This window comes from Ischnura elegans, chromosome 1, assembly GCF_921293095.1.
Source record: "Ischnura elegans chromosome 1, ioIscEleg1.1, whole genome shotgun sequence".
Taxonomy (NCBI): domain Eukaryota; kingdom Metazoa; phylum Arthropoda; class Insecta; order Odonata; family Coenagrionidae; genus Ischnura; species Ischnura elegans.
The window spans coordinates 22,872,773-22,986,351 of record NC_060246.1 but is presented as its reverse complement, the minus strand read 5'-3'; the positions used below and the strand labels follow the sequence as shown (position 1 = coordinate 22,986,351).

Genomic DNA, 113,579 nt, shown 5'->3' with positions numbered 1-113,579 from the left:
GACTCGAAATACGTTGGATGCAGCGATTAAAAAGGACACGCATATGCATCTCCAGTTATGATGGAACTTAATGACTTAATTAACTAACCATTTCCGTCAACGAAATATAGCCGTCTAATGGCAATCAGTTTCTGCGATATCAGCCTCGGTAGTGTTTCGCCAAGGATGCCATCAGTCATACTTGAGCAGTGATAAAGAAAAACGTAGGATCGGGAACAGGACGATTTCATCCCAACTATCCCAGCGGTCTGAAATTCCATCATCCAAATGATCATCGATGATGAACTCGATGAAAAGGACTCCGAAATATGCTTTATTCTTCGAATAATATCGGCAGATCTATTTTACCCAATGGTTTGGTTTAAGGGTGTAATAAAATTTCATCGAATTTTTGCTTTACCACTCAATCCTATAAAAACTATATTTTCTATCGCACAGTTCCAATTTTGATTACTATGGATCGATTAGCTATGCCTTTCAAATAAGTGATTTCGAGATAACCATTCACTACAAAGAAGATTATCATTCAGTTATACACGAAATAGATTGACAATTTTATTTTTTATTATTAGTTACTTATAGTGCCGCTGTCTAGGTAAACAAAATTGACATCCAAAAGTTTACAGGACACCATCCCAAACGCTGGCTGACGAAGTGATAAGGGAAGCATCAGCCAACGGCATTTCTTGGAAACAGAAGATAGTGCGCGTCTCTGTAGTTATCTAGTGATTAGGGAATTTCTTAATGCCGCTAGATGCATATTTTTGTGAGAAAACGAAAATATTGTTATGGTATTTATGACTAAACACGTCGAAGTTACTATAGTGGGAGTAGTCTTCACATAAGTGTTGAGGGACGCCAACATGAATAAGTAGCCATCGTTGGATTTCAGCTTGTACACGAAAGCTGATTTTTGTCTACAAATATTGGAGCAATAGGATCCTCAAGATATACATTTTTAATCTTGATATTAAAAAACTCGATGTGCTAACGATAATGAAATCGCATTCAAGGTGGAAGTAATTTATTTTATGTGTTCATAGTGTTATAACTTTCTTACCAATGGACTTGCCCGGACGAGTGTCGCAAACTGTCCACGGAACATAGACTTTCGAAACAAGTGCCTTTGTGATGGTAAAAGACCTTAAATTTAGTAGTTATCATCTCAGGTTTGACTCGGTTAAGTGATATTAGCTAGTCAATATGTCTGTTGGAGAAGATGATGCGGAGCAATTTTCGCTACGGTGGAACAACTTCCATAATAACCTTACCCTGGGTTTCCATGAGTTGCTGGAAGAAGAAGACTTAGTGGATGTGACTTTAGCGTGTGATGGAAAATACGTTCAAGCTCACAAAATTGTGTTATCAGTTTGTAGCCCGTACTTCAAGTCACTTTTCAAAGTAAGTAACCCGTATCTCAATTTTCTATAGATGTGTAGTTCTCAAGTAGTCTACTCACATATTAATATTTCCGTGCATGATAATATTATATCCTGGGTAGTTTTCATTGTTATTTACAAAATATATGGACGATATTGTCATTACATCAGCTATTTCTTTGGGAAAGAACGTCTATTCGTCGAGATGGGTGTGTTTCAGTTGATCACTCAAGACAAAGCTAATGAAATTGTAAATTATCTCTCTCAAGAGGTATGGGCTAAGATGTATTATGTGATGCTTGTACAAGTTTTATTGTCCTTAAATTACGGTTTCTGTCGATAACGCATGGATTTATGAATTTGCCATTGAAAATCCAGCCCTCGGCAAATTGAACACGAGCGTATCTTGGTTCTCCAGAAATCGATGATTGGATTTAAAGGGAAAACAAATGCATTGTATTATCGATTTTACAATATTCGTGTATATCTTACTACTTATTTACACGTAAAATTTGTGTGGCCATATCGCACTATTTTGGAAAGTTCATTGATAACTAAGTGTGTAATATATCATTAAGTATTTTTTTTGTTCAATGTTTCCAAAAATTTGCATTTCGAATGAAATACGTTTATCTTTCAGGAAAATCCTTGTCGTCACCCTATTGTTATTCTCAAGGATGTGGGCCACAAGGAACTTCAGGCTATTCTTCAGTTTATGTACAGGGGCGAAGTCAATGTTAGGCAAGACGATCTCACAGGGTTTCTGAAGACTGCAGAAATGTTGAAAATCAAAGGCTTGACTGGTGAAAACAGTGACAAGGTATTCCTTTTGGTCTCCTATCTTTCATTTTTAATGTCTTCTTAGCGCTTTCATATATTTATGATGCTCATATTATTTTTTTGCTTTGGTTTCCCTTTGATATTAATATTTTGTTTGGAATATTTTAGGATTCCCATAAGAGAGCATTGTCTGAAGAGAAGAGGAGGCCTAGGGGTGTGCCCTCTCACTGTGATGATGATTCTGGTTCTGTTCCGTACAAAAGGATGAAATCTGAGCAGAGACGGTCCAGGGTGGTTCCTCGGCCCTCTAGTAGGCCGCACTCGCCTATTGAATGCATTCCTCCGAGTTCTGCCGGTAGGGAAGACCTATTGCACTCTGGATTTGATGTGACAAAACCAAAGGAAGAACCTGTAGATTATAGTCAAATCGAGGATGAGTACTCTAGTGAGATTGCTCCAAGTTTACCTCATGACATTGAAGAGGGAATGGAAGAAATGGAGGGGGAGTGTACGCCAGTGGAAGGGGTGGGAGGTGGGGGGGTTGGGACTGGGCGGAATCATTTGCCTGCTGAAGGTGGAGGTCAGGGTGATCCACCTCCAGGATCTGCATTGGCAGCAATGGCTCATTTGGTGCACGTTGGTGGTCCCTCTGGTTCAGAAGGGGGACAGCAACGACAAGAGTCTCATGGTATGGAGTCGAAGCAAATTTCATCAGCCATGGGGCTCCCTCCTATTGGGTCTGGAGCTGTGTTGGAACCAAATGTTGCATTGCAGGTTGATGCCAAGGAGAGGCTTCAAGGTAATGTTTCTACTTTCTTTCTTTCCATTTTTTTCAGAACTTTATTATCATGAAGTTAGGATTATAATTTGGTTTTGGTTGTGCGTTCATCATATTCTTATGTTTTAATTTGGGTATTTCAATATCTGACACTTCTACATTCCTCCACACTATGGTCGATCACAATTGCTGTCAACAATTGTTTTATGAATTATGAAGATGCTTGATTGGCAGAAGTTATTACAATCACTTAGTCACGATGAGCATTTTGCATTCATAAGGATGGTGGGAGACAGTTATTGTGATCATTATAGCCAATATCAATTATTATTAATGGCAAAGTTGGGAAGGCGTAAGGCAGAATACATTTTATTTCATTTTTGGCTCTGTGTAGCTGTTTGTGAATAGGTACTTGTGTAATAGTAGATAGTTAATAGTATTTTAGTGGTTGTAGCTGTTTCTAGATATGAAGTTGGTGATTTGCAAAGGTGATCATCATGACTGATGAGAACTATTAAAAAAAAATAGTATTTGGGTATGTATATTAAATTAAATAGGATGGATTTGGGTTGAAATTACAGAATATCTTTTGCCTTTTATGGAAGCTCCCTAGAAATTTATTTTATAAACAAGCCTAATTAATAGTTGTAATACTATGCACCATTGAGGGAAGGAGGAGAAAATGAGGGAGTAAAAACTTGCTTAAGATTAATATGACTTTATGTATGAGATTATATTAAGATTGATAAGACTTTTCTTCCCAAGTTGGGAGATTCGTAAGCAAACTTTGTAGCTCTCTGAAAGGATGTGTCCCTACCTGTAAAAGATACCTTCAAAGTGTAGGTGCAAATATTTTTAGCCATTTTTTTTTGGTCAGTTGACAGTGTAATAAGGCCAATACAGAATGGTCATTGTAGAAAATCTACCTATGTTGCAAATCCCTCCCTCAGCTTTTCTTTGATAATTCTCAGTTGCTTTATCTGATTTTCCTTCACACGTCAGTATTTTTAAGATGGAATATTTCATATTTTATTAATTAACGGGCCAAGGCCCAATTACAGAGCAAATAATTCTTCATAAATATGCCATAAAATATCATAACAGAGACAATAGTATACATATTGTAATAGTTAATTAAGTATTAGGTAACATCTTATCTTGTATTCCTTTCAAGTATATCATTATAGACGTTAAAGAATCAAAAAATAGGTCCACTTTGAGACATAAATTGCCGTCAAGCATTATTTGCTGTAATGGGAGAAAGTAGTCGTAGTTGCGTGAGTGGTGGCTATTGTCAAAAAGAGTGTCACATCTAGTGGAGTAAGAAGGAACTTACGTGAAAATTTCTCTTAGTAAGACAGGGGAATCTACTAGGTTGTTTAACAGCTTATATTGGAAGATTACATTAAAGCACTGTCTCTGCTTAAACATGAATCGAAGATTAAACAGCAGGTCTCCATTATCCCAAGTGAAAAATAAATATTTATAAATATAATATGAATAACAATTAAACCACTGAATTTTGCCGCAGGAGATGTAGGGTGCTAAGGGCAAATGGAGACATCCAGTTAAAAACTCCTTGTGCACATGCCAACAGCAATTTCGGAATCCAGGAATAAATCTTACTTGTGTAGGCCTAGAGTCTGAGGAATGAAAATTTTTCCCATGAACAGTGCAAAATGGTTACTATTATGTCTCCTGGTGGCTACAAACAATGGACTCATATATTTTATGGTTTTAAATGAAATGATTTTTTGTGCCATGATTTAGTGGAGCTGAGTAGGCAAACTGAATCTTGCAATAAGAAGCCTTAATACCTCTCATAATTGTGAAGGAACAGTGATATATGTGGAATATCGCATGATTTTGTTGGAATACTACTGTTTTCCTGACTGTTCAATATGATTCCCAAAATGAGGAAGTCATTGAGTAGTTAATGGAATGGTTTTCAGGCGACACCCATATCTTAAAAGATTGGACCCCATGGATTTGAAAAGTGGCTAAGCAAATCATGGCCTTAGGGCTTGGAATTGGTCATCGACGAAGTTCCAAAAGGATATTTTTTGCTTCATTTGAGAAATGTTCATTTTTCCTATTTTTGAAAGTTGGAATGTTACTTAAAGTAAGTATTTCTTCAAAAAAGGTTTAGGATCTCTGGTTACAAAGTTTACTATGTAGCTCCAATTTTGTGAGGGTGCCTTTTTTGAGTTCTTGGCAAAATTATCGGAAGACTTTCCTCTGATAAGTGTAGGTCGGCTGCATGTTTTTGAGTGGAATGCCCTGCATATTATTCAGTCGAGGCCTCATTTTAGAGCCAAGTACCCTTCCAAGGAGACATAATTGAGCACCTGTTTGTTTTACCACCTAATTATGAGTGTTTTTATTGTGAAATAGACTATAAATATAATTGCTAGCTGTAATGGCTTAACAAACTCTGCCATTTTTTTCTGTGCCCAGGGATTTACTTTTCTTCTCGTAATCGAAAAAAAGGTTTTTTCAATCAAGTCATGGAGATAATGAGGAAAGGTTTTGATTTTAGCAGTACATATAATAGGCTTTAAACCAAAATTATTTCTCTCTCTGAAGTGGGAATTCCTTGAGATCAAAAAAAAATTAAGAATTCTAATGGGGCTGAAAATTTTACTTATGACTGACAGGAGTTTATTGTTGTCAATCCCAATTTTTGGTTTAAGACACTTTCAACATTCTTAGAATTTCTATGGCTAAATAAACAAGCACTATTCGTATGTTTACTCATAAATGTTCTCATTTACGTGTGTAAACCAAGGGGAGACCAGAAAAAACAAGTCTGGGAATAGGCTGGGATGGAACAAAAGAATTGTCCTGTCCTGGTATCAGTTTGTTGTATCAGGGATAACTAGTAATACAGGTAACCTCCCAAAGTGTATGCTTATCTAGCTTGTTGAGTCATCATTTCATATTTTGTGTATTACAAATACATCTATTTGCCATACTATCGCTATTTTAATGAAGGAAATTTATTGTCAAATATCTCTACCATCTCCTTGCTTAAAGTAGACAATAGATTACCCATGAAAATTTTTGTTTAAAATTTTAGCAAAGAAAAGCTTAATTAGTAAGTACTAAGTTTTCATCAAAAAATCATTTTAGGGATTACTTCATCTAAAGTTCAGCATTCTTTCGGGCTGCATCCGCGTCCGTTGTCGAAGAACCACAACAGTTTCGCCAGCTCTCCTGCCAGCGTCCTCAGGTGAAGAAACTGTTGTGGTTCTTCGACAACGGACGCGGATGCAGCCCGAAAGAATGCTGAACTCAAGTAATCACCGCGGAAACCTACGTACGAACATAACTTCATCTAATTCATGAATCTTGCTGTCTTGAAATTCTTTTAATTTGCAATGTGAGAGGAAAGAGCTTGCAATAGCATGACGGTTGTAGGTTCTATTACATATTAACTGAACTATGGCATGCAACCACCAGTTTGGATTTTAATGAAATTTGGTACACATAGTTGGTTTTCATATAAAATTTAAGCCTTTTATCTTAAGCCATTCTGGAACCAGAGCTACCTAATTTTCAGCCTACACTATAAAAATTGCATGAAGAAAATATGTGTATGTTGACTGTTAATAATAATTCGTAATATTATCATCGAATATGGATATTGCATGGATTGGCAGACGGCCTAGTTAAATGACTTTTTTGATTTGTTGGCCATGTAGCATGTGCTATATGATTGTTAAGCATTAACACAGCTATCAATTTCACATAAATGGAATATTTGCCAGTGTCAAATAGGGAAATAAGCAAAGATTACAGTAGCATGCAGGAAGTGCCGGAAACTTTTACTTATGTCACATAATGAGGAAGATGGTGACCCCTCATTTCAGACTAAAATGTGCAATATGACGTATGTTATTGTGAATTGAGTGTGAAATATATATAGGGTAATAAATTTTAATATTGAGTATATATGCCTCAAATGTTGTTTTGCTATAGTAGCAAAAATTGTGCATATATGTACTTTGTTTTATATCTCAACGGTTTTTTCTTGTCTGAGGACTGCAGTCATTCATGCAATCTTGAGGACATTGTATTTTCCTGGCCAGCAGTTCATTCTTTCACCCTTTCGGGAAAAAGAACTTTTTTCGGTCACCTACCAATGATTTCGTTTTCCCGGTTGCTTCTACATTTGTGCATCAAAAGGCTATGCAACCTATCATTTAATTCACCACATCCTTGTAGCTGTTGCATCTTTATCGAACTGTAATACAGGCCTGTTAGATGAGCATTTTGCAATATATACCATTTGCATGAATGTTTTGGATTAAGCTTTGTTTTCTATCAGCATTCGATTCAATTTAACCATGTTGGCAGTCAGCTAGGTTTTGGGGATTAAAACCTCCCCTCCAGAACTCACAGAAATTTTTAATTTAAACCGATTTAACTTAATTGGATTAATATTACTTGTAGAATAGTGTGAGGATTAATAAAATATCCCTTAGAAGGCCGTAAAACTCACCCTTTTGAACCATTTATTTTAATTTTTTTCTGGGGAGGGTCTCTGCACCTTCCACTTACCCTGATGGGTATGCAATACCACTAGGCCCCCCAGTATTAGTTGCACCTGAAACCCCCCTAGCTTTAATTCCTATCTTCGCCCCTGAAACCTAGTGCTCATTCATGAGATGTAATATAACATTCAGATGGCTTAAAAAAAGAAAATGTTCCAAGTGTGGAATGTAAAAGCTGTGAAGGGGACTAAGAGGAAAGGGAATATCAGGAACTAATGATTAAAAGCATACATCAGATATGGGACGTGAAAGCTATACAGGAAAGCTGGAAGAGAGTGGTAGCAGGAATATTCAAAATCGCCAAAGAAGTTGCTTTGATACAAAGAGAAGAAAAATATTAAGGAGCTGTGGATCATGGAGGAAATGGTTTGGAAAATGAAGGAGAGGAGGAAGTGGAAGAACTTGGATTCAGAGTTGGCCAAGAGGGAAATAAAAGATTATGGAAAGTGAAGAGGGTAAGGGGCATTGGGTAGAAAAGTGAAGTGAAGAAATGGAAAATTTCCATGGGGATGGAGAAGTTGGGCTGATACCAAGGTAAAGTCTATATAAGGAGAAAAAAGGAGACTAGTCATAACAAATACTTGACTTAGAATGGGAGGATGTGAACAGAACGTGATTGGTGGAAGGAAAACACACATGGAGAATATAGCTTGGAAAAGTATGGTGGGTCTGGATAATCATGTACCATGGATTTTCGACTTGGAAATTAAAAGAACTACAGCAGACTCCCGATTATCCGGGTGCGGCATATTCGTGTTGTGGATTATCCGTGCTTGATTTTCACTCTTGTTCAAAGTTTTCTGCGATCTTTATAAAAAAAAACATTGGATGCAAATCACCGGAATTACTGCATTTTAATGCTAGGATACACCAGGCTTATTATTTCCATTAGAATCCCCTTCGTAAAATGGAAGCGATAGCGCACGAGCTGTATTCACGGGAGCTCCGTGTTCCTGTTTTCCAAGCCTCACAGTGCGTGACCACGCTCCGTGATCACGGTGTAACGTTTCAATTAATTTCACTTAGTTTCACACGACACTTACAAATATTTTATTTCACTTTAAATAATACAAACTCTGGAGCAAGGGAACACCCGTCCGCCATAACTATCACAATCCCACTCCCCCCTATTCATCTCCTCCCGCGCCGTCAACAATCACAACAATTACCTCACTCCACCTCTGCTGCTTATTATTGCTTGAATTACGTCACACCAAAACCAAAACAAACCACTCAAAATTAGGTGTTACAACGGATACACGTCCCGCAGCAGTTGCAACCCTAACAGTGTAGTTTTGGATGTCGCACAGTGATTTTAAAGCATTTGTGAAAACCAATTTTCTTTATCCGTGATCACGCAGCCGTGGTTTGTGAAACCAGGTCTTATATGGAGCAGTAGAAATACGAGTGTAATCATATTATCACCGCTAAAAAGATCGTGGTCTGGTGAACAAAGCTCTCAATGAGTCCAAGAAGCACTAAAAATATCTGAATAAGTGCACAAATTATAATATATTGTTTGTTTTAATTAATGCAAAAAATTATAATGCAATTACAGTGGAAGCACTAGGATCCCAAAACCGTGCATCTATGGCTGCATGGTGTGTGATGGTACGATCGTGACTCACTTGATTTTGTGAGAGATTAATGATTATTATTTTCGAGTGTCTCTGATTGTGCAATTGGGCCGCATGCTCATTGAACTGAATCCCTCTACTACCACTGTCTCTCATGCAACTTAGTGCAATGTAACTGTTTAGCACAGTGTCTGGAAAATAGTGTGTAGCATAGCAATTTGATGTATCATACCAATGGCAAACGGTACCAGATCTGCGATCACTTTGATACACATTATGCGACATGCATTGTTTCACCTTTAGATGTAATGAGTGCCTGTTATAGTAAGTGATTTTGTGGGAATGATTGAGCACTCGCTAATCCAAGCTTCCACTTCTATTGACATGGCAGTTATTTCTGTTAGGTCTAAAATATTTTATGACTATGAACAGATCACTCCCTTGAAGACATGAAAACTGGTTACTGCTGTGCATTTCTGTTAACAATATCAACCAACTGCTTTGATGCCTTGTTTTACTACACCACAATTACTTGATTCTTTTCTCCAAGTTACATGTACTAACAGTTGGATGTAGTTAACTCAGTATTATGATATTTTATCTCACTTTCCCTTGCTTAATCATCAACGCAATAGATATCCTCATATTTCATGATTCCAGTGGAATACTTCTCTTAACTATTTTACCTGGCAGAGATCTCAGTCTCTTTTAATGTCCCAAATACATTGGTGCATTTTCCTTCTGAATATTTGGTTATATCCTTAGTCATTTTTCCGTCTTTGTACAGAAGAGGCTGCTGTAAATGTTTCAATTCATTGTCAGAAATTTCTTGATTATTCAGAGCACATATTGTCATCTTGTTTGAAGCAAGGGAAAACTTTGAGCTCCTGCATTGCATCAAATAGGGTAGTTTCCTTCATCAAAGAAAAGGAAAGGCATTGATTGCGATTTGTTTCCCACCATTAGTGTATTCATGATATACAAATTATTTGGTTTTAGAAATACTGGTGTAGACGAATGTTAATAGTCAATTTTAACCTCATTTGAAAAAGGCCAGATTGGCGCCCATGCGATGCCACTCCACGTGAGTCACAGGTACCTAGATTCTATACGATTAGATAGGAGTTTTACATCGTCTGAGATTACCAATGCATGCATGAGGCACAGGGCTCAGGGAAACATGTCTTAATAATCACCTGTTAAAATTGCCCAAGGTCGGAAAGTTTCCTTTGGTTGATAGGGTTTTAATAATTCTTATTTAAGCCAAGCGCTACCTGCTAGCTGGGTACTTATGCTACCTGCTAGCAGCCTGCATCGTATCAGCGGTCAAAGCCTTGCCCCAAGGTCACCTCACATGGTGGCAGTGGGAACCAGAAATATGTCACACAGACTTTTTCCAGCATTCATACTTAGACGTTGCATTTTCGTGAGCTTGAAAATTTTCACTTTTCATTTAAATGCAAAAAAATAGATATCGTCATTTAAAAATCTAAGAGTGTGAAACGCGTACTTCAGGAGTAATAATCTTTCGATTTATGCAATAAAAAATAATAGGAAACCACCCTATTCTACAAAAGGCCAGTATTTCTATTTATATGTTGCTATAAGGTATAAAGTCACAAGCTGATCAGCAAGAGGGGACCCAATGTTTGGTGGAGAAAAGAAATGCAAAATTATCTGTTTAAAATACAAGTACTTCTAGTTGTTTTTTCATCAGACCTAAAAAATATCTCGAGCGCAAGTGTGTTACCGTAATTGGTGAAGCTCCTTGTTTGTACTTCTACTTGTGCGAGGATCATACAGCATTGCAATGAATGCTTATTTTCTTCAGTGTCATTGCACTCATTGTTTTCCATGATTCTGTTGGACTTATTGTTAGTCTCAATATAACTTTTTTTTAAATGATTTTCTGCAGTATGATACTCCTTGTAAAAATAACTGATAAAATAATACTCTGTTTAACAAATGAGCTGAAAATATAACTTTTAAAAGCATGTTTTAGTGAGATTATTCCTGCCAGGCATTCTATTGTTACACATTGTACTCTGGAAAGGTTACTAAAGAAATGACTTAAAGAATTATGTAATGCCTTCCATTAAAATTGATGAATAGTCACACAGAAAATACGGTTACCATTTACTCATCCATTCTTTTATGTTAATGCACATGAATAAAGTTAGTCTCACGTAAAAGTAACTGTTCACTCAATTGTATGTCCAGGATGTTTTAGTTTATAATCTATGGACCAAGTACACATATCAGTGGATTTGAGTAGTGGTTTGGAGTAAATTAAACTTAAGAGAATCTCTTATTGAAGAATTCCCATTGTCTGGGATATATTGATGATGCTTATCAGATGAGAATAAATAAAAACAATCATTTTAACCAGCCTATCTCTGGATATTATGTGAATCAGATTTGATAGCATGCATGGATAGAAAAATTTCGCCTGACTTATACTTCATTTGGTCACTGAATCACAAGATCAACACGAAGGAAGATTTTTAGCATACCCGACATAGTTGGTAATCATAGCTTTCATAATTATCCTTTTCTAATGGTGATTACTCTCATCTTTTATTTGCGTTTTATAATAATTTTACAAATTTAACATATTTGTATCACAAAACCACATCAACTCAAGCACACAAGGAAGACAAGAAGGTCCTCTCGCTAGGAGCTTATCCATCCTGTGCCATTATCTGCTTTAAGAAAGATTGTTTATTGCTCTAGTGGAATGTACATAATGCTAGTGGGGTGGGCATAGAGTGGTCACTTCCTTTGAGGCTCACTTTTTGGAATAATAATTTTTGGCCTTTTTCCACTCGAAGGTGGTTCACTTTTTGTCTGGGACTGCACATGCATACACAAACTCGTGTAACAAACAAATTTATAAATTTCATTTAAAATTTTACCAGTTCTGATGAATAAAACTTGCTTGCTGCTTTACTTGGTAGAACTATAATAAGTGAAAAGAATATTCACTTTACATTCATTTCTTACACTTAATTACCAACCATGGTTTTGAAATTATGTAGTGTCATTATCAAGGTCAAAATTTTTACCTAGTTATGACATAGCCAATTGTTTTTGCAATTGAAAGGAGGTTCAACAATTGATCCAGTTAACTCAGGTGTATTTCAATCCACCACCAAATATTTACTACCAAAGTTGTTATTAATGATATTTGCGGATATTTCTTACTATTTATTCGATGAAATTACTTTTTTGTTTCCCTGGAATGAAAAAGCAGGAATAATCATGGGAGGTATTCTTTACATGAGTTTTACATACTTTGGATCTGTATCAGTTTTATATCTCTTCAGATGGAATAATCATTGCAATATAAGCTATTAGTGTTTACTGCAGTGACAGTTAGTGTCTGAAAAACGAAAGCATGAGCATAGTCAACAACTTTGTTGACTTCATTACCTAAATGCTAAATTTATTGGACTAATACAATATAGAAAATCTATTTGTTTATACATAGTATGAATGGAAAAATTGACATAGTAAGGCTTTTCATTTACTGTAAATTGTTAGGTGCTACTTAGTACTGTTGCTACTGCAAACAGAAAAGGTTCTTTCCGTCAGGTTTCGCTCAATCAACATGATTGTATTTATTTAACACGTTGCATACGGGTGGCGAGAATTCTCGTCATTTTTTTCCCGAACGCTCCGGACGGACGATGAAGATTCTTGTCATTTAGGCACGTCATCCTAAACAATTTTAAAGCGTACAATACGTATTCGTTAGTATGTTTTCAGTTGTTGTTCGTTATTCATAATGAATTGATGCATCATAACGTTTGATTGGGTGAAGTTATATTCTATCAAATAGCATTGTTGCTTTTTAACCATGTTTAAACCAAAGGCATATTTCCAATCTCAACACCTGCACCCAGAATCGGCGTTCCTAGGAATTTAAATATGTACCCCGGTACGCAACGTGTTAAGGTTCATATTTAGAGTAAAAATATGTTAGTCAATTGTTGTGATTGTTTCTGCATTGTGATGATGATGAATTCTGCTCCATTCTTCTGGGTATTTACCAAGTTGATGTTGCTGGCGACAATAATTTCTGAAGATGCCTGTTAGAACGTAGGTAAAACTGTTGTTACTAGCAACATTGTCAAGGTGAAGACTTGGAAGAAAGGAGAAGAATTCATATTTTTATCAAACTTCTGAAAAGCATTTTCAGTTGTGATAAAAGACTTATGTATTTATTTTTATGCATCTATCTCTGCAATTCTCAATCATTAATTTTTCTTTATTTCATCTGGCTTCAATCGTTTTGTCTTTGTCTTAGTTTGCCAGAGTCATGTGATATTCTTAATTACTACTATCCATATTGCCCTGTACAAGTGCCATATTGCCCTGTGCAAGTCTACTGAGACATAGTGCTTAATTTTCTGATAAATTCGGTTCTCATGTATTGATTATCATGAAAATATTTTAAAATTATAGTAATAAAGTGTTCTCACCATCACAGTGCCAGTAGTAAATGTCTTCAAATGATGTTCTTTCATTTCATTGCAACGAAACCTAGTAGTACTCAATGCTATGTATTGACAAATTGTAGTTTGAAGACTGGAAGTTTATGAAACGTTATCATTGTTGATTTTTTTGAGTACAGAGTAAAACTAGGTTATCATTGACTGTCAACAGGGAAATTTATGCTATGGGATAATAGATGGTGTGTTTTGTTTCCTTCTCACAAATCCTTTCAAGCTGGGGAAGGCATACGTGGAAGCTGAATTTACAAGTTTCTGGTAGTATTTTTCATTTCAATCAAACTTGAGTTATAGGTGTGAGTATTACAATGACTGGTTTTGGACCCCCTTGTATGTAGTGTGAGCTGGAGATGATTAATGTTGAAAGTTGTTTCTGAAGGAAATTATTTGGGTTTGTAAATTATTTTTATCTTTTCTTTTTGTATGCATTGTCCTCTGATGAAATTGTTGGAAACTGGTCATACAAGTAAATGTTAAATGGTTGAAGATTCATGGATATTTTTTGCATTAATATATGTTATTTGATAAGTGCTATGATTATTTGATGCAGCCTAGCAGGTGTATCTTCTTTTTCATTTTGATGTTGAAATTATGGCAATGCTGGCTCAGGCAATGAATAGGATAGGCTATCAACATCTAGTTCTATCAATTTATTTTTCAATGTTGGTAAACTATTTTCTATTGGAAGTCGTCAAGTAGTATAAATAGTTATTTGCAATTTTTATCAAATTTGACTTAAAAGGATAATCTGGCTTCTTCATAGTTATCTTGGTCTGTGGCTAGTGTAAGAAGGAACTTGTGCATTATGCAGTTGTTATTGGCAGAAGAAAAATTTACAAAAATTTCATCTTATGAAGGACACGAAGAAGAGCTTAGGATTATAAGATTTAATTGGTGGACACTTATGGAAATATTCATTCTAATGAATCAGAATTTATTAAGGGTGAAGAGGATACGTAGTCATTGTGTGGCAAATGGATGTTCTCAGCTAATGGCAATGGGATGAATTGCCTAAAATATGGCTTTAAAAATGTGATAAATTTATGATTCTGATTGTTGTAGCATATTCAAGATTAAAATTTTTATTATGATTTGAAAAATTGGTTTATTATATCTGAAGAAATTATACCGCAGAACTTAAGGGTAGAGCTCACAGTGAGCGAACATGAACCATAAATGTAAAACCTCAATTAAATAATCCTTGTAAATATTGATGTGACTTGTGCTCCTTATATTTTGTGTACATTAAGCAAAGCCATGATATTCTGTTTTAAAGGCTACTTATTTGATTTTGTATCATAGATATTTTGGTGCGTTTAACCCTTAACTGCTGGCGTGGTTTTTTGAGACGTTAGTGCTGGTGTGGGGACATACCAGATTCCCAAATTATTTATTTAATTTATTAATAACTATTGATATTTTGTCAAAACCATCATAAATTTTTCAAAGTTTAAATTGTTTTCAACAGTTGTAGATTATTAGATTTTGATATTTTCAACATTTAAATTTTTTTTTCATATTTTTAGAAAAGAACCTTGCATTTTTTTGTGAAAACGTAAAATCATATTTAATTTTCTCTTCATTCATGTCTTGGGAACTCGTAATTCAATTATTATAACAAAATACAAAATAAAGTAATGTACACCGCTTCACTTCACGATGGTAATTGCTTCAATGCAAAAAAATGAGGTATCTATAACGCAACTAGTGGCACGGGGACATACGGAGTCCCCAGATCACTTTGCACAATGTTTACGCTTCACAAGGGTGAGATAGACTGACAAAAACCAGTTTGGTGGGAGGGGGGGGAGTAGACTTGAAGCTACTAAGTAGCTAAGCGATGTTGCCCATTCACCCTGGAAGTAAACAACAAATTTACCAGCTTGGGGATCACCCCGCGCCTGTAGTTAAGGGTTAAATTATTTTCAAGAGTGTTAAATTTTATGAAGGTATGCATTTCTACCCCTTTAGAATTGTGGCTTGTGAATATAAAGAATAATAGCTAAAATTGAATTGAAGGGTGTCAGTATTTAGCCAAAATTCCAAACTAACCTGTGAACTGATTACATTTTATTCCCTGTGCTACATCAGCTGTCTCTACTGATTGGTATTAGTTCTCAATTAATCTTGTTTGGTCATCGGCACTGTCAGGAATTCATTTAGGTGGTTGAAAGGAGAGCCATATCTTATGCAGTTGAGACAGTTAGTCCTCCTTTGGAGTGCTGTCCACAATTATCCAATTCCATTAACACACAGGCCTTTTTATTGTTGGTGCCATAATCATTTATAATAATGGATATTTCAATACCTAACTTAAATTTTTTGTGGAAACCAGGATTGTATTCGCTCAGTTTCACGTTTAACAATTTATTTGAGGAACCTGGCAAGTTTTTTGGCGTTCTCAATCACAGCCTCTTCTCTGGCAACATGCCTGATGTGGGTACAATATCTGATTCTTATTGCAAGTCATGATTAATGTAATCTAGGAAAAATGTTTCAGCCATTTTTATTACTTGATATGGGAAGATTTTGGTACATGAAGTTGTTTTTGTGCAGTTTATTTATAATAAAGTGAGATTTATTAAAATTACTCAATTGAAATAGTATTTGTAAGTGTTGCTGTTTGCACTTTGATCTGCAAGTCTTTAAGATGCAATTTTACTTGGCCCTCCATGCATAGTAGCTTTGATGGCATCCTGCAGAATTCTCAATGAATAATCGTGTTATAAATCTCCTGGCCTTTTTGTGTTATTTGCTGCTAATCATTTCAATGCCATTAATCAGTGCTGGATAATTATTTTTCTTTTTTTTTTGAAAGTGTGGCATTTGTGATAATAATTAGTTGTTTGTATAGTGAAGCTCCAGTGGAATGGCATCAAACCCAATAACATTAAATAAAAAAATCATCCCATATGTTAAGTTATCATCTTTTTACAACTCATGTAATACATTATTTTTATCGTGGGTAAAAGTCTCCTGTTGAAATGTTGTAGAAAAATTTCGAGACTGATAGGCGATTTGAAGTATGTCGATCTCTGTTTAAAAAAATGCATTTATTTCATAATTTTGAATTATTATGGAAAGCATAACATAATTATGCTACTGCAATATGGGATCTGAAATGGATGAAATAATATGGAAAGAAATCAGTTGAAGAAACCCGACCTGATGATTGAACCCATCTCAAATTGTTGGTTAGGCAGGTGTGGGAAAATGATCCAGGATTAGGAAAGATGAGGAACAGCAAAAAGCTACAAAGAATTTTTCTATTTATCAGATGTGCTGCACGACACCTTCGTCATGCACATGAGGATGGTCGACCCATTAAGGACAATTGGCGTGGAGTGTGAGCAAGAGTCGAGGGACATCCCCTTAGGGAGGAAAGTACAGAACAGACATATGAAAGCTGCTGAAGTGGGCATAGAAACTGCTTCGTTTACTGTATCAGAGAGCCTTCATGTGCCTGGGAAAATTCCGCCCACTAAGTCACAGCTGAATCCTCGTAAAAGATGTGTAGTGTGTTGGAAAAATAAACTGCGACGTGAAACATCTTGGCAATGTTCAGAATGCAAGATTGGACTTCATTTGAACCCTTGTTTTGCTGAGTATCATCAGAAGTTCTCAAAGAGATAAGGTATGTTTGTGTGAGAAGACAATCATTGGAGTTCCAGTGAAGCATGCAGAGTTATTTGTCTCTTATTATCATTACGTAACGACTCAGCCTAATTCATTTCCCCATGTCTTGATTGGACCTGAATTGTCATTGTGTGCTGCTTTCTGCTTTATCCTTGAAAACATGTCATTTACAATGGATGTGTAAAATGTTCCAGTCCCACCATTTTCATTGTGCATGTTTGAGTTTGGCATTCGAAAAATGAAGTGAGAAGACAGAACTTTGCTTTTGTGATTTTTATGCTATGCCATGAAGTAAACCCAAAGGCCTTACTTCGGAGAAACTGATGAGCTAATATGTTTCTATTCATCCATTGCCAAAATTTCACTAGTGATTGGTCATCAGAAAGAAATTTTCATTGAGGTAGTTCTTTTACTTGACCATGCTAATGAGAGTACCCAATTGCTGAATTATTTATGGTTAATTAGGATTAGGTATGGCTAAAGGTTCCTTTGAGTTATTTATGCTTTTCAAGCTTTCATTTTTTTTATTTATTCATGGGCTATATGAATTGCACTAGGTGTACCAGGTGTGATGTGGTGGAATAGTTTCAATTATAATAAATTCAGATTACTATCAGGGAAATCAGGAAATGATGGAGAATCGTGACTGGAAGTTCTAGAAATGTGTGGGAAATTAGATGATGGTCAGGGAAAAACTACAGCGGATCTGCGTAAAGACCTATATTGTGATTGAATGCTCATGAACAGCGTTAACATGTTGAACTCACTGGGTGTTGTTGCAAATGGTTGGTATGTTTGAGCAGTGATGTGGGCATGTTGTTACCATACTTCTTGGGTGACACAGGCTCTACCACCTACTTGGCTCTTCTACTTTTATTCCACTACCACTACTTGGCTTTCTACTGCTACCTGCCATTTCATGGTGTACCTTGCTGCTCTTTTCCATAAAATCTTAATTCACGACTTCTTAACTATGGACATGAAGTCAGGGAAATGTAGAAGATCCTGACAAGAAGTTTGTAAAATTTGAAATGGAAAGTTGGTATGAACCTGTTTATTCCCATCTGGGAAATTTTTGGCTATTATGCAGGCAAAATTTTAGTAACTTAAGTTCGCTGTCAGGAACTCCTAAGGTTACTAAATCAAGAGCTAACTAGAAAGTCATTACTAATGGCTTCATATGTTGACGATTTATTTAATGCTATTATGTTGATGATAGGTTTTGTTTGCCATTGGTATAAATTGTGGTATATTTTGTGCATGAGAATAATGCATGCATGCAATTATAATAGATGGTTGCATAGTAGGTTCTTGTCGTGGCCGCAAAGAAAAAACTGGATATGTAGTTGTAAAAAAATCCTTCTCATTAATGTGATGATGATTATGTTCATTAATTGAGAATGGGGTAATTCAGCCAGACAGGAAATTGCAATTTATTAGAAGAATTCAGTAGGTGGAAGGGAAAGATGAGTTTTGATGAATAAAATATCTGCCTCATGCAGTTATTCTTTTAGAGTTAAAAATTAAAAACATGTTTAAGTTACCATCTACTGTTCATGAGTTGGTGACATTTTTATAGTTGTGGTATAGTAACTTTTCAGGGAGCAACACTCTTTGAGGGGAGGAATCACCCAAAAGAGGAACATGTGAGTTGGTTTGAAGAGGTTACCTTCTTGGAAGGAGTGATAAATGTTATCAACCCATATTGGTTAGGGTTAAGGCCGTGGATTTTTTGCACCAAGTAGCTTGAGAATCAGGTTTTGGATTGAAAAATTGAAGAAATGAGTCTCTTCACTTTCTATCTAAATCGGAAATAAAAGAACAATTGAAGAACAAATCCTCTGTTGTGTTAATGAAGTCAGTCAAATAAATGATAATAAAATCTGAATGATTGTTTCTGTAAAAAATTACTAGACTTGAATTAAACTATGAACTCAGTTTTTTTTGGCATCTCAATGCCTCAGTTTCCTCAGTATATATATGTCTACTTTGGGGACTTGGTGGGAACTTGTGTTGAGTATACCCTTACTAAAGCTTATGTGGAAGTAAAGGTAATTTGAAGTAATAAACATCATAGTAAATAAGTTACATATGAATTTTCACTGGAAAATATCACATGAGAGTAAGAACTGTATCGTGAAGAGGTGGCAATTTTGTGTGTAGTCTTTTTCTGACTGGTGAGAATCATGTTTTTCTCTTCAGGCCTTCTGTAAACTTTGCAATAATGTATTATCTTATTTTTTGTAATTTTACCCCAAATAAACTCCTTAAAAAGAGGAAGCTTTGCGGCTGAATGACTCACTAGTGAATTTTCTCTTTCAATGGCTTCAATTTGGGAATAATTGAAAGATACAGATGGCACTGGGAGAAAACTTGCTGAGAAGTAGCTCATTCCTCAGACTGTTGTTTTGAGGAAAATATGGAGAGGATAGGTGTCAAGTTTGATGTGCCATTTGTTCAATTACTCAAGATAGCAACACATCCAAAATCTCTGGAGCTTCAAGTTTTCCCAGGAAAGTGTAGTGGTTTAGTTCAGTTTAGACCTTGAAATTGACGGGAAAGAAGATCCGTTAATTAGATAATGGAGAGAAAATTACTCTTTGGGAAACAAATTTTCAGTTATAATACTGAAATCAACAGTTGGATACCAGGACTATAATTATAATGTCAAGTGGCATACATGACTTAAAAAGTGCTCCTCCCGAAGCCAATTGTGCTATTTCAAGAAATCTTCCTTAGTATTTTATGCATATTTTGTCTAAGTTATTGAGTTAAAATTTTTAGCCCCATCTTTGGATATCATTACGTGATGGTGTAGTTCCTTGTTATCCTTAGGGAAAGGAGATACGTACCAAGAGTCTACAGGAAAACAACTCTGAAATTTTTCTTTCCTTGAGTAAAACTTATGTAGTGAGTAGCTGTGTATGTATTTTGAAAGTTATGCTCTTATCAAGGCAGTAGAATTTGTGTTCAGACATAGACCTGTGTCTCCTTTTTATGTATGTATTATAGTGTACACATGATATCAATGGGCAGGAGGAAGGCTATACCTTTTACAAGCCGTTGGATATCCATTGTTGAAATGGAGTTAAAAATTTACTCCGAAGACTTCTGTTGTGCCTTCAGCATCTGCAACAAGAGCTATTATATGTATTTCCCTTTCTTTGTTAGTATTAAAAAAAAATATTTTAAATAAATGCAGATTTTTGTTCAGCATTTATAAATTGGAAAAAAAATTGTTTTATTATGATCTGGAATACATTGTGCTCCTTTTAGGAATTACTTTGTACGAGAAACCAACTTTTAATGTTGCTTTATGTGGTGAAGTTGAAAACCGGTGTAAAACTTGTGAATGTTTGTTCAATCTTTCATTGCCATCACTAGCATTGTTGAAGTCAAGTTAATGATGATAAATATCTTTGAATATTAGTTAATATTAGGTATTTGAATATTGAATAAGTATCTGGTAAAAAATGAATGTGTAAAGTAGTTAGATTATAGGAAGAGACTGAGCTGTGTGCAATGCAGTGTCACCTATTAAGTGTGATGAATCAAAAAATTTTTGTCTCAATGAAATCATTTCTCATGAATGCGATTTGACTGTTATATTTACCTGGAACAGAAGCTGATGTTTAGACAGAGTATTTTGTACCACTGTGCTGTTGGCAGTGATGCTATAATGATATATTGCAAGAGAAGAATGCGCTGCAGGTAGGAATGACTGCATGTGTCTCTCTTCAGTGCCTTTATATGGTGGTAACCTAAATCAATATTAGCCTATGGTGGTAAACCTGATTAAGTTAAAAGTTGACTGCAATGAGATTTATTCATATTGAGTGTCAGCTTCTCAATTACATACTTGTGAGCTATCCATCTTATCTAGAATAATGACTAGCCAATGTTTTTGTGGCTGGAAAAGGTGCCAAAATCTGGGAAAATATTGATTCGTATCTGGTGCGCTTAAAGTGTCAGGAAGACCACTGGAATTAGGCCACTGATAAATTAATATTTTGGACCATACAGACTGATTGTGGATGCTGCATTACAGTTTTCAAGTTTGATTTTGATTTATTCAGATATTTATGGACGTAAAACCTTGTTGTAATGTGTGCATATTTTTCTGGAAACTTTCCAGGAACTTTTAAGCAGCGCTGTAATCTCATCCAAGATGTCTTACTGCTGTAGCAGAAAATTCATTTTTATAGTCATGTTAAGGGAAAACAACTCTTAAAATATACATACATTATATTAGTATTAAGCTTGCCCAATGTTTGAGGCCATTTTTATATGTATTATCTGTGAAATAGAATTACTTTAGAAATTCACCTTAGATATTTCATATTTTTTCCTAGATGTATGTACTTAATATTTGGGTGTGTTATCTTTCTGGTGCAAGGTGATGATGGGCTCATGCTTTGCTGCATATATGCATCCATGCTAAGAGAAGATTCCTATTAAACATATACAGTACAGTACATTACACAGTGCATGCACATCTGCGAAACGTCTATGTTATTAAGGTAAAAAATTGGTGGTGGCTCTATCGTAAGGCTGGAGTTCACATGAATTCCAAACCTTATCTATTGTCTATAATGCATTAATTTTATGATGAATATTATTCATGTTACATATCTCATTGTTTCAGAACTGTTGGCAATGATGTACATATTTTCATTAGGTATTATGTAGCTGTGAATAGATAGGTTTGCAGCTCCCTGAATACCAGGTCAAAATGTCTGTTTTCTAAGTTTCTTTGGTGAGGAGTGTTAAGGTGTGGGGTTTAGGGGAAGAGTATACCTAACCGAGATTGCCCAAACTGATTATATTATATAGTTGATGGTATTAGACTTGTCTCACTCGATGTTGTGGCTCTCACAATTCATTCGACTATCTTTCCTCGTTGGACATCAGTTTTTTTTTTGCAGGGCATTGTATGGTTTACTGTTTGTCTTGGATAAGTTACCAAACTATTTTCATCTATATGTCATTCAATATCAGTTCTTAGTTGTTAGAGGTTAGATAAATTATTACTCTGCATTTGGTTGGTAGATCACATTTCAGTGCTATATATGTATCATTGTCTTTAAGTGCTGTATTTGTATATTTTCTGGTAAACTGTGTATGTATTAGTTCTGAGGAAACTACGAAGTTCTTCATTCAATGAATGTTAAGCATATCCACCTAGTAAGACCTGATTCCACCAATGACATAGGTTTCTAGTTTAATTGGAGTACTCATGAGGTTTTTAAAAATTAATGTATTAATTTTTGTATTTCTTCACTTTGCAGGAGTATTCCCTGGTTCCTCTGGATTATCTCAAGATTCTTCTAGCTCTCAGGACATCAGCCAAGGTAGGACTGGCTTGTATTTTCATACATATTAAAAAAATATTTCAAATCAAAGTAAGCTTTGATAAAAAATATTTTAAATGAAAAATATTGCTTGACTATGATTTGAAATATTTTTTGATCATGAGTCTTAGGCAACTACTAGATGAAGAATGTGGTTTTTTTACTTAATCAAAAAAATACATGATATTCAATTTACTAAATTTAACACCTTGATGGAATGATCCTAATTTCTTTTGTTTGCAGCTGTATGTAATGTTGCTTATTCTCTACACATGATTGATTAACGGCAGCGATTTTTTGATGGATATTCTGAAAGATATGTTTCTGTTTGAAATAAAACCACAAATAATTCTGGTATTTGCCTTACAGCTAAAATCAGTAAGATATTTTTGAGTCTTGTTTTTGTTATTTTCCCTGTGTAGTTCATATTTCCCTGTAAAATGATGCTCTATTTATTGATGGATATATGAGTAAGCTTAAACTTGCTTTGTGCTTGTGAGTTCCCCATAAGTATTTTGCGACTTTGACATGAATTCTGACGCCAATTGATTGTAGTCTTGTGCCAGTGAATTAATGTGGATAATAACAGCATGCTGAAAGGCCAGAAAATCTGTTCGTTGATAAATTAACTTCATTTTTATAGTCATATTACTTTCTTCCGTCAAAAAGATTGTATGTGTATGTATTATTGGAAAGGCATTCTGTACAGTCATCCGTTACCAAGAATCGTTAACAGTAACAGAATTTTCAGTCTATACCACTCTTGAATTCTGCATTGAATTTGGAGTTATTGCAATAATCCCAGTATTTGGGAATCACCAAGTTTTTCCATTCCGTGTTTCAAAAGAATAGTAGTGTTATTTCGCATGCTTTTTCTGCTTGAGCTTTTGTGTAGAAATATACCCAGTCACAACTGTTAGCCCTGTGGCTGTAGTGCATGATGACATGTAAATGCATCTAATGGCGAGATGCTTATTAGCACTGAAAGGAAAGTATGCGGTTACTTATTGGTGTTGTTCTCCTTAAGGTGTGACATTTTTCCATGCAGATTGTTGCAATTAAAATTCATGAAATGAAACCAAAAGGAAATATAAGGACAAAATGCTACAAATTATGTCAGGCACAAGGATTTCCCTGTTTATCTGAAATATTATCCCATACTGTGACAATTGAAATAGATGAATTTCCTGAAAATTATTGACACTCTTTGGTATTCTTGCGAACATAATGTGGTAGCTGATTTTATTAGCTGAATGAAGCACTATTATTTTTATATTTTGTTTTACCATTATTCACTCTTTTCTTCTTAGAAATCATTGATCACTGCAATGTTATGAGTGAGAAGTTATGTGTGAAATACTTCTTGAGTCATTTTATTTCTTCTATGTAAAATGAAATCCGTTTGTGAAGTACTTTGAAGGTGCTTATAAGATGTGAAATTAATCATGACTTCAAATGTGATCATCTTTACCAATGATGGCGAAGTGTGCTTAATTTAAAAAAAATTGAAATATTTTGAATTATTTTTTTCCTTTCATGAGTGTTGATTTTCCTGTATCAGCTACTGTATACTGAAATCAACCAGCATAGTGGTATACTATTGATTTTAAGCCAACTTTCATAACAATTTTATTTTCTGAGAAGCCAGTTTGTTTAAATCACATTTAAATAATTGGAGTTGATTTTTTTACTTCATTTTAAGTAGTCTCAATGGTAATAAATATTTTTGAGCTTTGAAAATTACATCCTGAGAACTCTTCCTGCCTGTCAGTCAGAATGCTTACAGTATTAGCCTAAAAATCGATTGCATTCAGTGTGTTTTCATTGTGAGATAATATTTACTTATGATACTTAAAATGCTGTAAAGTAATGCTCAAAGTACTTTTATCATTACCTCGAATCAATGTCAATAAACTGTTTCTGTGTGTTGACTACCATATTATTAATTATAAATTCAGAATTTTACAAGTCCACCGTGAGACTTGTGTGAACCTACACTTCTTTGGTTGATGAAAAAAAGTCACAGTGCACTTATAAATATTCTTTCCACTGATCACTGAATCTGTTTGAGCAATTATTTAGGCTTCATTGAAGATTCATAAATCGAATTATTTTTCTATAGACCTCATCCTGGCATTATCATTGTTGGAGATTGTTTGGCTATTAGTAACAATTTATTGATGTTAGCAGCTGGTGCTGCCATTATACTTTGGATTATTTCCACTAAATGCTGAAATAGATTTTTATATTTGATATTTGTTAAGGAAGCTGAGTTTGCTCTTATGATCTGCTCTGATGATAAGTTGATGATAGCATTGTGATTTTGTAAGTAATGTGGAACATAGTGAGATGTTCTCTATTGCAAGAGTTTCATCTTCATCCACGTATTACTCTGCAAGCCATCTCATTAGGCTTGTGATGCCATGTGTTAGGTGACAAGCTATTTATCTGATGAAAAAAGGTGTTTTTTTAGTGATTGTCTGCGTGAGTTCAATTCAACTGAGCATGTAAGAAAGTCATTTATTATTTAGGGGTAAATAAATTCTTACACGTATCCAGCCATTAAAAGCAATATCTCTCTTATGTTATTGTTTCTTTTGGGCCTGGAAATCTGATGTGAGACTGAGATTATGGCCTCCATGTTGTTCTCAAAAGTATCTGTTCTTAATTGATCAGCAATCTAAGCCTTGCACTTAGACTCTGGGCCTGCAGCGGCTCTCGGTGTAACTCATGTAAAAGCTGTGTAATATGCTCTGTTCTCTCTGTTTTTTGATGAATGAAGCAAATTTTCTTAGTAGTCTATTTAATTTACAAATGAAATCTTTCTTCGTCTAATACCATTAGCTAGCTGCCTATTTGAGGTGCAGTCTGATGATTGCCAAGTTGCACCCCTCTGTTTTTCATCTGAGGACCTTCCCACAACACACTTGACAAATCCTAGCTTCCATAGGACACTACCACAAATATTTTTTTAATGTGTTCCCTGCAATATGATTGAAGTTGTTTTAACACGTTGCGTACCGGGGTAAGCTAATGTTTAGAATATAACTTTACCCAATCAAACGTTATGATGCATCAATTCATTATGAATACCGAACAACAACTGAAAACGTACTAACGAATACTTATTGTTCGCTTTAAAATTGTTTAGGTTGACGTGCCTAAATGACGAGAATCTTAGTCATCCGTTTGGAATGTTCGGGAAAAAAAATTAACTCCAAGACATTTCACTTCTTCTGATGCTATTATTCCATCTAAATATTATGCTCCATCTACAGCATTTATATGAGGATAGATAGATGTCCTTTGCAAGAAATATACTGCTGCTGTGCATTTACTGAGATTCAGTTCTAGTACCCTCTCATGGCTTCTTTAATGAACTTTGTTAAGGCTGATTAGAAGATTTTAAATTCAGTGTCTTCTAATTTTGCAATAGATTACAGCATCATCAGCAAACATATTTTTATGTGAATTTAGGAGCAGAGGTTATTTATTTGTTTAAGGAAATGATCTGAAGTTTGCTGAATGAGTGAAGTTTACTGAGGCTCTATTAATTGCTCATATGAATGAAAAATATCTGTTAATGTCAGGTTCTTGCTTCACTAGTAATCATTTGCTGCTAGTGTCTCTATTTCTGTTGACCATGATGAGGGTCTCTGCCGTTAGTTGCAGTCTGAATGTAAAAACTCAAATACATAAGGAATCACGCAATGATAACCTTTCATGGGTTGCCATTTTTCCAAGTAGGAATTGTTCAGCAAAAATGGATTCAAATTGTGTTATGGTTGCTATCTTCATATTTTATCATCCTGTATGAACTAGCATTTGCATATCTGAGCAAGAACTTTTCACCTATGTTAAAATCATGCTATTTTCACATGCTAGCATTCTTTTTTATATTTATATTTTGGTTAGCTGTTATGGCAGGTGATGAAGTGGTATATTGGGGTTATTAGAAGACTTGATTGAAATATAATCTCGAGGAGGTTGACTGGAGTTATCTCTTGCCACATAAGGTAGTGGGTTCCATTTCTAATCTTAGTCTTAGGAAAATTGCTGCCCCAAAGGGTGTGCTCTGTGACAGTGGAGCCAAGTTGTTAGAGAGTATCCCAAATGTTTTGCACGGTCTCTAGAGAAATTGGAACAAATAGAAGAATGTGGTTGTGCATTATGCTGAGAAACAGATATCTTTTGTATCAACCTAAATGTTCTGAGTGAAACACTAGTACTGGCTGCACTAGTGATTCAGAGATCTTTCAAACGGTAGGTATTTTAGTGCATGCTGACTTTCCATGGACAGAAATAATTTATATGATATAGAGAGAAAAAGTAAGCCTCTTTAGGTTCTTCTTCTGAATGATATACGCAACTTGAAATATGAGGTAATCTGGAAGTGACAATGGGCCATTATATATTTGCTGAATAAATTATGCAAAACATTTATTGAAAGTGGTCTATTGAATGGTATTTAGTGTAAGTGGTCAGCTGTTTACGTGCCAAATACTGGTGAGGAACTAGGTGCTTTGCTTCATCGTTAATGTGGCACTCTGCAACAATTTCAAACCGGCTGAAGTGTCCATAATATGAAATCCATTTCTAGATAATTTTTGGGTGACATCAGGGGTGGAGACATCACTTTAAACAAGCAATTACCTCCTTATGAGTATTGTCTTTAAATTTATTCATTTGACGAGAAAAAGAATTTGCCTGGTGTTAGGTTGTAAATTATTACAGATTTAGAAACGAAATCCATGCTGCTTGATTTTACATGTCTCTGAAGAGTATTCAAGGTGTATGGAGAACTTTTGCGAGACACTATGTATCTCGCTTATTCAGCCCTTTTTGTCATATTTGAGGAATATGATGGTTTTTCAACTCCAAAAATTGAGAATTCATTATGAGGTGAATGAGTTTGGTGGACTATAGGGTTACTAAAAATCACTGGGACAATAATAACAATAGGTTACTTTCTACGCTTCCAGAAGTGTCTGTCATCAAACCAAGAATGGAGTTGATATGCTAGGTTATGTCATCAGAATAACTTCTGTAAAATGTAGAGTGATCAAATAACCAGTAAAATCATTGAGCAAAGACTGCTATATTACCACCATGAATGCTTGTAGATAACTATTAGTGCCAATTCAACCAGAAAAATATCATGAACTGTTGGTATCCATTAAATGGAAGAAAACGAAAAAGGAATTTACGTTTGCAATAACAATTAACTAGAGTAAGCTCAGGCATTGCTTAGCACATTTCATGAGCTGGAGTAACTGACGATAGCACCTGAGTGGCTTTCACAAATACGTTCATTATAATGAGCTATTTATAGGGGCACCAAGGGGCATAGTAGCATAGTAGATAGTGTTTTGGGCTACTGTCTGTCCCTGCTCAAATCTTGGATGAAGCCGTTGGACACCCCTTACAGAAAAATTAACTGGCCTCCCTATCTAGAATTTGTGATATTTACATGCTCGTGGCTTAGCCTGAGGTGATGTCTATCCTCATACATTAGACCCCCACTTTAGGATGGCTTTGACTTAAAATAGATTTGGCATGCATTGGAACATTCACTTTTAATTCACAAATCAAATAAACACATAAATCATAAACATAAATGTCCTGGATAAATACAAAGAAAAATCAGGAGCGACGACGTGAATGACTGAACGCCATTGTTCACCATTACATGAATTTTGAATTCTAACACCTTCAAAGAGAATCGTTGCCCACCGTTATGTGACTTTCAATATTTTCTCACGTCGTCAGGGAGAATTGTCACAACGCAGGGAGCTGATTTTCGTGCGCTTTTTAAAATTGTGCCAATTACTACCACTGCGTCATCTATTATATGATTCTTAGCTGAAAGGTCTTCAATCCCCAATAGGCGATTCCTAATGCTCAGTATAGCCAAAACTCAGTCAACCATTGGCTGTGGCTTTCTTAGATGACTCAATGCATAATTTAAATGCAATGAAATCCTTTCCCATAATGAATCCTAATACATATTAAAACCATGCTTCACAAGGAGAGCATTTATACTAAAATGTTGGGATTGAGTGTTATCAGGATAATGTGTTAAGAAATTCAGTAGTCCGAGGTGTGTGTGTGTGTTTACCTAAGTGTGTGTTTCTATGATAAGTAATAGTTATTAACTATGAGCAATGTCGAAATCCAGGTCATTTAATTGAATTTATGTGGAATTACTAAATTATTGCTTTTTAATCACAATGACAAGTGTTGAATGTCAGGAATTCACAGAAAAATAGGTGAAATTTTTATGTAGGAAGTCAAAGGTGTTACACTATGTTGTTTCACTTTACGAGGTGTGTTATGAAATGTTACAATGTTATGAAATCCAAGTCATGCCTTTTAAATATAAATAATGGGCCTTACAAAGGATAATATGTACTTTTATTTCCTGTCGAGAAAAAGCACAGTTTCAAGCCTGAAGTTGTTTCTATTGAATATTTATATTAAGGTTTGTAAGTGATGGTTACTGACATTGTCTCCCAATGAGAACTGAAAGAACAGATATAATATGAAACTGTGTGCACCACACACATCAACTGTCAATGTCTGCTGTGAATGTGAGTGAGTTACTCCTGTTATTTGTTTGAATTTGATATGGGTGCCATCATGCTGTACAGTTTTGAAGGCTGGATCCTAAATATCTATGCTGCTGACCATGAGATAGTTGTCCTCGTGCTGACTCACCAATTCAGTGACAGGAAGAGGATGAGGATGCCTCCTTCCCATTCTCTGCTAACACTCTACCAATGTTCTTAGTATCGCAATCACCATGGTGGGAAAAGCACTACCAATTACTTCTAGATGTGAAGGGCAGTTGATATCGAGTGTTTGACTTAATTCTTCTGCGATTCCACAACATTTGATATTTTTCAAAATATTGTGGTCAGGGTTTTGATTTTGTGCAGCATCATCAGGTGGAGTTGCAATGCTTTATTTCATCTACACATGGAAGGTATTCATAGCATCAGGCTATTTGCCACATTATCATAACATTATCGATTGAAGGCTATACATAATTTCAGCATTCTGTAATTCAGAAGGAAGGGGAGAATGACAGTAACTATGCATCTATAGAATGTAGAAAAATACATATATGTATCTGAAGATTACCTGTTATGTGACATGGGCCACTCCATTGGGTTGACTTAGGGTTGACGTTTTGCACTTATTCAGATATTTTCATCACTGTGAAAGATATATGAGGGTTGCCCAGGAAGTAATGCACCGCGGTATTTTTACAACGGCGGTGCAGATGTGAGACGTTACGTATGCATTATCTGAAGTTTCATGGGTGAGTGTGCAAAATTTCTGGCTCGTCTGACTCATAGCATTGGTGCAGGACCATTTCAAAATGGCATCTGTGAGTGATGTGCATTACAGGCAGGATGCCATCATTGAATTTTGCACTGCAGAGAAAGAAACTGTAAGGAATATTAAAAAATGCTTGTGCAAAGTCTATGGAGCATCTGATGTCTACAGGAGTACAGTTAGTTGCTGGGCTGGGAGGTTGAAGACGTCAGAAGGCCGTGCTCCCATGATTTGCAGTGGTTGGGGACAGGGACTAACGTTGGTGCCAACTGGGCAAACAGGGCCCTTGTTTCACACAGTGGTAGGGCCTAAGAACAGAGGAGATTACATGAAAAAAATAGGGCCTGCTGTTGAAAAATCATTCTTTCGTGTGTGTAATTCTCATAATGTGCAGTAAATAAATTTCGATGAAAAAAAACATGGTGCATAAATTTTTGGGCAGCCCTTGTAAATTCCTTACTTGAACTTGTTGTTTAAAATAATCTTCCTAGTCTATTCATTCAGTGTGGGAATTCTACTGCAATTGCGAATAGTAAATAGGTTGGAATGTTATTAAGAGTTATCTATAAATTTCAAGTATCAGCTATTTACGTAACCTTTTGATTATGATTAATTTCAATCTGAGGAATAATATATGATGATATGCTAACGGTGAGAACTTGACTTTTGTCTACATGCGTTAATGCCCACAAAACTTTAACAAAGGCTACTCTAAATGATTTTAGTTAAATGTGTGTGTATTTTTTTTATGCTGTAAGCATGATCTTATTATTGAAGAATGAGAGTTATGATTACATTGATAGATATGAACTAAGAAAACGTAAGTGGACTTTCTGACTCTTTTTTTATCATTTTCTGTCATGGTGGCCGTTAGTTCCCTCATTGTCAGGCTGCGAGTGCTGTCATCATGGCCTTCACCTGTTTATGTTTACTCTATCTTGTTGCAGCAGGATGTGAATTAAAATGATGTGCAAATGTTAGATAGCTGTAATGCAACTCTCAAATGCATTTGTCTTTATTACTTCCCAGAAAGTTCTAACCCATTTGAGCCAATATCTAATTTATAGTATCCTCATGACTTCTCTATAGTAAACCTGCAAATTTTCATAAGAATTGGATGAAAAGTATGGCTGAGACAAATTATTTCCCTCTGTAGGTACTAGTGCCTCTGGAGACTGCATTCATTGAAAAACTTCAGTTTCACCCAAACTTCAAATGGTTGTGAAAAAAAACTAGTAAAGTAGCCAAGAAATATTTTACACTCTTTCATTCCTATATGGAAGGATGAAATTTGCCAAGTTTAATCAAAATCCGAGTCTTTGGGTGTCATGCCTGGATGAACTGACATGGAATGACACAGCATCATTTGCACAGTCAGCATGCATAAAAGGTGAAATTTTTGCATAAAATGCTGCTCGTGAAAATCATTGCGGCAATGATTCTGTAGGAAATAGACCTACCAGTGGCAAAAATATCCGTATAAAATGTTTTTATGCATGTTGATGAAATATCCATATACTGCAGACTCCCGATTATCCGGCTGCGGTATATCCGGTTCCAGATTATCCGTGCATGATTATCGCTCTCTCTCTCTCTCTCTCTCAGTATTTTCCACGATCTTTATTATAAAATATAAAATCGGACGCAAAATCACCGGAATTACTGTATATTAATTCTAGGATACACCGGGCTCAATATTTCCATTAGAAACCCCTTCGTAAAACGGAAGCGATCGCGCGCTAGCTGCATTCACGGGAGCTTCGTGTACCCGTTTTCCAAGCCTCGCAGAGCGCGATTGCGCTCCGTGATCACGGATACAAGTCCCGCAGCAGTTGCAACCCGGGAAAATTGCGTGAGACGCGACTACGTGGCGTGGTGCCTAAAAGTGGTTTCTGACGTCGCGCAGTGGTTTTGAATCGTCCGTGTAAACCACTTTTCTGTATCCGTGATCATGCAGCAGTGGATGCGTGGTTTTCGGAACCAGTTCTTATACGGAGCCGTAATAAGATTGGTAAAACCTTTTATCGCCGCTATAAAGATCGCGGACTGGCGAAGAAAGCTTTCAATGAGTCCGGGAAGCACTTTAAAATAACAGAATAACTGCTTAAAGAATAATACGTTTGTTTGTTATACATAAATTATGAACATTACGAGACTTTTTTAGTGAAAATTATCCGTTATCCGTGTTTTCGGATTATGCGTGCCGTCTTTCCCCATCATTATCCCGGATAATCGGGAGTGTGCTGTAGTATGTGCACGTAATTGCATAAACTTTACTATGGTATCGGACAAAATTCCACCGATACAGAGTTATGCTCTTAGACCCCTTGACTTCCCTATGGTCAAAATGTTAATCATATTATGGGTATTGATAATACATAGTCTAGGCTATAGCAAATTATTAAGAATTCCCTTAGGTATTTTTTCCTCTTTTATAACACGATTTAGGCCATTTTTGTAACAGTTGTTTTTGCCTATTTTACTATTTGTTTACTATTAATGTTAATCTATTTTAGGAATTTCTTGGACTTGCTAGGAGATGGGCAAAAATGAAATTATGTTTATTGTGCTTGGCTCGACAAGTTTTGTTCAGCTATACAGTGAACATGTCTATGGGCATCTAAGCTTCATTTGTGGCTTAAATTCACATATAAGCTGTTCGTCCCAAATCCTGGCTAGTGGACTTATGCCATTGTGAAATTCATGGCTTCAGCTTATCTCCATTGACAGTGTATGTTTCCAAAAATGTTTCTTCGGAAGAACCCAGTCGATTCTCAGGTCAATCGATAGTTAATCAACAAATAGGGATTCACTTCTTATTTGCTGGCATACTATTATTTCCTCTTCCTAGACTTTTCCAATCATCCATTGACTGTATACTGTTGAATTTGGCTGATGACTAGATATTTTTTCTGCCTCCTCTTTATGGTGAGGCCTGCCAGTATAGATGTTGTAGGCTAATGCTTGATGAGAACATTTTGCAGCTATGGTCATTGATTGCTTTTTCATTGTCCTTTTTAGCCTCTTACTCTTTACTTCCTTAACTGCAGCCTTATCAATTGAAATTCTCTTTAGATGAAATAGCAGTCGACAATGATATATTGTATTCCTTCGCTATTTTTCTCTTGAAATTTTAGGACCATTGCCCAGGTTGTTTAGAATGTTAATTTCCACTTTGGTGTATGTATCTTCTTTATAATTTAAATGCTTACCTTACTTACAGTCAGAAACAAAGACATTTTCCTATCTACCGCAGTGGTCATGACCCATCTGCAACCAGCAACTCCTACATGGAGAAAATTGTGATTACTTGAAACCTTAACATTTCTACATGTGTCCGCCAAACTACTATATGCCATCCTACTCCATAATTATACTTTGTGTCATAGATTGAATATGCATTTCATGGTCATGTTATTTGGCCTAACATCTAGTGTAGTGGCATATGCTTATTCATTTCTCATCATCATCACTGGTCAACAATCCTAGGATTGGTTTGACGCAGCTCTCCACTCAATTCTCCTATCAGCTAATCTTTTCACACCTACGTATTTCTTCTACTAGAGATAAAATGCAGGCTTTAAAAGGTGACATTATTCTTCTCGTATTATTAGATATTAGAATTTTAAAGTTTTTAAAAAAATGAAAGTTTAACTTCGTAACCTCTAAAGCCTTGGAAAAGTCCACCTGCGTGAAATTCTAATGATTACACTAATTTCATATTTTTTGTGAGTCAGCTGAGATTTGTGCATAGATATTTATAACTAGATGGTAGGGGTGAATGTGCTCTTACGCCTAAAGTTATTGGGGATATTTTCAGTTTGAATTTGAAATGGTACATAACTCAGGAGTTAATTAGCATGATGGAAAAGAGAGATGATATCAACAAATGCAATACGTTAGGTGTATGCATCAAGTGTTCAGGCTTCACTTGGTGGACCACATATCTATGGTACAAAATAACTCACTTTGTAATGTTCCACAAAACTTCATTATTCCAGCCCTGGATTTCAACTAGTACTTAGATAGTCATTATCAAGGTGATCAATTGGTTAACAGTGAGCCCCTTATATACACAGTGAGGGTGTTAGAGGAGGGAAGCCAGAGGAAGGAGAAGGAGTCAACAGGCGAGGAGTGTGTGACTCGTCTGAAATGATCTCCCTCACCCCCTGTCGCTTCATGCATAGGCTTAATTTTCGTATAACTGTCAGCATTCTATTTGCATCATCATTCTGTTTTCTTCTATTCCATGGTTTGTTGGTTGTATAGAATTATTAATTTACCTTGTGTGGACTTGTTTTAGAATCAAAGCACAAATAAAAATGAGCTGAATGACTGAGTCTGTTAAGCTTTTTGCTTAACAGACTCAGTCATTCAGCTCATTTTTATTTGCTTAACAGACTAAAACAAGTCATTCAGCTCATTTTTATTTGTGCTTTGATTCTTGAGTCAGGTGCCTTGTTGTTTTATCATAAATGTATGTGAATCATGAAAGGATATTAGGTCGAAAAACAAGTTAGATGTGCCAAATCTCTATTATATTGTTATTATAAATAAATTGAAGAATATTATGAGTTAGATGGCTGCAGGAATATTAGGAGTTACTCTATTGTGAAGAATTTTTTAATAACTCAAATTGTAAGTTAGGGAATGAAATTTTGGTTTAAGCTTCTTCTTATTAATTCTTTTTGTCACTTTAATATTATCTTGGAGTGCTATAAGTTTACATTACACCTGCAAAACATATTACTGTGCATAGGTAAAAACTGGACAGATACTGACGATTTTGTTAAATTAAGGAGATGTACCAGCCACACAATAGAGTACATTTGTAGCTGCAAGTCTGCAATGGAGGACTTGTCTGTTATTATCTGCTTAGTGGTCTTCATCAGGAGAGAGATGAAAGAAAATTGAGGAAATGTCTGGTATAGGTATGGTTAATAAAGTGCCTGGAAGGAGCAGTGGGTTAAAGAGTACTTGATTACAATTACAGGCCTAGAGTTGAAGAATCAATTTCACTCGTCATTGCGTTTAATAATTATTTATGAGTTACTAAGTGCAGTTATTACGCAAGCATTAGTTAGAAAATATTGGTATGTCTTGTAAAGAATATTGCTACCCTTAATTGAAAATGTTTAGTGGATATTACCCATTTGATTGATTCTAATTTTAATAAAACGAAGGTACCTATTTGCTTTCACTTGAAATGATGATTAGTTTTGAACAGGTACTGTGAGGTATCTTTGAATGCTCTCCATGATCATGAGCAATTCGCCAATTTTTCATTGATCATCTTTTTATAATCCATATTTTAAACTCAAAATATTACACTTCCATGACCCATTTGTAGGTGAAATAATATGATTTAATTTTCGACTCTGACACTTTTTATTGGGAAGCAGCTAATTAAGACGCAATCTTTGAGGATTTGGCTGTATTTTGCATATTATTTCACATATTTTGGTCCTATATCAATGATTGAAAAACATGATGCCCTATCTCGCATGTCAAGTACATTTCTGTCAGAATACATGGCTTAATTGTTGTACAATGTCTTTTATATTTTTGAAGTTCCATTTTTTTCTGAGTAAGAAAGTTGTTGGGCAATAAATTTTTAATTATGATTCATGTTAACGCTTGAGTTGGTGTGAATGCTTATAAATGATTCCTGTTTTGCTTTTTGTATAATTAAATATTTCTCGATTTTCTGGTATTCAGTTTGGAATGCATAATATATACTAAATATTTACCCAATCCTTAAACCATTTTAGGCAACTAATCGTTTACATTTTTGGAAAAAAGGAGTATATCCTGGCTAGAGAAATTTTCGGAAAATGAGATCCATCAAACTATTTCCAAAGTTTTATCAGGTATATTTTAGTGGTATATTTTCATGAAGGCACTTCTGTATTTGTACATTTCTTGTGCAACAAGAGACTCGGGTTGCCCCTTAATGAGCGGTATACATGATAGTGATAGCCATCAGCTTAAGTATTAGCGTATTGTTTCCGAGACCACTTCTCAGAAGAAGTCACCTGTGTTGCTGTAGAGGAGGAGCGGTGCTGTGATAATGCTTTAAATAATCATGGAATCTGATGTCACTGACTTATTTGAGTACTAAATCAACTTGAGCAGAAATTCGGAGTCAAGATGGAGGGTGACTATAGGTATTCTGCTCCTTCTTATCTCTTGATTTTTGATTATTTGGTAACCTGATGGGCTGATAAACAGTAGTCTGTCATTGTAATTTGTCTCACTGGTTTCTTTCCAGTGAAACCTCCTCCTCCTCCTCCTGCTGACTTATCAGTGTATTGCGGGTACTGTGGAAAAGTGATGAGAAGATCTAGCCTGAAAAGGCATATCATTGATCGTCATTCACCAAGTCAGTGGACTCCATGCAAGTTTTGTGGCAAAGTTTATAGGACTGGAAACAGTTTGCAAACACATATATCTGTTGTGCATAGACGTCTCAGGAATGAAGCTGCCAAGGAAAGCTCTATTTAAAAACTTATGGAAAAAATCAACTGTAATCTATAAATTTTATTTCATTTGTCATAAGGCATAAGGGATTTAGCATATGTTTAATATTTGAGGTCACTCTTTTCATGAATGAGTTAAATGGGAATTGAGGTGTAATCTTTGACTGCATAAAGAGCTTATAATGAGGAGTTGTCCATTATTGTATAGTCATGGACTATGCTTGGTGAACTGGTTTTTTTCTAATTCTGTTGCAGCGTATTTGAGTGAAAATCTTCATCAAAGGCCATGCTCTTATTGCGGGAAGATGGTGCGGAAGTCGAATATGAGCAGACATGTTATAGATCGTCACTTTGGCAGTGTACCAGAAAAGTGCTTGTTGTGTGGCCGGACATTTCGTAACAAACATAGTCTTGGAAGTCACATGTATCTTTGTCATAGACCCAAATGACTGTTCCGTACAGTTGTTCAAGTGTATACAGTGAGTTTATTTAGCATCTTGTGGCAATTACTTTGAGGTATCTTCTCAAGAAGATCCAAGAATGTTGTTATGCTCACACTCTGCAAGGAAATTGGCACCTTATTATTTGTGTAAAGAATTAGACAAAATGAATGACATTTTTGTGCTCATGTCAGCTTTAAAATGATAGTTTGAAAAGATAATAAAAATTATGTCTACTTATCCCATTTTGTTGACAGAAAAAAGCCAATTGAAGCATAAGTGGAGGTTTAACAGATTGAAAGATGTAAAAATTATTTTAAGAATGCTGTTTCTTCAATTTGATTCAAATAGGTCACAATGAAACTGTTGAGGTTTAGATACTCTCAAATCCAGGTTTTATTTTTCATGTGAATGTCATTTTAAGGCTGATGTTATATTTTAGGCAATGCATGCTTTGAGAAACTTAATTGGCATGCACAGATGTACTAGGATCATATTGAAGCAGTGAAAAAATGAAAGTAAACCTGATGGTAGGTTTTGTTTTTTCAGGATTGTATGGCCTAAGTTCTGGTTTTATCCATTCGAAAATTCACCATTTTCCTGAAAATTTAAAATCCACTTCAACATATGGCAGTGGTGCCACTCCCTGTACATCTTCTGCTGCCGCTGCTTTAGTTTCTCCTGAACGGGATCACTTTAGGATTACTAAGGGACAGTTAGTTGAAAAAATACGGTGCCCTCATTGCCCGTCATGGTTCAGTAATAATGGAAATTTAAGAACTCATTTGGCTGATCAGCATTTCTCAAAGCCAGAGAATTGGCTATGTTTCTTATGTGATGTGAACTATAAGAATAGAAGTAGTTTGCGCACTCACTTGTGGCGTGCTCATCAGCGAAGGCTCTGTGATAATGTGAAAAATGAACAAACTCCTAAAGTTTCATGAACTCTTGGATATCATCATCATCATCAACTCATCGTCATCAGCCATCCTGAGATTGGTTTGATACAATTCTCCACTCAACTTTCATATCTGCCTCTGCTAATCCTTTCTGATTTGAATGTTAATTATTTATAACATCCTTGGCCAATATTAAAAGAAATGTAAATAATTTATCCATATATTTTTTGTTAAAGTTTCATTATTTGTGTGTGAATTGAATGGACCTATTGTAATTTTGGCTGCTAATGCTGCTATTGTAATTTGGTTTTGGTGATTATAGGCAGTGAATTTTTGAAACTGGTGTTTTTATTCAGTTTTCAGTGAAAATTTCAATGAGTTTTTGTAACTTTGAACGCAATCAACTTCATCAGTATTAGTGAGAACAGTAATCTTGTCTCATCAATATCGTTATCAGGCCCGTGTGAAGTATTTTTGACAGAAGTATTTATTTATTAGCCTACGCTTAGTTTTCATGAAATATGGATTTAAGGGCTTAGGCAAGAGATTTTTGATGGTGGAAAATGTTAAGATGTAAGTGAAATTAGGCAGTCAAATGGCAGTCTCTGAATAGGGTAGTTTCCTTCATCAAAGAAAACAAAAGGCATTGATGGCGATTCGTTACCCACCATTAGTGTATTCATAATACACAAATTATTTGGTTTTTGAAATACCGGTTTAGACGAATGGCAAGGGTCAAATTTTAACCTCATTTGAAAAAGGCCAGATTGGCGCCCATGCGATTCCACTCCACGTGACGTCACAGGGACCTAGTTTCTACACGAGAGGATAGGAGTTATGCATCGTCAGAGGCTACCAATGCATGCATGAGGCACAGAGCTCAGGGAAACATGTCTTAATAATCACCTATTAAAACTGGCTAAGGTCGGAAAGTTTTCTTCGCTTGATAAGGTATTAATAAACCTTTTTTAAGCCATGCGCTACCAGACAGGAAGGTACTCAGCTACCTGTTAGCATCCTGCGTCCTATCAGCGCTCAGAGCCTCGATCAAGGTCACCTACCAGGCGGGAGGGGGAACCAGAAATACGTCACACGGAGAGATTTCCTTACCCGTCGCGTTTTCGCGCGCTTGAAATTTTTCACTTTTCATTTGATCGCGAAAAATAGATATCGTCATTTAAAAATCTAAAAGCGTGAAATACGTACTCCAGGAGTAATAATCTTTCGATTTAGGCAATAAAAAAATAATAGGAAACCACCCTATTCAGGAGAAGTGTGGGAAAATTTTAATTGCATTCAATTTGATAAAAAGTTTTTCTGAAATCAGTTCAGCCATTATGAGATATTAGGGTTTATACTGGATAATCTCAGTTCAATAAGTTTCTTCTACGTGATTAAATGAAAATTAGATGAGAAGAATTCCAAAACCAAGTTTAGTGATGGAATTGAGTTACATTAGGTGGTTAGGCCATCAGATTATTGATTTCTAATTTAATTCATACCCTGGACAATTAGCATCCATTCAGTTGAATGAGTTGGCATAACCAAGGAATATTTGAGGGTTAGCCGTCTGGAATCAGTCTCTCATGATCTGTGTTGAATCTGATGTCTCTGTTCCACATTGGTGGTTTTGGACCACTCTTCAAAGTTAAGAAAATATCTTTCAAGGAGTTCTGAAGCAATTATTTTTCAGTTTACTTGAAGCTAGTAGCCTTTAGTCAAACTCAATGCTTTATCAATACACAGCTCTTTTTTAAATTTTATTGTCATATCGTAAGTGCCTTGCTCTTTTGGGGCTGGCACAATCATTTGCCTCAGAAATTGGCTGTTTCATTGATTCCCTCCATGTGAATCACTTGAAAGGCTACTTCCATCAGTGATGAAATTGCATATTTTTGACCAGTTTTTCTCTTTTAGGACTATTTTCAGGTCTAATTTCCTCCTTATTGCCACTGTGATAATATTTCTCTTCTCATGTATCTTTCTTTTCCTTTGTCTTTTTTTTTTGTCTGTGTCCTACTTGTGACACAAGACAAATTCACTTACATGGTTCAGCTTGAAATATAATCAATAATTTTTGTTAAAGCATGTTTTTTTTTCGGCAAAATTGTGAAATCTTGCTCCCTTCGAGGGTTTCATAGCTATTCATCGGATTGACACTTGACTTAACAGCAACCCAAATCTCCGAGGTGTACAGGTCATTCCCCCTCAATTCAACAAATGGTGGAGTTTGGGGTTTCAGAATCTGATCTAAGTTCATGTATTGATTTATAATCACCTCAAGCTAAACACCCTGATCACAATTATCTAATTTCAGTGCTATAGTGAATGACCGTTTATACAATTTTTTATCATAGTTTCTTTATCTCTGTGGTATCTAGTAGCCTTGTTGTGACTTTGTTTGGAATTCTAGATTGGGTCAGGACTGTAACATTTGATTTGGATTATATTTGCTCCACGATACCTGATTTGATCTACCTTTTTTTGCAGAGAAAAACTCAATCAAATAATTAATCAAATCCAAGACCAATCTGAGTTATAATTGTTTTATTATTTGGCACTAATCCATGAATGGGGGAGAATCCATCATAAAAGAGTGTGCTGCTTAATTTTGACGTAGCTATGCATTTTTCTTATGTGGATCCGAAGGCTGACAGGAAAGGTATTTTTGAGTGATGATCTATCTTCTCATAATGGGTTATGTAACCACCCTAATGGACTGTGTAAGCATTTTCTAATAGAATGAGTAAAATGTAAACTTGTAATCACAGAAATACAGTATAGCTTTGTTTTGAAATTTCTCATGATGTTCTCCTTTATAATGAGTAAAGCTATGCTGGCACAGTAGAACTCATTGGCAAAACATCAGTTTTAGCATTGTTGTGTGGCATGTGAACTTATGGTGTGAGTTTAGGGACGAGTGGATGCACTGGTACTCCTTTTTGCCATTAGTGGTGCGAGTGTTTCGAAATAAATAACATTTTTTTCCTAAGACCTTGATGTTACTTCTCTACTATAAAAAGTTCCATTTTGATGCAAAATTTATTTTGTCTGATGGGACTTTGGTCATATTCTCAATGCAGCACAGTTTGACCCTCATGCTGTGAAATTTTAATCAATCACTGAGTTAAAATGTTCAATTATTTTGGTTACATCATGATTAGGATGAAGATAGTTGTTCTTATCATTAAAAAGTGAAGGTCAATGGCAAATATCATTAAAGTGACGTAATGCACTATCATTAAAGAAACAGTGCCCTTAGTTTAAGGATCAAATGGGAAATTCATAGGGTATTCAGAATATGATGACATTAAACCTTGACCTTACCGGAATATGGTCTGTGTAGAGAATACATATATGTTTGGCTAAACTACATAAACCAGTGCATCTGGAGATGCATCTGGAGGGTGAATGAAATTGCACACCAATTTGAATGTTAAAAATTTGTGTTCATAGGTATTTTCTCAGGGAAGTGAATGTTGTTGTGAATTTCAATAATTTTTACACTAAAAGTTCCTATGCGATAGGGGTCTTCAATGAAAGCTAGTTCAGCTTAGGTGATTGAATTATTTATACTTGCATATATTCAATTATACTAAATAATTACTCTGAAATTGAAATGTTGGAGGAAGAGCACTAATACATTTTTATGAATAAGGGAACGTTACGTTTTGATTACCTCTTCCAGTTATTTATTACAGTTTATTTTTTATCATTTGATCTCCTTAAATAAGATATTCAAATCTTTGGGTAAAAGAATGGAATATAAACACGCATTTATTTTTCAAATCCATGGGAAAATGATTTAACTTATTTTTCATCACTCACAAAAACTTTCAATACCATTGTTTGCATACTTTGTGTATTGATTCCACCAACTTTGTTTATCCAAATGAGGCTAGGGATTTTATTTTCCACTCAGCTGATATAAAGAGAAAGATATTAAATCGAATTATCTTTAAGTTATTTCCTGGATTTCTCCATCACTGATGAAAATTTCAATCAATGCTTTGTGAACTTTTTAGCTGTAAAAATAAAAATGTGTACAAAGAACTGCATTATATGCTCAATTTATTAATGATACATATATGAAATAATTTAATTGATAATTTTTACTGAGCACATGAAAGAAATTGCACTCATTTAATATCATTCTTGGTTTCAAGAATTCAACTTTTTTATTTTATTTGTTGGACCATTGTAAAATGTGCATTTTAGGTATTTTAATGATAGATATGGAGGCACTTATCTCCTTTTTTTGTTGTTCTTACTTGGCTCATTGATGAAATTGTTGGAACGTGATTTATTTTGAAAAAGGTTGAAATTATGTTTAGCACATCCTTTCAGCCCTGAGTTCTTGAGTGTTTGAAGGGTGACTTTTGTAAATGAAGCAGGGAGAAAATTGATTGAATCGATAGTTAAGTGAAATATCCTTGCTGAAAAAATGGCAAAAACTCTGCATAACTTAGCCTTATGCTGTTAATTTTGTTGATTGAATATTCATTCTCTTTCATGGCTGTTTTGAATGAGTGAAAAGTGATTAGGCAGTTGGCCCCTGGCATTTCATGATTTAAGCAGCCTTGTAGTATGTCGCATCCTCAAAAAATTTTAGTCACCTATTTTATTCTATTGGCAGTGGTTCTCTATAATTAGTGTTAAAATCTCACTTGGATTAACAGTTGTGCTATTTATCTTCACCTTCTATTCTCCCCATTCTTTTCAGCTTGTTTTTTACCTCCTTCCTCTTCTCGCAGTTGTCCCCAACGTTTTTAGTTGCATTCATTGATGGGCTATAATTAATTTTCTTGGATAAATTCGAGTCATTTTGCTAAAATCAGAGCTTCAACGATGGGGCTCTCATTTCACAAATAGAGAACCACTGCTGATGAGTCTCTCTTCCCTCTTTGGTTTTTGCAGGGATGCAATCTCCGAACGGCAGTCTGCCATTAAGTCTCAGTCCTGCAGAGCTTCGTCAAAGACATCTTGGATATAAATGCTCAATATGTGACAAGTATTTCACTAGAAGAGACCATTTGAAGACTCATACCAAAAACTTGCATGGGGAAGACCTTGGGCCATTTGCGTGTATCATTTGCTCACAGTTGTATAAGAATGCTGACAGCCTTCGAAAGCACATAGGAAAATACCATGTATTGAAAGAGAAAGAAAGAGAGGACGTATGATCATTGGTTGTGCGTGGAGCCTTCTGTTTTTGGCAATACTTGAAGATGCGTTCACGCCGTTCGCAAATGATAGAATGGCTGCGAAATTTTAGCTTTGTGCTCTTTGAATAATGAGCAGTATGTGATCAAAAGATGAGCCAGATCGTGCCTTAATATGTGCTGACGCAGACCCATGTTGTCAAAACTTTCTCACTTACTTTAACCTGGGGAATCATTATCATTATAAGCTTCATTGAAAATGTATCATTTTTTAATTAATGTTATTATATTTAATCAGTTATCAAACAGTTTCCTGTGGCTGGTATTGAGTGGAATATCTGATTTATTACTGGAAGTTTATGGCTGTAATTTTAGCCTTTAAACTGCTCTCCCAAAAGTATTGTTTAGTTTTGATTTTAAGTTATTTGATGTTCAGTTTAAGATAATTATTGCGATTAACTTGTACAAGGCATGTCCAGAAAGTGGGTTTACAGAGCTCATAAAGCTGTATAGTTTTTTAAAAAAGTGAGCAAAATTACATTTATGGTCAGTGTGTTGTGCTTAGAATTTGTTTCAGTTGATCGGACAATTTTATTTCACTCCTTAGTTGATATTATGGCATGGATTCTTTTGTTCATATCCCATTCTAAAGCACTGATTTATTTTTATTTTTTAACGTTTTAAGGGATAATCTAATGAAACAAACCAATGTTTATGCATTATGCTGTGAGTTTAAAATTGACATAATATAAGTCTTAATGATAAAAAATTAAAAAGTGCGGTTCATGGCCATAATAATCATACCTTCCATTTTTGAATGTGGGCTATAAATTGTTGATTCAGTTGTTATTTTGATTTAATGGGGGAAATTAATTATTTTCTATGCTGTAATACACGAATAAATAATATGGAATAGGGCAATACGAAAGAAACTAATTGTAATGATGCTTATGAAAGAAATGTACTTGTTTCATAGCAATGCATGCTCTGAACAAGCAACTTCTTGAAGGAAATCTTGGAGTTGATTTTTTTGGAATATTATACCTCAGTCACGGCCTTAATCTATTATCATTCAGATTTTTATTTTTTACCTCTTTCAAGTCACATATGTGTAGAAATAGGTGTTTAACTGATAAGGAAGTCCAGAATTCAGTTAAAATACAGGCAAAAGGCTGGAAACTTGACAAAGGTTTTTGAGAGCTAATCCTTCAGCTCACAAAGGAAATTCAGAAGGAAGGCAATTATGTTGAAATATATTATTTAATTTATGAAGTGTTTCATGAATGAATCAATGTTTGCATTTCTTTTTCAAGTTAGGTATTTTTCTGATAAAAATTTAATTAGACCCATTCACTTTCTGTATGTGGAACAAGTGTTTATGGGTTTTTCTGTACATATTTTTGTAGCCTATTGAATTTTATTATTTGCTTTTGTGTTTGTAAAATGTAGTTGTAGAAGAAAGTATATTTGGGATTGATACAGTGCCTTCCATTTTATCATCTATACTCAAAGAGAAATATGGATTGTCTTGAATCATGTTAAGTTGTTGGAAGTATGCTCATTTGTAAGTTTCTTCTTTGTGATATATTTTATATTTTTTCATAGTAAATTATGCATTTTGGGGATATTGATCAAGGAGAGATTGCTAATGTTAGTTTGAAATCATATTCTTTTATTCCTTGGAAGTCTTGTTTTTCGTTCATCAATGAGCATGAAATATCAGAAGATGGTACAGTGCAACCTCGATATAACGACACCCCACGGTGCACTAATAAACACTCGCTATAGCGAATTGTTGCTTTACCGGAGGTGGAGCAAATAATAGCCGATATACCTGTTGCGAACAGATATACAGGAACAGGAGTGGTGTGGCGACAGATAAACATCTACCTGATAAACGTAAGCATAAATCCAGATGAAAGGCGATGTTTTTTTGCATCACTAAATTTCCTTACACAAATAACGACTAACTATTCAAACAATTTATAAGCGCCGCACTGAATAAAAATCATGCAAAGCATTGTTTTGTCAATCATTATATTTATAGAACGACAGTTTACCACATAAATTTGAGACTGAGCACTCCATTAACTTCATTTTTAACAGATCGCTAGCAGTTACAGAGGTAAAGGAGTCTTGATGAAAGTTTTCCGGCGGTGAAACCCTCGCTATGGCGAGAGCCAACGCCGAAAGGGTCTCGTAAAAACGAATTTTTTAACACGCTTATTATAGGGTCAAGTGACGGTGCATCGGCTATCTCTCGTTATAGCGGGGGTGTCGCTATAGCCCGTACTCGTTTTAACGAGGTTCCACTGTAGTAATATGAGGAATTTTTTGGTAACCTTGATAAGCTGGCTTTCTGTCTGTATTAATTTTCATTGCTATGTCATGGAATGTTAGTGGAGTATTTTATATCCGGGTTTACATTCATCACAATATTTAAAAAGAACTGATGGAGAAGTGTTAAATTTTATTACTGCTGGGCAAAATTTTAACTAGTTCTAAAATGTTACTAATAACTTGAGGCACTACTACTCGAGTCCAAATTCTTCATATCTGAAATTAAATATAACTCATAGTAATGGTTCACTAAATTGATCGATTGGTTGTGACTTGGCTTTGATGATGTACCATGATCTTGTTCAGGTGGAGATGATGACCGATTGAGATGGTTATATGCCAAAAAAGAAAGAAATGTTTGTCAGTTCCCTTCAAACTTAAGTGCAAAATTTCTGCCGAGGAAACATTACATGCTCAACTGACTCCTGTACATGCTGAACTTGCAAGGATACCCCAGTTTTACATCAGGTGTTTTAACCAAATAGGCTTCCTTAGTATGCATCTCCCTTTATATATTTGATTGTCTGTAGGAATCGAGATTTTATTGATATAGGGCCTTGTCCTTCGTAATTCCTTAGGTTTTCCCTCTTCATATTAACTTGTGGATCTGTCTAATTTCATTTTCTTGTTTATTAAGGTTAAAGCAAATGAATGCTTACAAACGAAGCAAAACTTTTTGTTTGACACTGTCAATGTTCTCTAAAATCCAGGTTTTCAAAATTCATGCATTGCCATAATACCTGCCTCACGCTTTAAGCCTTAAACATGAGTACAATGGATACACTTCTGGTGACCAATATAGCATCAGGGTTCTTCATTTGCTTATTGTGAAATTTGAAGTACGTTTGTGTCATTAAGCTTTGTAATGTTTCTCGAAAGTGAATGTATTAAAATTAAATGCTACGATTTAGTTGAAGATTTGTTAAATTATTTTCAATTGTGAAGTCTATTACAGTAATGCATGGATTTGGAAGTTGATAACAATCATGTTGGAGAAAAGTAAAGAAAAAAAAATTTCCTAATTAAGGACTGCTCCGTGGTGTTTTTGCAACTGCTGTTCTTTTGTTTTTGTTTATTCTTTACTGTTGCAGATGTTGACTGTTACAATGTGATATTTGAGTAAACCCAGTCTTTCAAAATGGTTTAAAAAAATCTAGTTATTGTTCTTTTACTGATTTAACCTACACCTCTTTTTATTTTCGAAAACCACGAATACTTCCAATAATGCAAGATTAAGTGATAGAGTTGCTTATTTTTTTATGGGGAATTTTGAAGTGGGATATTAGGAGATTCCTCCAGCAGTAAGCTTAGAGATAATCAAGTACTTTCAATGTTCGTGGTGCCTTAACATTCATTATAGTCTATTACTTGTGAAGGTAATTGAGATAATGTGTTTGTCATCACAATGAATCAAGGGTGTACGCTTTCTCCATGAGTCTGTCTGTGAGGAATTAGTGCAGCACATTAGTATTTCTGCTGAAGAACTTAATTATTTTACTTTTGGAGTGTTTATTTATGTTTTGAAGAAATAAAGCTAAAATTAGATAATAAGGCTGTTTAATAGTTCTCCTGAGCTTTCATTCAGAGCTACTCTTTATTTTCTGAAGGGAATTAGTAAGCAAAGGCTATGGAACCAGTACCAATCAATTAACTGCAAAATTGAAGAAATTAGTTTTTGTGAAATAGAATGAAATGTTTGAATTTGGCACATAATTTGATAAATGGATTGGAGAGAAAAATTGAATAGTAAACCTAATATTGTCATTTGCTCATGTATAATTGGGAAAATATACAATGGATTCATATGCAAATCAGGAATTTTTTAATTATTGTGTGCAGAGTCTCTTCAGAAAAGTTATAGTATGTGCATCAAAGTATAACTGATGCTAATAAAAGGAAACATATAAGATTCATTTTCCAATGAAATATGAATTTGAAACAGGCTGGATGCCTAACATTGCTTATTAATGAATCATTAAAATACACTTTGTAGCACAATTTGCCATATGAGAAAATGTTTTCACTTTTTTCGAGAATTGATTTATGCAGTTTCCTTCTGGTATAAAATCTTTTGTCCCTTAATTTACCCAATATCTAGGAAGAATTTGTTTTCAAATTTACGGCATTTATTTACCCCTCAGCTTAAAAAACAATGCAGTTGTTTGTTGGGCCTTTTCTTATTCATTCTCATTCTTCATGGCTATTTAGGTTCATGAGTTCTGTTTAAACTATTTTGTGCCAATGGATTGCCTGAGGAAACTGTAAAAATATGCTTCTTATCGCTTCTGATGAGAAAGATTGGTGGTTTCCATGTGATTATTGATAAATATTTTGCTCCTTGGTTGTGCCAAAAGCAGTTTATTCATTGTCATGGGAAGGTAACCCTCGAGTTGGCTCAGCAGCATGTTCCTCTCCAGCATTATTTTGACTCAACTCTTTTCGTCCATGTTTTGTTTTTCTTTCTTGCTTCAACATTGTTTTTGCTACTTAGTTTTTGCTCCAATGGTACTATATGAGACTTATTTGCTGTCTTTCATATGATGTTTTGACTTTGACATCTGTCTTTGAGTGGTCCTTCAATCTAGCTGTTATATTATTTTTATAAGTATTTTTCTCGCTTTTGCCATAATGTAAGAAATGTTAATTGAATCATTAAGCATTTTGATAGAGAAATTTATAGTAATTTCTATGGGAAGAAATTCCCACTGGGAATGAACGACAGACTTTTGAGTTTTCAGGACATGTAAAAAGAAGTTCGTAGGGAGGCAAAATGCTAAGATCAGTATTCTTTAAAAAAATTTTCTCTTAAGGAGTAGGCACGCTACACCTGTTCAACATTTCCTCAAATGTAAAATTTTTAGTCGATTTTTTAACATATAAAACTTAACTTTGTGGAACGATGACACTGGAAAAGAAATTTCTCTTTGTACATTCCACACTGACACTTCTTGACCCTTGATAAAGACGAAAGTGTTGATAATTAAGTGCCAGAATGGAAAGTGCGAAGTGAAATTTCTTGCTTATTGTTGAGACTAGACCTACCCGATTTTTCTGTGATGAGAATCAACTGATACGATTTTTAAGTTTATTTTTGAGTATTTCTCTGTCACGAATAATAATAATAATAATAATAATAATAATAATATATAATTTATTCCATTTACAATCAAATATTACATTTTAGAACATACTTAAATATTTTGGAATATATAGGTACCCCTTTTAGTAGTTTTGGGGCTACCATCATAAACTTTTTACATAGGTCTGGTGCTAGCACACATGAGAAGTAAAATTTCTTTGTATTCAGTTGTTTGTTCTATTGCCGATTGCATTCATTATTACAAAACGTATTTCAAATATTTGGACAAGGATAACTATTTTTCTTATTTTTCTTATATAAACGCATAATTACATACATAGAATATACAATATACCTTTTATTGTAAACTTTTTAACCCACCTTTCTTAGTAGAAACTCTACTTCCTCACACATCATAAGCCATTTTTTAACGGCGGATTTAAATCCCCATCTTTTTTCCGAGTTTGCTACATTACTCGGCAACATGCTAAACAATTTAGGCCCTAAGTAATTGTATGACTGTCGATAAATTTCGGTCGTCGGCCTAGGTATATGGAAGTTTCTCCAAGCTCTAATATCATAGTTTTGTGGTCGGGCCTTTTCACCACTACGGTTATAGAATATTCTAAGGACTTTATAAATGAATAAATGCCTTAGTGGGAGGACATCTAATTTTTTGAATAGAGGAAATGAGTGGCTTTTCCTATACGATCGTGTTATAACCCTGATAACCCTTTTTTGCGCCACTATCAATGGTTTAATGTTGATAAAATATGCTCCACCCCAGCAGGCTATTCCGTATTGCAATCTTGAATTAACGAGAGCATAATATACCATTTTTAACACTGATTCAGGGCATATGTATCTGAGGAAGTAGAATTTTCTTACAATAGTAATCATTTCTGATTTTAATTTATTTATATGAGACTTCCATTTACAATTTTGGTCAAAATATATACCTAAATATTTTATGTGACTAACCTGTTCGATCAAAATACATTTATCACAGGAAGTAACATCATCTTTTATACAATTTGCACATTGATAGTATAGTTTACTTTTGTTTGAGGTAGATTTACTCATGCTAAACATAATATATTTCGTTTTTTCACTTAACAACATATAATTAGCCGAAAACCACATATTGAGTGTTAATAGATCACTTTGTATGTGTTCATATAGATCATCAACACTATTAACAGAGTAACTTAGTGCAGTGTCATCTGCGAATGACGTTAATTGACCTTTAAACCTGCCAGCACATAAATTGTTTACATATATTAAAAACAGTATGGGTCCCAACACAGAACCCTGTGGGACACCACAGGTGAGTCGAATCTTTTCACTGTAGCAATTTTTGAGACGCACACATTGATCTCGATCACAAAGATAACTTTGAAACCAATCATATGCGGTTCCACGTATACCCGCTTCCCATAATCGATTCATTAGTATGTTATGATTAATGGAGTCAAAGGCTTTGGTAATGTCTACAAATAAGCCAGCAACTCTACAGTTCTTATTCAGTCCGTCATTCAGCTCTGAACAGAATTTTAATAATGCATCCTCTGTACTCTTACCACTCATAAATCCAAATTGGTTTTTATTGAAAAAACTATGCTGATTTAGAAATTTAAGAAGTCTGACTTTAACAACTTTTTCTATTATTTTAGCAAATACAGATAATAGGGATATTGGTCTGTAATTATTTACGTTCATTTTATCACCTTTTTTAAAAATTGGTATCACTATTGCAGTTTTTAATTGTTTAGGAAATATTCCAGTATGCATACTTAGATTAGCAATATGGGCAATGGCTTCTTATTGATTGGTGTGGCTTATCTGTGCTGTGTGGGCATGTAAGTGCAATTAATTTGGTGAGCCACACACATTTATGCGTGCGTAGCTGTGAAAAGGTTGGACATACTACTGAAATGTGAGAAATGCTTGCTGACATGTCTGGAGGCTGTTCATTCCTCTATCTGTTCTAATTTTGCTATTTATTTCTGATAATATTGAATACGGAGCTAAAATGAGTGAGATTATGTTGTTGCATAATGTTCTTTAGGTTTCTTCATAAACTCAAAGAATTACCCATAGGAATACCGATTATTTTCCATCCTTGTCTTCCTTCTCCTTTTGTTACTTTTTTTCTTCTTTGTGCAAAGTCAAATATTTTATGCCTCTAAAGATAATGTATAATTGCAGTACCAAGGATTCTTACAAAATGAGGCATAACTTTTGTTTCACTTCCATGAAGCTCAAAGGAGTGTAGAGGATCCTCCTAATTTATGTCAAAATTCTGGCTCACAGTCACTCAAGTACATGAATGCTATAAATGCAATTGAAATCATGTGGAAATATTACATTCAATAATGGGAGAACTACATTATGTGTGAACTTGAGGTGAATTAGTTCAACTGATTCAGGTATGATACAATGGAAGTTTGACATATTGAAATGAAAAGTAGTTGCACTTTTCCACAATAATGCGTGTGATGTGTTTCAGCTTGAAGAGCCATCATCTTCTGTAAGACGTGTATCACTTAATAGGACAATGATTTTAGGATTTTATGTTCCGTATTGGTTGAAGAATCCCATCGAGGAATCTAAATTTTTTTTTATTTTGAACATCCAAGGGCAAAGGTATGGTCCCTTACGTAAATCACATGCTGTTTGGGGTGAGCCACATCCTCATGTGGCCTGATAAACCTTGGGCTTTGAGCATGGTGTGAGTAACTTATGTCTGCTTGCAAGGCTTGGGAGCCACTTGCTGCTCTTATAATTTTGATTGCTGATGTGAGATAGATAATAAAAGTGATAACTACCAGTATTCACAAATATTTACCTATATTTAATAATTTCATCAAGATAACATGCTATTTTTAGGGAAATATAGAGCATCAATATTTTTTTAGCTGAGGGTAAGAACATTCTGAGAGGCCAAAAAGTGTTGGAAGCAGTAATCATCTTAGTGTAACTATGAATTTTTTCAGTATTTTGAATTAATGATTAATGGTAGTCAATTAGGAAACAACACATTGTATTGCATTGCAGGGTTCTGTGGATATTAAAGTAGCTTTGTATGACAATTTTAATAGAGTCAGTACTGGGGAGATTCAGGAAAGCAGAGAAAGGAAGAAAAGGAGCTATCTTGAGAATTAACAATTTGTACGAAAATATCGTCTACCGACTGGTGTTGTACAATGGTTGCAATCACCCATATGCATGTTAAAATACCATATTTATTCTAAGAAACAATAACAGTAAGTAGAAAACTCTGGTGATCTGGATGCTTCACGATCTTATAAAGGAGTACCAACTGCCATAATTGCCATACCAACTAACATGAGCTGACGCATAAGTACCAGTTAGTTATTCTATTAATTTTTCCTCCCCATTGGGACATCTATTAGACTGTTGACTTCTGAATTGTAGTGGAATCATAAACGATGCCCGAAAGTTGTGGGAAGGAAATAAAAAATACTTATTTTCTCATATGAGGACATATTTTGTTTAACAAACATTCTGATGGAATCTTATATTGCTCTGATTTATTAACCCAGGAGTGCAGGAACGTTTTTATACATACGTCTTGCTTGCTGACTGTGGCATTGACCCAAAACTTTTATTGCTACCTGGATAACTTGCACTTGGGTACTTTCCCTCACCATAAGGATCGCTAATGGCCGTAAACTCTACCAGACCAGCCCTCATGCCAGGGGCTGGCTCCTGCACAGAGGGTCTCCCCTGTACTGGCTGGCAGCTAAAATCGTGAACTCCCGCTGCCCAAGGGTTAATAACTGTCATTGAAATGGTATTGTCAACATCATTTGCTCATTTTACTTGTGGTAAATAACCATTGTTGTATATATAATTAAACCAATGTGTGTTTTCCCCATTTCAAGACTTCAACTGCTAAGTTCTTTAATGTGTCCTCTATTTATCTCTACTTTGCGACTTTGAGTGAAGTGTAGTTGAAATTTGGTGAACATTAGGTGAAGTCAGTGTTAACTCTCTTTTGATGTACTTAAAGACTCTTTTGGCTTTTGAACATCATAGGTTAAATGGAGTACAGATATTGGTTGCTACAGTGCTGATGGAATTTTTTATACAAGATCTACTTTTTTATTTGCTTTTCATTTGCTGTTTATGCATTAAATCTTCATTAATTCTTGGCCATCATTGTTAAGGATCATACATTCTCAGAATTCTTCCATTATAGTGTTTTGATCAGTTAAAATCTGAATGATATCTGAAAAATTGTCTGTTGATTGTATTTTATGTTCTGTAGGTTCATAGCTATTTTAAATGCAGTAAGGAATCAATAGTGCCTGGTGGGAGTCTGTTTATTGCAGCTACTTTGAAAGATAAAATGATAGAATCATGAAAAGCAGAATTTTTTACACTGGAGCAAAATCTTCATTATTAGTATTGCACTTGACTAAGAGTTGTAGTAGCGATTATTTTATTTATGTAGGGCAAACACAGTGTCAAATTTCTTCAATCTTGCTTTTATCACATTGAGGAGGTACTTAACCTGAAGTGTTTTTATTGGATTGCATGGAATGAACTTAGGAATATGGCTGTACTAAATTTTAATGAAAACAGAATTATATTAATTTTTTCAGCGGTGTTCAATTAAAAAACTTACTTTTGCTATTCTTAAAAATAACCTAACTTGATGATGATTGATTTAAACTTTAGAGAAATGATGGAAGTGCTATCTTTGTTATTGGAACAGAGATATGTAATTATGAGAAGTGTGGAATTTCCACTCTAGAAGTTTGCACAATATTATTGTTGCTCTTGAATTTTGATCAGTAATAAACAGACTTCTCCATTCTGTTGCTTGGGCAACACGCACACGATGTGGGTGGCCTTCTGCAGATTCTTCCTGTCATCCCTTGGGGGAAAAAAGCTCGGATGAAGCTGTCCAACACTTGAAATACACATGCCATCAGTGTGACCGCAGCTTTGTGAATCGCTATAACCTGCAAGTCCATGTCCAGAATGTGCATGGAGACCACCGGGGTCCATTTAGGTGTACATGGTGTGGTCGAAAGTCCAAAAATTTGAACAGTCTTCGTGTACATATGTATGCATATCACCGTCCCAGTTGCTGAATATAGTGAAAATCAAATAGAAAGTTTCAATTGTGCATTAACTGTCTTATTTCGTACAAATCACTGTGTTTCAAGTGTTATTGGTGTACTTTGTGGATGTGAATCAGCTTGCATGAATGTGGAAGACCTGTTAATGTATTTATTTGAAATGGTGTGCGGTTGGATGTTGTAAGTACAAGTATTTTATATAATGCATGTATTGGAGTGACTCTGAAAGGATTCAATAAAATTTTCATACAGTATGTGATATGAATTTGATTTATTTCCTATTAGTTCATATTGTGTGAGTTGGCACGGAAATCTGTTGGAAACTTGTGGCTTAAGGTATTGTACTTCTTAGTGCAGTTTTTCAGCTCACTGGAGCTGTAACATTTGACTTGTGGGGATAATCACATGAGAGAAAGTTTGTGTAGGTGATAGAAGATTGTTATCCAATTTAAGTTTGATTGTCAGCACTTGTAGACTTGATTATGTTTTAGGAATAAAGTTCAGGTCAGTTAGAGGGCCATTCCTTGATTTCCTTCATTGATGTATTTTACCTTAGAAGGCATTGATTTCTCAGGTTCAGTATTTAAATGTAGCAACTAGAAGGGACCTATTCTCTTTCTGGGCTATATTTATAATTCTTACTATCCATGTAACAGTTATCCTTGCTACTTCAGCTATCTTTAATTACCTTAATTATCTAATGTCATTCAGTCTCATTGGCAAAGCTTATCAGAAAGTATGAGTAAACTCACTTAATTGAAAATAATTAGCATATTTTGGCATGTTGATTAATCCTAAGTTCCACTTATGAAGCTATTTTTTTGCTAAAGCAAATGGAATTTTAACATGCCTTGTTTTCACTCCGCAGCTGACACTAAACATCTGGTGTACTGGGCAGCCGATCGGCAAGTTTCCCTCAAGTGTTCACTCTGCCCCCGAGTCTTTGTAAGCAAGACAAACCTCCAAGTGCACATGAAAAACGAGCATGGTGATGACCGTGGTCCATTCAACTGCTCCATCTGCGGCCGACAGTCTAAGAACAAGAACAGCCTACGTGTGCACGTGTATCTGTATCACAAGAAAAAGAGGGAGGCCAATCAGGGGGATGGAAGCTAGACCAAATAATGTTGAGAGAGTTGATTAGTCTAGGTTTTCACTTCTGCATTTTAAGAAATCTTCTTAACTTTTTCTGTAATGCTTTCCATGTCGTCAGCTTGTCGATGGAAGCCGATTAATATACCTTATTGTAGATACAAGATTTAAATGGTCTCATGTGAAGATTTAATGTTGAATCATTACAAGTAATTTTTTGACTAAGCACATTGCAAGGTAGATAAATGAATAGATCATCTAGATTTAAATTTTCATGTGATCCTTAATGACACCAATAGATGTAATGAAGTAATTATGGTGGGCTAGTTTTGGTCTTCCATTTTGTCAGCGATTGTGAACAGAATTTAAGTCCATTAATGTAGCTATCAATTGCTTAGGTACTGCCTTTTATAAAGTTGTTTCACCTAAAGCTTTGCACTTGAAAATGTGTAGAAGGCTTAACAATTTATTGTTGGAAGGGTACAATTAGGATTAAAGATGTTCAAAGTTTTGAGTAACTATGGATAAATTGTGATAACGAGTCTTAGTAGAGATTCAGCTGTCAATGAAATAAAGGCCTACTGAAGTCCTGCCTGGTACACAGTATTCTGAGAAGTATATAATGTTTACTGTATTTAAATGAACAGGGAGAAGCATGTGTTGTTGTCTATTTGTCAGGGTTCTTGAAGAAGTGGGCCGAGAGGGGGTAGCCTTTCTCGTTTTTCCTTTTGTAACTTATGGTTATATTATTATATCATTCAACTTTAATGCTTAATTAGTATAATTAGATTCTTTTTTGCTGTTTTAAATTTTTAAGACACCTAATAATTATGGAATAATTGGAAACTCATGATGCCCTTGGGCTAGAGTTAAATGGTATCTGATCACTTGAGGGAACGGAAAGTTCCATGTCGTTGTGGCTCAACTATCCTGATCTTGAATTATATATACTTCTCAAGACTTGTAAATTTTTGTGGGTATGAAGAGAAAAAAGTGAATCTATTTGATAAAAGTAATCTAAAGATATAATTTTCAAACATATTTGTAAATATTTTACACTTTTTGATAAGTCCTATGACCGAGAGGCTTGAATGATGTCAACCTAGTGCCTGAAACAAACCCTCATCAATCCTTCATTTTAAGGTTTCTGTATATATTTTGAGAAATTTTGGGGAAGGGAGTGGGGGGCACTCTATAGATAGGCACTCAATTGAAACTGAACAGATGTTGTGAATAATGTGCTTTTTATGCGGGTCACTCAGAATTAGTTCAAATCTTTCAGGAGTATGGGGGATAAAATCTCAGGGGGAGAGGAGATGGGGTTGATGTAAACATCACCATTGTGCTGCTGTTTGCCACCACGTTGCAAGGTACGAGTTCTGTCATTAGCTGGCCACATTAATCAAGAAAATAAATGCCTGATGTTATGAATCTTTATTTGGTTGACTCGTTTGCAATCCAATGATTTCCTGTTGCTCTTTTAGATACGGACTGTTCGCAATTCTCTTTGCTGGTTTTGAATTCTTGAGTGTCTGAATGGAAGAGATTTCATGCTGTCTTTAATCTTTTTCAATAAACATCGCATATTTACATTAGCTATCTGTAACATGCTCATAGATGATTAGTGCTCTTGAATTTTAACTGGTGATGTTGGTGTTGTACACATAGCTGTTATTCTCATTTAAAATGCTTACACATACTTCTGAGGTGGCTTTCAGCGTATAGGCAAAGGAAACTTGCATCTGATCACAACCCTGTGATTTGATTTAAATTATTTTTATAAATCCATTATTGAACGAACCATATTAAAGTGAAAATAGTCCATCCATCCTCCAATGCAACTGAGAGCCATTTTATTGCTCTATCTGCAATGCTGACTGAAATGTATGTACACTCTTGTGCATTTAAATGATGCTAATGTTCTGGAAGTATTTCATGATGGCAAAAACGATGATTCTTATACTGTTATCGAACGTAATATTATTAGGTGTGGTGAGCACTGCATATGCTAGGAGCCCTGATTAACTTATTATATATTGTGATAAAATATACATATATATTTGTGATGATCCTAATTTTCCTGTCAGAGATATTTTGGTCATTATTTCAAAGCTATTCACTGTGATCTGCTGGCACAAGTTGTTTCGCACAATATGTGATGGGCTTTTGTTTTGCTTTGGCATTTTTCCGTATTCATTCTGAGATCTTTTGTTATAGTTAAAATGGACTAAATAAAAAAATGCTGACCTCATAGGATTATTATATCAAAAGAAAGGGATAGTGAAAATCCTTGTTTGCCCAAGCTGATCCATTACCCTCTGCATTTCATGGAAATGTTAAGCTATTGACATTGACCTGCCACAGTGCATATATATGTATCTATAAATATTATTACCACTGGTTTAATATTGTTTCCTGCTGTTGTTATTTTATGATCAAATAGCATTGGTGTGTTTGTGTGTGTGTATGAATGTAAATGTATACATACATACATATATGTACATACAGTAAAACATATTTGTTTGTTGTTTCAACGTGGCACAATTTTAAACTCTGTGTGAGATGCTCTACTGCACATTTGCTTCAATGTGTCGTTCCCCAACACCCCCATCCCTTGCATGAAAACTGACCCAGTTAAATGTGTGGCAATTTACCTGCGAGGTGACCTAACATTGAAACCTTATTCCAACTCAGGTGCATTTTTAAAAATTAATTTTTGTGTCTCAAGGGTGAGGGATCACCTCAGCAGCCAGGGTAGTTACAGGCAGAATTACAGATGATCTTCTAAAAATGCTTGATCCTGTTGACTGGCTGTATATTGTTCCACGTTCTTTGCTGTTGAAGCTTTTATCCATTCATGGGAGCAGTTTTCAAGCAATTCAACTCAAACTTCTAACAATTCAAAATTCATATCGTGTTCTGGTTGCTCATTCTCTCATTTTACATTCATAATATTTTGTCATGGCCTTCAGTAAACCGAATCCAAATGACCAATGTAGTATCTGTCCCGATGGTTAATTTTTTTGCAATCACTTGGTGCAAAGGGTAGTCATGTGTCATTCATCTGCATGAGCAGTGAGACCATTTAAAATAATAAGATTTTTCTTGGCCAATAATTCACTTTATAAGGAGTTGCTTTAAGTTTAGATAAGCATCTCATACCATCAAAATGATTGTTACATTGTTGCATAAATCCTCAATTTTTGTGGTTGTTTGGTTTCTCTGGGATGCCGATGTCTACCACCAAACATACGAAATGGTTGCAGAATGACTTTTTATCAGAAAATAAATTACTCTGTCTACTCCTCATTTGAGGAAGACCTTGTTACACATGTAGTGGCCATGCAGCTATTGAATTTCTCTTCAAATATCTGTCGGTGTATGTAGAACTCCCCTCATTATTGATGGTGTGCTATTCTTCCCCCTCCGTTTGAAATATTTGCATTACATACTGTGACATGGCAAGTTATGTGTAAAATAGGATAAAGAAAGCTTTTTCAAGCTCTTAATATATGTTAAGTGTTGGAAGAAGAAAATACTAACTTGTTGTGAATGTCTTTGTAGAATAGTTAATGTTAGGTGAGAAAAAGGCTTCTTTTTCAGTCATAGATACTGCAGCAGCACTGATGTTCTAGATTTTATTTCCTGTTGTCTGCCACAATGGCTTCCTTCCATGGTGTCTTCCTGATAGATGATTGATTAAGGTTCTTTTTTCAGGTCAAATATGATGAGTCAGTGATCAAAACATTTCTTTGCAAGATATTTTTAATGCTACTCAATTAGAATCGCAAATAATCTTAAATAGCATATGTATGTGATTGGGTTTTCGGGTACCATTATTCTAATCGTAAACGGTTGTTGATACATTGGAGATGATCATTTGTTGACTTGGTCACTTGAACTCCTTGCATTGTAAGCCATACAAAATCATACCAATTACTTTCCTGAAGTGGGTTTAGACTGATGACTCTTAGTGGTGCTAGGTTCCGTTGTTCATTCTTATATCTGTTGAACCAGTTAGTAGATGGATGTAATGGGCAAGAAGTTGGCTGATTCTCTCCATTCTCACCCCAAAAATGTGATTCACACACCAAAAGCTTTAGATCTAGAATGGAAATTTGCTTGGCACAAGTTACTTCTTTATTTTAGCTGCGGCTCAAGCTTGCAGTATTAATGCATATCAGTAATTTTTGGAGCTGAGTTTATAGTTTCCCTGTGCTGCATTAATGAAAGCAGTTCCTTTTTTTCCTTAATCAATGGAGTCAGTCAGTCATGTCTTGTTGCTTAAGTGTCCATTATTGGCTTTGGCTGAAAGAGGGAGATACTTAATGTGACACATCTTATCATGTGAGAGATATGTTGTCTTTTATTGTCTCCCAAACTCATTCTTATCATTATTTTTGGCAGCTGGTCAAAGAAATAATTTTTGACAGTTTTTACTGTGTGTGCATATAGTATGTATATTTTATCAAATATTTTAAGTTGGGAAAATACATTTCAAGACTGAAAAAATAATGTATTGTAAGTTGTGTAAGTGTACATTCTTTATCTGTGTAAATATATTTTTATTTATCCACTAGGAAAACCAATGTTAGGAGTGTAAAATTATGTAGTGCACAAATTAAAGGATAAAGTTAAGCCATTGAAGTTTTCATTGAGACCAATTTTACCTTGAAACCTTTTTGAGTTGAAGTTAAAATTTCATTCAGTATCGTATTTGGATGAAGCAGTGTTTTTGAAGTGTATTTTTAGAAATTGGCAGAAGTAAAATGGTGTATACATACAATGAAAATATTCGAAAATTGAGTGACATTTTATAATGTACTAAGTAAACTTAGTGCTTTGAAGTATTTTTCATATAAAGCATTTCCTTCTCAATTTTCAACTTTCAGTTTTCCTTGGAGCATTTACATGTTGCAATTGTCTTCAATTTTTTATCAAACAAAATGGTTTGTCATCAAACTTGGTTGACCTACATCCTTTAAATTAATTTAAGAGAGGAGATTAATTTAAATGCTATCCCTCTCTGTAAAAGCCTAAATTCTATCCTTATATGTTGAAACACCTATAGTTGTTTTGGGCTCCTTCCGTAGTTACTGGATCCCAGTTATTAAATACCAACTGGACTGTCATATGGTAGAAAATAAATCTCCAATACTTATGGGCTTTCGTTCGGCTCAAAAATGGAAGATGAAAAATGAAGTAAAAAATTAAATTTGTGGCATAATCTATATGCTGTATTGTTTGTGCAGAAAATCATATTGCATAAATGAAATGCTGGTTTAGACATACTATTGATGCCACAATCAGACCATTACGTACTATTTTCTACAAATTTCATCTTCTTGAGCGAATCTACAAGTGATTATGGGAGATAGTGCCGGCCAGATAAGTGTGGCAGATTTCAGCTTGATATTCCTGAAAGAACATGATGGATTTAAATCATTTTGGATGAATACCATCAAGATTAAATACCTTTTATTACAAAGGTTCATTGTAGCAGCACTAAATAATCAGGTAATATCTACTGCTTCATTGAATCAAAACTCCTTAGTTTTTGTTTATTTTTCAAGCTATTAATAATTATCATTTAGTATACTCTGCTCATTTGATTTTGAATGTAGTTATTTGAATTCTCTCTCGTTTTATTTACTCTTCTATCATTAATGGTTAATTTTGAGTCAATTATGTTGCGATAAATTGGTTTTTATGATGCATTAATGAGTAAGTTCATCAAAATCTTGGGCCATATTTGTTAATTTTCTTCTATTCCGCTAATCAGTTGTGGATTTGATGCCCTGGTTTGATTAAATGGGCTTACAATCCTTGTTGATATCTGTGCCGTCCGTTTTTAATTTGGTGAGATTAGTAATAGGATGATGTGAAAATAGTATATTTCAAAGAACATTGAGTAATGAATACTTCTAATTTTTATCTAATGAATTATGATCTTTAACTGTAAACGGCCTACTCTTGCTTTTCAGGTGCAAAGAATTCGTATGTCTTATCAAGTTTGGAGGCAGGCCAATTGTATGTTGAACAGACCTTTGGTGGTAATGAAAATTGGCCATGCTCTCACTGTGGGAAGATGTTCATTTGCCGAGCAAGTCTTAAGAAGCATGTTCACAATATTCATGGAAGCTCTTGTGGGCCATTTCTGTGTGCAATTTGTGGGCGCACATTGAAGAATAAGAATAGTTTGAATGCACATATATACTCGTACCACAAGAGGTAGGGATGCACTTTTAGAAACTCAGTCTATCCATGTCAATGTCTATTTGTTTGTGTCAGAATGTGAAGTCCATTAAAACTGTGTAACTCTGTTTTCCTTGCAAGCAAGGCCGTAGCCAGAAATATTTGGGGGATGTTCACTTGGAAAAGTGGTTCATTTTAGAGGGGTTCCATGTCATGGGGAAGAAGAATGTCCATTTGGAAGGGTTGCACTGAAAACCGTTTGTATTTCATGAATATTTCGGGGAATTGAGCCCTCCTTTTTCCCCTCCACTCCTGCTTGCTACAGCCTTGGGTGCAATCCATGCATTGTATGCAGTTAATTCTGTGTTGATTTTTTAAAACTAAGTGTACAGATTATCTTTAAATTTTTAGCTGCTACTAATGTTATGCTTCATAAAGATCATCATCACCATTCTTTACCAATACCTTCTTCTGTTTGAACTGCTCAACTCATAGTCTGATGAGTAAAAATAAATTTAAATCATTGAAGCATTTCATATAATCATAAAGTGTCACTTGATGAATTCATTATTTGTTATGTGGGATGTAATATTTCATGTTAATAACTGGGGTAAGAAAGTTTTGCCTAATTATTGTCTTTTTGTAATTATATCAATCATTTTTACTGTAAAAGATATTCTAGTAATCGCGACGTAGCATACTTGGAGATCTGGAGGGTAGGGCCCATGAAAGGTGTGGGGTTTATCCAGTAAATATACCATTTATGTAGTAAATGTGGGGAAAGCTAAAATTTTGAGGCCTGAAAGTGAAGCTAAGTGCCCACCCCTGACCCCAGAACTGCACCTCTCACTGCCTTTCTCATAGACATTCCCTATGGACAAGCCAACCAAATTGAACTTAAGATTTTCAACATTGCATGTTACTACTTTAACAAAATATGTTTCGCTTAATTTAGGGTTAAGATTTGCATGCAAAGATGTCAATTCTCTTCTTGAAGGTGTATAAATTAATCATCAATAACCTGAGTAATGTAGGTGATGAACTCATGAGGTGAAAATACCTGTATTAGTAGCATATTCTCCAAGGGCATACCCAGAATCGTAACTAGGGGGTAAGCCATGATCTAGGGGGGGCAAGCCAAGTTTTGACATTTGAAAAAATAGTTTTATTTTAGTTACATATCTTATACTAATGCATATCATTTTTCGTGGGTTTAAAGAAAATTTGTTGAATGCTTTCTATTCAGTACTGATTTTGCTTTAAGACTTTTGCAATTTTTGCTTCTAGGAAGGGGCAGCTGCCCCCCTTTGCCCCTCGCTAAGTATGCCCATGATATGCTCTGTAAGAAACCAATGGTTTAGAGCTATGAATAGGTTCTATGAAGTATTTTTCAACAAGGTGCAGCTCACTCTCTCTATTTAAATTTGAAATTTGGCTTGATTGGAGTGTTTGGGGTCACCATAATCCATCGATAGTGAATTTCAGACTCAAGTAATGGGGCTGTGCATGGGAGACTTGTTTAAGTTGTTGTCAGACCAGTATTATGGGTGCTTGAAAATCGTTAAAGGATAGAATTGTGAAAATGATTGGAAATAGTGTGATTTGGAGGAAAGTATTTCCCTGTTTTTTATTTAAATATGGATATTATATGCCTTTTCGACAAGTTTTGGGCAAAAAAATTTATTTCTTCTTGATTAATAAACAGCACTACAAGTAATGATTATTTAATTTTTGACGCTGAAGTAATGCACTTTAAATTGAGTTGGTAGCTTGGTCATTTGGAAGATTGAAGTTAAAGCATCTATGGGCTGAGCAGCACGTATGTAAAAATCAGCCAGATCAATGAGGATCGGTGGCTTTATCCAATTTGTCATTTTTTCATGAGATAAGTGGACTCATTTTGGTTTCTCCCTATTATATTACGCAATACTTTTTTTCTCTGAAAAAAAAATTCGTGTTTATAATTTTTAATGTGCAAAGATATAATTTTTATCTATGATTACTGAGAATAGCAGGAATATTGTTCATTTAGTACCTCCTCTTTGTTTTGATTTTTGTTGATCACTGGATCCGGTTATTGCATCAGCTTGAAGTATGTACTTCATTATTGTTCTTTTTGACTGCTGTGTTGAAATGGCATCCTTGATTTATATACTTATGTAGTGCCATTTTTCAGTAGGCTTCCTTATTTCTTAACCTAGTATTGTATGCTGGTAATGAAGCATATTTTCTCTATTGGCCATTAGTCGTGTTTAGAGCTAGATTTATTTCCCTCCATGACAGCAACAGGCGACTCTTGGGAGTAAGATTTAAATTAGTATTAAATGAACCCTTACTTGGCAATATTTTTGTTCATGCCCTAAATTTATGGCATAAATGAAAGAGATTTGTTCCTATTCATCCCAAGTAATAATCTCAGTATGACTGTACCTTTGTATTATTTTAATTGACCAAGCAATCATTGTATTGATTTTAGTGTTTTTTCTTTCCAGGGTCAGTAGTGAGGCAGGGCTCATGGCTAAGAGATGAGAAACACACTATTAAATGTCCAGTATGTGAGAAAACTTTTGCCAATAAGTACAACATGAGGATTCATATCAGAGATGTTCATGAAGACTCAGGACCTTTTACCTGCAGGCTGTGTGGAAAAGAAGTGAAGAATAGGAGTTGCCTTAGGTTTCACATGTATTACCACAGAAAGAAGTTTTGATTCCATCACTTTGTGCAAGTGTTTTAGGGATAGGGAATTAAAGTGGTGATTAATTTTATGAAGTTGATATTTTAATGACATTCCTTTTTGGTAATGCATTTAGACTGTTTGAAGTGATCTGCTATAATAATTGCTGAAACTGGTTTAGTTAATCTGTAATATTTGTGTTTCCCAGAGTGTGTTCATTATATAGAAATGAAGTTGTTAGTTATATTAAATCTGTATTTTACACAATTGATGGTGCTCTTGAGAACTTCCCTGAGTATATTTGAAAGAGGACATATTATGGTTTTTCTGCCATTTGTTGATATTTGCTCTCATACTTGCTCTCAGAAATAAAAAAAACATTGTGAAGACTGACTGAGATTTTTTTATTTGATCCATTTTTACACCAGTATATTTTCTTTCAGTTCGTAAGGGGCGCTTACATTGCCCCTGGTATTTTTTCTAAATTTCTGTAGTTGTTTGTAAAATTTAAGTAATCATGATATATGTATATAAATGAAGTAGGAAGTAGATATCAATAGGATTTCATAAAGATGCACCTGATTGACCTCTCTTATGCCCACATGGAATGAGTTTTTTTTTACAATCTTGCGGTAAGCTCTGTGGAGCTGTGAAGAAGTTACCACTTATTAAGATAATGTACCAATATTCACAATGGAGGATTTGTATAACTGTACGGCATAATTTTGTGTGATATCTGTGGTAAATTTTCAAATTTGTTGTATAATTAAACGGTGAAAAGTACTAAGGTTATAAAACGGTGACGTGCTTCTACAATTAAAGTATGTATTTCATGTTGTTGAAGTTAGGTTTCTGTGACAGACATCTGTGCTTCATCTCTCGTAATTTGGGAATCACAAATGCTAAGCGGCGGGGAATTGCAGTGATTGAGTTTGTGAGTAGGTGGAACTACAGCATCCGGGCAAAATAAACAAGTTTAACCTCCTCTTGTGAAGTTAACTGAAAGAGAGCCAAATCATCATTCTAGGGCCTAATCTTATTCTAACAAATGGGCTTACCCAGCGGGGGGCTGGAGTGGGGGGGTTGGGGGGGGGGGGGGGGGGCAGCTGCTCCCCTCAAGAAGCAAAAGTTAATGTTGTTCAAAATGAAAGTTTTGGAAAATTTTTCTTTAAATCCAAGAAAATTGATATTAGTATAAAACATGTAATTAAAATAAAAATATTTCATTTTTGAGCCAACAATTTTAAAAACTAATAAAGAGCTGTAAAAATTTTCTCTAAATTTTAATTTCCTTAGCCTTTTCTGCGTACAACTTGAACGACCACGGCTTGCTCCTCTCTAGTTTTGATCCTGGGTATGCCCTTGTTCTAGCGTCTAAAAATGTAAGGGATTAAAAAAAATAAGGTGTGCAACATATTTCTTGACAAAGTTACGGGATAGAGATTTCTACTTTCATGTCTCAACTTTCCTTGTCCATGGCTGTAGGAATATAGAACAACATTTTCTCACGGTATCAAAAACAACTTGAAATCGTGTATGCTGAAAATATTTTGTGATTCTTGGGTTACCTTCCCTTACTTGGCTGAATGTACTAGGTGTCATTGGATGCCTTTTAAAATTCAAGTTATTGCTAATTGACCCTAATAGTCATTTCCATGGGGACTGCAAAATGTACTTTAGAAAATTTTGTTTTACTCTAGCTTGCTATCTAAGGAGTTTGGAGCTCATATCCAAGGGCCAATATTACTTTAAATTGCCTTTCTTTCGCCTCCTCAAGTATTTAAAGGTTTTTCAGAACAACTCTTAAGTATTTTTAATTTTTTCAGTCATTCAAGTATTTAGCTGTTGGAAAATATAAATATTCATGTTAGTGCAATTGCAGGAAAAGCGTACTTACACATTCGAAACCTTTCTTCTTTACTTGCTCTCCATGCCTCACAGGGCATATTAAAGTTATAGCTTTGAATGGGAGGAGGGGGGTTCATAGCTTTCCTTGGTGCATTGGTGGTATGCAATACCTATCAGCGATAATGTGTCTGAGGTTGAGAGATATGAGTAGACAAGTAGCTTATAGATATTCATCTGTTAATTTACATATTTTTAAACATAGTTTGATAAGCTGGCAGAAAGGAAACTTTCATTGGAGAGCTATGTTAAAGATTACCTTCTTTTCAATTTTTCCCGAAATTAGGGGGAGAGGGCATGGCCTCCATAATCTGCCACTGCTGCCCCATCTCACATTAATGGCCCAAACTATTTATTTTTTGGGCACACAAATTCAACTTGTAAAGTGTACTTAATAAACTAGTCCCTCCCTGACGAAAGTTAGTGGATTTCAAGAGGGTTCTGAAAGTTTCTATTTAAAAATTGAAGAGGTTTTGTGATTCTCAGAGGAAACCTCTGCAGAGAGCACAAAAATTGCGACACAAAAAGGTTTTGTTGAGATTTCTAAGGGACTTGCTGGATATTTTCTGTTGTGCCTCCTATAAAGGTGTTGGTTGGTATTTGTAAATGCTATGGAGAGGTTTTCAATAGTATGTCTTAAGGTTTTGTTTCACAAGAGGGTTTCAGTGTTGGTCCCTAAACCCAGGAAAGGAATTTCTTAAGGATGGAAGCGATTTTTCAATGTAAGCATTGCAACATGGTTTTCAAATGTTGTAGATACCTATATAATCACTTTCATTATGTTTTCAAAGACGATTTTAGGAAAAATCCTCTTCAAAACCAAAGTCTATACATAGTTGGATAATGAGTTTTTTTTAAGGCTTTTTTGTGCTGTAAGGGCTTATTCCATCACTGTGAGCTTTGAATGTCTCTCTTAATCATCCTCTATGTACTGTGTTAGTCTCACAAAAAGTGGGCAAAAATGAATTGATTTCCTTGGCGTTTGGTATCAAATCAGATAGAAAATTAAGAAAAAACTCAGCGCAATATTAGTTGTACAGCTCTATGCCCACTAAAAAAATTACTTTGTTATTTGAAGAACTACTAATTTGTCCCCTTTGACCTCCCTGTGTAATCTAAATAAGGCGCAGTTGGGAGGGGTCTTCTATGCCCTGCATCTTAGAGACAAGGGCCTCCTTTGATTATTTTTACGCAAACTGTGGAAGACTTATGACATAGCTGTGGCAGCTGAAATTTTAAAGTTGATGAAATCAGATGAATGATTTCAGGCTTTCTCTGTGGATAAGTTGACTAACGGTTTCTTGGAAAACTCTATGAATGAGGAACTGAAATTTGTTGAACAAGTATGGAACTACTGCCATGGGAGGTTTCCGGTATTAGTGGTTTTCCTGCGTTAGTGATTCCATGGAAACACTAACTCAGGAGACTTCCTGAGAATACTTCCATTGTTAAAACGGGATTGACAAATTCATTGTGGACCACGTCATTTGACTTAGTCTGCCCTTCAGGTGAGTTTTTGTGCTTACTCCGGTCTGTATATCTGAGAAACTTGCTTTGCTGTAACTTTCGGTTGTCTCCTTTCTTTCATTGCATGCAGTATCTTTCAGACCCAGTTTTAGCTAGATTTTGGGCCCATGTTGGACTAAGAAAATAAATTAAATTTAGTTTTGGTAGAAGTTAATGAAAAGAGAAGGAATCTAAGGACACGCCTTGAATCTATCTATCCCAACTTGAATCTGTTGGTCTCAATCGGTGAATGCTAAAGTTATTTCAAAATCAGATTGTTTTGCCTGCATTTTGTTTCCCATCCAGGAGCCTAATTTGCTTGATCATATTATGGCCAGTTATATGATATCACTAAGAAAAAAATTGCTCTGGGTTCAAGTAATCCACTGGTTAGCTAATTATGAATTAAAAAAGGATATCTCCTCTAGAAATTCATTCTTCTTGGTTGAATAATGTTTCACGAATCTTGGCTCAATTGTAAATTGATATCTCAAAATTGTTTTCTAAGCTGAGATAGAACCTACAGCTTCACTCTCCTTTCACTACTGTGTGTGGCTGTGTCTTACATGGGATATTGCTGGCCCATGAGTTTTTATAAAATATAGTACATTGTTTTAAAGCTGATTTGATATGTACATAGTATGTAATCTCATTTACATAAGGAAGTATGAATGATCCAGAGAGAGGTACCAGCAGGACTCATCACTCATTCAATCACATCATTTGGAATTGACTCATGATTGCTATTAGTGGTGATGAGTCAATTACGAAGTATGTACAACTTGCTATATTGACTCTCTCATGTCACGTCTGATTCCATCTATGTATTCAGATGCCATGGATTCTAAAAAATATATCCATAGCTTTAGTCCATGAAGCAGCTACAACAGATTTTTTTCAGTATGTGCATGTAATCCAAAAATATGTACAGAAAATACCTGAGAACAGCATTAATCGATTCAAGTATTTTTGGAATTGGAATTTATATTTCACCTTTTGAAGTGGTTAATTCAGTCCTATTCTGATTCTAGGCTTAGAATTGACGATTTTGGTACTTGAGGAATAAAGCCAGACTGTCACTGGTTACCACAATTTAATGCATACATATTTGCATAATATTGTGATTGTTTGCTGCCATTCGTATTGGTATGATAGCAGTTACAAGTTTCTGCTCATAGATAATTATTAGGGATGGTCGGATCAGATACCGCGGATCCAAAGTTGCGGAAGACATCGGATCTTGATCCAAAATTTTAAATAATAGCTTCAGTGTATACAACATGTGGGTGCCTCATAAGGGTGGAAAAAGTTCCGATTCTCTCTTCGCATGCGATTCTTGTCCTACTCAAGAACCGTTTTGTTTTAAAGCTCTCGCAGAGGTTATGTAGGAGAATTTCAGCCGTGGAAAATACCACTGGCACATAGTGTGATTTTTCCCAAGAGATTGAACAATCATTGGGAGAATCTCAGCGTCAGGAATTTAAAAATGCATTTCGATCCGAAAATATCTGATCCGAAAGATCCGGCTCCGAAAATCCGAATCCGGATCCGAAAAAAATCCTGGATCTGTCCATCCCTAATAATTTATATTTTTAACTACAGTATTTTGGAGAATATGATAGTTTATTTTGCTGATTTATTATTATCACTAACTACTATTAAGTAGGTTATTAGGTTTTTTTGAGAGAGCAGGAACCAAGGGTAATGTATATCTCACCCATGTAGTACCTATAGTATTTTTATGTCATGGAAATTCTCTACGAGATTGTATTTTCAAAATTTTTGTTGTATCTTTGCAGGAACATTTGAAAGGCAATACTCCTGGTCAAGATTAAAGAAGAACAATGTTCAATGCCCAAAATGTGGCAAATACTTTGTAAATAACTCAAACATGAAAGTTCATTTGAGAGATGCTCATGAGAATGACATTGGGCCTCATATTTGTAGATTATGTGGAAAGGAGGTGAAGAACAGGAGCTGCCTTAGGTTTCACATGTATTATCATAGGAAGAAAAACTGAACTATTTGAACTAGAATGAATATTTAAAGATTATGAACATATTTTTAAAATGTACAAATAAGATGTAAAATTGAGTGTATAAATGTCAGAGCCTTGTTAAGAGAGTCTTTTATTTAGTCACATTACAGTTGTCTTGATATTTCTCATTTGATCTTTGTGTATATATCTTGTAATATATATCTTCTTACCACATTATTCAAATATACCTTTATAGTATAGCTTTATTTCTGTTATGAATATGATCATTAAAACATTTATTTCATAAAAACTGAGATTTTGGAAACTTTTTAAGAGTCCCCCTCACCTTTTACAACCCATTCTATTCTGCGAGTCTCCCATTAGAAGCTCTTGATTAGACATGTTTTTTATTATCAGATTTCTGTTGTATTTTGCTTTTGCAAAGAAAATTCTGTAAGATTTTAGTCAGCTCTGTTAGTCATTCCTGGGTTTCCAGTTCTTCCAATAGATTTTTCATGGACAAAGTGACTGATGGGTAAGTTCTCACAAAGCTTGCATCATAATTTTGGGCATGTTATGAGTTGCGATATTAGGAATGATGTTTCTGGTAACTTTTGAGTTTCCTTATGTTATTTTGTTAATAGCTCTTGTTGATTTTTTGTCTAATTTATTTTGATTTTAAATTATGCATCGAAAATACTTGTAAATTATAATATATGCAATATATTAAAAAATATGCAAAATGAAAGTGTATAGAATTGTGTGCTCAGCCCTTTTATTTATACGAAGCCACAGAAAATGAAAGTATGACAATTAAAATATTCATGAATCGGTTAAATCCGAGTTAATAGCTATTTAAAATTACTACTGGTTCATGTAAAGAATTATTAATATCTGCGGGTTAGAGCACCTTTGTTTCAGTGTGGATTTTCTTCAAATTGCTATCTGCATGCATGATTTTTGAAATTTTATTTTTCCTAATGTTTTGAGAAATCATGTCTCATGGGCGTACCCAGCGACGGGCAGGAAGGGGCAGCTGCCCACCCCTAAAAGCAAAAATTGCAAATGTCTTTAGGGAAAATAATACATTTTCAAGCCAAAAATTTGAAAAACTAAGAAAGAGCTGTTACAGTTTTCCTTAAAATGTTGATTTCATTCAGCCTTTCCATGCTTAAATCTTACCTTCAACTTGAATAACCATGGCTTGCTCCCCTACTTTTGATCCTGAGTATGCTCTTGATATGACTTCCATTTCGGAAGATAGTCACTTCTTTATTGAATGCTTTTAACAAATTCAGGTTAGGTCATATCCATAACCGCACATTCTTGTGTGTTTGATGTGTGGTACTTTGTCAATTGGCATGGTCATTCCTTCCTCTGACTTGGTGCTTTCTTGCTTCCATTGTGTATCTCAGAAACTCTATCAGTTGGATCCTGTCCATGGTTGTACCCTTTAGTTGGCTCCCATATTCCATTGTGTGCGGCCCATTTTGGGCTGGTCTCGTGCTCGGAGAAAATGTTGGATAGATTTTTTTGTTTGAAGGTTAAAAATACCTGCCTGTGTGGAATGCCCTTATTTCACACGTTATCGAAGCTAATTTTGTGGGTCTCTCATTGTGAATCGGAAAGAAGGCAGCATAAATTCAAATGATATTTATGAAAAGTCAGCTTTTAGATATTATGAAAAGTTTTTGCATCTTTTTACTTTTATTGATGCAATTTGCACCTTTTTCCTCTTAGGTAGTCTAATTTTTATCAAATCTTGCTTGCTTGCTTGATTGAATTGGGAAACTTAAGCTTATTATGTAAAATGATATGAAAAAACTATTGTGATGTGCTAAGTACAGGCCAAATGATTAGAATCACTGTATTCCATTTGAAGTCCTCTTAATTCTCCACATTTAACTTCCTGCTGAGTAATGCTCCATTACTTCCTTGTGTGGACTTTGTTCTGGTTCCTAGATTTGACCATTGTAAAAATTAGCCTTTTTTCCATCATTTATTGTGGCTTTCAAATACCACTCTTTTTCTTACACATTCTTCAATTTTGAGTCAGCATTGATTCAGTTTCCATTTGGATTTTTTTGCTTTCATTGAATTTGAAAGTAGAACACATCAGCATCGATTTGAAATTTTAAACAATCTTGCTGTGAAGAAGCAAGACATTTATGACTTTTGAGAATCTCACGAGGAATGCACTCCACTAATACCATCCAACCAATAATAGGATAAATATTTTAGAATGAATATCATGAAATTGTAGAAATAATGAGCTTCTAAATTTGTAGAAAGGAAAATTGTGTTAATGTATCACAGGGGCGCAGCTAGGAATTAAGACCAGGGGGGTTTTAGGTGCAACTAACACTGGATGGACTGAGGGTGTGGAATTCCCGCCAGGATAAGCGGGAGGTGCGGGGGACCTCCCATAGAAAAATTTTCAGATAAATGGCTGAAAATGGCGAGTTTTACGGCTTTCTGAGGAATATTTTATTGATTCTTACACTATTGTATAAGTAATATTAATCCACTGAAGTGAAATGGATTAAACTTAAAAATTTATCTTAGCTCTGGGTTTCATTGAATTTGTCTCCCAAACCAGCCTCTCTCAGTGAAACTCTTTTATTAGAGCTGTTAAATAATATGGTTTTCATTTATTTTTGGCTCCAAATTGATTATCATGTTATAAATGCACAGGAATTATGTATGTATTGCCATCCCTTGCAATTGAATTTATTTGAAAAAACTTCAATTTTGAAAATGCCTCAACAATTGCACATATGTATCTGTAAATAGAACTTTGATGTGAGCACTTTTAAGGGTTGAGAAAGTCACGATTTTTTTACCGTGCAATCCCTAATCTCTCTTCATGCTTTGTTACCTTTTGGAATGAAGGATGAATGCTCTAACAATTATTGGAACCTAGTGGGAGATTAAGGTTGTTGTTTTGGTGGTTGCTTTCTACATTTTGGGGAGTTAAGAACCCCCAATCATCCCCTTGCTGGCTACAGCCTTGCATATACATAGTTAAAATTGGAACAACATGCATAAGGTGTCTGAGCTAAGTTAATGAAAGCACTGTGGCCGATCCATTGGCCGAGCTGTCATCGCTGACTTGCTCCTTGATATATGAAAAGTATGCTGCTTAGCATTCGGCATGCAGTATAGTGGTCCCTGAGTAGGAAAAATGGGGTAAAACATTGAAGACTTGTCCTATTGGCATTGTGGCGTTACGTCGTTAAATCTTGGAGATTGTGCACGTAAGCCCCAGACATAGGGAACTCCAATCATCGGTCTCAAGCTAGTTCAGGGAAAGACTCCACAAACAAGAAATCAGCACTCAAGAAAAAATTTTCAAAAAAATTTATGAGTTATTTTCAATCAATATCTATTAGAAGTAGAAATATTCAAAATCAGAATTATTACAGAAAAAAACGATGATAACTAATGATCCCATAGGAAACATTACCACAACTAAGTACAAGCTGTATAATTTTGCTGAAATCACCCATGTCAGCCACGCCATCCGCCCACCACGAGCACCCTGGCAAAAGAGGGCTTGCGTACTCTGAAACATGTCCGGGTGGAGGGGAGGGAATTTGCAAAGGAGTGGAGGGGTAATAGGGCGATGTTCAAATCAGCTGCAAATTTGCACTGTAGGTGCCCCTGTTGACTGGCACCACTGCAAACGTTTGTCATCCAAGCCGGGGTTGGAGGGGGGAACCGCGTACAGGCCGGAATTTTTCCCCTCAATCTTCTGGGTTGGAGACATAACCAAGTGGGGTGATGGCTGGTAGAAGCAAGTCATTGGAATTCATGGAGGGAAGAGACATAGTGGGGTGAGGTGTTGGAGGGAGAGAGAATTGTGATAGGACAATTGGAGTACTTCTCACTCCAAACTGCATTCTTATGCCTCAGCACCCATTTCCCCTTGATTGCCAAGGAGTAAGTATTCCTCCGCCGTACTACCTATATAAGTCTTGCTTTCCAGGAGGGCTGGCATAGGGGGGCTTGGTGTCGGAGGCTTGCGTCGGAGGGCTAGAGACTTAGAGTCTCCGAGCCTTTGAGTCGAAGGGCCTTTGCGGGAAAAACCTTAGCGTGAAAAGTCCTTAGCGGGAGAAGTTCTGCAGATAAGTTTGGAGGAAGTTCAGAGGAATTTCTGGGGGGTACCAGAAATTTTTTGGGGGGAGTACACTAAAAAATGCCACAGCATAAAAATTCATATTACTCTACTGAATGAAATGGCAGTTAGGACAATGCAATAAAAATTTCATTGAACAATATGGCAGAAAAAATTACGTACAAATTGGAATATTTGCTTTGAATTTAGAATGTGACATTTAGTGAGAAATGCTAATGCATAATGAAATGTATTTGAGCCACATTATCTGGCATGTTTTTACCTATCTGACAGATTTTTATGACTAAAAGTCCGAGTTAATTCATATAATTATACAAGTAATAATGAAACGTAATACACATTGATAGGCTGGAATGTATCCTTCAAATAAAGCTCAGGTGGCATAAAAACACTAGCGTGGGTTTCTTAATAACTTACAAACTAATATATTCACAAATTTTATTAGAATATTAAAATTTTTAATGAAAAAGGAATTAAAATTAGCCATTAAATGTTTATCATTCACGTAGTGTTTTCATCCTTCACCGGTCGTCTCTGATATCGGCGGCGGCCGTCCACGACTTGGTTCGATAGGTGTTGATGGATGACCATTGGCCTGTTTCAAATCACGTAGTATTGTGATGGCTGGATTGGTGTTGTGATGGCTGTAGTGTTTCTGTGACTTCTCACCCTTTTGTTTTTTTGGGCTTCGCACCCCGTGTGCCTGGGTTCAAATCCCGGAGGTAGTAGAGAATTTTGACAGGGCACCCGATCCCTGCTTGACTGTTGTGTGGAGGACACAACACTCCGTCCGTCAGATGGAACAGCAAGTAGTGTTTCCCTTGGCGCCTTTCGATAAGATCAGTCTTTGCCAACTCCGGGTTTCTCTCCACCCTTCCCGTATAGCCTTATATCTGAATACCGTAGGGTGGCGAACGGGCCGGGCCTGAGCCGCGACAGCCAGGGGGAGGAAAGGACCGACTCAGGTAGCTGGCGGGTCCTTGTGCCACCCTACGGTATACAGACTATAGATGATGTCAGTCGCCTCCTCCAAATACCATGCCATACTGTAAATCACGGCTCCACGCTGAGAAAGGCGTGATCCGGGACGAAAGAGATGTGAAAAGTCGAATCGACTGGAGGCTGGTCAACTCCAACGGATCAAGTATCGCTCACTGTCCGCCATCAAGTATGCAGTCTTAATTAGTATCTAGGGAACGCTCTAGCATCACGTAAGACCCCTAAAGTAGTTGGGGAAATAACTTGTTTGCATACTCTGGTAGTTCGGCAAATGCATAATTTTGCTTGTATGAGTGGTCGAAAATGGCAAAAAATGTGCTTACGTAAAATGAATCATTCCTTAAAGGCCGGTTAAAAATAGTTATAAATATAAATTAGGATTAACGAATAAAATAGCTTCATTTATACTTCGGGGGCGTTCAAAGAAAAAAATTGCGTGGACTGGACGCTACCTATCATTCTTCTGCAGAACTATTGCAGCTAACTGCCGCGCATTAGGCATTGAAATTATTTAATTTGCCGCTTCTTAGCCGTATCGATTTATTTCCCGGAGTTTACTTCTCAATTCCATCCTTTTTTTCCACGTTACTTTACATTTCAAGGTGTCTTCCTCTACGATTCATGGTTGTAACTTGTAACTAACAAAAGATGGTTGCAAAGGGCATGAAAATAATGAATACGACCCAGCGCGTTCCATAGTTTCAAGTTAATTTTCCCGTTGATTAAAATCGACCAAAACACTCGCTAATTTTCACGCTAGTTTTACTGTGCCCGAGCTAGTTTTTTATCATGCCGCCATAGAAGTATGGGTAAGTCCTGGAATCTCACGCTATGTGCCCCGCGCGGATAATTTATTCCTATTAAAAAAAACCTACTTTAACTGTGGCGATATCCTGGAGGTTGAGAACTAACTTATTTGGATAACCTTGACCCTGTGATCGCGTTGCCGGGACGCGCCGAAGTTTAAAAAATAGTTATAACTATAGGGTGGAATTCCTCGACGTCCAGGTGGCGAAATGCTCCTTCGATAGAACTGTGAATTCCCGGCGGGAGGAGACCAGCAACCCGGTGATCCAGGTTTGGCCATGGGGTCGACAGCAGGGGCGCAGCTAGGAATTAAGGCTGGGGGGGGGGGGGGTTTAGGTGCAACTAATACCGGGGTGTGTGGGGGTATGGAATACCCACCAGGATAAGCGGTAGGTGCGGGATTAATACAAGGCGGAATTTTAAGATAAACGATTCAAAATGGTGAGTTTTACGGCTTTCTGAGGGATATTTTATTAATCCTTTCACTATTCTATTAGTAATATCACTCCATTAAGGTAAAATGGATTAAACTTAAAAATTTCTCTGAGCTCTGGGGGGGGGGGTTTAACCCCCAAAACCCCCTCTCACTGCGCCACTGGTCGACAGAACTACAGAAGCAACGTGTGGCCTCACTTACGTACGAAGACCTTCTGCCAACAGCTACAAACTTTGATGTAGACACTTGTAGATGGTGTGGGATGGAGACCGAGTAAAATGCTGTACTAAAAAAATACAGAATGACAGCGAATGATGCAGCGACGGTTCTGCGGATATTGATGGCGTGCCCTTTAATTGCTCCAGATTGATTCATGGAATGGATTCCGTTGAATAATCCCCAATTCTAATAGGTTTATTATTTGAAAGCCATAGGAGGAGAATCTTGGCTAATTGTAAGTGATGTACTGGATTCCTACCAGAAGTGGATCAAGACTTGAATTTCGATGGCTACTTCCGGGGAGAGTAGAAAACTAAAATTAACGTGCTAAATAAGAGTAGAAGGTTTTCAAGGCGAGATATTTTATATTAATTTCCTGATTGCTACATAGCTGACGGACTGCAAGTAAATTCGGCACGTCATCTATGGATGACGTTTTGTTTCAAAGTGCTTCACTAATTGCAGTGGCGGATTTATGGGGGGGGGGGGGGGATGGATACCCAAGGGGGGCTAAGAGGGCTATAGCCCTCCCCCCTTGGGTATCCAATATATACTAGATAGAACGGTAATTTTATTTGGACCCCCACTACTACTGGGAGGTTACCCCTCACTTAGCCCCCCCTTGTCCCTATCCTGGATCCGCAGATGACTAAGTGTTAATATTAGCGAGAAGTTTTTCTGTGATTTATAATTTAACTTGACATGATGAGTACTGTGGTGGGAAAATTCACTCTCCCTGTCTCAGTGCCCTCTAAAACAGCCGAATTGCTCATCGAAACGTCAGTAGGAGATACAGAGGACCTTACCCTGTGTGAGACCACAGAAATCTTCACTGCTAACCGCCTTCGTCGTCTGGGGAAGGCCCATCTCTACAAAGAGAAGAATCCAAGCCGGAGTTTTAACATCTTCACGACCGACATCGTGAGGAATTTCGGCTGGAGCACGATACTCACTCTGTTTGCAGACGACTCGGCAGTGGTGGCGAGATCCAGGAGACCAAGTACAGCGGCTACATACGAGGGACGTTTTTATTCAACCTCCGGTAGCTCAGCAGAAACACCATACAAGCGACAGGCGGGTACTGCGCGCATAGGATAACTGCGTGTCCTCCGCACGACAGGTTCAATTCATTTCTGATCTTAAGTTTTTAGTTTAAGGTTAGCAGCAATCTCATAAACCACACTGCCTCAATTGATTCTCCCGCCAATTGTGCACTGCGGAGCGACAGCCAGAAAACTCGCCGAATGGCTTCAGAATTGATAAATCTTGACCTTTATGCCGACAAAAGAGAATTTTTCTTTAATGCGATGTGGATAGAGTGTGAAACATTGTACATTTGCATTCCCATTCAAAACAAAAGAGGAGGTATGCTGGCTTCAGGAAGAGTTCTGATCCATGACAACGACCTTCATCTCAGCGCTGATGCAGCCCAACTGCTCCTTGAGCAATTTTAATGGGATATTTTCGATCACCCGTCGTGCAAGGTCGACATAATGCCGTGTGACTTCTATCTTATCACTGAAGTGAAGAAGTGGTTTGGAGGGAAGGATTTTCAAACAGGCGTTGAGCTTCAGAACTAAGGCAAAAATCATTGAAGGTCACTGGCGGTAACATCTTCTGAATAGGGTATGGTAAAACTTGTCCAAAGGCACGACCAATACCTCAATTTCCGAGGCGATTATGTCGAAAGGATACCAAAAGTATGCTCAACATTTAGCAATGAAATAATTTTTAATCATTCACTTCGTCTTCTGTTCATGACCCATCGGAGGTTGAAAAAAAGTCCCTCGTATGTACGGAGGACTATAGATAAACCACTACCGTGGTACGCAGAATAGCGTATCAGCATTAAAGCTGGGAAAATAAAGGCCGTATTCTTCTCTGCAGTTCCTCAAAAAGCTTCCAGTGAGATGCTCGTGGACATCGAGGAGAAGACCTGGGAGGACACCGCTAGGAACGTCGGTGTGAAGCTGGGCAGTACTCTGGACAAGACAGGACCCTCTGGAAACACGCCATGCATATTTCTCATCGGGCAGTAATGAAAATACTTCAGCTGCCAGCCCTACTGCCGTCGCATTACCTGTCTTGAGAGCAAGAGGAAGATATACACAATGACCATCCGGCGGATTGTGATGGCATAACTCTGCACCTGTGTGGAGCGGTCGCTTGGGACAGACATGGAGTCGGCCGCTCAGAGTCATGGAGAACTCTGCACTGAAAAGCATCCTCAGCTTGGTATGGATCTATACCTGATAGATATTCCGCGCCGTGACGGGCATAGACAATAGATAACGATCTGAAGAGTATTGCCAAGGATTTCTTCTTGAAAAGAGAAGAATTGGTCATTTCAAAGATCAAGAAAATAGCCACGACTAAACTAGTGACTTGGGAACGCTATAAGTGACCATGCTCATAGGCGGATCTAGGGGGGGGGGGGGCGGGGGCACGTGGCCCCCCCAGTACCTTAAAAAAATATGCAATATTGTTAATACGGTCCCATTATCAATGCGTTCGTTTTGTTTTACGAGGTATCCTTGTGCCCCCCCAGAACAAAATACTGGATACGGCCTTGCTTGTGCCCCCCCCAGAAAGAAATCCTGGATCCGCCCATGACCATGCTCCTCAACCGGCAGGAGGAAGGACTTGCCACAGTTGAAGAGACGGAGGTGAAGGATCCTCACAAGCCAAGATGACGGGATAACCTTGCTTACATTGAATACATTAGCTGAAAAGAAAGACGCAGAACAGCTGCATAGAACGGGCCATGAGGATAGCCTGACCCACACACCACCCTGCTGATTCAATCCAAAGGTTGGTTTCGATAGGTGTGGGCAGAGCTCATCGTACACTCAGCGACAGGCGTGTGAATTTCACACGCATGTCGTTGGGTTACAATCCGGCTCCTTTCTCTAGGCCATCTCTCACTTCCGAGGATTTTTTTCTTCGGAGTGTTCGAAGGTTTCATCCGGGATTTGGAACTTGTAGGCCTTGCGATCAATAGTCGAACCCTCTATTTTCTGGGCCACCACGCTCCCCACTAAATATTGTATTATCCACATTTATTTATTTAATAAAAAATGGGAATAAATTATAGAACTAACCAAACCAGGACAACAGAAAACCAATCCATTGCATATTACAACAAAAGTAGTGTAGCATAATTTACAAGTTTCATCATTTGCAATGTGTCCTCACGGAATCAGATCTCGGGCGAAATATGTCCAATCTAATTGGGTGCACATTATATCTATGTTATATCCTGGCACGAGGAGAGTTTTCGCCGTATTTCATGTCGTACCCTTTCTGCAAAGATCTTCTGATGAATAATCTTGTACTTTCAGTTTTGCATGAATTTTTGAGCCATGGAAGATGACATATTTTAAGTACGGCCGGCGTGGTTGCGTTGGTTTGATTTGTGGAGAGTTGGCAATTTTTACGGAGTGAGAAACAAGCGTATCAGAATAGTTGTAGGAAAGATACGTGTTTAAGACTGAGATTGATGGTATCACGACTCTTCGATCCCCGATCCCCCGTGCAGAACTGCAAACTGACCCGCTTTCATCTCACCTAGCCGGTCACGTCTCTTTGCAGTTTTCCTCTCACTAATTCCCCAGGAATCATTCCACCCAGACGCGATGTCTATCCTCAGCTCATGCATCTTCCGTGGAAGTGATTGACGGGTGGTGTAGTAAGGGTGTGAAGCAAAGCATCCTTAACGCTTCCGCATCGTTCGTATACGATGGTCGCGGCCCCGTGATCGGTAAGTTTTGCTTCCTGCGTTGTTCAATAGGTCTCCGACTGCAGAAGCAAACGCTAAAGGACGCGCGCGTCCATATGAAGAGTGATGTGATCATGCGTAAGTACTCTCTGTCACAGTGCGTCGTATTCATTAAGTGTCTTTACCAATGTAGCGTTGACTTTTAACATCTCTTTTATGTCCATGACTGAGATCAACTCATCAAGTAGTCACAAATAATCATCTGTTTCTATAAATTGATACACTGAATAAATTGAAAATAAATACTCATGCGCAAAAAAATCATTGGGAGGTGATACCGTTCGTAATGTCTGTAGATAGCTATGAATTAGTATTGAATCTGATTTAGTCGATTGATGTCTCATTTTCCATTCATACGAGAGAAACTAATGCGGAAAACACCTAAATAACTGAAAATAATATGAAATAATATCATGAAAAAGTATCGGTTAAGAATTCTGTGGCGTATTGACGCTAGGTTTAAAAAAAAAAAACTTGTTTCAATAAGTCTCGATGTAATTAGCAGAATCATCGATTGTTGAAATCGTCCGTAACTAATTGTAAATTCTCTCCTCTGGTCTTTGCAGATTTTGAAATTGTGAGGACGAGCCGGGGTGGAGTGAAGTTGCGCTTTTCTGGCTTTTACTACACGAAGCAGAAACTAGTTTCCGATGGCCTGCGCTGGGTTTGTGAGAATCGACGGATTTGCAACGGAGCTGTTGTTACGGACAGAAATCTCACGGGTGTTAAGATAAAGGTGCTACATACTCATGCTCCGAAGGTCTCTGCCTTGGAAAATCCAACGAATGTGCATTGAGTTTCTCTAGCCGTTCAATGGTCTTTCAGTGCCATCTCCTAGGAGGAGGCGCAAGCTCGAGATTTCCGTGAGCGATTCCGTGCATTGCCTTTAACGCCGAAGCATGCTTCTTGGAGGCAATCGCCATCGGGAAAGAGTGAAGAAATCAGTCAAGTTGGCGCGAAAATAATTATTTTTTTACGAGAGAGAAATACGTTCCATACAGAAGAAACGACGGTCGCAACAGACTTTCAAACTTTCCCACGACTATTCCGTCATCAACGGTGGTGGCTGTTCCTGATTTTCAGTAAAAAAAACTTTTTTGGATACGTTTATTTGCTAAAGTTAAATTTTTACCCACTTGCATTAAACATTTGAAAAACTCTCAAATTTAACGATTGCATTATATTTTGCTAGTGATGTCTGAGTTTATTTATGTCAAAATTAAGTTCATGTTTGTTTACTATCACTTGGGGAACGTGCTGTCAAAATATGGGATGACTTTATCCTTCTGCGTCTTACGTTTTAATCACCATATTTGGCTGCCAACGATCATACTGCTACAACTTCTGTGCATAAATGATTTTTGCCAAATGGTGAACAGCTAAGATGTAAACTGAGCTTTATTTTTTGTGATAATGATGTGGTATGACTGGATGGATGAAGTTTGCTTCGAATAAAATTTAAGAATATTTAAAATGGCTATTATTTTCTCCACACAAAAAATGTTCTCAAGGTAAATAAGTAAAATTAACGAATATTTAATGCTATCAATTGAATAACCCGCAGTGGTCCTAAACCAGATATTCCATAATGAAGTAATCGTTTCATAGTATCAGAAAACTTTGATCAGTTATGAAGTATACTTGGAATTACGAGTTAAACACAAATTTTAAGTGCCAAAATGATGTAAAATGCGTATCCAGGGATGTCATTTTTCAAAAATTTCCCCCGCACTCCCGTTGCCTGGAGTTGCCCTCCCCCAGTCTCCCCTTTCCTCCCCAAAGCATATTCCTAGTTACGCCATTGATTCAAACGGTTGCGTCGGATCAAAGGTTGCGACGGTGCAACTTGATCCGCTTATACATATTAGCTACATGTCATCGACGAGAGAAAAAGTTAGGGCATGAAGTATAGCAGGATCATAGGAGTAGTGTTGACATATATCAGCATCTATCTTCCATTTTTCACGTTTAATCCAGAATCGTTCGATAATTCAAATGTTGAGTTGAAAATATACATTTACATTCAAGTATGGTAAGTGTAGCATAAAGGACTGCACATTAGTTTATCCTAAATAAATGTTGATTAATTATTTAATAGTGTGGTGTATCTCCTGAAATACTTCGCCTATTTTGGCTAAATAATTAATTTGCTTTGGCGAAAAAGAAATTCAAAAGAGACTCCCTAATAAACATTTCACAGAATAGTATGGTCTTCTGCATGCCCTTAAACAATAAATTACATTAGCAGTAGTTACCAATGATTTACGAGGTAGTGATCTGTTCGCTGCCATTTTAAAATTAATGAAGCATAAACGTAGCTCGGGAAAACTCCAAGAGACAGCGCGCCGTGGCGTTAGTTAACTATGCCTTTATGACACCAGTTCCTTCCGAGATGCATCGCCCGAAGTGCAAAGAAATACGTGGAAATCTCTGCTATCCAGGTGAATGTTATATCCTATGATACACATTAACCAATAAAGAGCTAAGAATGCTGTCACACTTTGAAAAGGTCGTTTTACACGGTACACGGAATTGCGCAGTCTGACGTACGTGTGAAGGCGCAATCAAAATTGCGTCGTGTGAAGCGGTGAATTGCTAGAACACATGCGAGAATGCGTGGATGCGAGACGGCAAAATAGCCCCTGTTCTAATTTCAGTCATGCATTCGCGCAATTCCACGCCATTTTAGAAATTAATGCTGCTCTAACCTGCGCAATTCCGTGTACCGTATAAAACGGCCTTAAGGACGACCTATCACCAGTGGCGTAGCGAGGGGAAGGGGGGGAGGGGGGGAGGTCCGGACCCTCCCCAACCCCGCCGGAATAAAAAAAAAACAATTTCTTTCCTTTAAAGAAGAAAACAAAATATTGAAAAATAATGAATTTACAAAAGATATTTATTTGACAAATGAAGTTTTTTCTTTAATTAAAAGTGTTGAAATTAGTTAAAACCCTCTACTTTGTTCCCTATTTTTTGATCCCCCCAACGAAAGTCCTGCCCACGCCACTGCCTATTACGAATCGGATTGGGTCTCCAAGAATTCTCCAATGAGTAAGTAAGATTGATTTGGTGAGCGTCTCTGCGAAGCATGCAAACGATGAACGATGATGTGGTGTGTGTGGCGACTGTTAAAATTAAGAGGCAGGCGTATTTTGGTTTTTCACATGCATCTTGGAGGCGGTCATCAGTTTAACTTCGTCAAATTAAAGGCATAAATGTGTTAACTTTGTTCCAAGAATGGCATTATCAAGGATAGTATTCACAATTTTCCTCTTCTTGTAAAAGTCTTAATTGGAATTGTAATGAAAGTAAGGTGGATTTTTCGTCGAGGTAGAAAAGACTTTCGAATTAAGTTATTTTGGTAAGCACCGAGAAATTCGACTCTCGCGATATCTCGCGTCAGTTCGACTCTAGCACGTGAAATTAGCGAAAGGTGATTTATTTAGCTACCAGTCGTAAATTAACAGAGCATATTTTGTAATATTAATAAATCCAGCGCCGGATATATGGTAAGGAAAATACAAGTAAAACATGAAGAAATAAAAGTGAATGTTTTGAACATTTTGAATTTATGAGCCTGCTTTTTCCGAATTTTTCATTCGCCTATGTTAGTGAACATTTTTCTTGACTCCAACCATCGCCCGTGGAAACGGATGACGTCATCATGTCCTGCTGCATGGCGCTGAAACAGCTCTTTCGATGGACTTCAGAAATGTAAGTTATTCATGCAGCCAACGGTTGACAATTTTCACCCAATTAAAGATTACCCTCATGCTCACTTGGTGGAGAGGTTAGTACCCACTGAGTACCTGAGTTTGCGTGCTTAGAAAAAGTAATCGAGAAAATATGACTTTGAAATTACATGTAGAGTGAATGCGTCTTTTGAAAATTGTAATTAGGACAGTGATTTTTATAGTTTCACATAGGTTTTATCACCTTGAAATACTAGTAGAATATCCCTTGGCACTAAAAACAGGAATAACGTTCGCAATAGAGTTCGGAATAACGTTCCCTACGACCTATTTTCATAAGCATGCACCATCATAGGGAAATATATCCAAACGATTTATAAAAAGGTTTTAGATTGAATTAATTTATAACTTTCCTCTTTATTCCCCCAAACTATTGGAAAATGGCGCGTGATATTCAACATCACAGTGTTCACATTTGCAATATCATCCCAAAATATTCCTTGTTATTTCTCCCTTCAAATTTTAATTTTTTAGCATGAATTTTCTAGTGTGCGTCTTTGGCTAATGCATTGCTTTGTCCATGGTTTTAATCTCCAAACACTTTCAAAATGATCATATTATTCATAAAACTCAAAATAGTATCGTGAAAAAATGGTTTTTCTACTCTAAAGAAAACCGAGTGATTTTTACCTGACCGTAATTTTTACGGTTCTCATCCATTTGATATGATTTGTGTCAAGCAGGGGCGCAGCTAATAATTAAGGCTGGGGGGGTTTAGGCATAACTAATAGTTAGGAGTGTGGGGGTATTGCATACCCGCCAGGGTAAGCGGGATTTGCGGGGGCCCTCCTTCAGAAAAATTTTAAGATTAATGATTCAAAATGGCGATTTTTACGGCTTTCTGAGGAATATTTTATTAATCCTAACATTTCTATTCTTAATCAGATTAATTCTATAAGTAATTATAATCCAAATACGTAAAATGGATTAAACATAAATATTTGTCTGAGCTCTGGGGGGGTTTATACCTCAAAACCCCCCCTCGCTGCGCCACTGGTGTCAAGTAAATGATTTTTACGAGGGGATAGTTTAAAAATAAACTAATGCCGGAGAAACATTTATAATGCTGGAACCACTTGTATTGTCCATTAAAATTAAATGCAAACGAAAATAACGTGTATACTATAATTACATCGTAATTGCCCTCTTCGAGAGTGGGAGCAGATTTTTTTTGTCGTGTCGTGACGTTTGCATTTTTCATTCGGAGAAGACCTGTCCCTTGGGTCGCGTGTGTCGACGCCGAGTGGGTGGGGTTTGCCAACCCTCAGGATCCCGCGGGAGATAAGTGCAGCGGACGAGCGCGGGGCGGAAAGAGATTTGTCGCGGGAGTGGCGGCACGCGTGGCTAGAGGACTCCGTGGATAATGATGCCTCATTCACATTACGATTGTTCCAGCGATTGTCGGAACTATCGTGCATTCACACGACGATTGTTAAAACCTGTGCTGCCCTCTAGTGCTGACATCTAAAGTGAACGGGAAATTGACGGTTAGCAAAGCTGTTGAGGTATGCAGGGACAAGATATTACTGTGTTCAACGTCTATTTACCGAATATTTTTTCTTCCGCCCATATTCTTCCTTCCCAGGACAAATCCATGAAAAAATAGAGCTTCACGAGCTTTTCGTCTTTCTCTTGTCGCTTCCGTTTTCGGTCTCCCAGCGCCTAGCCATCGTAAAGTGGCAGCTTTCGGAACTATCTCAACGATTGTCAGGACATGCATTCACACAGCTATGTCGGCCAACTATCGTTGGGACGATCGCTCGGACAATCGTAATGTGAACGAGGCAGGAGCGAGTCCCTGGGGGGTGGTCTCGGCGGTGGAAATAACCCTCCCCTCTCATCCCACAAAACACGCCATACTGATAAACCACTTCCAAAACGAGCGCGCCGAATTTGTAGTATTCCTAGCCTCCGAGTTCTGTTTCCATCGAACAGTGGCGTATCACATGTCAGCCGGGGCTAACTTGCAGGTAGTCTGCTCCTTGATGCACTATAAGTTTCAAAGTTCATTTTTGACGCCCCCCCCCCCACTCTTTTCGTTGCCCAAGGGGCGGCCGCTCCGTTCGCCCCTTGGGACGCCTCTTCTGTTGTATTCCTCCGCTGCGCAGTTAGTGTCAGAAACAGTGTGGGCTGGTGTCTAGACCGAAGAGAAGAAAATATAAAGTAATCATTACCGGACAATAATCCGAAGATTGGTTATGATGCAGCTGTCCGCTCAATTCTATCATCAGCAAATCTTTTCACACCAACGCAATTCTTCTTTTTCGCATCCTTCTTGACCTGTTTCATGAATTTCATTCTAGGTATTCCTTTTTCATTCTTGCCTCCTACTTGTCCCTCGACGATTGTCTTCATCTGGCCATCATGCCTATGATGTTTCTATCGGGCTGTCAAGATATGGCCGATTAGGTTGTTTCGTCTTCTTATCAAGGTTTTCACGAGGCTTCTCTTCTATCCTAGTTTCTACTAGGACTACCTCATCACTTTTTCGCTCGATCCATTTGATCCTCACCATTCGTCGGTAGCTCCACAAGTACCCAAATTTAAAGTAAAGACAGATAAAACCCAAGACTTATTTATCTGAGTCTAAGGGGTGGAACTATGTTTCAAAACCTTTTTTGCTGAAAATATTCTCAAGCCTCTCATCAGGATATAAAACCATAAGAAATCTTTAATGAACTCAATCTATGACTAAGGTTTTCTTACCTTGACGCTTTCGGACAAAACGCTTCCAACGACTTGATTACGCCCTAACTTTATCTTCGTTCCAACCAAGAGCAGTCTATCATCGATCGTTGCTCAGCATCGATGGTTGCTGGAAACACATTTTGGAACCATTGACTATGATTTATTAAGGAGATTAGCGACTGAAAATGGCCAATCTGACGTTTTTTAAACTACTTCTGACTTTGGGAGGCTTGCAGGCGATCGTCCAGTATTTTTAAAATTATATTAATGGTTGATTGAAAGCTTTGAATATTTAATTAGAGCAATGAGAACAATCTTTGTTTACAGTGCTTTGCCAATGCTACACTCCTTCACTTTCCTGCTTTTGTTCAAAACACAAATGCCGCTCCGAGCATTCGTTCGCGCACGAGACAGCACCGCCAGAATCGCACGTGCATCGTGTAACCGCATTATAGAAGAATAGTACGGACAAAATAAGACCCTTACGTTCACTTTTTCATGCAATACCGAATAAGTTTCACTGTCCAAAGCGAACAGCTCACCGGTGTTGAAGGAGGTAAAATGGATAAAAAAATAAACATTATAACTGCTTGAAACCCGAGAGATTTAATTAAATATTCATCACAAAACGACACATTAAAACGACAATACATTGAATAAATAATTACACTACACATTGATTGCACATGAGAACGGAACATAATTGTACTAAAGATTCCACGAGAAAAACCACTGAAAACCCACGTATTTACCTCCAGTATATCGTTTCCTGAAAAAATGTATACTAATATCGAAATTACAATGATTTAATTTGATTCCAACTTCAATCGAACAATTTTATTTCCATCAAAATTTAGATGATAAACATTTATTGGGCTCTACAACCGGCTGATGGAGTGGTTTAATTCGCGCCGACACTTTTCGGGGACCAATCTGCTTCCCAATTTTTTAGGCGCGTTTCGTTACCAGAATAGAAGCTCGAGAAACATTTATCAATATTATGCGCACGAAAAGTATATTTTCTCTCATGGAAGTGGCTTTAAATGGTGCTCATTCCAGTATCTCGGGACGGAGAGAACTAAGTCCTTTGAAATAATGAGGCGATGTTTCGAACAGCCTTTCTCGAGGATTTTTCGTTCTTGCCTGATGTCTCCCGTCTCTTCTTGGTCCTACCCTTCGACCTGTCTGATCCTTATTAATGGCCTTCCCCGCTGGTGTCTTTGCGGTGTGGTTATCGGCGAACGCTTCCCTTTCCTTCAATACGAACTTGTCTTTCACCGAAGGATAAAAGAATGCCGTTGAGGAGAAGGCGGTGTGTCGCTCCTCCCGAGGTAAATAGCTGGCTTGTGTGTCCCAAGGAAATTAGCCTATCGGTGCGAGTCGCTGTAAACGTAGATCAGCTTTGGGATGAAGAGGACGATGGAATTTGGGATGACGATCTTCTCATTAGTAACTATTTTAGCCGCAGCGAAGAAAAAATATTAGCGGTCCGTATATTACAATAGAGGATTCTTCATTCGGTCACCAAATGTCACCATCAATACGTTCTCATTTCATCGTAAAAATTGAATTAAAAACAAAAAGAACGAGTTATATAATTTAAAATTAATAAAAAAGTCTTATTACCCCAGTATCCAATTAACAGAACTCAAATAGGGGATTGATTGAATGAATTAACATTGAATGAATTTGAGGATTTTTTTAGCCGCGCACAAGTTATACGCTGGCAGTCACTAGTGAGTTCATTTTCAGGTTGGTTCGTACCATCTATGGTAATATTCCCATTTCATTTGTCACCATCACTAATGGAAGTAGCGGAAATTTTCCTAAAATCTTATAATAGCACAATTCGATACCTCCACTGCACAAACGCTCAACAATCGCCCAACGAATCAAATCCGCTCATCTAGTAGCCCTTATAGTACTAGATGGGCTATAGATATAAGGGCTACTAGATGAGCGGATTTGATTCGTTGGGCGATTGTTGAGCGTTTGTGCAGTGGAGATATCGAATTATTCGGAAAGAAAGTTCATTTATTGGGTCAAAAGCTGATACTCGGAAACTGTGGACCACCGAGCGGTGTTGAATATTTGGTACAACTTTCTTTAGAGTGACACTCTGAACTCGCATTCTTGAATTTCGTTCATAAAACTTGCATTGACAGAAAGTTCAACGAATTCATGGCCCGCTACGAATTAATATGTTGGTAGCATTTTGGGTCCTCTAGGAAGAATGAGAGTGGAATTCTATAATATTTCTTTAAGTTTGAAATGATTCTCGTTTAATTATTGCGTTCGGAACTACGATGAGAGATCGCGTGACTCAAATTACGTTATTTACGTAGAGGGAATAGCTCAAGGGATGGACCGTAGCTCAATTCAATTAGGATTCCCCTTATGCAATGAGTTGCTGATGAGCCAGAATTCACTGAGGCCGAGTGAACTGGGCTTGTGTGTGAGTGGAGATAATGGGGAAAGTTTTTCCTCGCCCGTGTGGCATGCCTGCGGCGGGCGAGGAGGTTTTGTGCCCTGGAAGGAATTTTCATGTTGATGACGTGATGCATGGCTTGATTTTATTCCTCCGTGCGTCGGCGACAATCGTGTAAAAAAATTGAGCTCGGGCCTCACCCGCGCCGTGCCTCTGGCAAGTGAAATATTGGACCATGAAATGAGGAAAAAAAACTAAGAACTAATTGCATTCCAAGCATATATGCCATTTATGAGCTAGAATTCAGTTATAAAAATATAAGTCTCGGTTAAGCATATATTTTGACGGAAGCAAAGAATAAATATTGCATTCGGAGGCGCGTGTAGTTCATTGATTAGGTGGGAATATGTCCCTGATCTGTTATCGCCGCAATCGCAGATCCAGGCCCATCATCATCCCCACTCACCCAGTATTCTTCCATCTATTACTTAAACGATATTGAGCGACCATTTACCTCCAAAAACCTGTTTAGGCACTTACTCTGATTTATCCTGATACCATCACAAGGTTTCCTCTATTCTCCAAGCAAGTTGAGAGTATAATATATTGTTAATAAAAAATTATTAGCAACTTTACAAAAACAATTTCATTAAAATAACAGATTTCAATGCATTTCGTATTATCCTTACCTTTAGATAATATGAAATGTATCGAAACCTATCACGAGAATAAGATTGTATGCGGAAAGTTGCTGGTAATTTTTAATTAAGTGTATGTTGGATTAACCGCGAGGAAAAACTCCTTATACGAGAACCTAATATTTTCATTTAGTCGATAATGCCTGCTCTCTATTGCACTCTTCCCGATGTCGTTCCATTACCTGCTCAATCTTTTGGTCCGTTGTCACGCGCATTAATACCTAAATAATTGAATCGATTCGCCAGCATTTGTTAAAAAAAAACTCGCATCCTTATGTACGAGAGGGGCAGAAAAAGGAACTGTCCCCCAATGCGTGAATTTCACACGCCTGTGGTTTAGTGTGGGGTGAGTTCTACCCTCACCTATCTAAAATATCGTCTACCCTTATTGAGTTAGACGTCCTCCATACCTGATAAGCCTTTGGAGTACAGAGCTTTTCGCATTTTTAGTTACGTTCCTTCGGCCAATACTTCTGCCGACTATCTATTTATAACTGTTAAAGTTTATCATGAAGTTCGGACAATTAAAGTTCACATTCAGTTCCTTTCGATAAGTTTCGATTAGAAATTCATTTTTCATCCTCAGGGCCAAGCATTAACTTTTAGATAAAAAACAAATCCCTCACCAATTTTCAAAAAAATAATGCGAATTTTTTTGTGCAAACTTTAATTTAACCAAGCCTCAGATTAGCTTAGTGGCTGAAAACCACATTCGTTTAATACTGCCGACTGTCAGTGGAAAAAACAGTTAATAGTGCATTATTGAGAATATTTTCAGGGCATAGTTGTGTGTAGGCTAAAATGGATATGAAGGAACCTTGCGGTCCATGGTTTAGTCATTCACCAATCAGACGACCATGCAAACCTTATTTTTAGCTGACATGCCTACTCAGTTTGCCTTATAGTTCTTACTTGTACTTCAATCACCTTTCATTGACATTTGAGCTTTGTTTTCTCGTTTTTCGTTGACCTTAATTTCAAGAATATTCTTCCCACTTTGAGTAAGCGATTATATTTTCTCTTTGATGCTATGCAACATCCTCTCCAGTAGCCTTATTATTCCGCGGCACTGTTTTCTCCACTATTGTTTCACTTTATCGGTTTCTTCAATTGTTTTTGAGTTTTAAAGTTGATATAGGTGATTTTGTATTTATATTTTCACTATTGCATTTGGGTACTGATATCTTTCTGTGATGAGGAGATAGACGGTCGACACACGGGATTCACAATAAACTGCAGCTTTTCTATTTCACTGCGGCCGAGCGCTAATCCGTGCCGACTATGGATTCCTCGGAAGGCCAAGTTTAAAACAGGAGCATAAGGTTTCTTCGGCACGAAGTGAATCCCATCGATAATGCAACGTCCTCCTAAGCCACTTTGAAGTGTCTTAGAAGCTGAGTTAGAAACACTTTTCCACCCGTAGACGGGATGAGAGATGGACTTTTTGATTTTCTGGGACCGTGATCGAGCGTATAAGCGCTTAATAATTATACCCTTCATGCAATTAGCGAACCGAGCAGCCGCACCGCTGCCGCGCCGGCTGCAGATGGCGCTTCGGGAACACGCTCCCGCCTCGGAGAGGTTTTTAGGGTAGAGTGGGGTGGGGGAGAGGGGAGTTATGGGAATGGGGGTGGTTACGGGTGGTGGAATCGGAATTTTAAACATATTTATTTCCGAAATGTCGTCTTCTAATCTCTGTTTCCGACGCTGCATCCAAGAATTCCCGAAATCCCTGATGCACGATGACCATTTCGGTAACGAATATCGCAGTAAAAGATTCTCCAGTTGGCCTGTAGATATGTTTTCACTAACCGCGCATTCAAATGTATTTCCAAAGTTCTCCACTCTCGTCGACTAGGGGCGTAGCGATATGAATGTTACGGAGAGAGTGGCTATTGTTAGAAATGTTGATTGAAATTTATTTTCGTGATGACGTGGTCAATCAAATTCACATCTCTTCAATGCTATTCTTCGCGATTGCAAATATTATATTGTAAATATATTTAGAACAAAGGATAGCTCAGCTCTCATCGCAACGCTCCAGCGCGAAGAAGAGCAAGCTAAGTCCGACGCCGGGTTTCTCTCCACCCTTCCTTCCTTACCCTTCCTTTTTGGCACAAATGATCTCAGCTAATTCTTCGTTAAAACTTTCGTGGGTACTCGTCATGTTAAATAAAAACTTTTGGACTATGTCGCCACGTCATTTTTTTTGGTTCACAAAAAAATTTGACATGGCGACATAGCCCAAAAGTTTTTATTTAACATGATGATCTCAGCTGCCTGTCGCCTCCTCTGAATATCACCACCGTGAAGGGGAATCACAGCATACCGCGGCCATGACATCGCACATGTTTCATTAGACTATAGAAATAAATGCACAGGACTTAATTATTTCTTTATTTCCACCATTTCTGAGTGAGGAGGGTTATGGACAACCTGAGCGGAATCTATTCCACTCCAGTTCACCGAAAAACAACAATTGTCAAAAAATAACAATTAAAAATGTCAAACGAAAAATCCGAAACAATATAAAAATGAGGAAAGAGTCTACTTGCCCACAAAAAACAAACAAAATAAAAAAGGATACGATAGGGTTAAAAAATAACATTAAAATACAATAATATTAGGGAAATTAAAAAAAAAGTTTTTAATTCAAATTAAAATTGTGCTGTGAAACACCATTTCGGCCACGTAGCCTATAAATCTTAGTTTTTTAATAGTGTGTACAATGTATTAGGTTTATTTAAATGTCTAGCTTCTTGACCCCAATGATCAGTGACAGTAAATGAGATGAGTTCAATGTTTCCATATATTGGAGGCACGAGGTTTGAATATTCAACTTGATTACTGCTCATAGATAAATCTCATCTCATAGTCACACAAAAGTATTCCGAAAGTCCACGATTATAATCCCAACCTGTCGACTCATGATGAAGTAACCAATGAGCGATCAGCAGAAAATTGCTCTCTTTTTTTCGGCCGACCGCGACCACTATTTTAATATCCCTATGCGAAATGGGTCCATTTATTTCCGTTTCATAGTTCACCGAAGGTCCCGTGTTGAAATACCGGGTGAAGTCTTGGGACTTCCACGAAGGAAAATCCTCGAAGTCCGAGGTGGACTGGGAAAAGGAACTGGCACCCCTACCATGAATGTGTGAAGTTAAAACGCCAGTGGCCTAGTCCGGGATGAGCTCTACTCTCACCTAAACAAACCTACCTTCGGGTTGAATCACTGAGTGAGTTCACCGAATGCCCTGAGCACGCCACTCCGCGCTGAATTCGGTATCGTGTAGAAACGTTAAATGGAGGGTCGAATTGGGTACCCAGGAATCTGTGTCAATTTCTGTGCCGAAGCGAGTGCTTGCCTCAGCACCCTGGGATAAGGGATCGCGAGCGGAGCGGGGGCGGTGGAGGAGCCGAAAGAGGAAAAAGGAGGTCCTCCCTCCCATGGTAGTGCACTAGACACCACCCCCTATACTTCCCTTCCCTGCTGGTCCGCCTCCACGGCGTGACTTATCTCCCTGGGGGAAGCGCCCCCGCGAGCCCCGTTATCTCTTCGAGGCTCCTCCGCAATCTCTCTCTCCCTCTCTCTCTCTTGCCCCCCCCCGCCCACCCACTGCCCCCTCTTGGGGGAGAGGGTGGAGGCGGGGTTGTGCTGCTGCGGGGGCGCGGACTCATCGGTCGGCCGTGTGAAGTGGAAGGAATCGTTCCCACCAACCCCTACCCAGTGGAAACCGCGAGGCCAAGAATGCGCAGAGGGGGTCGAATGGGGCGGACAGGCGACGTGTCGCATTAGACCTACCATACCATATGCGCGCGCGCGGGCGCCTTAATATGTGTTTATTGTAGCCTCAGATATGAACAGGCGGGAACCGCACCCCACTTTTATTTAGACTAAGCAAAACGCGAGAAATGCGCATCGAATCGTATTCTGCTGGCAGAATGCAATTAAGTTTAACATCTTGTCGCACACCTTATTTTATGTGCCAATTAAATTTCAACTAAAATATCAATACATCAGGTAAAGCATTAGCATTCCTTAAGAGGGAATTTTAGGTTATTATAACCTGAAAGCAATATAAAGTTTCGTCAAGTCCTTCGGAATTCGTACCCCAAAGTCTGAGAAAAATCAACAATTACGTACATCTCTTTGTACGGATTATTTTTATGGACAACTTCCCTTTCATTTAAAGCATCAATGCATAATTGTATTCTGGGGAAAAATAAGCACACAAATGGCAAATTAAAATCATTCCGATCGTCGTGTTTTTCGAACGACATGGTAAATGGTATGAAACGATAACTATGATTAAATAGATATTTACGATACCCACAAAATAATACCTGCGCTAATAATTTTGAATAAGAAAATTTTTATTGCACCCCTATATAGACTCACGAAAACAGTCCTACTACTTTCAAACAGATGACAATCGAAATTTGAATGTTCCGTCCTGTGCATTTTGGAAGCTATGAAATCTGTGAACCCAATGCGCCCCAATTCTCGACTTCGCAGAATTCATGAAACTCTCGCCCAGACGCCACATTATTTTGCTCCCCACCTGGCTGCGACGTGAAGAGGGAGTGTTTGGATGGGGGGTGGGGGGGAGGGAGGAAGGGGGGAGGGGGGGGGAGAAGAATGGATTTCGAGGACTCCGAAAGAGTCGTCCATTTCACGCCGCATCGCCCCGGAAATGCGACGTGCGAGAAATGGAAGACGGCGTTTAAGCTTACTTCGGGAGTGGCGCCTTTTTCCTAAGCACGTATTTCTCTTGTCTTGAGACCATCGAAGAATCGTAGTGACTCTTGGCTTTCCTGCACTCGAAAGTTCTTTCTCCACCGCTATTCATTTTCATTAACGGTTGCTAGTCTCGTGTGTATTTGAAACTATATGTGTGAAAATTAATTTAGCTCGATCAGGAGTACCCATCTCCTCCTGCATCTACTTATGACCTAGGAGGAAAACCCATTTCCCCACTGTGACTAAAGTCATATCATTAGACCCTACTCTCTGCATTCAGACTCGCATAAATTCTTAACATTCACTGTGGTGACATTTTAACAACTCATCTGTAGTTCATGAAACGTATAATGAATATATAAACCTAGATGTAAAATTGATTAGGATTCTTAGCTGAGCTACAAAAAAATTAGAGAATATAAGAACACATTTTTAAATATTCAATATCTGTTTCACAAAAAATAATCTACTGCTACCGCCATCGGAGAAGCCACCAATATTAAGCCACCCAAAGTCAATATTTAAAATCATTAATTAATTATAATGCGCAAATGAAGACGCACATGTGCAAAATGAGATTTTAATTTTCTACCTTTTACCAAGCGTTGAAGAGCAAGAACTTATAGTATGAGCATTACTGAGGGAGACTTGGTGCATCGGAGAAACTGCGTCGGATATTACGATGAAATACTTACGAAGAGTTTGATTACTAGAAACACTCAGCTAAGAGTGGAAAAACCACAACGAATGAATTTAGTTTACGAAGAAGGGAATTATAAATTTTTACGAAACATTTTGCGCTGTCGAGCCTAAATTTCAAAGGTTAAAAATTTCCAACCATCGTCAGGGTTGTCTACGTCACCTTGGCGACGCCATATTTCTCACGTGAAATTAAGCTGTGTGAACAGTAATGAGAAAGAGAACAACGTTTATAGAGATGAATTCTTACGATGTTTTCTATGGCGCAATAGCTTGTGGTGAATTAGCTGTGGTCTCTCAAAAGCTTTGTGAATACCTACTGCGCATGCGTCAGTCCTAATCAGCAGCTCGAATCAAAATCAGTCCTAAAACTTTTTTTTTTCATCTCTGAAACTGCAATATTGAGATTTGACTGTGACTACTAAGCTTTTCGTATCATTCCAGTAAAAATTTTCATCTCACTCTTTCATCAGCTTGGTGTGATAATTCCCTGTAAATAAGAAAAATACTTTGTTTTTTCTTTCGTGTGCACTCATCCAGACTCGCCACTTCGTGTGATCGTGGAATAAGACTACGCAGCGTGTTTAGCTTCCCTTTCAAAGGAGTCGAAGTTGGTGCTGTTGGGGAAGAATTTGAGCTCACCATTGATGATCGGGGAAATAGCGAGTTTTGTATTATGGGGCCCATCTCGCTGTATTAAGCATTACTTAATCATGCACGACCGTTCTCACAGGAAACATGCATATCCACGCAGTTGAGAGGTGGACCAGGAAGGGGAATGAGCATTAAAGAGAGAGGTAGTGGTGTTAGCAAAGCGGAAAATCCGGAGACACTCAAGGAAGAGGCAAACCTCTTTTGGGAATTTCAATTAATAATAACCATGGCCTGGAGGTGGATGCAGATACATTTTCGGTGGAACGGTGGAAATCATGACTAAAAGTAGGATATAAATGAATAATTGTAGGGCGTATTTTTTGTTTTCAGATTTCCGCAGCGATTAGAAGAATTAATGCAATCAGTCTCGGGAAAAAGAGGAAAATTGAACGATTATTCGGTTTTTAGGGAATATTGGTGTGATAGGAAAATATTTAGACTGGGGGCTGACGGAAGAATAGTATGAGGACGCGATGAAAGGTTGGAGAGTTGGAATGAATAGTGGGACGCATTTGGGCTGGCTGGGCGCTATTAAAAATCATTACCATAAGTCAACAATTGTGAGATAGGTTTGACGCAGTTCTCTATTCCGCTCTCCTAGCCGTTAGCCTTATCATAGTGACGTATTTCTTCTAATTTAGGTTCTTAATAGCCCATCCAATGTAGCCCTTATTACCGTCTACTTGTCCCTCGACGATTGTCTTCATCATACCGTCATGTATCCGAATCAGTGGCGGAGGGGATAAGTCCATAAGGGGAAAAGGTCGCGGGATCGAGTCCCGCCTGAGTGTCTTGGGAATAGGTGGTTTTAAATTTATTTCGTCTTTAGTAAAATGCTGGTATTAGGGGGAACCTGTTGCCATTACAGAAATTATTATTAATATTATTATTCGGCCGAGTAAGTTACCCCATAACCATCTAACGGTTTTTACAAGATTTCTCCCTTCTGCCAGTCTTCTTAGCAATGAATGAGAATCAGGAAATGCGGAGGTTTCATTTCGAGTACTAAACGGCAACCATGCGATGAGAAACCACTGCTGTGACATGCTTGCACCAGAAAACAAGGGAAAAGGGCGTGTTTGTTTTATTGATTTAATAGGCATAATTTGATATGCATGATTTCCTACGGAGTCAACTCGGAAGATTTTGGTGATATATTGATGTAAAATTAAACCGCTTTCTCTCATTCTCTCTGGAATGCACCACATCATGTCTTCATTGGGCTATCAAATGAATGTTTTGGACTGCGAGTATTATATTGTCACTAAGTGATAATTTTCTTACAAGCAATAAAAATATAATGGGAAATCTTTTGGAAAAAAATAATGCAAAATTATGTATTGTTGAAAGAACTCATCGCTGCAGCGACGTCATTATTTTTGCAAAATCTCTCGTCCACGGGCCTCATGAAAATCGTCTTGAAATCCTGGAAAACTCTCCTTTCATCGTCTGCCATTGCTTTATGTGTTTTGTTTTTGAAGTCACACTGTGACGTCACGTCACTAAGTGCATGGTGAATTCATTGTTACAGTTTATCCATACGATGACGTAGTCAATGTGTTAGTGGAGTTATTACAAATTTTCAATGTAGGAAAGAAAAGAGACGAGAGACACCGTTTTCCCCGATCTAAGCAGTTCCGAATACCTTCGAGCGAGTTCCGATTCATTCCAGGTGTTACAGTTGACGTCACGCCGTGGGTGAGGCTACGGATGCGGCTCCCGGCGCGACACGACGCGACGCCTTCTCGTCGAACGTTGGTGATGGATGGGCCCTGAGTACTATCGCAGGAAAACCCTACCTTCACGTTTTCCTTCCTGCAGATGTCTCCCATTTACATCTTTCATCAGAGTCCTTTGGGTAGCCATTCTCAACGGTACTGCGATATCAAGTCGAGTCGCCGCACATGCTTCCACTACGGAAAAAGCCGTGTCCAACAATTTTAGCCTGAACGCCCCCTAAAGTCGTATGGAGAAATGATTGGCTTATAAGTATAAAAATATTTCAAAAAATGGTTTAAAAATCTTTTTGAACGTGTTATTTCATGTTTTCAATCCATCGTATGATGAAAAAAGAGGATGTACAATTAAACCAAATGGATGTAAATAACATAAAACACTGATCATAAACAGAGATACATTTTTACATAATGTTTAAAAATTTCCCATTATGGAAAACATAAAAACAGAAAGAGACAAATAATTTTTATTCTACGTCTTTGCGCCGATGATAGTTAATAGATTGTTGCTTAGAAACCGCAGTAATGTTAGATATTGCTGTGAATATAAACCAGCGAGCTGAAGGTGGCTGCGCATTTGCCTAATGCCGAGGCCTGTACGAAACACTCAATTTAAATGCTAAATAAATTCAGTTCGTAACATTAAATACTTGTAAATAGATTTCATTACAATCCTGTTATTTCTACTTCTCTGTGAGCGTGAAATTTAAGTGTGAGCAAAAATTTTCAATCGAAATAAACAATCGCTACGATGGAAATCAGTCTCATAGATCCATCCAGGATCACGTGAACTTGAATTTCGCCTACAAATTAAAAGAAAACTATGCAATATGTATTTATCCACCAATTTATTCTCGCGGTACAACTATTTTCGACGCAGCGGCGTCATCATCAGGTACAAGAGCTACAAGCATAAAATACGTCCTTATATATCATAAAAATGATTTCAGTGGGGGAGGAAGAAGGTAGGTGGAAGGGGTGGCTGGGAAAAATCTCAAGGAGGTGATGTGGGGTTGTGAGCGGGTGGTGAGAGTTGGAGAGGGGCGCGGTGTGGAAGACCGTTGGTTGGATTTCGCCATTTCAATCTTGGTCGCACGTGCAGAAGCCAATACTCGCTCTTGATTATATTTCTTTGAGAGCTGCATACATTTCCGAGGGAAGCAATGTCATGTGGCGCATTAACTGTTGGTCCTCAAGTAATCCTTGTTGCGCTGTTTGGTGAGGACTCCTCAGCCGTGTGACGTCGAGGCCTTCCAATCCTTCTCCTATATGTACTCCCCCAACCCTTCCCATCGCCCCCTGAGTGGCCGCTGCCCCCCACCTCCCCGCGGCAAGTTTCAAAAAGGCATCAGAAAAGAAGAATGAAAAAAAAAGAACCAACCATTTTCTGCTGCTGCATCGCGGTCGAATCTCTACGATTGCCTTGGAAGCCCGATGGGCGCAAAATCGACCTTCACCTCGTTACGCTGGAGCGAGGCACTGAAACCGACGCCCTCGTCCCTGTAAGTATGCCGACTCTGAAAATTAAAAAAAAGAGAGTTTGATGTTCGATTTTGCCGAGTGTTCATTCGGCGAATCCTTGGAGAGGGACGCCTATCGCAACCGCGGACGGATGGAAGGCAGGGCCGAGGGACATGTCATCGGCGCCGGCCGGCGTAATCGGAGAGGACTTCCTTCATCTAGTATCCGTTGCAAAATTCTGTCGCCTGAGATTGAAGACCGATATCTCAAAGTCCGCTCTTTTGTTTTTTTAAAAAAAAAAAGGTTCGTAAAATAAAATCTCGTTTATTTCTGCTTTTACGGATAGCATTCGAACTCTTTTGACGTCAATAGCAATTTCATTGCGCGGTATTAATCGGAATTTCAGTGAATTTTTCCGATTGCCTCATGGATGCATTGCATTTACGTTTTTTAAAGCAACAATACAAATGTATACATCTAAATTTCCATTCTATTTGTTGAAACTTATAGGTTTAAGTAATATCCGTATCAAGTTTCATGTGGTTATGCTCGTCAATATTCTAGTTATAATCATCCAAGAAGCCAAAAAAACAGCTTGCAATTTTTATGTAGTTTTTAAAAGTTTCTTCGGTGAATAATATTGAAGTGGAATTCCAAAAAGTTGCAAAAGAGCGTATCTCAGTATTTTCTCCTTTGATTCAATATGAAAACTCGTTGTTTTCGAATCCCCGCTCCGACGAAATCACCGTTTCCACCATCTTCTCGCTCTGGTTTTCATCATCGATTGAGAATATCCTTACGGAAGCTGTTGGCAGGTGAATAGCTTCTAACTTTTACTTCGGGTCGGGAGCCAAAAGAAACGACAGAATTTTGCACTCTGGTTACTGCTATTTTCTACCAATAGTAGGGGGACATGAATGAGCATGGGCATTTGGCGAAAACCATCATTGCGTCGTGTAGTAGTGCCCCCGAGGCTTTCAGAGCGTGCGCTCCGAATGTCGCTGATTCAAACATCTTTGGCGGGATGCATCAATCCCATGAAAATATTTATCACGTGCCATATTTCATAAGTGGTGAGGATTGAGGTTGACTTAACGCGTTTAATTCATGCTCATTTGTACGAGAAAGCATTTGTGTGATCTCCAGGTGGGTATGCGGAGTAAGGCGTATACGAGTCATTTTTACAATTTTATTACGATGGGGGAACATTTAGCTTCGCGGATTTCGGATAAATAAATATGCACCCTCTCAATCTGTAGACATAACTAGTAGCATAGAGCACTTACTCTATTCTAGTATCCATTTGTAATATAATGTATTTGAATCAATCATTTAAGCCAAGATCTTTAAGTGTTATACATGGTTTTGTTGTGATATTACATGCACAACGAGGAATTGTTCTTTCTGTACTCTTAAAAGGGTATAGAGAGAGAAAGTAAGCGAGTAACATAAGATAAAAAAGATAAAAATACGTTTTTTCCATTGAAAGTATAAAATCCATTACAAAGTAACAAATAAGCTTTTCATCACTTATAGAATCCAGCGAGGGTGCTGATTAGGTTTATTGGAAACTAGTGTAGAAGAGCATGGTGGGTGAGTAAAGATTGTCGCGCAATATTAATACGTATCTAAACATAATCAGCACCCGCGATTTTTTATCTGAGTGATGAAAAGCTTATATTTTAAAATTTCAGTGCATTTTGTACTATTTCTGAAAAAAGAGTGCTTTAAAAATCTGTTTTAATGCTTTTGAAAAGTTTTTACTCGTTTACTTTTTGGAATTTTGGTTAAAAAATTTGTTTATTTCTTGAAAACTTTTATCTACTTGCTATAATTCTTCAATTTTTAAATTCTCCAACTCCTTTTGTCTCATGTGGAAAGTGTACGAGCTTATATACATTTTTTCGAACCACAAATTTATGAATTTCAATTAATTGAATTTCATAAATTTGTGTATATAAAAATATTAATCTCAAACAATCGTTTTTAGTATTATTTTCAATTGTAACTAATTGTGAAATATGAAAAAGTTAAATTTTGAAAAACAAAATTCGAAATGGACTGGGCTTGAAGTCATTTCTTCCGACAACTTTCAGTGTCAAAAGTTCTATATGAAACGAACGTCGTCTATTGAGGACATTTGAAATATGTTTCAGAATGGAAATTAAGGTAATTAATTTTAGCACAGTGGAGCAAAGTTTCTGTTGTCAGTTTATTGAATATTTTGTTGTCATCAGAAGCAAGAAAGTATGTAAAATTTAAAGGCGATCATAGAATTGGAAGTGGGTTAAAAATCAATCACTAGTTTCCATCGATGAAACAGACGAAGCAAGTTACAACTTGCAACTATTTTTCTATGAATGAATATGTACCGCTATAGAAGTTTCCTGGTTTCTCTTTTTGCAGATGGAATTAAGAACGATTCATTGCCAGTAAAAGATCCATTGAACGAAATTCCGGCCACCTTATCCAGGATGCCTCTCAGGCCAGTCGTATGGAGCATCTGCCAAGGTGTGAGACAATGATATTTTGATCAGTAAAGATCGCGTTCTTGTAACTAGGCAATAGATTTATATCGATAAACCACTTGATGCTGACCCACGCATTATGAATTATGTGTATTCGAATTTATTTTTTCGAAACAAAGTAGCTTAATTAACGACACAGATTCCATATTTATAGATGTTATCATAATGATTAATGGGTAAATTACCTATTGAACGTATTTTCATATGAATAAATGTATACAATCATTGTGATGTCATAATTTTGTTTTTCAGATGTGGGTAATTCATCGTCAGAAAGGGACCCGTTTGGAGACATTTCGGACAGTCCATCCTATAGGAGCAACTTCAGAGGTGTGGAAGAGTGACAATTTGGCAAAACTAGATTGCATTTTTGGTGGCTTAGCAATATTATTTTATCGAATAATATCTTGAATCTACGATTAATACTTTGCTTCTGTAAATTATACATATTTACAGTTATTCTGTGAACCAAGATCACACACTGATACATTAGGGTGGTACTTTATTTTTAAAATTTTCGCATATACTTTGGGACGCCCCCTCGTTTTGTTCCATTTGATGAGAATATATATTTCCAAAATTATTTTTGCTATCGGATATCGTGAAAACTAGCGGAGTCGCACTTAAAGATTTGAAATTTTGGTATTTTTGGGCGTTTTTCGAACATAACTAAAGATGATGTCTCTCTCGGATTATTGTATCACTTTTCTGTTTTTTTTTTACGACGACTTGTTAGACACTTGTAGCGTATCACCTCGAATATTTCTGCCCTTCATTTCTGCCCTTTGTTTCCTAAGTTATCAATCTTTAGATATACTTTAAACCTGGGCAAAATAACTTGAATGCTATCTTTATCACCGTTTATCAGTGATACACATTCCATGTGTACGGTTGTTGTCACATGAATATCGAAGTATATCGCACATTGAACGCATTTTTTCTCTGCATCAACCTGCAAAACAGTCATGATAATTTCTTTATTTGTTTTTCAGAGGGCCATAATGATAACCCATTATTAGCAGAAGATGTGTGGGATGAAATTCCGGCCAACTCATCAGCCAACTGCGGCATCTCCCGAGGTTTGAGACCCTGACTTTGTTCTGCCAAAACTAGAGTGCATTTCTTGGTTGCTATGCAGTTTTTTTTTATTGATGCACCAGTTGCAGTTACTGAAATAAGTTTTAGGCGAATAGGCCGGAGTAACTGCAATTGGTGCACCAATAAAAACTTCCAAAATGATGATATTTACAATCAAATTGTTAGTCCATTTTTCTAAATATCCATAGATTTTTTTCACCGTTCAACAATGATATTTGTGTGTTCTTTTGTTATCGTTTTTTCGCATTATTCATTCCTGTAGCAACCTTTGATCTTAATAACGTTTATATTAATTTTTCATAGTTCAATTGCACAATGATATTTATAATTTCTTTTTTTCTAAAGCTTTTGTTATAATTTTTGTAAATATGAAATATTGAGGTGCTCTTATATAAAAAAACGTGTGTGCCGAAATTTTGTAAATTCATTTTCCATTTTTAAGGCTTTTAAGTAGTTGTTTAGTTTTTTTTAACTAAATAACTACAAAAAATCCTCGCAAATGAAAAATAAAATTCCCGAAGGTTGGCACATATGCTTATTTTTAAAATATAGAATGGCCTAAACATTCAAGACTTTATAATGCCTCAAGAGTCAGAAATGGCGACGGTAATAAAATCAATTGTATTGAATTCATTCCAGGTGTGTGCTATTAGAATAATTACTATTCGTAATATCTGTTGAAACCATATTTATTTGCGGAACTTAAACGTTCGTTACTGGGTCTTTAGCACACAAACTAATTGACTCTTAGAAGGACCCTTACAAAGTTGTTCCCCAGAGCTTTCAAAGCGATTGGACGTATCCTCAGTCTTAATCAGCTAAGGGTAATGCCAGTAGCTTTGAATGCTCTGGGAAGTTCCTTTGTTACGTGTAACTCTTTTTTTGTGCGTCTTGACTTGTAAAAAAAGTTTTATTTTTGCTACATAACTGTCTAGTTTCATAGTTATGTTCAGTTTACCAATACAATCTCTTTGTTTCTTTATTTTGCAGATGAGGATGAAAAATATACCTCGCCATTGAAAGATCCATCGTACGACATTCCGCCCGGCCTATCTGTCCTGCGTATCCACTCTAACCGGTGGAGCGAATCTCAAGGTTGGGCACACTGATATTTTCCGAAACCAGATGTAACTTCTTGGCGTAAAAGTATTTACTGATCGAACACGTAAAGCTAGAGCTCATATATTACCTTAATTATTTCATCATCGACGTACAGCAATCAGAAGATTTGTTTGTGTCAGCTCTCTATTCTTCTGTCATTCATAATTCGTCTATTTTACATCTTAGAAGCAGCCTTCATTTGCCGTTCTTTCCAGGTACTTCTCCTTTAACAATTGATTTCATCGGATCATTGTAACTCAAGTTGTAGCCGATTTGGTTACCCCCTCTTCTTCTCAAAGACTTCGAACACTTAAAATATCCTGGACTTCCAAATTACTCACACGATCCATCTATTTGACCCTCATCATTTTCTGTAGCACCACATTTCCAACGCTTCGTACATCGGCTTCTACATTCCTATAAACTTCCATGTCTAACTGACAGTGAGAAACATGCTCCAAATATAGTTAGGGGTTTTACTGGAATGAAGGAGTAATTTCTTTATTTCAACGCTTACATTCCCCGCTGTGAGTAGATTCCTCTTCTTTTTGTAGAAAAAGCCCTCTTCGCTTGAGATACTCTCTTGACAATGACCTTCATGCATCGCTATCACTCGGCTGACGAAGAACTTAATTAATATCACCTATTGAATTCATCCTTTAATACAGAGGCCGTTGTAAAACCCCTGGAAAATTTCTCAATGCTCGCATGACTAATATTTACGAATAATTTCAACTTACAATAGTTAGATTGTGAGGTAGGAGAGAGTATTGTTGAAGTTAATTCACGCCACTTACAGTTCCAATCACAAGTAAAACACATCACTCACAGTTTTATAAATGCAGCTAGAAAAATATAGCCAACAGTGAAATCTAATTTTTGCTGTGATTTATTGTATCGCAACATGTAAGATGCTGCTTTTACCTAAAATAGTTTTCGAGCTCATTTAATGTGAACAATTGAGCAAAAATGCTATTTGAACGATGCAATGAGGTAGCAGCTGACGAGCCAATTTTAGAGGCTTCGCTGGATCTAATTGATTCTATTACACTCTTTTGTTTACATGGCACTGAAATAGTGAAATGTTTGTGTTTTCCTGTGTTCAGGTTTTGTCAATTACATATTTAATACAATTATAATTATTAATATTATTAGGTGTTTTGAATCATGGTCAATGTGAGGCACAGATTCCATTCGCGTCGTTGTTAGACCAACTGAATTGAAAGAACCTTTAGAAAGAATTTTTTCATGTGAAAATTAATACTATCCTTGTGATTTCTTGTTTTTTATTTTGTAGATGGGGTTCCAGCAAAATATCCGTTGGGCGATATTCAGGCCGGTCCATCAGTCAAATGCAGTAACTCACAAGGTGAGACACAGTGATGTTTCGGCAAAGCCAGATTGCATTACTTAGTGTCTGAGCACTGGCTATTTACTGATCAATCACTTTAAACTACACTGAAAAAACACTTTGGATATGAGAATCGTAGGTTTGGGTGTCACACCCAAAGCTGAGGTGAAGGGAAGGACTTGTCCATACATTTGGTTGTGTCACCCAAAGGGAATGGGTGATGAGGAGTTGGATGTTCCAACTACTCCTTTGGTTGCTACATCCAAAGAAGATGACGAGTACTTTGGGTGTGAGAACCAAAGCGTTGGGTAGCTCATCAAAACAATGTTTGGATGCCGAATGAAAAGTTCAGATCACCTGCCCAAAGGATTGCGCCCCTACTCCTTCCTCCCTCCTATTCAGCCCCACTACACTTTAATATTGTTCTTTTTCAACCCATTTCTAACAGTGCAACTAAAAAATGAGAAAACCTAGCTCTGTAGTTGTCATAATACCTATCTATTATCACATAATTCAACATATTGTAATGTACGTGGGTGGAAAAATAAATATCCCCATTTGTAGAACACTAGAAAGAACATTTATTTCCAATATATAAACACACAGTTACATAAAATTCACTCCAAACACACAATTTTTCTCAATCTCTTCTTGTTCATTCTCCTTTCCTCGTCAATAACCTCCGTGCCAATGCTCTCGATGATTACTCCGCAAGACTCTCGATGAATCCACCGTTATAATATCATAAAAAGTGCACAAAACACAGTGAATTAATATCATTATCAAATTCTATGCCAATAACATAAAATATTACTAAAATACAATCACAACATATTATAAATATCATCGGGAAATACAAGAAACGTGAGACAATTTAACCTCAATAAATAAAGGTCAATGTTAATAAGCACAGCAGCACTTCCGACAAAATATGATCTGAGAGTTTGAACTTTGTTTTAATAAGCACATAGAGATAACAATAAGAATCAGATAAACTCATAAGCAAAGGGTGGTAGTGCGGGCATGAGAATTAATGCAACATGGCGGTGAGAATAAACACAAAATGGCCGTGAGAATAAACAACAACTCGCAACTTACCAGCGAACACATGGATATAGGCTCCAAGTCCAGCCTTCGATAAGAAATTCGCCGTCCGCTCGTCCATAATCTCGAGCAGCAAGAGCAACGAAGCACAAGAGGCAGCAGAGTTCGCCCGTTTTGCCCACAACAAGTCCACACGTGTCTACGGCTTCCACGGCTGAACACAGAACTGCGGGTGTTAGAGAGCTTCATGAGATTACCACCAGAGCGCGTAACAATAGATTTAGATTTCGCACCTAAACCGGTAGAGTGCACTAACCATAACTTTGGTTCTCCCATCCAAAGGACGTTGACTGGACGTGTTTGGTGTGACATTATTTGCCTTTGGTTCTCACAATCAAAGAGTTAGTTCTGACGTCGCATGATTCTTGATGGCGCACCCAAACCTCCCCGCCCAAAAGGGTTTAGGGTGTAGCATCCAAACCTGTTCTCTCAGTGTACAAGCCAATTTTTTTACTACATTTCTAATCATTTTTTATATTTATTTGCATCCATTTGAAACAAGATCATGGGGTCAAGTGAATTAAAATACTTCGATCTTTTTAGATGGAGATGAGAATAATTCAATCACGATGAAAGATCCGTTGGACCTAATTTTGGCCAGCCCATCAACTCAGGGGAGCAACACTCAAGGTTTGAGACACTGACATTTTTCTAAATTCAGATTGCATTTCTTGCTTGCTGAGCTCTAGTTATCATACAGATCAATCGTTCTGAACTACAACCCACCTTTTTTCCTCCATTAATTATTCATATTTGTTCGCATATTTTGAGCCAAGAGCATGTGGTACAGTCAATAAAAATACCTCGTTTTTTTAGATGGAGATGAGGATAATTCAATCGCGATAAAAGGCCTATTGGACGAAAATTTGGCTAGCCCATCAACTCAGGGGAGCAGCATCCAAAGTTGGTCATTTTTCTATGAACAGATTAAATTTATTGGTTGCTGATCAGTTGCTTTTCTTTTGAATGCATCAATCCCTTTATTTTTTTTAAGGAGTTAGCAACCTTTTACTTGAGAAGAGAAAAGTGGGCGTTCAGGAAGAGCACACGGCTCGGCGCAACGCATCGGAGCGAAGACAGGAGGCATGTGGCTTGACCGCCGAGAGCGAGGAACCCTCGGGGGCCGCGGGCGTGGTGCCCAACATCAGGATGGCGAGGGGCCGCCCTTTGCCTCATTACCCACCCCTGCCGGATGGATGGCCCTCGATCATGCCCCTGGAAACGATGGAGGATTTCGAGAAGTGGGAGAAATTTCTACTGAAACAAAAAAATTTCAATTGTGCCGTAAGTTTGCAATTTCGATGTTTTTTTATTTATTTTTGCCTGAAGACGCTAAGGATCGCGATGACCTAGTGGGTAGAGTGCTGATCGCAGTGTCTTGGGTTCAAATACCGAGCAATGTATACGGAAATAGTGATAGAGAAATGTCGGTCGAAGTCTATTTTTCGAGCAATCGATTTTTAATCGAACTGAAAAGCTCGACTTTTCAACGAAAATCGTAATTTGAACCGAAAGATCGATTGATCGAAAAAATCGACGGTTTATTTAAAAAACAGTTTTTGCAAAAACATGTTAATTATTCATTCGAAATATATTCAAAATACGCATTTGAGTAGCAGGAAAAAATTTAGTTTGAGTACATTCATGAATAGGGTAGTTTCCTTCATCAAAGAAGAGAAAGGCATTGGTTGCGATTCGTTACCCACCATTAGTGTATTCATAATATATTTAAAATATATAAATTGCCTATATTTAAAAGTGGAGACAAGGAACAGCCATCTAATTACAGGCCGATATCTTTAACGTCCATCTCTTGCAAAGTCCTTGAACACATCGTAGTCAGCTCGGTAATGAAACACCTAGACGCGCAAAACTTATTAATGGGAAATCAACATGGATTCAGGAAAAGCAGATCGTGCGAAACTCAGTTAGCGCTTTTCGCCCACGATATTTTAGTCTCCGGGGAAGACAACATTCCAGTAGACGCGATTTTTCTTGATTTCAAAAAGGCATTTGATAAAGTACCCCACGGAAAGTTAATAATAAAACTGAAATCTTATGGTCTAGACGAAGATGTCATTTCCTGGATTAGAGAATTTTTGAGCGACCGCGTCCAAAGAGTAGTATTAGACGGTGCAGTCTCCAATGAGGTTAGAGTGACTTCTGGCGTTCCTCAGGGTAGTGTCATAGGCCCACTCCTATTCCTTCTTTATATAAACGACATTGGCGAAGTAGTGCAGAGTAAGTTACGATTATTTGCAGACGACGCTGTAGTTTACAGAGAAACCCGTTCCAGCAAAGATATAGATGAACTAACGAATGACCTTGCTGCTATCCAAGCTTGGTGCGATGCTTGGCAGTTAGAATTAAATTTGGAAAAATGCGTCGTAATGAATTTCTGGAAGAAGAATAACTCCCTACAGCGTAACTATGTCATTCGGGGCACGCAGTTAAAGGCAGTTGAATCTGTGAAATATCTAGGGGTTAGACTCAATAATGATCTATCGTGGAATAAACATATTCGAGAAATAACCGGTCAAGCTAATCGTAAAATGGGTTTTGTTAAAAGAATATTAGGAAAGTGCGACGACAAAGTGAGAGAAATTAGCTACTTTTCCCTCGTTAGACCACATTTGGAATACGCTGCCAGTGTTTGGGACCCTCATGAAAAAGGCTTAATAACAGAGTTAGAACGCGTGCAAAGAAGAGCTGCCAGGTATGTGAAAGGTCGTTACGATAGTCTTGTTAGTGTAACTGACCTCTTAGATAAACTCGGATGGGAATCTCTGTCGGACCGTAGATTGAAAAATAGACTGAACCTTTTAGATAAATTCAAGAGCAGTGTCTTTTCTGACGAAGTTAACCATATCTTGCGGACGCCAACGTACTACGGAAGATCAGATCATATAAATAAAATAAGAGAGATAGATTGCAGAACAGACAGATTCCGAATGTCATTTTTTCCACGATCAATAAGAGATTATAACGGCAGCAATTGAGCGCGTAAATAGATTGCATGACTTGTAGTGTAGCCTACTAACCTATGTAAAACTTACTGCATGTTTCTGAATTTCTATTCTATATTCTATTTCTAACAGCATATAGTAGTATAGTTTGTTATTATACGGGACGTTTCTTGGACGGTGTGGTGTGCATGTGGGAGTCCAAATGCATGCTGCATGCTGGTGATTGATCACCCCCTGCCAAACACCCTAGAGGTGGCTCGCAGGGTAATTTGTAGATGTAGATGTAGATGAATATACAAATTATTTGGTTTTAGAAATACCGGTTTAGACGAATGGCAAGGATCAATTTTATCCTCATTTGAAAAAGGCCAGATTGGCGCCCATGCGATTCCACTCCACGTGACGTCACAGGGGCCTAGTTTCTATACGAGTAGACAGGAGTTTTACATCGTCTGAGATTACCAATACATGCATGAGGCACAGAGCTCGGGGAAACATGTCTTAATAATCACCTATTAAAACTGGCTAAGGTCGGAAAGTTTTCTTCGTTTGATAAGGTATTAATAATCCTTATTTAAGCCAAGCGCTACCTGCTAGCAGGGTACTCTGCTACCTGCTAGCTGTCTGCATCGTATCAGCGCTCAAAGCCTCGTCCCAAGGTCACCTCACACGGCGACAGGGGGAACCAGAATGACGTCACACGGGGTTTTTCCAGCATTCATATTAAGCCGCCGCGTTTTCGCGCGCTTGAAAATTTTCACTTTTCTTTTGATCGCGAAAAATAGATATCGTCATTAAAAAATCTAAAAGCGTGAATGCGTACTCCAGGAGTAATAATCTTTCGATTTAGGCAATAAAAAAATAATAGGAAACCACCCTATTATTAGTGGTAAAAATTTACAAATGCGCGCACATTTAAGTTTTGGGAACACCGCTCGGAACCATTCGACTTCACTAAAATTTTTAAGAATCATGAAGGAGATGCTTCCTTGATAATCGAGGCCTTCCTAATTTTACCGGCCTTAACAGAAATTCCTTTCACATGGGACGGATGATGTTGTCATGGGCTGGTAGTGATGCCGCCGAAATCATGCGAAATAGATCGTATTCGAAAAAATCGAGTTGGGATCGACTCGAATATCATCCATGGCTCAATTAACCTTTGACTACTAAAATTCGATTTTAGATTTTAATCGGAATTAATTTTTCCATCACCATGCGGAAACCCCTAAACAAAAATGCCTACACCCAGGCTATCTGTCATTAAGCGCTCTCTATTCCATAGGCTTTCTTTTCTAATAATTTCTCCCGGGTGATCCGTTTTTTCTGACAATTAAAAATTTTACTCACCTGGCGTCAACATATTTAACGCATGAATGACTTGATAAATGATTGTTGTTTTCGTTCTTTGTTTTATTTAAAAGTGTAATAAATAATAATTTTTAAAATAATAGTTGTTATAAATGCACTACCAATTGGCAGTCTTGCTGTATGTGTATTACTTTATTGAAATAAAAAAAAATCCCAGATGTGCGAGGTGATTTACAAAATGGAATTGGATCTCTATCCTGAATCATCCGGATACCTGCGCCTTACCTCGGGATGAGCCTTTAGGCCAGTTTATTGAAAAAATAAGCGATAAATCATTCGCCTAGCGTAATGTTCCGGTACATATGCGTCAATGACAGCGTTTACAGAAAAAATTAACGCGGAACCTGGAAAAATTAGCATCCTGGGTCGTCATTTTTTATGCTCTTAGTATCCGTATTTTGTCATTTTTAATAGAATATCGTGAATCAGGAGGAAAGATTACGTTGGTATTATAGAGAATACTCAGTAAAATAGATCGATTGGGCCAAGAAACGACTGAATTCAATTTTAAATACCTTATGTGGGCCACTTTGCTGCTATAGTTTTGCAGAACATTGTAAGATGTCGTCCAGTCCAAGTTTATTTTTTTCTACGAACGCCCCGAAGCTGGGAGACTAATTTTTTCTCTGATCCCAATTTACATTTTTCGCTAAACATTTCAATAAACCAGCATTTACTCTCACGTATTCAATCCACCCTTTATTCATCCACTTAGTATTAGTTTATACAATTAGTCACCTGATAGTGGATGTGATATAGATTATAATTTATTTCCTCTCTTGACTCCTATGTTTAATGTTTATTGAGTTACTTGGGATATAGATCTCGAAGAATTTTTAAATACAATTTATTCCGACGTTTCGGTATATTTATACACCTTCATCAGGGCCTTTTGCAATGTCACTATCAATAAAAATTTAAATATATATATATTAGGAAAATATAAATTAGAATTGACGAATAAATTAGTAAAAAAGCTTCGGGGCGTTCATAGAAAAAAATAAACGTGGACTTGACGATATCTTACAATGTTCTGCAAAACTAAAACAGTAAAATGGCCCACATAAGGTATTTAACATTGAGTTCAGTCGTTTCTTGGCCCAATTGATCTATTTTCCTGAGTTTGCGTCTCAATTCTCTGTTATAATCAGATCATATTTTTCTTCTTTTCTTTCTTTTTTTCTCTCTTCAAGGCAAAGACTCGATATGTCTAGATAAAAATGTCATTTTCACCGTAAGACTTATCTTCCTTGAGATGAGTAATATTGATACACATTTTCTTTGCAGGTGGATTATTATAGTCGTTTTGGAGGTATTAATGGCCCCGAGATGTGTCGCCGCCTCTTGAAGAAAATCTTCTCGCCTGGCCTGTCGTCGAATTTCAACTTGCAGGGCAGCGAGAGGAAAACAGGCCTCAAAAGAACAGCAACGATCAATGTCATTCTAGGTGAGTTTTTAGAATGACTTCGAGAGCCAAGTATTTCGTTGTTTATGTTGGTGAATATGTAAAAGGAATCCAATGGTATAATTAAAAATGATAAATTTTGTCTCTCAGGTGCTTGCAGAATATTATTTGACGTGACCAAGACTCCATCCTATTCACTGGATAAAGAAAATGTTCAAGCCATCGGAAAGTGGCTCAGGAATCAATGCACGAAGAAGGAATGATTTCCTTCCTATATTTTTTGCATATAATTTTTCAATCGCTCAATTTTTCTTTTTTGTCATATATCTTAAGCTATTACATTTATTGAATTAGGCAATTTAATTGTGATGTTACGTCCCATTCATTGGACTTCGGAATTGTTCAAACCATCCGAAAGTGGAATTGGAGTCGAAGGAGTGATTTGATAGTTCTTGTATTATGAGGAATAAATTTTCAATTTTAAAATTTTTTTGTCATTCATAACAAGTTTTGACACATATTCCATTAGAAAATAATGTGGTCAGACATCTCATGCTTTTGAATCAAACCATAACTGTACTCCATGAGACTTTCATTTTTCCTGAGACAAAATATCGGGGACAGTTGCCTAAATAACACCACTTCCCAAATCGCATCACCGTCCAAGAAACGATTGTATTAGCTTCATATGCAATGTAATGGGCTGGATTTGGAACTCCCATCATCCCCAAGCACACCAAAATTCAGTTGTTGCTATTGGTGTCCGGGGTGAGGATATTAAGGAAAGATATGCATCGTATGCTACTTTTTCGACTTTCCACAAGAATATTAAAAACAGATAAGTTGTATTTACGTAGCATTAGTCAAATATCATATTTCTCAAGTCTATTGTGTTTCATTCAGCGCTATTACCAGCGTGGTATGATCACGTGTTTAGGCAGTGGAAATGATATTATATAAAATGGTGGTCGCTCCCAAATCGCACCACGTCTCTCTGTACGCTTTTGATTTCCGTTCCTTTATCGAGAATCAAGACAAATGGAGGAAGGGAAATTAGGAGAAGAGGTGAAAAAGATTTATGGCAGATCTCTTGTGGACATAAAATTTGCCTTGAGTGAATACGGAGAAAGTATGAAAAAGTAGATTTAATGAATATAGTAGGAAAAACAAAATTCCAAAAATGACATTCCTGCCGAGGAGAAGCTGGTAGGAGTTTGGTTCGTGGTGTCAACGTTGCAGTTAATGGACGAGGCTTTACCGATAGAAGCAGAGCACGAATTACTTAGTTCAGCTTATTTTGCAATTTGATGCTTCATTGTTAGGGCTTACGCCAATGGATGTTAGGAAGCAAACCTTTCAAATTCTTGAAGCCAACACTCACTTAAACAACCCTGTCAACAAAAAGAAGAAAAAAGCTAGTAAAACAATGGTCTTATGGATTTCTTATACGCAACCCTAGACTTAAGTCTTCGGTAGCCCGAGAATATATGTTTTCATAGAGTCAAAGGACTCCACAAAGCGAGTGTCTACCATTTTTGCCGCCCTTGAATTTATTGTCAGTGAAAATATGCAAAACGATTTTATTATCAAATATGGATGATACAGGCTTTCAAACTGTTCAAAAGAGATCACAAAAAGTTTTCGCAGAAAAGGGAAATCGACAGTTTGGTGCGATTTCCAGCGCAGAAAGAGGTGTCAACACCACTGTTGTATGCTGCATGAACACCAATGGATTTTTTATGAGAAGTCTTTAAAAAGCTGCGGTGAAAAAAACCATTCCAAAGCATAAACACTTCTCCAAAATTCTTGTAAAGTTTGTTTTAATTAAGTACTTCAGGTTTTTCTATCTAGCCGAAAAATAAACAGACCAGACAGAACATATTTCAGTATCTCAATCGAAAAGTTTTGCTCATTCTTTCCTCAGATGAAACATTTGATATTTGAGATGCAATCAAATGCTATACAAAATGAAGTATAAACCGTCATTTTGCACGCGGCCAATCAAGTGGGTGTGATGCGTTATGTTAACGGCTTTACCTCTTGCGAACAAATGCGGTTCGTTTGGGCGTAACCACGGCCGTGGCGTAACCTTCTAGTATATTGACAAAATTAGTGTCTCTCTGACTAGATATCATAACTATCTCAGGGGAGAACTTGATTTTGTTGATTAAATGATTTAGCTGGTATTTTTTTATGAAGTGTTCTTGAATTAGAAACGCGTTGAGAAATAGATTTTCAGGCATTTTATTTATATTCAGGATTTAAAAATAATTTGTTTAGCTATTTTCAAGGTATACAGACGAAAATGAGAAAAAGAGATGAATTTTAATGGTTATTGTATTATTTTGAGTATGCTTTTCATTCAAACTTCAAAAAAGAGACATTGAATTATGAACAATAAATCAAAAGCGGAATATAGGCACCGATGAGGAATAAAAAGTACATGTGGTGGGATTGCTAAACGACAAAATTTAATAAGATGGTAACAGCAAACAGTTACAACAGCAGTATGTCGTTAAGATATCCACAAAATTTGTCTACATTGGCGTGTTGAGTGCAAACATACGTCATTAAACAGAAAAGAAGCCGACACCATCATCGAAATTTTTGTACAGAAAAATCTATCGAACTCAGGAGTAT

The 113,579-nt window shown here is 36.9% G+C and overlaps 1 protein-coding gene across 15 annotated transcripts; it reads left to right on the top strand.

The window, feature by feature from the left end:
* Positions 1–357: 357 nt before the first annotated feature.
* LOC124156964 (broad-complex core protein-like) lies at positions 358–111,417 on the top strand. 15 transcript variants are annotated; one of them, XM_046531412.1, is made up of 14 exons: positions 358–1,401; positions 2,020–2,199; positions 2,328–2,958; positions 22,509–22,571; positions 100,422–100,526; positions 100,796–100,873; positions 101,536–101,622; positions 102,632–102,736; positions 104,040–104,111; positions 105,741–105,827; positions 106,014–106,100; positions 106,192–106,481; positions 110,822–110,981; positions 111,090–111,417. In XM_046531412.1, exons 1-14 carry the CDS (start codon positions 1,204–1,206, stop codon positions 111,200–111,202), a joined length of 2,256 nt encoding a protein of 751 aa, XP_046387368.1. In that variant the 5' UTR covers positions 358–1,203; the 3' UTR covers positions 111,203–111,417. The 15 variants fall into 15 exon arrangements, 14 of the variants coding, with proteins under 14 accessions (XP_046387368.1, XP_046387374.1, XP_046387376.1 ...); XM_046531418.1 differs by lacking the exon at positions 106,014–106,100 and having other exon boundaries at positions 361–1,401; XR_006864500.1 differs by lacking the exons at positions 100,422–100,526; positions 100,796–100,873; positions 101,536–101,622; ... (5 more) ...; positions 110,822–110,981; positions 111,090–111,417 and adding exons at positions 16,862–17,218; positions 54,294–54,392 and having other exon boundaries at positions 407–1,401.
* Positions 111,418–113,579: the final 2,162 nt, after the last annotated feature.

Excerpts from the sequence above, each read along its gene's own strand:
- LOC124156964 (XM_046531412.1), top strand. The coding sequence starts at position 1,204 with ATGTCTGTTGGAGAAGATGATGCGGAGCAATTTTCGCTACGGTGGAAC. Across the intron at positions 1,402-2,019 it reads ACTTCAAGTCACTTTTCAAA|GAAAATCCTTGTCGTCACCC; the intron begins GTAAGTAACCCG and ends TTTATCTTTCAG. Across the intron at positions 2,959-22,508 it reads TGCCAAGGAGAGGCTTCAAG|GAGTATTCCCTGGTTCCTCT; the intron begins GTAATGTTTCTA and ends TTCACTTTGCAG.